The sequence below is a fragment of the Ursus arctos genome, unplaced genomic scaffold (genome assembly GCF_023065955.2).
Source record: "Ursus arctos isolate Adak ecotype North America unplaced genomic scaffold, UrsArc2.0 scaffold_7, whole genome shotgun sequence".
NCBI classification, from domain to species: Eukaryota; Metazoa; Chordata; class Mammalia; order Carnivora; family Ursidae; genus Ursus; species Ursus arctos.
In genome coordinates this window covers 30,644,390-30,766,285 of record NW_026623089.1, presented here as the reverse complement: position 1 = coordinate 30,766,285, position 121,896 = coordinate 30,644,390, and the positions used below count along the sequence as shown (strand labels likewise).

Below are 121,896 nucleotides of genomic sequence, written 5' to 3'. Positions count from 1 at the left end.
ACCCTTTAAAAAAAACTTTCCAAAAGAATCAAATCAATTTAGGTAGCATTTACTCTCAAATAGCGCGCGCGCACACACACACACACACACACACACACACACAAAAGCCTTATACTTTTTTATCCTTTTAAAACGTCAAATAATGAAATGTACTATACATATGAAAGAGTATATAAAAAAGTATATATAACATATATGTGTACCAGATATGTTCTTAAAAGAAATAGAATTAGCAAGGATTACATTTCCTCTTTTTCTTCTTTTTCTTTTTCGAAGATTTTATTGATTTATTTGAGAGAGAGCACAAACACGAGAGGGGGAGGGGCAGAGGAAGAGGGGGGAGGGGCTGAGGAAGAGGGGGGAGGGGCAGAGGGAGAAGGGGAAGCAGACTCGCTGCTGAGCAGGGAGCCTTACGTGGGGCTCAATCCCAGGACCCCAGGATCATGACCTGAACTGAAGGCAGATGATTAACCAATTGAGCCACTCAGGGGCACCCCTCTTTTTATTCTTCTAAGGACTTGAATTATCTGTGCCACCTGTTCTCTTGCCCTCAGGATACAGGGATTCTTTTTTTTTTTTAATTTAATTTTTTAAATTTATTTTTCAGAGAGAGAGAGAGACAGAGCACAAGCAGGGGGAATGGCAGGCAGAGGGAGAAACAGGCTCCCTGCTGAGCAGGGAGCCTGATGCAGAACTTTATCCCAGGACCCTGGGATCATGACCTGAGCTGAAGGCAGACACTTAACTGATTGAACCACCCAGGTGTCCTGGATACAGGGATTCTTACAAAGAATTTGATGTGACTGAAGAGAGGAAGAGGTACCCTAAAATATTTAGGGAAGGTCAATATAGTTTATATAGTTTAATGTTCTTCAGAGTTGAATATAGTATCTGCTGAAAGAACTAAGAGAAAGTGACTATATCTTTAATAACAACTTAATAAAAATAGCAGCATATCTAAAGTCTTAATCATCTAGGAAGTTTGAGTTGAGAGGAAACTGTCAGGGATACCTATCCTAAAAAGAACTTTCTCATCACCTGTTACAGTGTCTAAAATCCCATTTTTGGAATTGCTCTGTTGAATATGAAATCTTTTAGATATTAAGAATCTCCTATCGAACTAGTTACTTCTTGAGGGCTCACATCTTATTTATTACTAGCACAGTTTCTGGCACATAATAGGTGTTCAAGAACATGTCTTCTGAATGAATATTAAAAAACATCCATGCAGAGGACATTGGGAAGGATAGTTCTTGAAGCTCATGTTCAACTAACACTTGTTTGATATCTTGAAGAGAGTAATCAACCTATAGTATCTTGACCAAGAAGTGGGACCATTTTAAGCTAGATTACTAGGCTCTTGGTATCTTTATTTTTCCAATTTTGGTTGTACTTGATTATATTATTGGAAGTAGGAAGTCAGGACTTGAGTTGAGAGATCAGCAAAAAGGAGAGAGACATTTTTCAGAGAAACTTACTCTTCAAATTAAATCATTTAATTCTTTAATTACGATTGTAACAGTTATCTATATAATATCATATAATACTTACAGTATACCAAGCTATGAGTAAAAGTATGCTGTTTTTGTAGACATATATATTTATGTAAATATATAATAAATATTACAAATGTTATATATGTATATATAGGCTTGTTGTAACTTTATTATGATATGGTGTTACCTATGATTCAGAGGTGTGAATCCCTAGAGTGAAATGTAATTCCCACTTATGTTATTTTTAGGAGAAAATTTCACTGTCTTGAAGTGATCTGCTTCATGGTACAATAACCATGAATTATATATTGAAAAGGAGAAAGAGGTTTGTAATCAAGATGGAAACTTTGTGACTATCACCATCATCATCACTTCTACCATTTATTTACACTGTGGGTGCAATGGGGTTGATTACTCTCTACAATCTATCAACTGTTAGTTATGTATTGCATAATTCTGTGAAGCTCAGAGATTAAATGCCCTTAGCTAGTAAATAGTAGATTCAGGTGTTCAGAGGAATCAACTATTTAAAGCATTAAATTAGGTGCTGTATCCCCACTAACTATCCTTCTCAAGTACAAAATATCCTCTTAAGCTATGATTTCACTTTTTCTCCTTTGTATTTTTTTCTTTCTCTCTCTTCTAACATCTTCTTTCCTTCCTTTCCATTTCACTCCCTTTTTCTGTGCTAACCTAATGTTCAAAATCCAAAAAGAGGGCAAGAAAGCGGGTGGAGGTTGTGTGAAAAAGGTGGAGGAAGAAAAGAGGGAAGAGAGAAGTTTGTGGCTGAATAATACCTATTTGCTTAAAAAAAAAACACGCAACACCACCCACACACTCGAATTCTTCCATATCATATATGCAGGTTTGTAATGTTTTAGGTGAACATATATGTATAAGTAAAAATGAAGTTATAATGCAAATACTGTGGAGGAGAGCGGTGCAATTTCTTAATCTGAAAAACAAAAAACAAAAATTACATCAAAACACAAACCAAACAACTCTGTCCACATTCCTAACTATCATCTTCTTTTTTGCTATTAAAAAAACAAAACAAAACAAAACAAAACAAAACAAAACAAGCTCGTATCCTCTCTTTACCCTATGGTGTGTGTGTGTGTGTGTGTGTGTGTGTGTGACTTGTGTGCAAAGGAAGACCAGAGAGAGGGGGATGATGCTTAACGCAAAATAAAATCCATTTTGTAAACATGTATTTTATTTTATAATACCCTCCCTTTTGGTATTTACAGAAGATTTCTCCTTGTGTATTTTATACAGACATATGAGTACAAGATATAGGAATACATCCAATGTGGATTACCGCTCATTTGCCTTTTCCAGGAGGCATCGTGTAGACCAATAGACACAGTGATGAGAGCTCTCTAAGGACAGTGAGGATTTCTCAGTGCGCTTTTTTATTAAAGAATGCAGAAAATCTTGTGTCTGGGTACAGGTTGACATTTTCAAAAGCATACTCTTAAAACAATAAAAAATGTTTATAAGCATTACATTTCTTTTTCAATTATAAACACCACATATACTCCCTAAGAAAATAACACATAAAAAGTGAAGACAAAAACTCGATTATAGTTTCATTTTTAATAATGTAACCCTCCACCCCAGTCGTTTTTTAACACAGTTTTTGCCATATTTATACATATGAAAGTATATAATATGAAAAGTATGTAAAAACTGACATTAATAGATTGGCTTCCAGAAACGCTCTACTAGAGAGAAGGGGAGTCATACTGGCCTTTGGGAGAAACCCAATCATAGTACTAATTGACCTCTTTGTCCAACCCAGTTCTGTGATGTTGTGGAAGGATTCCTTTGATGGGGATGAAAGCCACGCTTGTTGTAACTACAGTTTCAGATCAGTTATTAAATATGTACACATTTGGGGCTCAGTAGGTCTTCCTGAGGGACTTGGGGCAGCTTCCTTCATTGATGTGGGTTGCAATGGCAGCTAAAACCTGGGAGTCAAAAGCAACGGGGGGGTGGGGGGAGACGCCATTTGCAAAGCCGGAAATGATTAAAATCTCAGGGTTGAGACCATTCCCAGTCAGTAAGGGCTTGCCAAGACCACAGTTCCTGCTTCTGGTGTCTACTCTGAAGAGCATACAGTAGAGGTCTGTCTACCATAACATTGGCAGTAGGATCTCTCCAGCTGCTGGAGAGCACACGGGGAGAGTGAGTCACTGGCGTGGCGGGCATCGAGGAAACGCGCTAATTTGAGAGGTCAGCGGCGAGTCCAGCTCAATGGCCTAGTCTCGCCAGGCTGAGGGGCGGACCCTGCCGGCCTCCGTCCTCTTCCGCTCGCCTCAGGTACAGCCCGGCGGATCCCTCCGCCGCAGCGTGCGCTCCCGGTAGCGCCGAGATCGGCTTTTCGGCAATACCCGGATGGAAGCGTAATGGCCGCCATCAGGGACTCGCAGGCAATGGGGACCACGACAGGTATTCCCTATGAGCGGGGCCGCCCAGACTTGTTAGGATGCCGGGACTTCTAGATGGCCAGCCAGGGGGCAAAATGCGAGTTTGTGGGGGTATCAGGGTCCCCTGAACCGGCTCAGGGATCCGCCTCTTGTGATAGGAAGCGCCTGCTAAATAGTCCCGGCTATTCAGCGCTTCCGCCTAACTTGCCGCAAAGTTTTTCTAGAGAAGTCGGTTCTTTTACTCGGCGCTCCTGCAGGCTGCTAGAGCTAATCTTCCGCTTCTTAGCTGGGTTTGCACTACGTTCGGGCTTTTTGAACTCTACATTCTCCCACAGCCTAGAAGCTGGAGCGGGAGCGCGGCGACAGTGTGCCTCCGCGCGCCCGAGGGGAGCCGAACCCCGGAGGAAGGGGCGGATCGGGCGCGGTGTTTGGGACGGAGCGGGGCGCGCGGCGCTCGAAGCACGCACTCGGCGCGTTCCGGGGCTGGTGGAGAGAGCATGGGTACTGCTGCGACCGCACCCCTCGAGCTGTAGATTCGCAGGCCCACGGCAGTCCGACTCGACGGCGTCCCCATTGTGGGTCCAGTCTCTGGTCATTGGAGGTCTTTTTTTTTGCAGATACGCTCAGCTCTCTGGCGCGCGCTCCCTCCTCCACAGAGTTGGCCAAAGGCGCCCTTCTTGCAGACCCCAACCACACCCAGTGGCAGATGGATTTCTTTGTAACTGGCTTTCTCACTTGTAGGGTCCATTTTGAGTCTGTTCTTAACATGGTGTCCTCATTGTCAAGTAGACAGTCTATTCCTAGATGGATATGGTAATGGAAAATATATAGGGTGAATGTATATGAGGTAAAATGTTGTAACTCGTTTAAGTAGACCAACAAAACAGATATGGTAGCTTTAAGGTTCAGAATACAAAAGTTTAGGTTCAGTTTTCTTTTTAGGTCTAAATTTGGGGCGTTTAGTATTTGTGAACTATTTTAGCCAAAACATTCGTTGAGTATGTTTGATATCAAAAGTCTAAAAAACACCAGAAAAATAAAATAAGTCAATATTTAAGGAATTCGTAAGAATGCTGAACTTTGTGTGTTTGTAGCAATGGTGAAACAAGACACCAAACTGTACATCAGGGTAGGAATTTCATTAACTTAAGTGACTGTGTGTTAGGCCTAGTTTACTGTTTTTTATGCAGCTAGGGATCTGATATAAGTGTACCTTAAAGTTAGTATTCTCTGGTTGAACAGATAGAAACCATTTAAATTGACGGAGTGAAATACCCTGACATCTTTCAAAGTTTTAACTGCAAATCCATAGAAATGGATTCATTATCTTTTAGCAAAACTGTTTATGTTTCTGATATTCATAAAGAAAAACATTGCATTGTGTTTAACATTTTTCAGGGCGTTAGCATTTCATGAGGATGATAAGCATAGTAGACCATGTTCATTTTTGTTAAAATTCTTATAAATAAGATGAGCCCCAGCTTTAGAAAATTGTTAACAAAAGGGAAGGGAGGGGTAAAATGCAGGTATCCGACCTGTTTTGCACATCCAAATTATTCCTGAATTGTTGCAGTGAAAGTAGGGATAAATATCAATTCAGAACGCTATATCTGGTTTTATGGAAGGGTAAAAGGGTAACAACCACAATGAAAACCTACTATGTGCATTGATTATGAGCTTTTAAATGGTTGAGTTTTTTTTAAAATCATTATCACACTTTAAATCCTATCCTATTCTTAATAGTATATGTGGTCCCAAGTTCTTGTATCTTGAAGCATTCCAGAGGATATATTTTAGCATAAATACACAATTTGTCTTTAGATTATACTTTAAACATGTCCTTTAATATACTTCCATTGTTTACTTTTCTGTTTGGAATTGCTCTTATGAAAGCATTGTTTGCTTTAGATCACTTAATACAACTCTTTTTTTTTTTTTTTTGGATGATAAAAGACTTGAGTCTTGCTCAGTTTCCTTCAGGGACTCTACTAAATGTTTTGTGATAAAGCACTATAAGTAGAAGAAAATAATTGGAATGAAGTTGAAATTTTTATTATCTGATTTCAGGTGTGTAGGCTCTGAGTGTTTCAGTTCTGTATGGGGGTATTGGCTTCATGCAGTGAGCAATTTTCATGGGATGTTAGCACAAATGAGTATAAAGAGGTAGTATTGTGGTAGTAGGGTATCTGGCTTGGAATCAGACCTAGATTGTTCTAGGTTTTTGATTTTGGCAAGATTCATTTTCCTGATCTTGAAATAAACAAAGTGAATTATATTGAGCCTAAGCTCCCTTCTAAGCTTTGAGTTTTGTGATTTTTATAAATTTATGATGTGTTATCATGGAGTAGCAATGTTGGGTTATTTGCCAAAAGTGCAGAGAGGTTTTCTTTTTCCTCTTAAATTTAAGCACATAAGTTGAATATGAAGCATAATTGAATCAAGAGTATAAAAACATTTTACTAACAGGTTTTGCAGTCAGTTTTAAAATCTTGGTCTTCATTTCCAGATATCGTCTCTTCTTTTGATCACTGTTCCTGATTGTGGCTTTGTCCAAGCATTAAATTGCGTGCCTTTTGTTCCTTGAAGAAGGAGGTATGGTAAAGATTGAAGTATTACAGCATGTAGTTTATTAAGCAGTAAGTTAATATGTTTTGATATTGGACAAAATAAAGTAAAATAGTTATGTATACATAAGATTTCATAAGTTATAGTTTTACTTTTGGCCTAGATAAAATAAAATACTTACAGGTTTTCTTTTAATGTAAGCAAAAAAGGTCATTTTGGTTTCATAGTTTATTATTTAATACTTTATTAGTGATCTAAAGATAATTTTAACTATATTCTTCTAAACATAAAGACAGCATTAGGGGCTTCTGGGTAATGAATGATGGAGTTATATATGGTTGGAAGATGTTTTGAAGTTGTATAAATGACCAGAAGAGTGTTTGTGTTTTGCTCTAATAAGTGCAAAGTAATGCACCTAAAGAAAAACTGAAATATACTTATATCATGATTAATGGCATCTACATTATGAATCAGAAAAGGTACTTGAGAATCACTGTGGAGTTATGACTGGTTTCCTGAAGACAATCTTCTGAATATCCTAGCGTGAACAAAAAGAAGGAAAAAAAAAATCTGCCATCAGATCCATGGTATTATAAGGAAAGCTTTGAAAATTCAGCGGAAAATACCGTACCCTTGTACAAAAACATGGTTTATCTACCCTTGAAACATGAGTGTCTCTTACTGTTTGTTTTGGATAGGTACTGGGATACCACAGTATCATTTAATTCCCCTCACCAAATACAATAAGTATACCCGTAAGTTAACCCTAAATTAAAGATAAGATTATGTACATAACTACTAAAATAGCTGAAGTAGACTATACCAACTGAAATTATTACTTCAGTAATGGTAACCATGTTTTACCATGAGTTTTACTAGTAGATGGCTTTGATTTCAGGGCCATTTTTCACAAAGGCAGGAATGTTTTATTTTATTAGAAGTTAATGTCTTAACAACTACAGTGAGTAGGGAGCAACAAAGCTTAGATACTGGGTAATTACTTAATGTTCATTTATATGTGTAATTGCTTCCTATATAACATTTGTTGTCCTCTTACTGAATTAGGTTCACATGGGTACTGTGTTGTTCTGAATAAAGTAAATGCTGAGTGCTAAGAATTTTCTTTACTGTGTTTGATCCAAAATTCTCAGAAAAAGTAATATAATGAAGAATGAAAACTTCAAATGTAATGAAGTAAACAAGAGGCTGCTATATGATGACTGACCAAAATGATTTGGATTATTCCATCTTGAAAAATTGTGAGCAAAGTCTGACTAAATTTTAAAATCACGATTGGTATGACTGCATGAAACAGATATCACAATATCAGAATGAAGTTGCATGACTTGAAGCTTAGGATAATTAAGTAGGTCTTACATGGGTCTCATTTCAAGAAATGGTAATAGCTGAAAAATATTGGTTTCATGGAAAGTCAAATAATTTCACAGTGTGGTAAAATCATCACTAATTCCTAATTAAAATTGGATTGTTAAAGGTTGTAGCTGGTAGAAAAAAAAATGTATTTGTTGACCTTGAACAATGCAGGGGTTAGGGAAACTGGCCCACCACACAATTGAAAATCTGCATGTATTCTTTTGACTCCCATAAAACTTAACTACTCTAAGCCTTCTGTTGACTGGAAGCCTTACTGATAGCATGAATAGTTGATTAACATGTTGTATGTTATGTGTATTAGATACTGTATTCTTTTTTTTTTTTATTTTAATGTTTTTTTATTATGTTAGTCACCATACAGTACATCCCTGGTTTCTGATGTAAAGTTCAGTGATTCATTAGTTGCGTATAACACCCAGTGCACCATGCAATACGTGCCCTCCTTAATACCCATCACCAGTCTATCCCATTCTCCCACCCCCCCTCCCCTCTGAAGCCCTCAGTTTGTTTCTCAAAGTCCATAGTCTCTCATGCTTCATTCCCCCTTCTGATTACCCCCCTTTCTTTATCTCTTCCTTCCCCTACCGATGTTCCTAGTTCTTATGTTCCATAGATGAGAGAAATCATATGATAATTGTCTTTCTCTGCTTGACTTATTTCACTTAGCATTATCTCCTCCAGTGCCGTCCATGTTGCAGCAAATGTTGAGAACTCGTTCTTTTTGATAGCTGAGTAATATTCCATTGTATATATGGACCACAACTTCTTAATCCAGTCATCTGTTGAAGGGCATCTTGGTTCCTTCCACGATTTAGGTATTGTGGACAATGCTGCTATGAACGTTGGGGTGCATATGGCCCTTCTCTTCACTATGTCTGTATCTTTGGGGTAAATACCCAGTAGTGCAATAGCTGGCTCATAGGGTAGCTCAATTTTTAACTTTTTAAGGGACCTCCACACTGTTTTCCAGAGTGGCTGTACCAACTTGCATTCCCACCAACAATGTAGGAGGAATCCCCTTTCTCCACATCCTCTCCAGCAATTGTTGTTTCTTGATAACAAATGATAATAAAGTAGGCTAGAGAAGAGGAAATATTATTAAAATCATAAGGAAGAGAAGAATACATTTACAGTACTGTATCAGAAAAATCCATGTGTAATTGGACCTTCATGGTTCAAAGCTGTCTTATTCAAGGGCCAGCTGTATATTAATTTTGTCAACTCAATATCTCTTCGTTTGGGGAGCCATCTCTCCCCTGTTATGAGTGGTTAGACCAATCATATAGTCTTATAACCCAAGCCTAGTCATCCCTATTGCAACAGTGATTGCCTGTTAAACAAGCAGAATCTTGTTAATCAAGAATCCTTTTAAATTGATATATGAATGCTAGGAGAAACATGCTCCCTTTTCTTTAAAGTTACTAATCTGGTAGGGTGTTAGTGACATTCTTTCCCACATGTATAAGAACCCCATCTGTAGCAGGAGAAAGTGAAGCCATATTTAAATTGGAGATGGGTGGAGATAGCATGCCAGTTTCAGTTCTAGGGACCAAGGTAAGAGATATCCATGGTTTTCTTTTGATCCTGTCAGTTACCCTGGTGTCCTTCCCAGTCCCATGTGTCAAAATTTTGTATACAAATGAGTTTGAATTGGATTGCAGCAGAAAATGTTCTGATGGATATTTGTACCTTAAGAATTTAGTATCTATAGCTTCAAGTTGATCACATCCATCTACAGTTTGCCCTTTTCTTCCACTTTATGAAAGATGCCCATTGTTCATCATTCATATATACATTCAGTCCTTCATTCAACCTACAAACATTTGTTGAGTGTCTACTATGTACAAGTATGTGCAACTGTCTGGATAGTCAAGGATTATACCTACTAGCTGAGTGGATGATGGACTTCCTTTAATGTAGCATATTTTTATATGTTTAGGTTACACTGATTGATAAGAATGTGTTGAGAATAATCAGTGCTGTGCTCAGTATTTTAGTAATAGGAAAGAATAAAACGAATTCTTTGCCTTCAAAGTGCTTGTAGTTTAGATAAGGAATCCAGATTAACATATATGAAACAATACAAACAGCAGATAAATGAATGTGCAGTTGTGTGGTATGGATTTTAAGTCTGAGTTCTGATAGGAAGGAAATTAGGGCTGGCAGGTTTCTTGAAGGAGGTACCACTGCAAATGGATTTTAACTTATTAGTCCAGTTTTGTTAGGCAAAAAGTATGGAGGAAAGGATGGAATTGAAAATAGGGCTGATCCAAGATGGGGAGGAGGTTGGTTTGACTGTAACAATTTGTATTTTGGGGAATGAGAGGAAGTGAGATATAAGGTTGAGTATTTTAAATCCATGTATGAGGCATTTGGAAAGCCAAACACATTTTATTTTATGCTAAGGTGGGGATTTCTTTGAATTAAATGTTTATATTTCTTTAGTGTGATGCCACGTCTGATGCTAAGATACAAAATAAGTGTAATCAAGTGATGGAAATTTAGTTGTGGAAAAGATCTTGTTATATTCCTCTGCCTTGAAATTTTTTTAAAAACAAGTCATTAATCTGCAATGCTGTTCTGTTTTATACATGTTATATACATATATATAAAATTAGTTTCTTCTTATTTCCCCCTTTGTTGAGAGATCTCATAGTAATGGTGTCAAAACCATACCCTTCCTCTAGAGATACAGCCAGTTCAAAACTAATGTTGCAGTAGATATAAAAACATTCTGAGAAAGATAAGGAATGAAATTAATGTTTGATTACGCACATAATATTTGTTTTGAGCTTCAGATACTAGGAATGATGTATAGGTTAATTCTTTCATTAAATGCTGTTGTTTACTTAACCTTCTTCAGTAACCAGTTAGCTGATCTTCAACTCAAGAGAATTAACATTTTGAGCATTCCTATATACCAGGGTTGGCAAACTTTTGCTGTAAATGGTCAGATAGTATATATTTTAGGCTTTGTGGGCAATATGGTTTCTTTGCACCTATCAGCTGCTGTTGTAACATGATAGCAGCCATAAACAGTATGTAAATGAACGAATGTGGCTATGTTTTAATGAAACTTAATTTACAAAAAAGGCAGCAGGCTACATTTGGCCCGCAGGCTACATTTGGCCCACAGGCTGTTGGCTGTGGACCACTTATCGTAGATTTAATGAGGCGTTTTATTCCACAGCTTCTCCTACTCACACCTTCCCATTATCCTCCTCTCTAGTAACTATAGATCAGTTATCTTTATTATTTTCTAAGTTCACCTCTTCGACTTGTTCACTAGATCCCAACCCTTCTCACCCAGTGAAGGACATTGCTACTGCATCTCTTTGTTTTTTCTCCCTCATCATCAATTTTTCTATTTTTGTTGGATGATTTTTGTAAGCATGCAGTCATGCTGTAATTTCTCCCAGTTTTAAAAAAACAAAACAAGAAAATAACTCTACTTCAGTTCTTCTCTTGTTCTTTTATACTAAAACTCCTTAGAAGAGTTGTCTGTACAACATCTCCATTTCTCTTCTTCCCATTTCCTCTTAAATCTGTGCTAGTCAGCCCTTCTATGGGGCTGATCAGTGTTACCAGTGGTCTTGACATTAAGTCCAGTGGTCAGTTCTCAGTCCTAATCTTGCTTGAGAGAGTTGATCAATCCCTGATCCTGGAAACTCTTTGCTTTCAGGACACCACTCTCCTAACTTACCTCACTGGTCATTCCTTTCATTCTTACTAGCTTAGCTGTTTTTTTCCTCCTCTTTTTACTCTAAATGTTGTAGTATCTCAAGGCTTGGGCCTTGGACTTTTCTCTTTGTGTACTTACTCCTTGGTGATTTCATTCAGTTCTGTATGCATAAATATATACACACACCAGTGACTCCCAAAATTTTATTTTACCCCTAGATCTCTGTATTCTGTATTCAGCTACATATCCATATTTTCCCCTTGGATATCAATTTGAGATATCTCAAATTCTGTATGGCTAAAACTGAACTCTTGATATACTTTCTGTACTTACTGTTTCCACAGAGTCTTTCTTTTCTTTTTTTTTTTTTTTTTTAAGATTTTATTTATTTATTTAACAGAGAGACAGCCAGCGAGAGAGGGAACACAAGCAGGGGGAGTGGGAGAGAAAGAAGCAGGCTCCCAGCGGAGGAGCCTGATGTGGGGCTCGATCCCCTAACGCCGGGATCACGCCCTGAGCCGAAGGCAGACGCTTAACTGGTGTGCCACCCAGGCGCCCCCCACACAGTCTTTCTATATTAATAAATAGCAATTCATTTCTTCCAGTTGCTTAGGATAGGACTTTTAGAGTTAACACTTGACATACTCTTTTCTCTTTACAGACCAAACAGTCTATCAGCATCTTCTTTGGCTCTGTCATCACAACATATCCATGGTCTAACGATGCCTCATTGTCTCCACCAATGTCTCCACCATTGTCTCATGTCGCCATCATCTCTCTCCTGGCAGTTGTAGTGTAATTATCTCCAAATTGGTCTTCTGGCTCTCACTTTTACCTCCTTCCCAGATACTCTGTTCTTAACATTGCAGCCAGAGTGATCCTCTAAAAAATCACTCAACTTATTTCTCTACCCCAAATGCTCCAGTAGCTTCCCATCTCATTTATAGTAAAACCAAAGTCCTTTTGGTGTCCCTCAAGGCCTTGTTTGGTTCCATTACATCTTTAACTTCATCTCCTGCTGCTTTCCCTCTGGTGTTTTCTGTTTCAGTCATACTGACGTTCTTCTTTCTAGTCTCTGAACATGTTAGGCGCGCTCTGTACTTGGTGTTAGCACTTACTATTTCTTTTCTTGGAACGCTTTCTGCCTCCACTTCTTAGAATCTTGACTCAAATAAGACTTTTTCAAATGAGGGCTACCTGACTTCACATTTAAAATTGCAACTCTCTAGTTCTGCCTGTTTTTCTCTGTTTTATTTATCTCCGCAGCACTTGTGGTGTTTGAATATATTAAATAATTTACTTACTTTGTCATGTAAATAACTAGCAGAGTGTTATGTCCACGGGGTGGGGGGGTTTGTTTTTTTGGTCACCGCTGTATTCTCAGTGTTTAGAACGAAGACTGGCACAGATTCATGCTAGCTACATGCCCAGCACTATGCCAGATGCTGGTGATAGAGCAAAAAACATGACAGATGTGTTCCTTATGCTTATGCAGCTTTTATTCCATTGGTAGAGACAGAAAATAAATTGGCAAATACATAAAATATTGCCAAAGTGTTACAAAAAAGAAATACAGGGGTTTAGCTAGAGAATAATTTTTTCTGTTAGAGAAGTAATGATTTATAGATTGGGGAAGGCCTTTCTGAGGTGATATTTGAGCTGAGACCTAAAAGATAAGAAAGATCTAGCCATTTGAAGAATAGGAAAAGGAACAATTCAAGCAGGGAACAGCAGGTGCAAATGCCTGAGATAAGGAAGAAGGAGTATTTGAGGAACTGAGAGACTATCTATGGTAGCTTGCTGGAGTATATTAACAGATGAGGAGAGTGGTGTGAGGTGAAGTTTAAGAAAGAGGTACAGTACCAGATGTCACTGCTCCTTGTAAGCTTTGGCAGAGATTGAATTTTATTTGAAGTGCTTTGGGAAGCCACTGCAGATTTTAAAGCAGGGAGCATTGTGATCTATTTTATATTAAGATCACGTTTGCTCCTGTGTGGAGAATGGATTCAGAGGAATGTGGTGGGCAAGAGAGAAGCGTGAATGCCAGTTAGAAGGTTATTTTAATCCAAGTTATAGATGACAGTGGACTGAGATGACAGTGGAGATGGAGAGAAGAATTCAGGATGTACTTTGGAGATAGAATTGACAGGTCTTGCTTATGGATTAGCGTGGGAGCAGGGGAAAGAGGATGCACAATGAGTCCTTGATTTCTGGGATGAGTAACTGGATGGATTGTGGTGCAGTATTGCTAAGGTGGGGAAGTCTGGGGAGTAGAATTTGCTTCTGTCATAGACAAGTGCTTTTTATAGAGCCAGAGAAAAATGGAATAGTTTATATTAGTTTGGGAAACCGAGGGTAAATGGGTTGCATGTTGATGCATGTTGTCCCAATCAAGTAGCCATAAATCTTTTTTTTTAAATATTTTATTTATTTATTTGACACAGACAGAGACAGCCAGAGAGAGAGAGGGAACACAAGCAGGAGGGAATGGGAGAGGAAGAAGCAGGCTCCCAGTGGAGGAGCCTGATGTGGGGCTCGATCCCAGGACCCTGGTATCCCGCCCTGAGCTGAAGGCAGATGCTTAACGACTGAGCCACCCAGGTGCCCCAAGTAGCCATAAATCTTTTAATTTCCTCCCACACCATGTGTTCCAAAATCTTAAGTAAAATCTGCCTAATCTACATCACTGCCACAGCAAAATGACAAAAGAACAAAAGAACAAGAGATGAAATAATCTTTCTCCTTCCCATACTAAATTCAGTGGTTTCTATTTCACTTTGGGTAGATTACTTCTGATTTTTCTCCCAATTTCCACTTTCTGAAAATGTGATTTCTGAGCATGAGCATACGTGTGTGTGTGTTTTAAATAAAATTCCATTGCAGAAAAAAGTTTACATGATTTGTAGCATTTGCTATAAAGTAATTTAATCTAAAATCACAGGAAGTCAGATATTTGGGTTGCAAATAAAAGACGAAATGAGTCAGGAGTGTGTTAGGACCCTGTGTACCAATCATCTTGTTTTTTGTGAGGGATGAATGAAAAATATAAAATAGAACTTGTTTTTAAGAAGATTATGAATTACCTTGGGAGGTAAAACTTAAACATGAAATGATGTAACTATAAAGCAGTGTAATGAAGTGGCGAGCAATGGCTGTACTTTAAATGGATATTCCGAGAAGGGAGAGATTAGTGTGTATTGCAGGTTTCATGTCCCTATAGGAGATAGAATTAGAAAGGAAGTTCGACCAGTACTGAGAAGATAGAAGGGGTGACAAGCCTGGTGAAAGGAACAGGATGAACAAATAAATAAAGGTGTGTAGGTAGGGGGGCGGAAAGCATCTTAGATATTGGGCACTGTACATTACGTATGTAGTCGTCATGTCAGTAATAAGAAAGAAGATGAACCTGAACCAGGAACTGCTTCTGTATTTTAACTTTTGATTTTGGACTCCTTCATAATTGTATACCAGCCAGTATCACCAACCTACCTGAGTGGTACATGGCTCACATGTATACTAGCATTTTGAATCTTTCTATATCTTAATTACCTTAGCATATTTAACTCTTCATTTCTCTTTTCTGTGTTTAAGTTGCTTATTAGGCCACAATTTGGAGGGAGCTGCCTTTTATTTTATATATTCTACAAAACTTACTCTTTCACTTATTTAAAATACGATAGTTATTAGCCCTACAGGTAAACTTTTTAAAAACCTAAAGCAGCTACAAAAAAAGTAAGCCCAGAATTTGTGTTTTAAGTCATGAAAAGATTATTATTTTGAAGGCATTATAAGGTTCTGTTTTTAAAATAAGTTTTAGGTTTTTATGTAATTTTCTTCTAGATCCCTTTTAGGCAGAACCTTGGGGTTTTTTTCAGTAAGCTCTTCTTGCTGCATGCTTCTTTTGTTTTATTTCTAGTTATATATTCATATACTGTTTTGAATTCAGTTATCTCTGTAGAAAAAAATTCGATGACTCAAGGAATGAAATTGTTATACAAAATAATGACTAATTATATTAGCCTTTCTGTGTGATGTGACGAGTTAGGTTACAGAGGTACATGCTGAGTTAGAAATGAGGGGAAGCTAAAATCAGAGTTTTTTAGTTCTTTAATGCGTAAGCAACTGGAATGTTTATAAAGAGCATGTAGATTCTTTTTATATCCTTTCAGTAAAGCTAAAGACTGTAGAATGTCTTTGCTCTTTAATCTGTTGCAGAAAGCAAACAAAATTCTAGGAATGGTGTTTTTTGATTTACTTTCCTCTATTCAGGTGTTTCTTATCCTTGGCATTTTACTTTGGGAATCATCTTTTTAAAATTTCTCTGTGTGATTCCTAACCTATGCTAACATTGCCAGTTCTCTGGTTCCTCACTTTTTATTTGGCTTGTCAGTTAGTCCTCTACTTTTCTGACTTCTATTTTTACTGTTTCTAATGTATCTTGCTTTCTAGTACTATTCTAATAATATTTCTAAAATACTGCTTTTATAACTTCTCTCTGCTCATGAACTCACCATGGCTCCTGGTTACCTTTCATTTCAAGTTCAAATCTGTCCTCTGTAGTCTGTTCTCACTTAACCTCTCCATTATACATTTTCTGTGTGATCTAGATCCCACAGTGCCATGGGAGAAAAATGCTTTTCTTCCAGTGTTACTCTGTTTTTCTGGTCTAGATAGCCTTTGCTCCATTTTTGCAAGTTTAAGTCTACTCCTCTTTAAAGGATCATCACAAAACCTACCTTTTTGTGAATTAAATGCAGTCAACATTGATCTGTCAGCTTAATGTCTTAAGAGTCTGGTTACAAGTAATAGAACTAGCTTAAAGTACTATAAGTCAGGATAAGCTGAAAAGGAGGAATTATTTTAAGGATGTAAGATTTCCTAGAATTAAAGGGCAGGAATAGACTCAAGCCTCAGTAAAGACTTGTGGTAGTAACAGTGTCCTCTTGGTTTCACTCGAGAGTACTTAGAAGGGTTGATGATTCTCTACCTGCTGTTTGGGTACGTTTATTTTTTGCTCTGCTGTGCTGTCATTCCCTAAGAAAATTAACTTTTTGTCAGTAGTTTGGGTGATTTATCTTACTGTAGACTTGTCTGTGCTTATACAAACGTAGCCCTGTAGTATCTTGCTCCTGACATGAAAATGAGGATCTTTCCTCCTAATATAAAAATGTATTACATGCTTTCATCTGTAACTTCCTTTTTTTAAAATGAAAAAAAAAATTCACAAATCTAATACATAAACCTTTTTGTTTATAATGTTTTCACGTGGGTGGTTGTTCCATAATTTACTTAATTCTCCAACTCATGGACATTTAAATGATACTATTACATATGTTGTGCTTTTATTTCTGTAGGATAGGTTGTTAAAATTGAGGTTTATGGAAGTATACTTAGACAATGTGAAGGAAATTGGTTATTTTCAAGGAAAATGTAAATTGCAGAAAATAAGTCAAGCAGTAGAAACCCTTTAGAGCCCAGAAACCATAGAAGAGCTTGCACAAAGGTTTGTAAGGCCTAAAATCCAAAGAGGTATCAGGCCCATATGGTATTTTTGGTACAGTTGTGTAATTTTAAGGAGTAGGCAATTCTCATGATTAAGTGAACTATTTCGGAGGAGATGAAGTGGTGGAAATTATTCCAATTCATTTTATGTATTCTCCATAATGCCAGGATTAAAACTATTAAAGATAGCATCCAAAAGGAAAATTCTGAATGAAATTTTGTCAGATGAAAACCAGTACTTCTTTAAAGAATAATATGCTTAACTGATATAAAAATAGTTCACCATTATCCTTGCTGTTTGTTTCTTTGTGTAGTATAAAGGTTTCCCCCACTATCTGAAAATAGAGCATCCTTATGAAACCTTTTGTAAGTTGAAATGGTATAAAGCAAAGAAGCAGTTACCGCTAATTCATGTGGAAATTTTTGAGTGTTCTCAGACCCCAAAAATAACCTTAGTCTTAGGCTTTTCTGATATCTTAGGGGGCACATCTTGCTGGTGGAGGCACAAAATAATTGAGATAAAGCACAGATGCCCACAGACACAGTTTGAAGCTATGGCCTCTTGATGCTGACATAGTGAATTGTAGTTCCTGGGAAGGAGCTTGGTGATGCCATTCTCACTGCTTGGGCTGCGTGCTCCCTCTATAACAGATCGCTGCAAAACAAAGGCTGAACACTGATTTTGTTCTTCACTTTTTTTTATGAAAACAGAAGCCCTCTTTGGATTTCTTTTGGTTAGCAAAAAACTTACTGACGTAGGTTTGTAAGTGAAGTGGTATAATGCGAACTTTTGAAAAGCAAACTTTCAGAAAGCAGGGGATACCTGTATACAAAAATAATAGTCAAATTGAGATCAGTGTTACAGTTTTCCTATTTATCTTTTTTTTTAAGTTTTAATTTCTTTTTACCTTATTTAAATTTTTTTTTTCTTGTAACAATGTACTAAGATCAGGAAGCATATTAGTTGAATACCATTTGTTTTCTATATAAAATACAGCTTTGTATTTGTATAACAACAGTGCATTCATAACTTACTCTGGGGCTGCCAACTTCCTTTACTTACTTTTTAAGGTAACCTCATGGCTCACAAATTAACTGTTAAATAAGCAAAAAAATTACCTCTCAGTAGCATGAATTTATATGAGTAACATAGCTTAATTTTTTATTCTCAGAGTATAGTGTTTGCCAATAACTTTATGGCTGTTGTACAGTCTTTTCTGCATGGGTGTGATTGGGTACCTGTGTACTGATGCTAGGAGTGCGATGTTGAATGATACCTATTTTGTTTTGATTTCTGCCTTTAGTGTCAATATTTCTCAACTTTGTGCTGGCATCAGTTTTACTATTTTAAGTTCAGAAAAAACTCGGTTTACCACAGAATTCACTTACTTTGCTTGAGAATTTCAAAATTTTCACGACTTCATGCCATTTTTTGATAAAGTTTTGTAACAGTGTGGTCTAGAGGCAAAGAGGTCATTTTCATTACATCCAAATGTAAGCTGTTTGCTTGTGCTGTGATAAGGAAGTTTGCTAGTGTGGAGGCCGTAGTGATCCAAGGACATTTTAAGAAACACTAACCTAAGGATAACCAGTAATCACTATAAACATTTTTATATGCATACTCTTTTTACTGTGAAGGTTGTGTGGGCCCATGTGTTTTGCTTATCCCATCTATTCTCTATACACCTATCAGTATTTGAACAAATTAACTCCTCATGTGTCTACTGTTTGTTTTCTGTTTTTTTCATTGACTGTATCTTGGATATCTTCCTATTAATAAATGTAGGTTTACAGTATTGTTTTTAAAATTGAATAATATTCCATTGAATGAAAATACCATAATTTATTTATTGGTGGACATTTTGTTATTTTTGATTTTGTGATTTTTGTAGGCAGTGCTTCAGTGAACCTGATTATTACCGTTAGGATACATTTCTAGAAGTAAATCAGAAATTATATACTTTCTTCCTGGTCATGTATAGATTTATATTTTGTGTATCATAAAATATATACTATATTATATATATAATCATATATGTAATTGTAACATAAAATGAATTATGTTATAGTAAATGTAAATAAATATATATAGCAAACTGTTCTTTATAAAGATTGTATCATTAGGGTATCATAGTGCCTCTATTACTAGAAAATGAAATTTTAAAAATGAAGGCATACAAAATAAAAGTCCACATTTTTATTGTTCGATTCAGCAGATAGAAACTTAACTCTGTAAAGTTGCTATAGTAGTTTTTAAATGCTTAACTCTTAGTTTCTGTACATACTTGTTATGGACTGGTGACTAATGTTTCATGGACCGTCAGCAGACCATATTTTTAGTAGCACTCTTTTAGCCTAGGAGCCAGTGTAGAAGGGGGAATAAGGGGCCTGGGGTGGGCTTTGTGTCTCCTCCATATACGGTCATTTAATTCTCGTGCTTTTGGTATGGTACCCACTCTCAACTGTGTCTGGTAGCCCCTGTTGAAGAGAGTCTGTTTTCTTCTGCAGAGAATAAACCTGCAGGCATCCGCTGTGGTGGGGAAATGGCAGTGACCTAGCGGATAGAGTGGGGAAGGGAATCTTAGCATCTAACCAGAGCTCAAGCAGCTTTCTCCAAATTTCTTTTTGTTTTAGCTTTCTCCTCCTTTCTGCATAGTTACTTGGTACTGCCAGTTCCTAAGCCTTTCGAAGATTCAGAGTGTAAAATAGGTTAGTTCTTAGCCTTCCCCACTCTGGGATTAAGTTTTCTTGGGTCTGCAGGGTCATTTACTAATTTATCTGCTTTCCAGCATCAGAAATTTGTTACTGTTGTCATAGCTCCTGTTTCCTGTTGTTACTTTTTTTTAAGGACCTCTTGCTTTTTTTTAAGGACCTAGTGTGTTATAAGTGTTCTCCTTCTGCAATCTTTTCTGCTTTTCCTAACTGTATTAACAAAATATTTACTTTTATTTCTGTTTCATAGATTTTATTGTTGACAGATGTTTCTTCTGTAACAACACATTATTTCCTTTTTTAAGTCTTTTTTTTCTGATTGAAATTTAATTTTGTTAAAGTATTTACTTGAAACTTTATTCCAGAAAGAGTACATATGTAGTATAGTCTCTAAATCTTTGTACATCTAAAATTGTGTTTTTCCTTTACATATGATTTTTCCTGTGTATAGAATTAATTCTTCAGTTAATCTGTTTTCCTCAGAACTCTGTAAATATCATTCCATTGTCTTCTAGCATTTAGAATTGTGAGTAAAATGTCTGATTAATATTGATTTCTGATTAAAGTTGACATTGCTGATGAAAAATCGAATACCTTTTTAGGTAATTCTCCCTCTCTACCTTTTTTTTGTAGCATTTCATTTTTATTTTTTAAACTCAAAAATTTGACTGGATAAGTTGTAAACATTGAGTCTTATATTCTCTTCTCACTTATAATCTTTTCTGGCATTTGAGGAGCCTTTGATTTTGAAAATTCACGTCTTCAAGAGAAAAACCCAAACTCGAATGTTATTTTTTTCTTGTTTTCAAAATCATTATTTCTCTCCCATCTACTTTGTTCTCTCTTTCATGGTGGTATGTTCTCTCTTTCATGGTGGTATGTTCTTAGTTTTCTTTTTTTTAGTATATTATCTCAGGTCTTACTGAAATTGCCAATAACTACTTGATTTTTCCCCCCTAAGCTTTCTCCTTTTTCCGGTAGTAGTAACTTTTGTATGGTTACTGTTTTTCATTGCTGGATGGGGAAATGGGGAGAGGTTTCTCTAAGTGTTCAGGTTATTTTCTCTTTGTTGACCTGCTGCAGCTAGTGATGTTTCTGCCTACTTAATTTTTGATGGCATTGGTAGTTGAGATGAATTCTTAAAGAATGAACCAAGATTTTTTCAGTTTTTTAGTTAAAAGGAAGGGGGGAAGTTAATGTAATTTTTTCATGACAGCTTAGAGATAATTTACTTACGTGGATGAAGGACAGAACTGTTAAACAGAAGATAGGCATGGATATAGGAAGATTTATCTTTGTTCAGAAATAATTTCCTCTTTATCTCTTTTCCAACAGCTGGTGCTAACAAGTCCCAACTCGACCCCTGGACCCAGCTCAAAACTCTGGATTCATTCTCTTCCTTCCCATACCTCAGCCTAAGCTTTCTGTCTCCCCAAAGGGTACCACATGGTCTTCTTCTCAAGTCCTCACTTTCTAGAATCTCAAGGTATGTTCAGGGAGGAAGTGGGCAGATTTATGTCCTTTACTTTCTTACTTAGGGCATAAGAGATGCTTATTAAATGCTTATTAAATGAATGTCCCCTAGGCAAATTCCTCTTTAAAAGTGGTACTTGGCAGTGGGTTAGCATTTGTTTTCACTCTTCTCTCTCTGAACTGTTTCTTACCACACACCTTGCAATTCGTGTATGGAATGTTGTTTCTAGTCATTTTGTAGGACTTTATTTTTTGGTTTGTGTTTCATTGGGCAGTTGGAAGAAGAAAATCAGATGGCTTAAGTTGCCACGTTGATGCAGGCACTTCTCCAGGTTACTTGAAAGCGCTAGGCATACTTTATGCGAATAGTATTCTTTCAGGGCTTGAGGAGATGTTGGTTAAGTCTTATGAGGTAATAATATGTAGAGAGAGGGCAGTAGTTTAAATGGGAGATTTAAAATCAGTAATCCTTGTTGGTGGGGTAAAGATTGAACTATAGTGAAAAGAGCATTAGCTAGTTGGAAGGTTAAAATTAGAGTAAAATTTCTCTTTTCCTTCTTTCATGTTATCTGAGAAATTCACAACGCCCAACACATTTTTTTGCGCATAGGTGGCAACCCTAGTATAATTTGCTACAATCATTGATTGTTTGCACATACTACAGGTTGAACATGGTTGGAGACAAAATAGATTCTCCAGATTTAAAATTTGAGGGTGAATAACAAACCCCAAACTACCTAAGATATACAAACTTCCCCAATACTGTATTGTACATGCCATTCATTAAATGAAAAAAACACTGATGTTCAATATTAATTATTTAGCAGTTAGCAAGGTTGAGTAAAAGCTAAGTGGATTTCTTATAAGGTCCATTTTATTAACACTGTTTTGCCTGTGTTGAAAAGACATACACTTTAATGGGTGAACTTTGTAACATCTGTTTTAGCTGCCATGCATCCTACTTAATTATTTTCTATTCTTCACGTCCTGGAAGGGTGAGGTTGCTGAGTGGCCAACTCTGAATAAGCAGTGTATTAATGTCCTGCCTCTCTTCCTTCAGATTGTAAGCTGCACTAGGGTAGGGACCATGTTTTTTAATTTTTCCATAGCACCCAGCAAAATGACTGACATTCATAGTAGGCATTTATTAGTAAGTGTAGTTGATTGAGTTATTTCCTATTTTTACACTGGTTGTCAGACTCTGGGGTATGTGTTATCTTAAAAAATTTAAATTGTGTAGGTATTTTGAAATGGAATTGATACTTAGAAATATTATCGATCTATTTTTAGCATTACACATATATTTTTGAACTCATGTAATATTACTGCAAGAAGCAATTTCCCTTTTGTAATAAAACCCATGATATAGTTTCTTGATTATATGTATAATAGAAAGGCTTGAGTATGGATAATCCAGAATGACCACAATATGGTATTCAGACAAATGGAGAACCATTATAGGTGTGCTTAAAAGTTTCACCTCTTTGAACCTCACCCTCAGATTCTGGTATGGTGAAATTTCCACCAGTGATTATGATGGTTGTCACTGTTGAGAATGGGAAACTCTGTAGGGAATCTTCTCAGTTGGTATGGAATGTCCACCAGGTGTCATTGAGCTTTATTCTAGCCAGTTATTTAGTTTTTCTTACTTTTGAAGAAAAAGTATTTACATTTTGCTTTGAATAATATAATAAAACATTTTAAGTAAAAATTTTAATATTTTACTAAATTAGACATAGTTATGTAAAACCAGTGCATGCTTCGGCAGCACATATACTAAAATTGGAACAATACAGAGAAGATTAGCATGGCCCCTGTGCAAAGGATGACATGCAAATTTGTGAAGCATTCCATATTTTGTGCAGTTCCTGAGAGTCCTAACACCCTTTGCAGATGAACTCTGAGGAAATGATATGAGTCAGAGCACAATGTGTGGCACTGAATAATGAAATTGTGATTTCTAACTACTAAAAAAAAATTCAGTAAACTGGTACCCTGCTAATGAATTCATTATCAGTTTAGCATATATATATTTAAAGACTATTAAAGAGTGTGTTTTTTAGACCCAACCAAAATTACTGAGTGTGAGAGAGATAAAAAGAGTCTCTTAATATGTAATTTCGCTTTTAATTATATTCCCTTCCTGACACAGTAGAGTATCTAGTTACTTAGATTCATTAAATTTATTTTTTTTTTAAGTTTTTATTTATTTAAGCAATCTTTGCCCAGCGTGGGGCTATAACTCAAAACCCAAGATCAAGAGTCACATGTTCTACCTACTGAGCCAGCCAGGCACTCCTAGATTAATTGAAATTTAAAGCTGAGACCTTTGACTAGACATTACAGATGAAGCTCAATGTGATTTATACTTTATTTTCTTTAGCTTATCTAATTTTGTCTGTTATTCATACATATATATTTAAGATCACAAAAGTAAGAAAATATAATTCTTCTAATACACATTTTGATATTTTACTGAACCTGCAGTACTCAGATTCCAAATCTCAGCAATATATTACTCACATCTTATTACTTTACTATTTTTTAATCCTTTGCATTTTAACTCATAATGGGTCATTTCATGGTGATCACATACAGTAATAATAGCTACAGTTGATAGAGCACTTTACAGGATACTGTTCATATGTTTTCTCATTTAATCTTTACAATAACCACTGTGAAAGGTAAGGAAAGTACTAATTTTTTTTTTCACTTTATAGATGAAGAAACGAAGACAGAGATTGAGACTTGTCTAGAGTAACACAAATGAGTAAGTGTTGAAATTAATGGAGGCAGATAGTAATGGGTGCATTCTCATAAGCCAGGAGCTTTCCTTGCTGCCTTCTGCCTGAGTTCTACGGACAAAAAGCCAAATAGCCAAAATGGTTGGGAACCAAGAAGGTAGTAGGTAGACTTTAATAGTATCCCAGCAAAATGTGCTATTCCTTTTCATTTCTTTTTCTTTTCTTTTTTCTCTTTTCTTTTTTTTATCAGTTAGTAATGATAACTTGAAAGACCAGATAATGTCTTCTGTTGTTGTTGTTGTTAGATAAATGAAACTTATTTTAAATATAAATTATCTCTGAAGCACTAAGGAAATAGAAAATCTGGAGAGAAGCCTGTTGAATGTCTCACAAGGTAATAGTCATAGGGTCAGCTAAGGAGGTGAGGAAGTTAATAGTTCATGTGTGTAATTGGAGACGTTTGTGTAATTGTAACTTAAATTGTTACGGTTTTCATTAAGATTTTTAAAATCCTGCTTAAATATTGTAATATCAACTTAATATAAAAATCTTAGAGCTTAAGGGTGCTTATCCAATTGTGGTTTTCTTTAGATGACAAAACTGAGGTTCAGAGAAGTTGAAGCTTGCCCAGTGTCAGAGAGCAGAGCCGGAAGTAAAACTTGTATTTCTTGACTTCCAGATTAGTGTTATTTCTACTTCAAGCTATTACTTCTTGGTAAGCTGTTCTTAAAATACTTAACAGGTCCTTTATATCTTTTATGTATGTGTTTGATCAGCATTCCTATTTTGTATCGAACTTTAAAATATGAAATTTACTGATGCTTATGAAAATTCAATTCTTTGTTTGATTTTAGGTGAGTTAATGTGGGAAAAATTCTGGTATTTTGAAGATGTGTCGGCACAGTATTGTTTCCTGTATAAATTACAAGTAACTTCAGTTTTTAGAGAAAAAAGAAGTTGGGATTTTTTGGTAAAATCATGCCATCTGAACAGAAACCGTTATTTTTTGATGAAAAACAAACTACTTTAAGAAAAGATTATGATGTGAAAAATGAGATAGTGGATACTTTCAGATCAGTACCTAGGCCAAAAATTTCAGAAAGTAGTTTTCATTATGAACTAAAAAATGTGAAAATTGATTTGCCGAAGATAAATATTCCAAATGAAGTCTTTTTGAAACATGAAGTTGACAAATACAGAAAATTATTTCAGCGTCAACCACAGACTGCAAGAAAATCTGTCAGTGTAAAGACTGTAAGCTGTGTAGAGGAGTGTATGTTGCTCCATAAGTCTGAGAGAGTTGAAGAAGAGGGTTTAAAAATGTCTGCAAAAATACTCAATTTCAACTGTTTAAAATGCCGAGATAGCACTCGATATAGTCCGAATGATTTGCAGAAACACTTTCAAATGTGGCACCGTGGTGAATTACCTTCATATCCTTGTGAAATGTGCAGTTTTTCAGCAAATGACTTCCAGATATTTAAACAACACAGATGGACACATAGAAGCACTTTAGTAAAATGTGACATTTGTAACAATGAGAGTGTATATACTTTATTAGACTTGACAAAGCATTTTGCATCCACGCATTGTGTAAATGGTAGTTTTCAATGTGAAAAGTGCAAATTCTCCACCCAGGATGTTGGCACATTTGTTCAGCACATTCATAGACATAACGAAATACATTATAAATGTGGTAAGTGCCATCATGTATGTTTTACCAAAGGAGAGCTTCAGAAGCACCTTCATGTTCATTCTGGTACATTTCCCTTCACTTGTCAATATTGTAGCTATGGTGCCACTAGGAGAGAGCACCTGGTAAGACATGTTATAACTTTGCACAAGGAACACTTATATGCGAAAGAAAAACTGGAAAAAGACAAATATGAAAAGAGGATGGCAAAAACTTCAGCAGGACTTAAGCTGATTCTGAAAAGATACAGAATAGATGCATCAAGGAAGACATTCTGGAAACGCAAGAAGATCAACAATGGAAGTGACAGAAGTATAGAAAAAAGCACTCCAGTGCTTAAAAAAGTGAACAAAACACCGGCTAAATCTGAAGACCAGAGCCATCTTGTTCAAGAGCATTTAAATGAAGAAAAGGATGAAAGACCACACTGTGAGAATAATGATAAACCTGCAGAGTCAGAGTCAGAAAAGCCAAGTCTTCTGTCCACTGGGCATTGTAATAGAGCTGAAGAGGGGTCAAATTCTACTCTAGGTTTCTTGAAGACTGCTGTACAAGGACCTACGGTGTTAATGGTGAAAAATAATAGAATAACAATTCCTGCTAACTACAGCGCTGATTTTATGGGCTTTAAGATGGTGGATGGAAAACAACATATTGTAATAAAATTGTTACCTACCAATAAACAGAGTTTATATTCACCAGGCTTACAGTCAGATGCTGCAAAGGACAGTACTGCCAGTTTGCAGCCCCAGACTTTGGACACTGCTGGATTTTTAGCAGGAGTAACAGCTGAATTAAGTGACACCGTTTACATGAAAGCAGCTACTCCATTTTCATGTTCATCTCCTCCTATACTTCCAGGGAAAGTAACGTCAGAAAAAGAAATGGCTTTGCTATCTCAAACGAGTAATATGCTTCAAACAATGGATGATGAAAAAAACGTGTCTTTGTCAGCATCAGAATTGGTTTCAGCATCAGTGAATTTGACCACAAAAGTTGAAACAAAAGATAATATTGACCTATGGGGAAGTTATATTACTCATAGTCACCCTGAGATATCAGGTGCTGCCATTAAAAGTCCAGATAAAGTCAACTCTACTACCAAACAAAATGCATACAACAGTGGAGATATGCATAACTATTGCATTAATTATGTCAACTCTGAGTTACCTGCTGAATCTTCCAACCAAGGATCATTGCCCTTTCATAATTACTCAAAAGTAAATAATTCTTATAAACGTCGTAGGTTTTCAGGAACAGGAACGTGTGAAAACCCTCAAAAAGAACCTTCATCAAGCAAGACAGTTGTTCAGCATCCAATAAGTGAATCCGTTTTATCACTGGTGAGGAAGGAGAGCTCAAATCCAGATAGCATGTTAGCATCTATTAGCCTTTTAAATACTAAAGATGGAACTTTAAAAATGCAAGCTGAAATTGAAGAACAGTGTGTTTTAGAAAAAGGACAAAACATTGATGGACAGAACTTATACACTAATGAAAATCAAAATTTAGAGAGCATGACTGAAAAATCAAAGTGGGATGGCATTTCTAATGTTGAGTCACCTATGATGCCTAGAATCACATCTGTTTTCTCTCTCCAGAGTCAACAAGCATCAGAATTTTTGCCACCTGAAGTAAACCAGTTACTTCAGGATGGATTAAAAACAAAATCTGAGGTAAAACAAGACTCTAGTAATAGTAACACTCCAGATAAAGGCTTGCCACTTCATTGTGACCAGTCATTTCAGAAGCTTGAGGGAGAAGGCAAAATAGTTGAATCTCCAAAAGACTTCAGAGTACATGGCATCTTTCCAATTCCATGCGGTAGTACAGGGGTTAATGTGCCTGCAAATGATCTGAGTTTAAAATGTGGAAAAGAAAAACAAAATCTGTCAATACCACAGGATGTGAGAGATTCAGAAAAGACACCTAGAATTTCAGGTATTGGCACATTACTTAAGACTCAGTCAGATGCAATAATAACACAGCAGCTCGTAAAAGATAAACTACGAGCCACTACACAAAATTTAGGTTCTTTATATAGGCAGAGCCCACTTCTGAATTCAGAACCAAAAAAGGCTATATTTGTTCAGACTCCAAAAGGCTTTTTTGTACCATTGCACATTGCTAACAAGCCTGGATTGCATGTTGTTTCAGGAAGACCACTTCCATTGGTTAATACACAAGGTGTACCTGCTTCTCTTCTTTTAAACAAGAAACCTGGGATGATTTTAACATTTAATAATGGGAAACTCGAAGGTGTTTCCACTGTCAAAACTGAGAGTGCTCAAGCTTGTGGAACAACAGCTAAGGAGCCTTGCAGAACACCTTTTTTAAAGGTAGAACCAAACAGTAATTGTTTGACACCTGCACTTTGTTCCAGCATTGGCAGTTGTTTGAGCATGAAAAGTAGCTCAGAAAACACTTTACCATTAAAAGGCCCTTATATTATCAAAACATCAGCAAATTCTTCAGTGAAAGCTGTTCCTATTCCTAATACAGTGTCTGAACATCAGGGCACTAAGTTGAATATCTTGGACTCAGCAAAACAGCAGAATGAGATTTTTCCAAAACCACCTCTTTATACCCTCTTGCCTGATGGCAAACAAGCTGTTTTTTTAAAGTGTGTGATGCCAAATAAGACTGAGCTGCTTAAGCCTAAAATAGTCCAAAATAGTACGTATTATCAAAACATACAGCCAAAGAAACCTGAAGGAACACCACAAAAAATATTGCTGAAAATTTTTAACCCTGTTTTAAATGTGACTGCTGCTAACAATCTGTCTGTAAGCACCTCTGCATCCTCATTGCAGAAAGACAGGGTACCATCTAACCAGACTACAGGAGGAGAGCAGAGAGAGCCAGAATCTTCTAGAGATGCCTTACCCTTCTTACTAGATGATATGATGCCAGCAAATGAAATTGTGATAACTTCTACTGCAACATGCCCAGAACCTTCTGAGGAACCTGTGTGTTTCACTGACCGTTCAGACACCAGGGTATTAAGGTGTAAAACAAATTGTACAATTGAGAAAAACTTCAATAGAAAAAAGACTTCAAAAAAAAAATTTTCAAGAATAAAAACTCATGTAAGAAGTAAAGATTCTGACACTGCCTTTGTATCTAGAAACAGAAACTGTAAACGAAAGTGTAGGGATAGTTACGAAGAACCTCCAAGAAAAAAAGCAACATTACATAGAAAGTGTAAAGAAAAGTCTAAACCTGAAGATGCCCGTGAATCCTTTGGATTTAGCACACCAAGGCTTTCCAAAGATTCAGTCAGAACTTTGCGGCTTTTCCCCTTTAGTTCCAAACAGCTTGTGAAATGTCCTAGGAGAAACCAGCCAGTTGTAGTTTTGAATCATCCTGATGCAGATGCACCAGAAGTAGTAAGTGTAATGAAAACTATCGCTAAATTTAATGGACGTGTACTTAAGGTTTCATTGTCAAAAAGAACTATCAGTGCTTTACTGAAGCCAGTTTGTGATAACGCCTCAAAAACAGTTTATGAAGAGTTTTCCAAAAGGCATAAAACATTGAAACCTGTTAGTTCTGTGAAAGAAAGATTTGTGCTAAAATTAACCCTCAAAAAGACAAGCAAAAACAATTATCAGATTGTGAAAACTACCTCTGAAAATGTTCTGAAAGCTAAATTTAACTGTTGGTTTTGTGGTAGAGTATTTGACAATCAGGATGCTTGGGCTGGTCATGGGCAGAGACATTTAATGGAAGCCACTCGTGATTGGAATATGTTAGAATAATTTACTGTAGTTACCAAGGAAAAGAAAAGTAAAATTATCTTAGAAGAAAACATGGTGTGAATTACCTTAAGGCAGACATTTTCTACTTCAATATAGTACCTAAAATTGAGCATCTGAAAAGTGGCTGTATTTCCATGGGAGACTAAAAAAGCTTATGTGTGATATTTGAAAATGCTATCACTGCACACAGAAGTTTTGCAAGAAACTAATTGCAGCACAGATGTACCTTGATTTAATTTTTAAAAATGTGTCCTTGGGAAGTTAGGGCTAAAGAACATTTCAATAAAACAGTTTTCCCAATTTAGTTATATAGTGACTCTTGGTAGAGGGTAACGGCTGACAGCTCCATTCCCTCTCTTCTTCCACCAGCCTTACGAATCTGATAAGTGTAGCTCCTTTGAAGACGGGGAGCTCTTTCACCACGGAGCTGGAGGAGTTTCTCCTCATTTGTGAAGATACACTAAGAGCTTGAGTAAAGAACTTAACTTTACATCTGCTAAATGTAGTTCTTTTGAAGGGTATTAGGCTCCTCTGAGAGTACATTTAACTAACTACAGTTACACCTCATGATGCTTGAAAAGAGTTTTTCATAAGCAAATCTTTTTTCTCTTACGCTGTGTCCCATATCAGGAATTGGAATACCTTCCCAAGGTGATTTTCTTTTTCTAAATGGCTTTGTCAAGCATTGCAGTAGACGGGCGGCCTCAAAAGAAGAATTAAACTCTCTTGGTCCAGTTTAAAGTCTGATTAAAGAACTTGAACTCATTTTTCTGAATTTGGTGATAATCTTCAGTGATTCTCTTGCACAGAACTATGCTTATTTGATTTAAATTGTTTGTCCCCCATAAACCAAATGGCCAATTTTTATCTTGGTTTCCATCCATTTAAAAAGTGGAACATAGAAGCACTTCCAAGGGAATGGCTTTTCTTGAAAATTAAGAATCACTCTACAGGAACAATATTTTGAAGCAAGATTAGCAAAGCAAATCAGATTTTTACTGTTTAATTACTGTTAGGTGTCTGAACATGTACACACTGGGACAAACCATTTTTGTAAGCACCTTTTTAGTCTCACTGACAACCCAAAGCAGATTGTTTTACCGAGTGTTGGCAGTTGAAAATGAAGAAGCATTAATAGTGGACTCAGTGGCAGGGCATGAAACTTCAGGACAGATTCCTAGGGGATATACCCAGCAGGTAGAGTTTTAAAATGGATATTTTCATGACAACAGAATCATCGACTGAAACTCCACCGTGTAAGTTTGGATCAAATTTTGTTGGATTATTGGATAATGGAGTTGTTGTATTACAAATTACTGTATAATTTTTGTTATATTGTTACTACAAGTGTTAAACATTTTCATTGATTGAAAACTTCAGGGCTTCTTTTCTGTATATAAGAAAGAATTTAAACCTGTACATATTTTTGTATCTTTCAGTTATGTAAATTTTGCACAGAAGATTTTTGACATAAAAGGTTTATTTTCTTTCAGTTTAGTTCTGTGCATGCACTAATAAAACTGGTTGTTTAATTTAAAAGGACTATGTAAGACTTTACCCATGTTATTTTCTTGGTTTTTATTTTAGATGTAGAATTTTTTTTTTTTTTTTGGGTAAATTCATTTTTCAGGGATTGAACACTATTGTTAGCAAGTGCCTAAAAGATGTGAAACAGTTTACATATGTCAACTGTAACAGTAGGTCCCAAATGGGCCCATTCCCCCAAAAGTTTTATTTTAAAGAAAGCCATACATAGATGCTTCAAGCTATCTTGCTATGCACATTATACATGTACTTTTTTTGTGCAGTTTGTCTACTTTCCTAGTGAAGTATTTTTTGTATAAAACCTGTTACAATTGTGTTTCTTAAATTGAGCCTAAGAATGGAGTTGATTGGAAATATACAGTATATATTAATAATGTATATGGTGTTTAAAGAATGGTAAGCAATGTTAATTTCTGTAATGAACATTTTCTTCAATTAAATTTATCTTAAGTTTGTGTTTACACAATAATTTTTTTACTGTACTAAAATCAAATGGGAATTTTATTCTAATGGGAAATATTTATATTTCAAAGACATTTTTTCTTTAAATGCTAGGGAACTATGTAAAATAAAGTGTGGATTTTTACCCCCAAAATCATAGGTGAAATTTTGAAATTTTGTTTGAGAAGGGTAACACTTATCATGAAGTTATTGTAGTTATGCTGATAAGGAAAGTCAGAGAGAGGCTAATGCTCTTCAGTACCCTGAGAGCAGTAAAATTGAGGGGCTCTGCTATTACGGGTAGATTTATAATTCCTTGCCTTCCGTGAATGGAGAGAGAGAAGCAACAATCTTGCCAATGTTTGCAGCGTTATAAAAATAGATTTCAGAATAGCTATACCAGTAAAAATGCATTTAATGTTATGATACATACTTTTTGCCTTAAAGTTTTAAAAGCCATTTTAAAAAGATTCATGCCCCAGGTACTCTGGTTAGTACATTTTCTGATTAGTTAGGTTATTCTAAAGAAGGCAGACCTACTTGGAGCCTCTTTATTGCCAGAGTGAAATATCCAGAACCAAAACCCTCCATCCTTTTTTTTTTCTTCTGGCTGAAACTGAACTAAAGTGGTTCTTTAAAATATGAATATTCAGTAGTTTGAGGTTGTTACTACAACTGGAAGAGTTTTATTTTTGCAATCCAACTTCTTAGGAATGTGTTTCATTTTTTTCCTATTTGTCCATCTCCATTGGAAATGGGCCTCTCTATTTGGCTTTCAATTAAAAAAATAGTTTAATTTTTAAAAAGTTTACCTTTCTTACTAAGCACTCAGTAGATTGAAGTGTGATATATATGTATATTTTAATGAAAAATTGCGATTTTGTTAAGGGATGAGCAAAGTTTATCAGTAAAGGTTAAGTTAGTAAATAACTTAGGCTTTCTAGGCCATTTAGTCTCTGTCGTAACTTCTTAATTCTATCACAATGCAGAAGCAGCCCTAGACAGTACATAATGAGTATGCCTATGTTTTACTAAAACTTCATTTAAAGAAATGAGCCATTGGGCTGAATTTGGCCCACCATATTGTTTACTAACCCTTGGCTTAGTTCTCTCAAAGGTCTGCTCTTGGAATGGGATTTTTTAAATTAAAAACAAGTTTGATATAGTCTTTTTTGTGATGTGTACCAGCTGTATAAAACAAAGTATGAAAACTAAAATATGCATATAAGTTGCCAGTGTAGATGTATTTAGAAGTGAAAAGAATGTAAGTGTGATGAAAAGGATTAGTGGGTAAAATAGATGGGTCTTTTGTGTGCAAAGGGTAATGCATCTTATGGAGGGATTAAAAATGAAACAGGTACTGTGGGAATTTCTGTCCAGGTTAGATGAGAAATAGGTACTAGTTCTTTAAGTGATTTGAAATAGCTGTTAAGAAAAGTAACAAAAGTTCTTGGGTTGGGGGAGAATGGAGGTGAGGTGAAGACAATATTAATTCCATACAGCTAATTTTACTGATTTTTTTTTCTCCCACCGTTGACATCTGGTTATTTAACTTGGGATATGTCCCATTTTAATTGCATAGCAATTTGTGAGGATTCTTGTTTTCAGCCAAGTGCCTTGACTCCATTGAGGATATTATCTAGTAAAACTTGCTGGTGGAATTTTCAGGACATTATTTGTTGCTACTTGAGAATGTAGCAGTAGCAGAAAAATGTTCCTATAATGCAGAGTTAAAATAGGATCAGTTTGGTTGATTTTGGTGTTCATTGATTTAAGTATGCTCTTAATTGGATAATTGAGAAGTAGTCAATATCTTGGAAGAGGTGTTTGACAAAGTCTTCTTTGAATTATTATTTTTTAGTTCTGTCTTTTGAGCTTCTGTTAATAAGTGCCCCAAATTTAAAAATCTTCTTTCTTTAAAAAGTACATACCATTATTGTGATAATGTAAATGTTTGAGTAGTGTAGAAAGAATGTTAATGTTAGGTAAATCAATTTCAAAAATAGTGATTTTAGTCAATGTTAAGAATGTACTTACCAAAAAAATACTCATTCCTAGTAATGTCATTTTTAATATGTTAGAAGAATACTTCCTTAATACTTTAGAGTCCTTTAACCAAAAGTGAAGGTAATGTTCAGGGTTGTGACTGAAATTGCTTCTTTCAGTTAAGGTGCCTGCTGCTGTCATCAATTACTTCGTAAGTTATTACTAATGTAAAAAGATAGGAAAACAAAATGGAAAACTTGGATAGAGATCAAAATACTATTTGCAAATAACTTGATTTCAATATTTTGAAAATCCAGAGTACAGTGAAAATTAGCTTTCCTGAACACTTAATAGTAATCAGTTGGCAAATAATAAAAAGAAAACCCATTTATAGTAAGAGCCACAAAATAATAACTTTAAAAGTTATGTGAAGCTGCCAAAGGAAACACCACAAAACCTAACTGGGAGATACACAGTTTGGGTGTAAGATTAAATATATCTCTATTTGGTAGATCCCATTTCCCACACAGGTGTTCCACAGAAGGCTTACATCAAGTGGAAGATGGCTGCTGATTAGTGGCACCCATTGTATGCCTCCCAAATCCTGCAGTATAAGAGAATCAGGGCAGGACAGCTACTCTGACAGTGCAAGTCCCCTTTCCCACAAGACCGTGTTGCAAGAGACCTGCTCTGGTGGGCTTGGCGTCCAAATGGTAGCTTACATCTGTCCCAGCTTTCTGGGGACAGAAGAGCTATTCTGTGTACATTCTGCAGCTGGCGAACATTAGCAGATTCCATCCTCCCTGATTTTGGGCTATAGAAGATCCATACTGGGAGGTGATAGAAGATTCTCCTCTAACCCCTAACACAGCTGCTCTGCAGGGAGGATCTGGGAGACATTCAACAAAGCTGGTTTCCCATACTCCACTGCACCCCCCCCACCACGCTCCATAGCACAAAGGCAAAGGGGTTGTTCAGGGGAAGGTTTGAGTGAGCTTCAAAGACTTGACAGCACACTTGCCATCACCAGGGACCTAACTTTACCTAGAACAGACTGGAGCAGTTTGTACCCCTGAATATTGTTGAAAACTATAGGACAATCAGCTACCAATAAATAGAGGCTAACAGCTGCTGGTGATACCAATAGATGTCAGCCAGAAAGCTTAAAGACAAGATCAGGGGGAGAGACCAAGAGAGAGGGTAAAACTACAGACATCCCTCGTGATCAGAAATAATGTGTGTAGGTTCAAGGCTATAGCCGCATAGGGGCAGTGAGAGGGGAAATGTCTGAGTTACAAGTCCCTGACAGAATGTAGGGCAAAACTTGGAAACTCCCTAAATAGTGAAAAACGCCAAGCCCCACACAGTGGTGAAGGGTGTAAATATCCATAATTCAGGGGGCTTAAAGACAACCTCTTGTTAATTAGTAGCTAGTCATTAAATGATGCTGACTCAGAAGCAACCCCTAGGAAGTCAGTCTTAAAAATGAGGGAGAAACAAGTTGAGCAGTAACATCAGAGGCACAGACTTCATGAATTAGTCCAGACGAGTCACTAAATAAAAATTAGCCCAGAGTGGTCAGGAGAACCACCATGGAGAAATCCTACAATATGTTACCTAAAATGTCCTGTTTTCAACACAAAATTATGAGATGTTCAAAGAAACAGAAAAGTGTGACGTGGGCAAAAGCAAGCAATAGAAACTTCCTCTGAGGGATACCAGATATAGGACAAGTGTTATGCAGCAATTGTAAATATGTTCAAAGACCTAAAGGAAACCAAGTTTAAAGAATTAGAAGAAAGTATGCTGACAGTGACACATCAAATGAAAATAAAAAGATAGGAAATAAAAGAACTGAATGAAAATTCCAGAGTTGAAAATTTCAATAACCAAAGTGGAACTTTTGCTAGGGAGGCTCAACAGTACATTTGAACTGGCAGAAGAATCAGGAAACCTGAAGATAGATGGAGAGAGATTACCAAATCTGAAGCACAGATGGAAAAAAAAAAGTGAAAAAAAAGTCTTCCTCACACTACATGCACAACAGTCACCTCAAAATGGATCATGAATCAAAATGTAAGCAAAACTATAAAACTCATGGAAGTATTGTGACCTTTGTTTATGCAGTTTTCTTAGATATGACACCAAAATTACAAATGAAAAAATAAGAAATAGACAATTTAAAACAATTTTTATTAGAAGAGATTGAGGTGATCTGTTTCATCTAGTTTAATAATTTCAATAATAAAAACTTTGCTCTACACAACTTCATTCCTCCCCTCATGCTGTTATTATCACAAATTATATCATAAGGTAGGTGCCCATCAATTATTGCTTTATGCATTTGACTTTTTAAGTTGAGGGGGAAAAAGTTATAAATAAAAAATACATTTACTGTCTTTTATAAAATTATCATTATCAGTTCTGTCTTTGTGGGGGTTTGAGTTACCATCTAGTGTCCTTTCAGCCTAAAGGGCTTCCTTTGGTGTTTCTTTGTAGGACAGGTCTGCTAGAAATGTTTATCTGGGAATGTCTTAATTTTTTTCTTCCTTTTTGAAGGGTAGTTTTGCTGACTATAAAATTGGTTGGCAGTTTTTTCCATTCAGCATCTTGACTATATCCTCACTGCTTCTGGCCTCCATGGTTTTGGCAGAGAAGTCAGCTGTTAATTTTATTGAGGACCCCTTGTATGTGATGAGTCACTTCTCTCTTGCTGCTTTCAAGATTCTTCTTCTTTTTTTTTTTTTTAGTTTGATTATAATATGTCTGGGTGTACATATCTTTGAGAACTTGGAGTTCCTGGAGTTTCATGGATTTGTAGGTTAATATTTTTCATCAGAATTAAGAAGTTTTCTTCAAATATTTTTAATGCTTTCTTTTTCTTCTCTCCCCGAGACTCACATTATGTATATGCTGTTATGCTTGTTGGCTCTATTCTCTTAAGCTCTGTTCATTTTTCTTTTTTTTTTTTCTGTTCCTCAAACTGGACAGTGTCAATTGATCTATCTTTAAGTTTATAGATTCTCTCTTCTGCTTGCTCAAATCTGTTGCTGAGCCCTTTAAGTGAAATTTTCATTTCTGTTATTATATTTTCAACTCTATAATTGAAAGATCTAAAATTAAATGTTCTTTTCACTACTTAATATCTATTTATATTCTTTATTTGGTTGAGACATACTTTCCTTTCATTCTTTAACCATGGTTTCATTAAAGTCTTTGCTTAGAAAATCCAATGCCTGGTCTTTCTCAGGATTTCCATTGATTGCTTTTCCCCCTGTGTATGAGCCGTACTATTCTCTTTCTTTGCATGCCTTGTAATTTTTTGTTGAAAACAGAACATTTAAGAAAATGTTATAATGTGGTAACTCTGAAAATCAGCTTCTCCATCCCCTCTTGCATCCCAGGGTTTGTTGTTGCTGCTTGTTGTAGTTTGTCTAGTAACTTTTCTGAACTTATTTTGTAGAGTCTGTATTCTTTGTCATGTGTGGCCATGAAAGTATCTTGGACAGACATTTCCTTAAACACCCAGAATGAAAAAATTTCCCAGTATTTGCCAGGGACTGTGTGTGTTTTTGTGGTGCGCCTCCAATATTCAGCCAGGCAGTTTACAACTGTGCTTCAGCCTCCACTTTCTACTTTGGCAAAGCCTCCAGGTCAGTCAGAGATGACAGCGTGGGGCCTTCTCAGGGCTTTCCTTAGTGCGCACACTGCCCTGACTGTGCATGTGGTGTTTTAGATTCCCAGGAGTATGTTGTAACTTTCCAAAGCCCTTATGGACATCATTCATTCCCCAGCCTGTCCTCCCTAGGTTTGGTCAGTCTGTCGCTTGCCTCAAATGTTATGCTACCTCAGGCAGCAGTAACCAAAACATTTGCTTGTTAATGTTTCAACATTGCCCCTTGGTAGCAGCTTTAGCTCCAGGCAAACTTCAGTCAGACAAAAGCCAGTCTTCCAGGAAGCCACCAGACTAGTCAAAACAAATGATTACAATTCTTTGTGATTGAGGTCTGTTCTATTGTCAGGAATGGGACTTTTATCTTCAGGGCTACTGCTAACATCAAATTTAAAGGTGAAAGACTGAAAAACCTTCCCCTTAAGATCAGGAACAAGAAAGGATGTCCACTCTCACTGCTTCCATTAAACATACTAGTCATTCTAGTGGGGGCAATTAGGCAAATAAAAGAAAAAACATCCAGATAGGAAAGGAAGAATTAAAAATATCTAATTTTAAATGACATGATCATGTATATGGAAAATCCTAAGGAATCCTCTAAAAATTTTTTATAATCAATACATGAGATCAGTAAGGGTGCAGAATACAATATCAGTAGAAAAACAGTTCTACTTGATTTTAGATTTTAGCAATGAACAATCCTAAATTGAGAGAAAAAAAGATCCCATTTAGAGTGTCATCTAAAGGACTAAAAATAAATTTGACAAAAGAAATGCAAGACTTTTACACTGAAACTACAAATCATTGTTGAAAAAAATTAAGACCTAAATAAATGTAGAGACATCCCATGTTCATGGATCAGAAGACTTAATATTGTTAAGATTCAAAGACTTCCCAAATTGACCACAATTTCAACACAATACCTCCCAGAATTCCAGCTGCCTTTGAAAAAATTGACAAACTGATTGTAAAAATTCATATGGAAATGCAGGGGATTCAGAATAACCAATAGCTAAAACAATTTTGAATAGAAAAGTTGTACAAAGCTACTGTAATCAAGACATTTGAGTATTGACATAATAGACATGTAGATCAATGGAATAGCATTGAGAGTCCAGAAATAAACCCATACATTTATGGTCAATTGACTCTTGACGAGAATGCCAAGCCATTTCAATATGGAAAGAATAGTCTTTTAACAAATATTGCTGGAACAACTGGATATCCATGTGCAAAAGAATGCATTTGTATGCTACCTCACATTGTACATACAAGTTAATTCAAAATGGATCAAAGATCTATATGTTAGAGATAAAACTATAAAAGAAATGTAGGTGTAAATCTCTATGATCTTGGGTTAGAAAACAGTTTCTTAAATAAGACACGAAGAGCACAGAAATCAAGAAAAAGTAGGGTTTTTTTTTTTTGGAAATTAGAATTAATTAAAATGAAAAAAATTGGGTTTCAAAGAACACAAGAAAGTGAAAAGACAACCCACAGAAGGGAAGAAGTATTTTCAAGTCGTATATCTAATATGGGAATTGTACCCAAAATATATTAAAATGATTATAATTCAATAATAAAAAGACCATTACATTAGAAAATGGTCAAAGGATTTGAATAGATACTTCCTCAAAGAAGATATACAAATAACTAATAATCACATGAGAATATGCTTAACATCATTAGTTATTAGGGAAATGCAAATCAAAACCACAATGAGATAGTAATTCACACCCTTTAAAATGGATATAATCAAAAAGACAGACAATAACAAGTGCTGATGAGTATGGGGCAAAACCGAAACTCATAAATTGTTGGTCAGAATGTAAAGTGGTGCTTTGGCAAATAGTTGGGCATTCCTGAAACTGTTAAACATGGTTACCATATGACACAGCAATTCCATTTCTAGATATATACCCAAAAGAAAGAAAACATATTCACCTAAAAATTTGTACATAAGTGTTTAGAGTAGTATTATCCATAATAGCCAAAAAGTGGAAACAACTCAAATGTCCATCAACGAATGAAAAAAATGTGGTATATCTGTATTATATTAGAGATAAAGAGAAATGGAGTATTGGTAGTGGATGAACCTTGAAAATGCACTACATGAAAGCTGTCACATAAGACCACATATTGTATGATTCCATTCATATGAAATGTCATAAGTATGCAAGTTTATAAAGACACAATAGATTAGAAGTTAACCATGATGGGGATTGATGGAGAATAGTGTCTGCTTATGGGTATGAAATTTCTTCTTGAGGTGAGATTGTTCTAAACAGATTGTGGTAATGGTTGCACAACTCTCGATATAGTAAAACCCACTGAATCATGTAGTTTTAAAAGGAAAAATGAACCTTTCCATACAAAATTTTCAAAACCCATTTATATTTGATTTCACTGTCAAAAATGTATATAGATTGTACTAGTTTCCTAGGGCTGCCCTAACAAAGTATTATACATTGAATGACTTAAAAAAACCCCAACCCAGAAATTCATTGTCTCTCAGTTCTAGAGGGTAGAAATACAATTATCTTTACAAGTGGGTCTCTGTGTTACTCTGAAATATTGCCTTCTAGCCTTTCAAAATCTTTTCAGATTTCACTATCTTATTCAGTGATCAAGTTATTTCTCACTTAATTATTAGATTTATCTTAATTAGCTGCTTTATCATTTAAGTTCCTGTTTAAAGTACACAGAATGAAAAGCTTTGATATGACAAAGTATGTTACATTTCTGGGATGATCTAAGACATTGGATATGACTGTTCATAATGGTATCTCTTTCATTCTGTTCATCAATGTCCATCAATGTCTGCTTTTCTGCTCTTGTTCTGTGGGGTGTTTCCCTAGTTTTGCTCTCATCCCCCTTTGAACCTCATATCAAGCTTAGGGCCCATTTAATAGACATGCAGATCAAAGAGGGTATAATTTTTAATAACCAAAGCTAATAACATAATTGTAGACAAGAACTTCTAGAAAGTTCATATCTATATACATCTCCCATGGCTGGGTATATACATCTCCCATGGCTTAGCTGCAGTTTCCCACTCACAAAATAGACTTCCCCTTAATCTGTACTTATAAGTATTGTACATTGTCTATATTTTATCTTCTACACATTACAATTTCAACCAAGACATGATTGTCAAGCATTGGCAGTAGACATTACGTTAGTGTACCAGTGACCATTGTGGTGGCCCAAATTTCCAGCAGCTTTGTTTTAAATCCAAGAGTATTATTTTCGTATTTTGAAAATAGAGTGTTATTTTCTTACATGACTAAAAAGACTTTACACCTATTTCTTTTAAATAAAGACGTTTATTTGGAGAATATTAGTAGTATGATAACTCAACCTCACCAAATATTCACAGTTCATCAGGTCAGGGAATAGAACCAGTCCGTGTGAGCTTCTTATAAAGAAATGGATGACCACTTCAGGAGCTGCTTCCATCTTCTATCTTATTATTGGGTGATTCAGAATCCAAAATATGAAGTTTGGGGACTTTTTCTCAAAAGTAGAAATAAGGAAAATGTCTGAAGCAATGATAATTACCTTTTTCAAAAAAATCTATGAAACTTTAACTGCATATTTCAGTCTCGTCGAGTCTTTTGTATTATTCTGACTGTCGATAAGAACCAGAGGGCTATGTTGATGATTCTTGATAATTTCAGCAACACTTCCAAAGTACTAGAGCAAGAAAACATAGATGAATTAAACATTGGAATTCATGTTAACTTTGAGCTCTTCTCCGCCAATCTTCTCCCACTTTCTCAAGGTAGTCAGTGTTACTAGGTCTCAGCAGACATTCTACCCAAAAAAGTCTAATTTAACAAAGGCTGTTATCCTCGAGGTGGCAGACTCTGGCCTTGCCTATATTCAGTTACATTAAAAACACTGGCAGCCTCAATTAGTGTAACCACATAGAGAAATTACTTCATTGAGTTATGATGTAATATTTTAATGACTTTTTATTTAGTAACAACTGTAAAACTGTCACACACTGGGTTTCTGTACATTCCTTACGAAGCATAGATTATCTGTTATGTTGCACAAGTCTTAGATATAAGAACCGATGTAATAAATTTACCCTAGAATTTAGTGTCAGAAATGAGTTATTTCCAAGATTAATTCATGCTTGGTTTTTGTTTTCCTTTCTGAATAAATAAAGCTTTATAAATTCTCATATTTCCATTTTTGCCCTAGCTCCCAGAACTAATTAATAATTAGTTTAGAGTTAATTAATAATGGAATCCATGCTAGGCTCTTCTGTACATATTTATCCTGTGTGCTAATTCCTATTGTCTATGGATTTTAATTTAAGGTTATCACAAATATTCTGAAAAATTATCAAAATTTTAAATGAAAGAAAAAATAAATATAACACAGAACAGGAAATGAAATGCATTGATTTCATTCACTGCTACAAGCTCATAGTCATAAATAAATGCATTTAGAGTCATTTTCAAAAAAGCAGTAATTGTTTTGCAACACTGCCATAGATTTAGCAATTATCACCAACTGATTTATTGTCTTTTAATTTTTCATATAAAGACAAATATCTAGAATAAAAGTTTTTTAAGCCTTTTAATTAATTATTTGGATAACTTCCAAATATCTATATACTGAATATTCAGAATACTGGTCAACTTTTTCAAATGAAATACCAATTGTCTTTTAGATAATTGGCTATCTGAATATTAGGTTAGGGAGGAGAGACTAGAGACAGGGACCTTCAAGTATATTTACTCAATTTTTTAACTTGCTCTTCAATCATTCAGCCCTTTTGCAATTGCCAATGAAATTCTTTTATGATATTCATAAAGACATTCATCCTGTTTGCTTGGGATAGCATGTTGTTAACCTGAATGCAGTTGGAAGTTAAATTGATGGACTAAAGAACCAGGAAATGAAATACCATGGCCTCTCTGAAGTGGATTCCAAGTGAAAAAGTGTTTTCTGAACCTAGGAAACACAGTAGAGAGTTGCTATATTTACACAAACAAACATCTCATCCTGTCATTCCAGTCCCTGAATATTTTTGAGTATTTCTTTGTTGGAGTGTTTGTGGATTGAAATGTTTGAAATAGGGAGTTCAGTTGAGTTGAAATGTGTGAAGTAGGGAGCAGAGCTGAGGCATACTGAATGTAGAATTGAGCATAACTGAGTTGCAGTTTCCCTTCCCTTTTTTTTTTTTTTTGAATGTCTACAGTAATTCATTGTATTTGAGATATTCATGCATGGGCAGAAAAACAACTTGTTTGATAACTCAAAATCTCATGGTCCATAAAATAAAGCAAACAGATATCAAAGCTATAAAATTACTTAATACCGTATCTACATAATGCCAAAACAACTGTAAAAATAGTTAAACAGTTAATCAGTTGGTTTCTTTTTCTACCCATATACACCCAAACACAAATACAGGCAAACAGACTTTTCACAATATCCACATTGTTGATATCATGTAACCAGAGTTTTCATTTTTCATTCGGATGTTCAGTTTATGGGAGAAATAATCTTATATAATATATATATTATAGATAAGTAAGAGTTTTAATGGACTCTGTCAGCATTTCCAGATACCATTATAATAGTATGCTATTCGTTTTGGTATCTATAGGCTGGATATGTGGGGAGTGGGGTGAAGTTCTGTTCTATTCATCCTTAGGTAGGGACAAAGACTCTTTAGGCCAAGAGGAATCCCTGTTTACCAGAGTTTCCTTAGCAGGACAAAAGAGTCCAGAGCCCCTATGGAAGCTCAAAATTTATGAGAATTTCAGGACCTCATAACAGGACAGCTCCTTCTCCCACCCTTAAGCTTCTTCCAAAAGTACTGGATGCCTGCCTGGGGAAGCTTAGAATGAAACCATCCATCCAAATTCACTCTGTCCTATGAGGATCACCACTATCTATTACACTGATTACTCCTTTTTTTTTTTTTTTTTTTAAGATTTATTTATTTGACAGAGATAGAGACAGCCAGCGAGAGAGGGAACACAAGCAGGGGGAGTGGGAGAGGAAGAAACAGGGTCCTAGCGGAGGAGCTTGATGTGGGGCTCGATCCTGTAACGCCGGGATCACGCCCTGAGCCGAAGGCAGACACTTTAACCGCTGTGCCACCCAGGCGCCCCTACACTGATTACTCCTGAAGAAGTTTTATCTTAAAAGATTTTTCAGATAAAGGTTTCAGTGAGAATGAAGATTTTTGTGGGTAGGGAAAGGCAGACAGTTCTGTTAAAGTTTAATTGGTATTAAATGATAATGCAATCTATATTTTAAAACCCAAGTTTGGTCTTGATCCATGTTTTGTGTTTTCAGATTCAAGAGTTTTGCATTTTATAATTATCTTAGAGTTTATTAAAAGCAAACTATAAAACTCCTAGAACAAAACAGGGGAAAATCTTCATGATACTGTATTTGGCAATGATTTCTTGGGTATGACACCAAAAGCACAGGCAACAAAAACAAAAATAGACAAATAGGACTACATTAAATTTAAAAACTTCTATTCATCAAAGGTCACAATGAACAGAATGAAAAGGCAGTCCGTGGAACAGGGGAAAATATTTGCAAGTCATCTAACTGATAATGGGTTAATATCTAGAATATATAAAGAACTCCTACAACACAAAACAAAAAGATCAAATAACCCAATTTAAAAATGGGCAAAGAACTCGAATAGACATTTCTCCAGAGATGATATACAAATGGCCAACAAACATAAGAAAAGATGCTCAAAATCACTAATCATTAGAGAAATGCAAATCAAAACTGCAATGAGATATCACCTCTTACCCATTAGGATAGCTACTATTTAAAAATCCCAGAAAATAGCAAGTGTTGGTAAGCATGTGGAAAAGTTGGAACCCTTGCGCACTGTTGGTAGGATTGTAAAATGAGGCAATCATTATGGAAAACAATATGGCAGTTCCTCAAAATTTCAAGGTAGAACTACCATATGACCCAGCAATCCCACTTCTGGATATATACCCAGAAGAACTGAAAGCAAGGGTCTCAAAGAAAATTTGCTCACCCACATTCATAGCAGCATTATTTACAATAGTCATCAGCAATAGCCAAATGTCTATTGACAGATGAACGGATAGACAGAATGTGGTGTACAGTACAATGGAATGCTATGAAGCCTCAAAAAAGAAAGAAATCCTGTCACATACTACACAATATGGATGAATCTTAAGGATATAATGCTGCATGGATAAGCCAGTCACAAAAGGACAAGCATGGTATGATCCCACTTTTATGAGCTATCTAAAGTAGTCAAATTCAGAGGAATAGAAAGTAGAATGGTGATTGCCAGGGACTGGGAGAGTAGAAGAGGGGAGCTGTTTTCAATGAGCATAGAATTCAGATATGCAAGATGAAAAGTTCTGGAGATCTGTTTTACAGTGTTGTAAATATATTTAATACTACTAAACTGTACACTTAAAAATGGTTAATATGGTTAATTTTAGGATATGAAGTTTTTTTTAACCACAATTTAAAAAAAAGCAAAATAATACACTCATTGACAGAAGACCTTACCAGTTTGTTTTACAAATGCAACTCTCCCGCCTGTAATCACTCAATCAACAAATACATTCATTCATTTAATAAGTACTAATCAAGTATCCACTGAAGGCAGCTGTTCTTCTATGGTTCTGGAAACACAGAGATGAGCAAGACCTAGTCTAGTCCCTGGTCTCATCTAGTAGGACAAACACTTCAGCAATTATGATACTTTCTAACAATTCAGATGCTTTCTAACAAGTGCTGGGTTTGGAATGAGTATAGTTCTTTCTGAAAGAGTATTGAAAAGAAGTATTTCTTAACTTTTTTTTAAGTGCTATTTTCTCTGTGTAGGTTGTTCTTTCCACTTTTCTCCTTCTCATCTTTAACTTTCATTCTACTTACTCAAACTCAATCTATCATTCAAGGCAAGAACAAGTGTCACTCCCTTTGTTTATGGATTATTCCAGCCCATATTTCAGGGCTTTCTTATAAAAACAAGCTGGCTAAACAGAGATACGGTAAGCACTGAGTTTGCTCCAGGTTAAAGAGGAGTTGGGCTTCATATTTGGTTAGTATTCAAGACGTACTGTAATGCTTTTCTCTTGCTACAGGCCCAAAAGCTCATTCTGGTCTAAGGGTTATAGTCTAATATTTCAACACAAATTGCTGCACTCCTCTGCTCCTTCCCTGGTCATCTATTTTGGTACTTGAGTTGAGATCCTAGTTCTTGACTTAGGAGCTCTGGACACTGACATCGATTCTACTTGACACTTCAACTTTGATTTCTATGTTTTGCTGAACCAAACTACTGAATCAGAGTGCACTAAGTCAGGATGAAGTGACTAAGATGCAGCCTTTAGGTCATACAAGTCTTCCCTCCTTTCTGTTTTCTCATAGAATATGCTGCCGGAACACAGTATTTTGTCTTGTACTCTTTTCTTTTCATGACATGTATGCAAGGTTTGCACCAAGTACTCTTGTATCCTTTCTCCTCATCTCTAGCACCTAATATGCTATGATACCATTGTGCTCAATACATAGTATACAGTTGGATTAAAAGAGAAGTTACTGACCTCTTCACCATTTTTCTTTCTGCCCAAAGCATACTGCTTTGTTGCTTCAATAAATCGCACAGGGATATTATATACTCGCTTATTAAAGAATACAACTAGTGTATATGGCTGTTTGGAATCATGGCCAGAGCTTTTCCGAATAAGAAATGATCCATCCTGTTTATTAAAAGAAAAACACAATTATGGTATTACTTAGGTTTTCACAGGTTATAAATCAGTTTATACCTATATTATATGCAAAAGGTAATTATTGAGTTATATGATTTTTATTATTGATAACAGTTTTATTATTTTCCAAGAAAATACTTCAGTAAAATATATACTCACAGAAAATCCTGAGTGAAGTCTATGCTAGCTTTTTGATGCATGAAATAAGATGCTATGTTTATATATTTAGAAATGTGTGAAGGGACACAGTAAGATTAAATATAGAGAGCACTCTTGAACTAGGAACCATGTCTACAGGTTACCTATGAATAAAAAAAATATGAGACAAATTCCATTCAAAAGTACTATGAGAAGAAAGCTGAAATTGGGAATCAAAACATTTCAGCTGATGAAATTCTCTTCCCTAAAACTTATATTGAAGCAGATAAAAAATAACACAAAATACCAATTAAACTAAATATTTTATAAAATATTCTAGGGGTGCTTGGCTGGCTCAGTCAGAAGAGCATGTGACTCTTGATCTTGGGGTCATGAGTTCGAGCCTCCTGTTGGGTGTAGAGATTACTTAAAATGAATAAATGATTTTAAAAACTTGAAAAATGACTGAATGTTCTAGAATCATAAATCAAAAAATTATTAACAAAATATGGGTGAAAAGCAGAAAGAAGAAATGCAACAAGAGTTGATCAAACTCAGGAAGGAAACTGAAGAGAAAGGCAAACCTACCTCAGAAATGAAGAAATTATAAGATGCCCAAGGGACGATACCTTTAAATGAAGATATGATAAATGACTGAAGGAAGGCATGGAAGTAACCCAGATGGGGGCGGGGGGAGAAAGGAGATTAAAAAAAAAGAAATACAATACAGTCAGAGTGGTTGGAATGAAAGAAAGACAAAAAAGGTCCAAAATGCATGTAATTTGAGTCCTTAAAGAAAAATAAAATAATAGAACAGAACTACTTTTTAAGACTGGAATTTAAGAAACTGTATTGGAGATAAGAGTAACTAAATCTACATATTGAAAGGGGTTCCATCTATCTGAAAAAATTGGCCTGAAAGTCAACTCAGAAACACATTCTGGAAAACTATTAGACTTTATAAACAAAAGTTCTGCAGAGTCTTCTGACTAAAATATGAAATTATATATAAGGGCAAGAAAATAACATTAGTATCAGACTTTTCAAAAGCATCCTATAAAATAAGGTAGTCCGGTGAAGCAACACTTTTAAAAACTCAAGACAAGGATTTTATAACCAGCCAAGATATCCTCCAGGTTATCAGATTATAAACAGCTTTGAATGTGGAAGAACTCAGGGAATAATGTAAATATAGTCCTTCCTGAGAATCTATTACAAGGTGAACTTTGTCAAACAAAAAGAGATAACTGGGGAAGCCAGCAAAGGATTGGTGGGAAAGCATTTAACATATTTAATTGTAGAGTTAGGATGAAAGCAAAGGTAGCAGAAAGCAGTAAGTAAATGTTATATATTCCAACAAAGTAGGGTGCAAGTGAAGGAAAATAGGAGGAGGAAAGAGAAAGAAAAGGAGAAGTGGCATTTTAACTTTGGATTTTCCAAACTGCTCCTAGTGTTCCTATATGATTGGGCTTGGACTCTCCAAAAATTTACTTCCAGGTATTTTTTGCCGTCTTGACTTCAATCTTCTAACCCATGCATTGATCCAAAATAGCTTGTTACTTCTCACTCCTGAATGGATCTCATGTAGCACCAAACCTTACAGAGATCTCCCCCTGGAGCCTTCTTCTCTCCCACTGATTGGAGAACAGTGGAGCCTACGGATCCTTGCAAAGAAAGGACAGTAGAAATGAGATGGAAGAACAAAGAGGGAGATGCTTGAGGGAGAGGAGAGAATGGCAATTGCTCTTGAATAAGTAAATTTTTAAAAATCCCTGCATCCATAATTGTTGCAATTCTTTAGTCAGCAAATTGTTGGAATGACAGCTGTGCCTATAATAGGCTGAGAGCAGAATATGAGACTTAAAAATGGTCAGACCTTGTTTGATCTGTATAAAGCCTCTTCAGCAGACTTCCGGTCGCAGGCACCAGCATACCACGGCTTGCAGTGAATGTCCGCTTCCTGTGAAATGGAGGGTATTGCTAAGCACGAGATGGTCCTTCAATAACAGGGCACCTTCTGTGCACTGGAAACAAAGTCCCATTTTGCATTACCAAGACAGACCTAACTATATCTGGAGGAGCAATTTGAAAGTAAGTTTTCTGCTTCCTTTGATCAATCACAGGATTATATAACTGACTTTTTTTCCATTTGGCCTTAGCTGCTAACCTTAGTACTTGAGCATTATCATCAATCAATCAATCAATCAATCTTGCTAGATTCCGGAGTCATTTATTCCTTTCTCCTAAATAAGTTGTAAGCTCCCTGTCTATCATGATCTTTCTATAGTTGCTTTGTGGAGTGCTTTCTAATTTCCAAAGTGTTTTTACCAAATGTTATTTTATTGGGTTCTTTTAACTATTCTGAAGGCAAGAAGGATACATGCTCTCATCCCTTTTTACATTTGAGAAAGCTTAGAGAGACTTGTCCAAGGGCATACAGAGTTCTTTCTCTGTCTTTTTAAAAACTGTGCTGCTTTATGTGTTTTAATATCATATGCCTCCATAGATCTATTCTGAGAAAATTGCACAGCTTAAATAGAATCTATGTGAGAGGAAGAACAATAAAACAACACACTTCTTTGCTAGTTTTGAAGAAACACAAATTGTTACTTAGGGCATCTGGAATACAAATTGGAATACATGGAGCAGGGTCTTAATTCGTGAAAACAAAATGCATTCTGTACCCATCAGCAAATGGCAACTTGCAAGCTGACTTAAAATATAGTCTGTCCTCAAGCTTCACCCCAAACCCCTTACAAGAAGAAATTAGAAGACATTCCCTTTCCTGCACTTTAATGGTAACAATAACAGTTTATTCATACCTGTTCTGACAAATGGGGGTTAGATGAAAATAGGCCATCCACAGCTGAGCTTCCCCCTTCTGGAAATCCTGGAAGGGATTTGAAAAATCAATGGGTCTTCATTGCATCTTGAGCAGTCAGGGTGCCTATACTTCAACACTGTGCTAGGTGTGGCAGGGGACACAGGCACTGAAAAATCACACACATGACAAAAAATCCCTAATAGCAGTGGTTTTCCAAGCGTGATCTGGGGGCCCTGGGAATCCCCAGGATTCTTTCAGGGAGGTTGTGAGGTCTTTTCCAAATCCTTATCTCTGTGAAGCCCCATTTTCTTCATATACTTCAGCTAGAAAAACATTGCAACAGCTTGAATATAGAAGCAGATATGAGAATCCAGCTGTCTCTGTTACTCTATTAAAGAGATTTAAAAAATATAAAACAAGGCCACTCTTCCCACAAAAGTGTTTTTGTTTGAAAAATATAGTGATTTTTCATAAACATATGTTATTTATGTTAACACGTAATAAATTTAATATTTTTAAATGAAAAATAAAACTTTCAATTAAAATGGATTAATAAATGTTCTAATTGTCTGTATTTATTTATTTATTTATTTATTTATTTATTTATTTAAAGATTTTATTTATTTATTAGAGAGAGAGACAGCCAGCGAGAGAGGGAACACAGCAGGGGGAGTGGGAGAGGAAGAAGCAGGCTCATAGTGGAGGAGCCTGATGTGGAGCTCGATCCCATAGCTGGGATCACGCCCTGAGCCGAAGGCAGACGCTTAACGACTGAGCCACCCAGGCACCCCTAATTGTCTGTTTTTAATTAATACATTAAATATCAATAGAAAGAAACGTGTGCACCAAAGTTCTTTGGGTCTGTAATGATTTTAAGAGTGTTAACATGGTCCTGAGCCCAAAACATTTGAGAACTGCTGCCTTATGGCATGAACTTCCTCAAGGAATTTAGAGTCTGTATGTGGAGACACATGAAACAGAGAAAATACTTCACTGCATTCATTCACTCATTGGTTCATCATTGTGTGCCTGCCACGGATCAAAACATTGGGGATGGATATACAGCAGTCAAACAAAACAGCAAAATGCCCTGCCCTCCCGGAGCTTAAATTTTAATGGAGTGAGAAAAATAGATAATAAAGACATAAGTAAATATATACACAATATTTCAGAGTCATAAGTACATGGAGAAAAATAAGCAGGGAGGGAGCTGGGGACTAGCCTTGGACAAGCAGTGTGTTTAAATAGGCTGGTCAGGAAGGCCTCACTGAGGTGACACTCGGGTAAGATCTGCAGGAAGAGAAGGAGGAGGCATGTGACTATCTCAGGAAAGAATGTTCCAGGTAGGAGTAATAGCAGCATGCAAGGGCCTAGCATATTTGAGGGATAGACAGGGGGCCACTGTGCCTGGAGTGTGGAGGGAAAGGGAGAGAACAAGGGATGGAATCAGCCAGCAGGTAAGGAAGAGACCAGATATGTAGGGCCTGGTGGACCCCTTTGCATGACTTGAGCTTTAACTTAAATAGCTATCATTTATTGCAGACCTTCTGCATTCAAAGCACTATATCAGGTACTTAACCCTCTTATTCTGAAAACGGTTGTACTGTTTTTATTAAAAAATTGAATGTAAAAGATGACTAGTATGACCAGTGAACTATTCAATCAATATTAAAAAGGAAGAAAGTAAAAATTATCCCAAAGTTATTTACTTTTGAAAATAACTCTGTGAAATAAATATTCTTGGCTCCATTTAACAGAAAAGGAAACAAGCCAGAGAGGAACTAACATCCTCCAGCCAGACATGTTGCTGAGACACGAGGAGCCAGCCTTACCCACAACCTGATCGTGCTTTCCATGACTTCACTGTACTTACTTGGCAGAGGTATGGGTTTGTGATGGATTTGTCTGAAAGGAAGAATTTCAGATTAATTAAAAGGCAAAGCACAAGATGAATAAGTTTGACATTTTGCTTGCACGGAAGATGCTCTGAGCAGACGCATCATAAAGGAGTCAACACAAATGGCCAATAAAACCTATCTAAAGAGAGGAAAGGCATCAAAGCCTTCAAGGTAAGTAAAACTGTCCCCTTTGGTTTTTAAAAAGGAAGAGACTTGACTAAGGTGTTAGATTTTAGTTAAGACCAATAATTAACCCAAATATTAGGTCTTTGTGATTCTAAGCAGTTCTTCTAAAGCTTTTTTCCTATTCAACACTTTTTAAAATTTAACAAGCACTGGGTGTTATAAACAACTGATGAGCCACTGAACTCTACCTCTGATACTAATAATACACTATATGTTAGTTAATTGAATGTAAATTAGCTTAAATTAAAATTTAAAAAATTTAATTGCAATGCAATTAAATGTCAGATCTTTACAATACAAGCCAGTGTCACTGTGCAGTGTGACAATACAGGTGTTAGGGAAACTTATTTTTATTTTATTTCTTTATTTATTTGAAGATTTTATTTATTTATTTGATAGAAAGAGAGCAGGAAGTCACAAGCAGGGAGAGCGGCAGAGGGAGAAAGAGAAGCAGGTTCCCCACTGCACAGGGAGCCTGACGGGGCTCGATCCCAGGACCCTGGGTCATGACCTGAGCCGAAGGCAGTTGCTTAACCAACTGAGCCACTCAGACGCCCCCGGGGAAACTTATTTTTAAAGGAAAGTGTTCTTACTTCTGGGCAGGAGGAAACGCTGATGACTGCATGTTTTCTTGTCTGTGACTGGATGTTCGGTGGCGTTCAGCAGGTATAGGTTTTTCTGCATTAAGAAAATTCTCATATTAGGCTAGAATGAAACGTCTGTCTCCTTGTCCAAACCCAGCAACATCAACTGAGAAGACCCAGGTTTGGTCCAATGTCTTCCCATGAACATGTCTTTCACCAGGATGCTGTTTATGCACCTGTCAGTCTGGTGATGTGTCTGCATGATGAGGACCAGGACTCCTACCCAGCAGCGTTAGGCACACCTTACCACTCTGCAGCAATATCCATGGGGACCGAGCCTATGGGGTCGACCTTCAAGTGTGTGAGTACAGGTGGCAGCCAGAGACAAACCAGTTTGAACCACACCGGCGTCCCCCACACAGGTGTTACAGCACCCTGGCGTATCGTCATCAGTCATAAGTGGTGGTATAAGTAATTTTTACTGATAAAAGGTAAAATATCAGAGTTTGCAAATAATCTACTCTTTTTGAAAAACTAAGGTCATCCCTATAATTTAATCTCACTTGCATTTCATTGTGTTTTTCTGAGTGGGAGAGGAAGGGGTAGAGTTAAAACTAGTACACAGGAAAATGGGTGTAACCTGAAATGTAAGAAATTTATATTGAACAGTAAGAAATTTACTGCTGAACCACTGATAAATGTGATTATAAATTACTTTAATGCTTTATTCTTCCTCAAATTTGGTCCAGGGTGTGTTAAAATCTGGGTATGTCTATGGGTTTGTGTCCCACATGGAAGAAAGGTCTTGGTCTTCCATTACAGGAACCTAAAAGGAATAAAGCTAGTGTGAACTCAAAGATTCAAATATGGTAAGATAGACTTTGGGGGTTCTTGTAATGCAGCAAAATTCGGAAGCCTTGAATCCCTGAAGAATGTTTCAAGTCTATGGCAAGTTACTTTGAGCAATCATGTGAGATATTTTTTTCATGGTTTTACAGCTTGGTAATTTCAGAAGGAGCAACAATACACACACCTGGTTCCCACAGCCTGCTGAGTTTTGACCAACCTGCTTTGCCTCTGCGGTCCTGGGGGCTCCCTCCCTCCCTCCCTCCCTCCTTCCCTAGATGAGAAGAGGCTGTTTACCCACACTGGGTTTGGATGATGGTTGCCTCTGTTCTTGAAACAAGTCACAAAACAGATGGTATGCCAAGCTCTTGCCCTAGGAGCTGTTTGGCAACGAGGAGACCCATGCTGCATGGGGCACACCATGGGCTCCTTCTCTGCTGGTTTTCAAAGGCCCCTGAAGCCAATGGAATCTGGACAGGGTTGAGCTTACTTCCTGCAGAGGCTCACCCTAAGGCTCCACTATTCCTTGAGCCTATTCCCTGCTCAACAAGCATGGAAGACTCTAAGGAATGGAAGGACAGCAAGGCAAAAGCCTCAACGGACAGGCAGACGAAAGAAAGGAAGACAGCAGAAAGGAAGGGATACCTCAGAAATAGCCTGGAAGAAAAAAGAAGTGGGAAACACATGTAAAACAAAACAAAACAAACAAAACAAAACAAAACAAAACAAAACAAAACAAAACAAAAAACCAACCCAGTGCAGCAGTTAAAGCAGACAGGCAAGTTGTAGGACACATTCAGAGAATGTCCACCATTCATCATCGGAGAAACCAGGACATTTTATGGAGATGTGCCCACGTGAACTCAGGAAGCAGGGAGAACACTCACTCGGCTTGAACCCTGGGTAGCTCCCGTTGTGAATTAGATGGGTTCAGGACTCTAACTTCTATATCGTGTTTTAAGTGTTGAGAATATGGGTAATTCTTACTTCTTTCTGGGTTTTTTTTCCTCCCAGTATTTTTCAAATACAAGTATTTTTTTAATGGGAAAATTCTAATTAAAAGTATATGTAAGATTTTTAGGTTATGATAAGACAAAGGAAAACATTTGGAGATGTACTAAAACAGATATTTGAATTCAGAAAACATTATTTTGAACACTTAGCAAAAGAACTTGTTCGAATAAACAGATTTTTAAAAATTTCATTACCCTAACTAAGCTATTAGTTCTAGGATGCATGAATAGCTCCGACTAAGGCTTCCTCTCTGTGGCCATGGCACCATTTCTGGGAAGTTATATGTCTACGAGCAGGCAGGTTTGGAGCATGCAGACCATAGCCTTGCTCCGAAGAAACTGGCACAAAAGCTCGGGTCCTTACTACTCTTTGCAAAGTGAAGGCCATTTTGTTTAGAAAACTGAGTTTCAAATATACAACTGCCTTATAAATAGTGAAAGCAATTTAGAAATACACTTATGTACAAATGCTTAATTCAAATAATTTTAAGAGGACATACTCATCCTTTAGAATAATATAGATTTACCTTCACAAACACTTGAGGCACTTTGTGGGCAGGCAACTGGAATCTATTAAAAAAAAGGCAAGGATATTCAATACAGAGGAATGTAGAAATAAATGTCAAAGCAATATTATTAAAATAAGTATTTGGGGAGGACATTTCTTTGGTGCATAGCTATTCTTTCAATCACAAGGACAACGATAAAAAACACCAAGTTCCCAGCCCAACGTTTGCATTATGTGACAATGGACTAGAAGTGGGTCATGGAAGGATCAGTGTCATCCTGGTGTAGGGACTTCCCTGCTCTGTCAACAGGGTTGATGGATACTGTGACCCCCGTAGCTGCTGGCCGTAGGTCTGTGGCATCTGGCTTTGGTCTTAGGGCCCCACCTCAGTGTTTGCTAAGTGACTATAAATGTCAGGCTACGGAGTAGGTACCGGGTCACGGTGGGCTTCCTCAAATAGTGGGCTGGCCCAGGTTCCCCGCATTCCGGCCAGAATCGGAGCTTCGTCAGGCCTCTGTGCTAGCTCCCAGGCCAGCAGATGGAAAAGCAGGCACAGGGGCTCCCCGTGGGGAAGGCAGATGTCGGGGCAGGCAGGGAGCCTGGCTTCCACCCCGGATCTGCCACTCCCGCTCCGTGGAGCCGCGCTGGGTCACGTGAGGAGGAGCCCCTCCCAGGCGGCATCTTTGCGGGCGAACCGAGAGCGCAGAATTTCTCTTGGACAGTCTGGGCAGCAACTTTCTGCCCAGAACTGCTGCGTTCACCTTAGCTTGGAAGCGTTATCAGCTTTAAATAAGGGAATAAGCCTTGCCGGACAGATGAGACCCATTTAAATGCAAAATGAACTTACTGTCTTCAGTGGTGCGGCTGGTTTCTTCCTGGGGGATAAAAAGATGGGGCTTTGTTAAAACATCACAAGTAAAGCGGAGCGGACTACTTATCATTTTACTCTCGAATTTCAACTAGCATCATTAACGTGATAGGAGTGTGATGGGAGACTGTCCTTGAAGGGCAGAGAGGGCTGGATAGAGGGTTTAGCCGGGATCCTCCTGGCTGCACACAGGGTCCACTGACAGATGGCAAAGAGCTAACTGGGGATAAACTGGAGCGCCAGTGGCCAGGGAATCAGGAGCGCTGAACTCTCCTTCCAGTCCTGCTGCTCAGGACTCTGTGACCTCAGGCCTCTTGCTCTTGCCTGGGAGGCCTGTTGGAGCTTTGAATTTCCTTGTCTGTAAAATGAGGACTAGAGTCAGTATTTTCAAAGTGTGAGTGCAGAGCCCTCCCAGTCTCGAACGGCACCCTCAGGCTACTGCCTGGGGCCAAGGGTGGAGGTAGGAGGACAGCCTGGTAGAGGAGGTTGCCCCCAGCACCTCCCCTGCCAACTGCTGCCCTGCTCAAGTGACTTCTTCTCTACTAGACATCTGCCTAGGATTTCATCCCGAACAGAGAAATCCAAGACCAATGCAAGTGTGAGAACCACGGTGATCTGTGGTCCTGAGGGGGTTTTCTGAGCTAACGTTCTGATTTGTCTTGGTTCCGATAGAGACTGTAATCTAATATTTTAAGGGTATATGCTTCTCTTCTGTATTTATTTTAAAGCCTCTCTCTCACCTTCTCTCTCTCTTGCTTTGTTTTTGGCTGAGATGGAAGACTGGGGGAAGAACACTAACAACTCCTAAGTGCCTGGCACTGGGTTAAGCTTTTCATTTGTTATTTAAACCTCCCAGTGACCTCTTAAAATGGATATTATTGTTACATTTTAGAGATTAGGAAACTGAGGCTCAGAGAGATTAAGTAACTTGCCCAAAGTGATAAAGCAGAGCCAAGGGAGAAATTTGGGTTAATAAACCCTTGACCTTAAGAATGTCTTTGCTTTGGGGCGTCTGGGTGGCTCAGTCGGATAAGTGTCTGACTCTTGGTTTTGGCCCAGGTCATCATCTCAGAATTGTGATCTTGGCCGTGATCTCAGGGTCGTGAGATCAAGCCTTGCCTCGGGCTCCAAGCTCAGCTTGGAGTCTGCTTTAGTTTCTCTCTCTCTCTCTGCTCCTCCCCCTGAGGCACTCTCTCTCTTTCTCTCTCTAATCAATAAATCTTTTTTAAAAAAGTCTTTACTTTACACAGAAGCAGAATTAAGATTACAATCATGCAGGCCGGCTTTGCATATATGTAAGCATGCTTTTAAAATATCCTATTGAATCAATATAAAATTATGGGGTCACTGTTTGTGATATTTATTACATCTCCTAACAGTTTACAAAGCTCTTTTAAATTCAATAAGAAAGAATGACTCTCTTATTTCACCTTTGAAAGGAACCTCGGCAGTGTGGCTTGGATCAAACCATCCAGTGTATACGGTTGGGTGTTTGTTTATAGATCACTAACTACTTGAAAGAGACGTGGAGGAGTAGAAAGTGAAGATGCAACCTGCTCGTGGGTCTCAAAATTATTCAGGTGCTGGAGCTTCTGTCTGCTGGAACACAAGTCACTGAACTCAAGATTTAACTAAAAATTTAGGGGAGGAAAGACTGCTAGTCTTAATTTCAGCAGGGGACCCCCTCGTCCAACTCGGAGCATGCCACGGGGGTGGAGGAGAGCAGAGCAGGGCCTTCATTTGCACACTCTTCAGGAACACACCTATTGTGACACAAGGCACACCCGTATCTGCTGTTCTGGATGGAGGTGGCAGAAAAGCACCCGCTTCCCCCCAGGTTCTCAGGCAGGGCCTCTTCGTGGACTCCCGCGGGCCCTGCCACGACAGTGGTGGAGACCATCCGCTCACACCGCACAGCAGGTACTCACCCGGCCCTGGGCAGTGGGGACGGTGCAGCAGGAGAAGGCGACTTGGTGTCCCAGGCCCCACTGTTACGACCTGCACAAACATACACACAGGTTAGTCCCCAACTCCTGACCCTGCGGCCGATGGTCACAGTGAGGCTGGCCTTCCCGAGAAGCTCAGAAATACAGGCGCATTTTTGGTTTCTTTCAGTTAAGCACGTATCGGTGGTTACATTGATGCTATTGGGGAAAATCTGTAGGCAAAGGTGATGATATATTTAAATAATGTCAGTTTATAAGCTCGGAACGAGGATGTGAATTAGGGACTCCATCTTGACATTTCTAAATGACTTTCTCTTTTCCCCCATGGGACAAGTGCAGAGCCCCCTGATTCTGCGGGTTCGGTGAAGGGCCCACAGGGTTCCTACGGGAGGGAGCCAAGAGCACACACTTGCCTCTACGAACGCCGCACAGATGTGCGCACCAGCGGTGCCTAGAGACGGAGAGACACAGACTCCTGCTACGTGCCTACAGGCACGCTCTTGCATAATCACCCTGACTTACACTTACCTACCCTCACATCTAGCGGCTGTTCATTCACCTCGGAATTCTCAGGGCCTCTGCCCGTTGCACAGACAGGCAGACTGAGACAAATGACAAGCTACTGCCCAAATCTCATCTTCCAAAGTCACAGAAGGGACCCAGAGGGCCTTGCCCACTGTACCTCATTTCCCCCCTGGCTACCTAAGACAGAAAGCAGACAATCTTGAGGGAAGAACTGAGGACAGGAAGACCTTCCCCGCTGGGACAGAGCAGGCCGCGAGGGGGAGAGCCAGACACCAAGCCTGCTGCCCTCAGCGTCTCCTGCCTGCCTCCTCTCAGGCTGACGCTCGCCTGCCGGCACATTATGGCTCAGGGAGACAAAGGCTCTTTATTGAATTATATTGAACTGAATATATATTTTATTAAGAACCTACTACATTTCTAAGCCCACAATTCCTATTGGACCTATAGGGGATACTGTAAATATAGGTTGGACCTGCCCTCAGTATGTCTTATTTTAGTTTGCAAGATAAAGCACAAATGGGCGAGCACGGAGGGAATCCTCATTTACTAAGAATTACTGAGATCCTGGTAGGTGAAGAGCACTGTTTTAGGGGTTGTGCAAGAGATGGGGAAGCAAGATACACCTCTGCCCCTCAGAATTTATAACTCGAGGACAAGCACACACCATGCCACCTCATCTGACAGACCCCCTATCCCAAACCCAAGAAAAGGGCCTCAAGAACTATTAAGAATAGAAGTCATAAAGCTCATTCTCACGTACTTTTACTAGAGAGAGGCCTTTAGGCCTTCACTCAGAGCCCACCCACTCATCTCCTACATTCGGTTCTTACACGGGGCTAATTTCCATGAATGCTCACGAATGAGAAGAACAGCCAAGAGTGTGTGGTGTTGCCTCCCCAGCACCCCGTGAGGGAACGGCCCCTCCAAGTGACTCCCATGTAGGTGTTACCTGACCTTGATGTGACTCTGGAAAACATTTTGGAAACATTTTGAAAAAGAGATTACATTTGGAATTTTTAATATTTCACATGACAATGAACTGAAATGTCATCTGGAGTCGGAGTCCAACTGTGTTTCATCGGCTAGTGGACCAAACTGATGCTGTTCTTCAAGGCCTTAGTACCTGATTGACCCTATTAAAATACCCTTGGCGACTCATAGATTTTGATGGAAGATTTCAGGGAAGGGGGGGAAAACCACCCTTGTCTGAAAAATAAGGAAGTAGAAAGAAGGCCTAAGTCAGAATTTCCTCCCAGGGGTTTTTCCTCTTTTTTGATGCCACGGGCTCATTTGGACTGGGTACATTGTTGCTGTCATATTTACTGCCTGGCTTCTCTACTAAGCTTCCCTTCCCTTCATATCTTCAGTCAGCCCACATGTTCCTTCCCCCTTCCTTGCTCGTAAATCACTTCTGCGATCAGAGGGAGGGGCGTGCCGCCCTCCTCTGTGGTGGTCATCCAAGAGCTGGTGGAAAACCCGTGGTCTCTCATCAGGAAGATGGCGTTCTAGTTATTTCTTTGCCACCAAACTGGCTGGGTGGCCTCTTAAAAGCCACTGTTCTTCGTCACCTCTGTGAAATGGGGACACAACCACCTACCTTCCCTAGCTCAGACTTAATGTTTCAAGACTATAGGAGAACTTGGAAAATGTAAGAATTAGCCAAATATACACTAATATTGCTGGAAAGGGACTGAAGTATTTGAGGTTAAAAACATGCTAAGTGAACAGAGCCAGATGGAGGAGGCTTGATCCAGTATGCTTCCATCCACAAGAGACTTCCGGAAAAGGCGAATCTATAGCAACAGGAAGGAGAGCAGCGTCGCCTGGGGCTGGGGGCGGGAAGGACAGTCACCAGAAACCGGCAAAAAGGGTCTTTGGGAATTGGGGTGGGCACGGACATTTTCTAAAATGATTGTAGTGGTGGTGAAAAAACTCTGTAAATGTAATGATTTATAAAAAAACCTGCGTTATAAATGTAAAACGAGTGAGCTTTAGGATATGTAAATTATAACTCCTAGAGGATCTCCGTAAATGTGATTATCGCTATTTTTGTTTTAGCATCTTGCTATCAACCACCACAGTGTGTCCAGGTGCTGCGCTCTATGCCGGGTACTTTACAAATGCCACCTCTAAGCCTCACATAACACCGCGTGGAGCAAACGGAGGCTCAGAGACGTTAAGCGGCAGGGCTGTGGTTGAACAGCAAGGCTGAGTTTAAAGCCAGGTGGACAGTTTCCTCTCCAGCCAATGCCTCCTAATGTTACTCTGGGGTGTGGTTTGGCAGGTCAGATTCACTTGCTGTTCCTCCTTTATGTGGGGAAGGATTAGGGAAACAGAGGGCTTTGTGGATTCCCATCGGAAGATGGAGAATGACTCTCTTATCTGATGGGCCGGTGGCCCTCTCTGCTGCTCTGGGCCTGAAGTCAGACCCAGGGGCACAGCTGGGCTAAGACAACCTCGTCCCCTCTTCGTGACCAGGATCCTTGCTTTCTGGCAGAGCCAAATTCTTGGCTGGAATACTCCAAAGGAGAAATTGGGAATGCGATAAAGGTAGATGTATCCAAAAGCATAATAAAAGAGAAAAATCAGCTTTGTTTTAATTGTATTGAGGAAAAATGATGTTAATGTTTGCACAGCTGGTGTTTACCAAAGTTTCTCAACTAGGAAAACGACCTACTCTTCGTTTTTCCTTCTACCACATGTATTTTATGCATCATCTTCTCTTCAGTTTTACATACAATGTTGGTGAGTTTCCTTACCCTTAACAATGTCAATGTTGGCATAGTAAGCCCTTGGGACTTCACTCTCCTCTAGCTGTTCTAGAAGCTATTATTATTAGTGGGGCTTGTGCCGCAGCTGGAGCAGCTCGGGCACTGTGTGAGCTCTTACCAAATAAAGAGATATAATCTAACAGCTTCGGAACAATTTGGCTTACAGGTAAAATTCAACTTGCATATTAGCAGCGAACTGTAAATGCCCAAACTCCTCCCCTATTTTAGGAGAGAGAACACTTTCTAAATGCTACCTGCTTGGAGGAAGTTCAGAAATGCATGCCCCGTCTACCCTCTTCTGACAGAACCTACAAATGAATCAGCCAGGGCCCGCACAGCTTTCTTCCAAATCACATTTAGAGATAAATCACCAAAACACTTCAGTCTTTCAGTTTGTTTAGAACAGTGGTTCTTAACTGGGAGTATTTTGTACCCCGCACCCCGGGGGACATTTGACAATGTCCGGAGACATCGCTGCTTATTGCTATTGGGGAGGAGTTGGTACTGGCACCTAGTGGGCAGGGACAGCCAAGGGTGCTGCTAAACATTTTACAGTGCACAGGACAGCCGGGACAACAAAGAATGATCTAGCCCCAGAGGCCAGCTGTGCAGAGGTCGAGACACCCTGAGTTAGGGTAAAACTCTATGCGGAAAGGAAGACACAACTGTCCCCTGGGATGTGTCCAGGGCCCTCTGCCAGACTGGTCATGAATCAAGGCATGCAAAACAAAGGATTCCAAATAATGGCACAAAGGGCTATCACTTTAGGACTGGGATTCTATATGTTTACTCAACCTGATCCCCTCCCCTCCAAGGCACAGGCGGCATTTCTTCTCCATGTTTTCAGAGGAGGAGACAAAGAAACAGAGAGATTGCTCAGCTTGTTCAGAGCCCGGAACCCAGCCGTGTCAGAGCCAAGCCCTCTGGCTTTGGAGTCTGTGCGATCCTGAAACCGCTTCTCCGTGTGGAGCAGGAGCAGAGTGAGAGACCGCCCTGCACCTAATCCTCCGTGCAATCCTTCGGCAAGCGCCTAATGAGCCACCACGGAGCGGAAGGAAACATCCATTAGCCAGAGGCCAGGTCACGGTGCACTGCTCTGACAGAAACACTGATCGGAGGCCTTAGCACTTTCATGAGGCCTATCCAGGCACTGCCTGAAGTCTTTAAAGGCTAGTAGATGGTTATGCAAAGACATGGGCAAGTTGTCTGATTACTCCTTTTCTAAAAATCACCTCTGGAAACTGCACACTCAGAAACTCATTCTAACTGTTCAGGTTTGTCCCTTCCAAATTATCTCACCTCCTCCCTCCTCCGATACTTCCTCCCATCTGTATGCAACAATCACATGACCAGGAGATTATTTTCTTTTTCAGGTTGGGTTTCTTCTGACGCCTCTAGTATTAAAATATAGCTATGCTAGATTAATAGAAAAATCAATGAATAGTAAATCCAATGGGCTCATGCCCTCATGACAGTGCCGTGTGATTCCTTAAACACAGCCAGTACTGGGGGACTCATTCACTCTCAACCAACTGACTAAACCACCATTTCAGCACCCACTCTGATCCAGGTCCTGTCTAGGCCCTGGAAACACAGCTATGAGCAAGACATGGAGCCGAGGGTCTTATAGGAACGACAGGGAGAGATCTCAGGGGGATTAGAGATAAAGGGGCGGTGCAGGGTACTACAGGGGTGCACACCAAAGGGGTCTACCCCATGTGAGGTCAGGAAAGGCCTCCTGAGCACGTGAGATTTAAGGCGGCACATTCAAGGAGCTTGTAATGTACTTGCGGAGATTAGACTGAGACCCAGCATAATCAGAGACTAGGCATGGGCTGAGCGTAGATGGGAGGACATCAGAGCACAGAAGAGCTCTCCGCGGGCTGCAGAAACCGTAGGAGGCTCCCTAGAGGGGGGACCTCAAGCTGGGCCGTGAGGATGGGTAGGGTTTGGTGTCATGAAAGTGAGAACATAAACCAAGACCAAAAAACACAACCCATGATGAACAGGCTGTTTGGAGTAGCAGGTGTGTTTTAGGAAGAAGAGGTCCTTGTAAAGTAGAGGAAAATTTTAGAATGGAAACACCAGAGATCATTAAGCTATCATTCTAAAGGAGGGCTTAGGCCTTCATGTATGTTTAGGGAAAGGTTTTCTGTTCTGGTCATAGAAACCCTTCTCCCAAGTTATCAGGAGTCAGGTGTCACCACTCCAGCTGGGACCAAAGCAACCTTGACATGACCTTTTAGGTTGTTGTGTTGACATTTGTTCCCAGAAGTTAAGATGAGCTGATAAGGTGGCTCTGACCTCTTCTCCCCACACATAAAGAGCCTGTGGGTTTCGAGGGAGAGAATAAACAACAACTTCTGAGGAAGGTGAACAATTGCTCGAGAAATGAGTCTGTGACCTAGAAAGAAAATAATTTCCTTTCATTTTCTCTCAAGGACCATGTCCCTAGAAGCAGAGCTCAGTCTCCCAATATCTGTGTTCAGCCCTTAGTGCTGGGAGGGAAGGGAGTGTGTGCATGTGTGTGTGTGTGTGTGTGTGTGTGTGTGTGTGATAGATACGGGCCTAGTGGGGAAAGAAGAAAGGAAGGCTGGAGAGGAGGCTCCTGTCCTCTCTGTGCTGGAACAGGGTGGGGGTGGGCACCACTCAGCATCGCAGGCCTTGGCCTCGGGGCTGCCAATCTGTATGGCAGACAACCAGGAACCACTGGGTGTTCATGGTTTGGATACGAGTGACATGGTAAAAACTAACTTTGAAATGGAATAAAACTGGCATTCGGAGGGGTTCAGAAGCTCATCTTAGTGACAGAGGAGAAAGCCTAGAGGCAAGGATACGGCTAGCAGACTCTCTAAGACAGGAGATAGGAGGTGTGAAGTGACAACGTAATAGACGAGGGTGCTCACAACTAAAATGGAAGAGCAGATTCAGGAAAAGGACATAGCAGAGGCTTTGGAAAGAACACAGGCCCTCAGACATGTGGCCTGCCAGCTGACAGGCACAGAGGAATGGGGCTGCCCACGGGGAGGGAGGCCATGAATGCATTGAGCATGAGTCCGTGGGAACGTCAAGTTGTTCAGAAGAGGAATCAGGTCAAAGTTGGACACCAGAGTTATTGGCTTAGACAAGAGAAGTAAAACCAGAAGAATGGATGAACCCCAAAGACGTGAAAGATAATATTCTTGCCCGAGCACCTGCTGTGCCAGGTACTGCATGAAAGCTTTCCCATGCACAATCCAGAATTCTCCTGTCACAGGGCCGGTACTCGTATCTCCACTGACAGAGGAGAAAATCTGAAGAGTGGAGAGGCAAAGGACAGGCCCAAAATGGTATGGCTGGCAACCGGTCACACTGGGATTCCACCCAGGTCTGACTGGTTCAAATCTCAAGCTCTTAACCACCGCACTATTCCGAAAGAAGAGTGGAGGGCTGAGGACCAAATGGTACAGACACCCTCCATCAGCGCAGGGGAGAAGGAGGAGAAGCCAGCAAAGCGCCCAGTGAGATAGGAGGAAAACCAGGACTTGGCTAACAGAGGCCCAGGGGTGTGGGGGCAGGGTCCCTTCAACATAGGGGCAACCATTTATTAAGAAATTTGCCACAATTATTAAGAAATTTGGAGAGACAAGTGATTATTTCTTAATTTTTTTTAAAAATTTTATTTATTTATTCGACAGAGATAGAGACAGCCAGAGAGAGAGGGAACACAAGCAGGGGGAGTGGGAGAGGAAGAAGCAGGCTCATAGTGGAGGAGCCTGATGTGGGGCTCGATCCCATAATGCCAGGATCCGCCCTGAGCCAAAGGCAGACGCTTAACCTCTGTGCCACCCAGGCGCCCCTATTTCTTAATATTTAGTCTGAATTGTTTATCTTATTTGGAATAGGCTGAAGAACCAAGCCCCCAAACGTAACCACTTCACACACAAAAACCCAAACACCAAATCCTGCATGTACTTTACCTGAAGCTGTCCCCGGAGGAGAGGCTGGCTTTGAGGAGTTACTTGGCTTGGTGGATCTATTCACCATGGGAGCTTAAACACACAAATATGTACACGCACATAACAATCACAGATACAGTTTACCGTGGGAGAGTCACACTTAACGGAAAAAATGCATCATGGAAATGATGGGTCAGACCAGGGAATTTGTAAAGTATGGGAAACACACTTGTTAAATACGTAAGCCATGAAAGAAGCCTTCTCAGAAGAAAGGTCTTTAGAATAAAAATATGAACGATTAAAGGGATAATCAGATTATTTTATGATAGGGATTTTGTGAAAGTGAACACTGGCTTGGAATTTCATTGGCCAGACTGGTGGTCTAGAAGATGCAAGAGTTTTGTCTTCTTCATCAGGAGAAGTGTATCGGGCCAGTAGTGGAGGGACCAAATTCCCACCTCTCCCGCCACATGCAATACACACCATTTGTCTTGGATTTTATGGGTTTTGAGTGGGTAGCAATTTAATGTCTATTTATGGTTTCATGGTGTGGATGGCCGAAGAATTCAGGCGGGCCTTGAAGCTGCTTGGGGACATCTGGGGAGGCCGGGAGAGGGTTGGGCAGAACGGCAGAGTAAAAACAGAGTATGACTACTTCAGATTCCAGTGTGTGACATGAGTGACGCTGCTCTGACGAGGAGTCATTTCTACAGGATCGTGCTCTCCACAGCAGCTCGATCCAGAGTGAACATGCTGGGCTCCATTCCTGCTCTGAGGGTACGTGGCACCGGCTTTTAAAGGTCATTTGTCACTCTGTTATTGCACAGAGCGCTTACCAACAACACGTCTCCCTTCGCCTGAGGTAGCACTACATTTAGAGTCAGGACACAGAGCGTATTTCGCTCTCTCCTGTCTTCTCTCCTCTGCGGACATCATTCCCGTGCAATATTTTTGAGGCCAACACAGTGGCATGTGGCTTTGTGAGAATTAAGTTTTATGAGAATCCATCCTAAGCGAGGACACTTAAATAAGAACGTAGATGCTCTCCTACCTTGAGATGGGAGTATTAAAGCACGGGAGCGGGTGGAGGAAGGAGGGCGTGACTGAGATGGGGCTCTCACGGGCGCTCTGCTGCCCCTGCCAGGGAGGCCGAGGCTGCCACCACAGAGAGAGGCCGGGCCTGGACTTTGTGCGCCCCCTGCCGCTTGCTATCAAATAGTCCCGTGTGCCGCACCCCCCCCCCCCCCCCCACAATTTTCAGGTGCTTAAAACCACAAACTCTTGCCTTTTTCAGCTGGGAGTGAACTGTCTTCTGTAGGGTGAATGTAGTTCTCATCTTCATCGTCCACGGGGACCACGTAATCAACCTAGAAGAAGTACAGACGTGAATGAGGAGGAGGCTGTCCACTCTGGGCTTACTGTCTGGGAAGGAGTAGTTGTTCGGTTTTGTTTTAAAGATTTTATTTATTTATTAGAGAGAGAGAGAGCGAGAGAGAGCACAAGCAGGGGGAGCAGCAGGCGGAGGGAGAAGCAGACTCCCCGCTGAGCCAGGAGCCCAACGCAGGACTTGATCCCAGGACCCCGAGATCATGAGCTGAAGGTGGACGCTTAACCGACTGAGCCACCCAGGCGTCCCTTGGTGATAGAAATGAGCTTAGGAACCTGTACATTCAGGTACATGTTTTTTCTAGATGTATATTTCTCTTGGGAATATACCTCGTGGTGGAATTGCTGGGTCACCCGGTAGCTTCTGTTTAGGTTTGAGGAACAGCCAAACCGTTGTTCTGAGGTGCCTGCCCCCTCTTCCATTCCCAGAAGTAGCGTGTGAGGGCTCCAATTCCCCCACATCCTCACCGACACTGTTACTGTCTGTCTTTTTGAATGTCACTCTCCTGAGGCGGGAAGTGGTGTTTAACTGTGATTTTGATTTGCATTTCCCTGGTGGTTGACGTTGAGCACCTTTATGTTTGCTCCTTGGCCCTTTTTATATATTCTTTACATAAAAGTCTACTTGACTCCTTTGCCCATTTTTAATTGGGTTGTCTTTCTATTTTTAGGTTGGAAGAGTTCTTTAATGCTCTAGATAGAAGCCTCTTATCAGATATATAGTTTGCACAATTTTTCTCCCATTCTGTAGGTTGTCTTCTTACTTCCTTGGTGGTGTCACTTGCAGCACGAGAGTTTGACATTGTGAAGCCTGTTTTAACTATTTTTTCTGCTGTCGCTTGTGCTTTTGGTGCCTAAGACACCTCTGTCTAACGCAAGGTCATAGAGATTTATACCTTTGTTGTCTTCTAAGAATGTTATAGTTTTAGCTCTTACATTTAGGTGTCGGATCCATTTTTGGTTAGTTTTTGTCTATGGCGGGAGAGGAGTCCACCCACCTGTTTTTGCACGTGGATATATGTTTATCCTGGCACAATTTGTTTAAAAACGATTCTCTCCCCACTGAATGGTCTTGGCAACTTTGTCAATAATCAGTTGACCATAAATTAGGGGAGAAAGTGATTTTACATTGCTAGGAAGCAAAGGAGATAATCAGATCCCAAATGTGGTTTTTGCAACCCATCTTGGTGGGTAGCCCAGATGGATTCTAGAGAAACAAAAACCAAGCATTTATTGAGCACTTATTGGCAAGTGCTCATCTGAGTACTTTCCATGTGTTATTTCATTCAATCCTTACAACAACCCAATAAGGCAGGTGCCATTGTCAGCTTCACATCGAGATGAAGATACTTGAAGAACCCAAGGCACAGAGAAGTGGAGTGGCTTGCTCATGTCCTCCTAGTTAAAAAGTAGTAGAGCTGGGATTCAAGAATCAGTTCAAAGATCCATACTCTTCGCCACTACATTCTAGGACCTTCCTGCCTTGCCTCTTTCTGTCTTATCTCTACCCTTTCTTCACTTAATTGCTATTTCTCATCGCTTTCTTTCTTTCTTTCCTTTTTTTTTTTTTTAAGATTCTATTTATTTATTTGACAGAGAGAGAGACAGCCAGCGAGAGAGGAAACACAAGCAGGGGGAGTGGGAGAGGAAGAAGCAGGCTCCCAGCAGAGGAGGCTGATGTGGGGCTCCCTGGGATCACGCCCTGAGCCGAAGGCAGACGCTTAACGACTGAGCCACCCAGGTGCCCCTCTCATCTCTTTCTTTACCTCCAAACCTGGCCTCTGTGACCTTGGATAAGTTTTTCAACCCCTTTGCACCTCATCTGTACTATTTCCTTATCTGTAAAGTGGGTACTATGGATAGTACTATGAAATAGCATCCATTTCATAGGGTTTCTTGGGAGGGCTTAATGGGGTAAATACAAAGTCCTCAGAACACCGTTTGATTCCTAGCACTCGTCACGTGCCCGCCACTCATGTCCCTATAGCACAGATGCTCCTTCCGCCTAGGTTTTGCTCCCTCCCCAACTCTCTGGTTAGTCTATACCCCCATGCTTTTCCTGGAACCTATACAGCAGAGCTAAATAGTTTTAGTTATTTATGCTTGTGCTTGACTTCTTCTTTTCCTATCTAATGGTTCAGCCAGATCTTAATGTTGGCCTATTTTTTCTTTTTTAACCTCTTTCTTATCTTGACTGTCCATCTGCCCATTCCAGAATGCAGCCTCCTCCATACTTCTCCTTTCCCCACTGGTTCAGACTTGCCTGAGCCACCTCCACAAGGCTGCTATTAGCAAAACTCTGCCTCTCCCCACAGGGGTCCACTCGCAGCTATTCACGGAAGTGGAGAGCCTTATATAACGCACCATATTCATTTGTATTCCGTGTCTGAATTTATATCTTCATATAGATTTGCCAAATGCTGAAGGATTTCACAGTGAGCCGCTAACAGCCGGTCTCCACGTCCTGTCTCCAGCTCAGCTTCTTCCTGCCAACCTCTTCTCACCCCAAAAGGTCAGCATCGCCTCTCAGACAGACAGAGGACTGGCCAGCCATCCTTTCTTGTCAGCTGACTTTGACTGAAACTAGCCCTTGAGTAAAGTCATAAACGAAAACACTTACAGAAGCAGGCAGGGCACAGCTATGGGGACAAGTGTGGAGGAAGGCTGGGTGCACGCCTTCTACGAGTGCTGGGGACTATGATCAGCGCAAACAAGGGCCATGGATTCACAGCTGAGCTGCAGGGTTGCCATGAGGGTCAGCTCCTTTGAGGCCATGACTGGCTCTGTGTTGCCAAGATTTCTGTTTTCAGGAGAAACTAGAAAATGGGATTTTGTAAAAATCTAGAATCTGGTAGAAAGGAACATATGACACGCCAATCCTTCCACGTGTGAGGCACTGTATTTAGTCCAGTGTATCTGTTCTTTTACTAAACCCTTAAAATAACCTGAAGAGATTAAAAACTGAGGCTCGGAGGGGTTATCTGGTTTGCCCAAAGTCACACAGCTAGTAAGGGTCAAAGCAGGAATTTGGGCCTAAATGCTGCCTCTATCTTATTTAAAAGTTTCTCTTTTTCATCTCTTGCTGGGCTACAAATTATATTAAGGTGGAAAGGTGGGTCATTTTACAACACGTTTATACACTATAGGTTTTGTCATCTATAGGCATTCAGAAACAAGCTATTTCTGGAGACACCTGGGTGGCTTAGTTGGTCAAGCATCTGCCTTTGGCTCAGGGCATGATCTCGAGGTACTGGGATAGAGCCCCATGTCCAGCTCCCTGCTCAGTGGAGAGTCTGCTTCTCCCGCTCCCTCTGCTCCACCCGCGCCCACCCCACCCCCGTGCTCTCTCTTTCTCACATAAATAAAAAAAAAAAAATCTTTAAAAAAAAGTTATTTCTTCAAAAGCTGTGGTAAGATTATATCCAGGAATGGTTAAGTGTTGCCTTTATTGTTATTTTGCTTCTGAGATCGTTATACTTGCAGGGTTGTTGTAATGGCTGAGCTCGAGGGCTTGCCTTTGTCCTTATTTAAAATGCAAGTACCTCTGCGAGGTATTAGGTATTAGGCCTTATCAGTCATTCCTACAACAGTCTGAAGGAGTTTATCGGTTCCTTTTCAAATGGGAGCTCATCCGTAGGGAATGAGACTCATAAAACCTGGGAGCTCACAGAGCGGAGATGACGAAATAAACCCAGAGTGGAGTGCGGGACAGTGTGACAACGTGGGTCGCTGGATAGCACGGGCTGAGAGAAAAGGGAGTGAGAAGCAGGAGGTGCCAAAGGGAAATGAGGTGCCAGCTCCTCCACGGGCTGTGCAGGGCCTCCCTACCACTAGGGGTCTCCCTACGTGTCCCAGCGCACACCTCTGGATCTCACAGGAGAAAAGAAGGTGGAGGAAAGAAGCAAGGCAGATGGGGCAGAGTAGTAAAGGAGAATAAGGATAGGGAAATCTCTTAGGGAGGAAGGAGAAGATTCGCAGGAAACCAAAGAGAGAGAGGGAGGCTAATAAGAGGGGCACAGGTCCAGTATGGGTATTACCCACACTCTCTGGAAGTGAAAATGCTTACAATAAGGCCATATATGCCCTTTTTGGAGAGAAAAACCTCCTTTCGGTTTACCAGTGGGGAGTTAGAGGGGTGGGTGGTTAGTGCTGGCCAGGAGAGAGGGGCACGGAGGAGGTGGCCAGACCATCCCGGTTCTTCCCTCTCCCCCCTCCCCCTTCCTCCTCCCCCTGCATCCTGCTTTCCACCTGGACTGGGAAGCCTTTGGGACAGATTTACATTACCTCATCCTCAAGTTCTTTGGGTTTGGGTGGGACTTGAGGTTTCTGAAGAGAAGTCAGGGTCGGCAGAGTGGAGGTCAGCCTGGCTTTTGCTTTTGCCGAAGGCCAGTCGGGCTTACTGGGAAGCGTCCTGCTGAAGGGTGGAGACTGCCTCTGGCTTGACCGATTGTCTTGAAAGGAACAACAACAAAGTGTAAGATGAAAGGAGCTCTGGATCATTCCCTGAGCCAAGCATAAAACCACCCTCCGTGTCTGTGTAGTCAATGTCTGCGTAGTCACAAATGATTAATCGGGGCATTCCTTATAAGTGTAAAATGATATTTGGCAAAAAATCAACTGCCTGTTGACTTACATTATGAAAACCAACAGAATGTCATCAAAAACATTCTCCCAGGGGAGTGATGGAGACCCGAGGACTCAGGAGAGCCGACAGCCCAGCACTCTGCTAAACAGAGTGGATGGATGCCCTTGACAGCAGAGAGGCCTGCTCCATGAATACTTAACGGCAGTGAGTCTCAATCCTCCTTACCCATAAGAACCACCTGGGGAACTTTAAGAAAATGCCGAGGCGCAGGGCCCACCCAGACATACTAGTTTGAACTTGTAGGGAAGGTCCTGACATTATAGGTTTCAAAAGTTTCTAGGTTATTCTAAGGTGTCTTCAGAGTTGCAACTACTCACCTGAGTGAACCTACATGTTCTTCCCCTCAGTGATTTCCCTCAAATCATGGAGAGCCCGTGAGTTACCCCTCTCTGGAGTGCAGGCTCCAAAGCTAAATGGCTCTGAGTTGGGTCCCTTGCTCTGCCTCTCACTGGCTGTGCTCGTTTGGGCTGGTTATTCATGATTCAACCTCTCCAGGACTCACATTCCTCATTTTTAAAGTGAAGATCATAATATCCACCTTAGAGGGTTTTTGTAGGGAGTAGGAAGAAAACAGTGGGAGCAGTGGAGCAGTGTGTCTGGCGGAGTGGGTGCCAAGTAAACAGGACTAACGTACGGATGGGACATGGTGCAGGGCCAGGCAACAGGGGGGCGCCCAGGGGGAGCTGAGCATGGATTCAGACTGACACAGTGTAGGAGAACCTTAGCATAGGAGTAACCTGGGCGTCCTCATCCTGGGAACAGCCCGGGCACTCACTCTGGCTTCTGCACCCCCCACAGCCCCCGCCCCACACCCTTAGCTTCTTGCAACTGCTGCGCCTGCCACACCCCACCTGCTCTCCCCCGGATGCCTGCTCCTGCCTTGTGGAAGGTGTGTGGTTCACCTCACTTTGGATGCCTCCTGGGAAGCCTCTTGTCGGGTGGTGGAGCTGCGTTCAGGCTCCAGGGCATCTGCTTTGCTGTGCCTATAACTCTGTCAGGCTTTCTAGTTTTATTTGCAGCTTGTGGAGTTTACCGGGATTTCTGAATGTAAGATCTAAGCCCATCAGAAGTAGCAAAACACAGAAGACAGGGTTTGAAGAGCATGGCCTTGAATGAGCTGCTGCGACACCCTGAATGGTAGTTTCCCAGCCTATAAAATGGGCCCACTGCAGCCCCTTCCTTCCCGGGGCTGTGACGCTTGAACGAGGTCACCAATCTGCTGGGCGGTGTGTGAAGCAGAGCAGTGGAGAGCATGGGCTTCAGGGGCTGAGCAGTCCAGCGTGCAGCCTAGACCCACCACTTACAAGAGCTGGGTCCCGTTCATTCCCTCCTCTGCACCTCACCTTCTTCCTTTGTAAAGTGAGGATGAATACTTCCATAAGCTTCTTGAGAGGGTGAAGTAGGCCACGACTGTAAAGCACTGCGCTATGAACTATAAAAGCTCTGGGAGTCTGTCTGTCTTGTTGCTGAATGCTCCAGGCTCAGCATAGCTCTGGCACATAGTAGGTGCTCAATAGGTTAATTGTGTCATGAAGCAAGAGGCAATGCCTGGTGCCCTGTGAGGAGGCAGTCAGTGGCAATGATAATGGACACGGAGCCCTTTACACGTAGGGTCATCACCGACATGCCCCCCCCATCTCTGCTGAACTTAGTTACCTGCAACACAGGCTTCTTGGGGGACGTCAAAAACCACACTCAGGTCTGGAGGCTACAACTGAGCTGTGCCCATTTAACCCACAGCCAATTCCAGACTTGGAGCTCCTCACCCTCACCCCCACCCCCCAGTGGAAAATCCACAGTCTAGACTCAGAGTGTGACCTGCCTGCGAAGGGGTGGGCATGAAGGAAGGAGGGGCATCAGCAGATACTGGGATCCTTGAAGATCATCCTTGTTCTGTACGGACATCTCAAGAGAAATTCCAGAACATTTCGTGCATGAAGACCAAAAAGCAGCAGGGACTAATCTCAGGGTTGACTTCTCATGGGACTATCTGGAGTTGGGGTGGGGTAGGGGTGGGAGCAACCATCGGTGTGTGCTCCTTCTATCGTTTACCTGTTTTCAACATTGCCATTTTCCATTTGAGGCATGTGGTTTCTGAATGACCAGATGACCAGTGTGGAGGTGGTGAGAGTGGGAGGTGCCCGCCGTCCTGCCTGCCTGCCTTGTCCCCCTTCCCCTGCCTGGCAGGCTGAGCACCCAGGGTCTGGGGGGCTGCCTTACCTATATACTCGCCCCTGGCGAAGGGCAGGGCTGGGTGCATGGTTCTTTTCTCCTGCTCGGCAGGCGGCGGCTCGTAACTGTCGTCCCCAGTCTCCTCGGCGGGCAGCACGTACATCTCTGAGTCCGAGTGCTCGTCTGGGTGTTCATAGTCGCTGTCCTGCAAGTGCAGACGCCATGCTCAGTGCCCCATCTGTGCTCGGTCATCAGAACAGCTCTGGCTTTAGGGGATGGGAGCTGCTCCCCCAGCGTAGGGACCAGAGAGCGAGGCTTGGAAGGGTTGGCTAAGCAAGGTTGGGCAGCCATCAGAGGCAAAGCTGGGGTTGAGGCCGGGCCTTCCTGCCTCCAGAATTTATCACCTGAACCACTATCCTGGGGGAGCATGTGGGCCACTTAACAGGAAGGGTGGCTGAAACTCTGTGTGTCTGCAAAGAAGAACAGTTGGAGATAAAATACATTTTTAAGAAGACAGAAAAAGGACCCAATAAAATAGAATAACCAACAGGTTTCATTTATCATGAATGCTGAGGGTTGAGGGAAAAGATTAATAATGAGAGGGTAAGGGGATGTACAGAGTACACAGATACCTTTGAGGAGATGAGGTTTGTGTGTTTTTAAACGGAGCTGGTAAGCTGCAGGGGCGAGGCTTTTAGTCTGACCCAGAGTCCATTCTCTTCCTTTTTATTTTTCATTTTTAATATAAATTGTATTTAAGTCTGTATTGAAATTATCGAATATTGAATATTCAGTGTATATTGAAAATACATCGGCATAGTAACAGTTCAAAAGGATGTAAATAAAGTCTCCTTCCTGGCCTCTCAGTTCCTCCCAGGGGCACCGTTCCGAGCTTCTCGTGCACTTTGTTCAGAGATCACTTAGCTATACTCCACATGTACATACATTCATGTGCAGGAAATGTTTGATCAGGACTGAAGAGGTCCTCTGCCCACACTGCCTGACACACTGCCTGATCCACACAGGACTTGCCAGTGAATGCACGGTGCACCTGCCTGCCTGCTGCTCTCCTTCCCCTGCAATCCCACACCACCTCAGGGGTAGTGCGGCACGAGCCCAGTGTTGGCTTCACTGTTGTCTCCTCAGGGCCTGTGGCAGGGCCAGCACTGGAGGGGAGCGCAATATGTTTGCAATGAATGATGCGTGAGGGAGTGGGGGCTGCTCCCCTGCTCAGTCTGTGGGGGATGGGGGAGAGGGGAGGAGTGCGGTGAATAGCAGGAGAGGGGCAGAGAAAGGCCACTGAAAGGAGAGCTTTCCCTGAGGTGGCAGAAGAGCACTGGGAGAGAACAGAAGGAGGTCCTGTCCTTGTCCTAAGCCCCAAGAGTCAGGAAGGGACAGGGAGGGGCAAGGTGAGAAAAGCCTTGTAGGGGGATTTTCCCAATTTCGATAACAGCAGATAGGGAGGCTCAATAATCCTTCTTGACCGTGGCTATGAAGTTCGGCTGAATAGAATAATGGCAATGATAATTATTATAACTGACATTTCTGTGCACTGCCTACCTCATGTGCCCCTTACCACAATCTCCTGGGAGCTTTTTTAAGCCTTCAGAGAAACTGAGGCAGGAGGAGTTGTGTAATTCGAGTCTGTGATCTGTGTTCTGGAGAAGCCATAGCTGTTCTCAAACAGACGGTCCAGAAGGTGGAGCGGGAACGAAAGGACGGCCCAGGGCGAGAGCCTGAGGCTGTTGGGACCCTCCTCATCCTGGCCAACAGAAGGACCTGATCTCTGTATTTCGGCATCCCAGGGAGACATCAGTGAATGTACTGAGAAAGGGTTGCTTTACTAAGCAACTGGAAACCAAAGAAGCAGTAGGCCCCCAGACGCATGTGCCAGCGGGGAGCCGGTTTGGGTGCCCACGTTGAGTCAGTTTTCGTGGAGCCGGCATGGGCCTTTCTAGACTTGACTACCTGGGGGCTGGGGAGCAGTGTGCATCCTGGGGAGGACCCGGGGGTCTTCACAGCCCCTTGGGCAGAGCAGCTTGACTGAGAGCACCAGGCTGGCCGAAGGGGCAGAGAAGGTAGAGGAAGAGCAACTCCCCGTCAGCTGCTCCCGGTAGCCCAACGCTGACCCTGGGCTGCCTACCAGACTGTAACCCCATGAGACCTGGGCTGAGACGGGGTGTCCAGGCCCCGGCATGGAATGAATGAATGAGCTGAGCTGCTGCCCTGGACTCGGAAGAGACTGAGGAGGAGGAAATAGGTGCTCAGAAGTGCTGAGCTGGCCCTTCATTTGGAAGATCTTTTCTGTGGGATGCGTACTATGAGCCCCTCCTATTTCCAGCGTAGTGAAATGATTGAGTGCCTTTTAATCAAGGGAATTAGAAGGGAGTCTATTCAAACTTCTGAAGGAACGGTTTTAAAAAAACCTCCCCTCAAATTATTCTGTTCTGACAAACAAAATTCTTTCATTCATTCATTTAATCCTTGAGCAAGCGCAGTATGTTGGACAGTGGGATGGAAACTTTGAAGAAGGGGGTTTGTGATCAGGCAAAAACCTTCTTAAATTGTTCATTCATTCATTCACTCATTCAGTTAATCAGTTAATATTTATTGAGCACCTACTGTATGCCAGCTACCATGCTGAGCACAGTCCCTGCCCTCATAGAACTTACATTTTAGCAGGGGAAACCAACAGTAAATAAATAGTGAAGAACAGATAATAAGTCAATAATCAAGCATAAAACAGCTAGCACTCGTGATAGGTGCACTGAGGAAATGTTCAGGGCCCTGAGACGGAGAGCAATGTGAGGAGGAAAGGCCTTCCTGAGGAGACAGTGAAGCCAAGCTTGAAGGACAAGAAGGAGCAGAGCAAGTGAGGAAGGATGGGGATGCTCTTTGGTTTCTCCTCTCTTCCCTTCTTCCTTCACCCGCCCAATGTCCAGGAGTCTGAAATCACCGAGCAGGCAAGACCACGACCTGTGACAGGACTGAGGGCAGACCTGCGCACCTGGGCCGTGGTAGACAAGGCCCTGCTTAGGGGTTGCGAGGAAGGCTGGACAGGTCCATCTGGCCTGGAGGCCACAGGCCTGGAATTCATTCTGTGTACAATGGCTCTCCAATAAGGTCAAAATAATTGTGAGTGAAGGTTTACTCAATCTTTATTACAGCTGGGACCTTAACTTTGGATGTTTGGCCTTGGGACACAAGCCATCCCCTCCTCTTCAGGCTGATTTTATTTGCGTTTTCTAAGTCCCCACCGTTTGCTCTTTTTATCCAGCCAGAGAGCTCAGTTTTCATGGCCTCTCTGGACGCAGAACCCCTCTCAACTTTGCTTCAGCGCTGGCTGGGCGCGGGCAGCCAGCAGGGGGCACCGCTGTAGCGCATCTGAGTGATCCGTGGCTGCCAGGCCCTGGGAGGAACTCCACACCCAAGTGACCTGCAGAGAGGACTTCTCATCCCCTCTTTCTACAAATCTTCTCTCTGCAGTTGAGAAGGGAGGTACTCCAGTCTCATAATACTCCAAATAAACTCCATGTGGCGTACCCAGTGTGGAGCTGGGCTCAGGCCCAGTGGGTAGGAGTCCTGTGCTCTCATTCCACTGGGCCACTTTGTAACTGAGTGGCCATGGGCAAGTGCTTTTCATTCTCTTAGCCTTGGTTTCCTTATCTGTAAAATGGGGTGTGTGGCTGTGTGGAGGCCCTCTTGGATCCTGTCCAGATAAAACAAACAGAGTGGAGCAGGCTAACATTCTGGATGAATTTGATATAAATGAAGGGTAATTGTTGTATAAAAAGTTTTTAGGATGTCTTGTCCCTACAAGACTTCACCCAGGAAAGAAGAGACCACAGGGGCCCTGTGGGCTGCGGAGCCACCTGAAAGAGGTTGACGGTTGACTCTGACACATCGCCCTCTGTCATCATGGCCAGGCCCCTCGCTCACTCTGTGGTCCCCAGGATCTGCTACAATCCTCTTGGTCACAGCAAGCACCTTGGAGTTTAAAAGCGTGATTTTGAGATCTGAGGGCCTGCGTTTGAATTTTGAAACTGCAAGTCACTTAAACTCTCCATGCCTTAGTTTCTTTACCAGTGAAATGAGCGGGGCTGATATTCAAAATGTTTGACAACTAGCATGGCTCAGGTCCTGACGCCCTAAAGAGTGGCCCAGAGGCCCCCCGCTGTGCTAGGCATTCACTCTTTGGGGCTGGTTTGTTTAGGGCTCCTAGATAAACCTAGGCAATGATGGGGCATTGGGGAATTCAGGGCAGAGGACTTTGTCAACTGATATGGAAATATTTAAAAACATTTCATATTTGTTTTGGCTGTGCTGGCGAGTACTCCGAACAGCAGCACTGAAGATGGGGATGAGAATGCTTACACACGGTGCTGTGGGAGGATTACGTGAGGTAATGTGGATGAAGCACTTAGCCTGGGACGTAGTGGTGCCAGGTCAGGTCAGCCACTATGGGGTTCTTGCTGCCTTGTCTGCAGGTGACCCTTCCAGCCCAGCTAGCTCCCCACTGTGATGTGCAGCTGACCACCAGCATGTCCTTCAGAAACAAGCCTCTGCAAAGGCCTCCCACTGACCCCGATGGAAAACACCCTCCGGGTCCCAGAAGCAAATACTTACGAAGTCATCGGACCACTGCTCCTCTTCGTCAGCAGGGTTCTCTGCAATGGCACGTGGGAAGCAGAGGGCACAAGCATAAATCTCAGCCGGCCAGCCCCACCCTGTCCACCACTATCCCACGCCCACCTTCCTCGCCCTTGGGCTCCCCGGTCTTGTTTACTTGGCCTTGAACAGTTATCACACTTATCTCATGTTCATCCACTTTCAACTCCTCTTTTTTCAAAATATCAATTCTCAAAGCATATCAATTCTCAAAGGGAAGTCCCACAGGCAGAGACATGGTACATCTGAGCCATGTCTGTCTTTGGTAAGGAGCATTTTGGGGACTTTAGAATAATCCAGGAGGCATCTGCAATTCATACCATGTTGCTTCTCAAGATTGCTATGAATCAATACGTGGATGGTGTAGTAGAAGAGGAATGGACACGGAGTCATATAGACCAAAAGTCCCATGCAGGCTCTGCTCCTAACTCGTCGGAGAATGGGCAAGACAGCTACCATCTCTGGGCCTCAGTCTGTAAGATGATGGATCACTTCTGGATTCTCTGTGGCTCTAACTCTGACTTTCTTATTGAAAAGCATTTACCTGGTGCTTTACTACCTGCCAGACAATATCATCAGAATTTTTCACTCAGGTAGCTCTCTCAAAAACCTTATGAGGAAGCTGAGGCCTAGTGAAAATAAGTCATTCGCCCAAGGTCAGATAGCAAATAATAGAGCCAGGAGTTGAACCCTGCAGGCTGACTTCCAAGGGCATGTTCTGGATTCGAGTGCCAGGCTACCTCATTGCCTTTGAATGCCAGGGTATAGGTACTGTCCTGGGCTCTGCAGGCAGGATAAAAATGTCTATAACAGGTCTCGAGGAGCTTAGGATCTTGAAGAATGAAAAAGATCTGAATTACAGACAGCCAAAGAGAATATCTGACTCCCTTTTCTCCAAAACACATTTAGAGTATGAGAAGCTTAGCATACATCCCATCACATAAACTGACATTAGAGATTAAATACAATCCACTCAGCCATGTAGGAGATCAACCAGGCACAGGTCCACGTGGCAGAGTGGCTCCAGCAACTGTACCAGAGAGGCTCCTGGCTCTCCTCCCATCCCCCTGAGCAGCCACAGTGAGGGGGCCCAGTGGATGGTCCCTGAATCCTCCAGGGCCTCAACAGAACATTTTCTTGCCATTTCTAGCCTCTGTTATGGCAAACCACTGACTCCAGCTCTAGGGGGAGTCCAAAGAGGCACAGGGAAAAGAATTGAAGAGAAAAAATGGTGGCCCGAAGGAGGGGTTTAGACCAGAGTGGCCAGATTTTAAGTTATGGCAGCAACAGCGCCCTCTCTTGGGAAAAACATGATAGGCACTAAGAAGGAGCTTTATTTTATGAGCCAAATAATGGGCCCAACTCTGACATTCACAGAAGATAATTCTTACTAAATTATGATTTGGGCTAACTTATACCGAATTAGAGTGTACTGCAATCACTGGGGTTTTCCAAGAAACTCAAGAAGACTAGGTAAGTCCTCTTCTCAATATACCAATACCTGGTACAGAGGACGATACATTTCTAATACCTTAACTTTGGGGATAATTGAAGATCAGCACTTAAGGTGGCAAGATGTTTTTGTTTCAACCTTTAAAATAGAAACCTTCATAAAATACCTTTATAAAACACACTTCCCTGCCTTGGTCAGCTGTGTTTGTGGAGCCTTTTCTCAGGAAGCCAGGGCCCACTTTCTGGTCACTGCTGAAAGTACTTGCAGAAGCTGTGTAACTACTTTTCTTGTCCCCATTATCTTTCCTCTCCAACACATACTTCGTACTGTTTCTAGTGATTTTCTTAAAATAAGGTTTGGACATGCTGTTCCTTTCCTCAAGAATCATCAGTGGCTCCCTCTGGAGTAAAGTCAAGGCTCTATGTCAACATGTTTGGATGCCGCCCCCTCCTGTCCTTCCCTGGACCTCTCTTGCAGTCTTCCATGTTCACTGACAGTGATACTGGGCAGCGTGTTCCTCCCAGCCTGCACTTCTGATCGTTCTCTGCCCTGCCCGGGCTATTGCCCTGGCCCATTTTCCTTCTTTGTGTGGCAATCCCTGTTACACTTCTACCATACGGTCTTCCCCAGCCCCTCGGGTTCCAATCCATGACTCCTTCCTCTGGGCCCTTGTAGGTGCTGCTGGCACCCTGACGGCACGTGTGGTCCATTCTGCCCTGTGCTATGACCATTTGTTTGTGCCTCTCTGTATGAAAAACAAGGCCTATTTATCTTTGTATCTGGATGACATCTGACATTTGTAATCCATGCAGTAATAAAAGTATGAGCCAACAAATGAGTTGAAGGAACGAAAATTAGGATACCAATAATAGATTCCATTTATTAAACACTTGCTATGTGCTCAGGGCTAAAATGAGTGTATTTTTTCAATTATCCTCCAAACAGTGCTTTGTGGTAGGTGCCGTTATGATCTCAATTTTATAGTCAAGGAAACTGGAGCTAAGAGACGTTGCAAAACTTGTCTGAGGCCACATGGCTGGTGAGTGTGGGGGCGGGTTGGAGGCCAGGCTACCTGTGTTTGCCCTTGTAGCTGAAGTCTCATGTAAACTGCCTGGCCCTCTACTGAGCCTTCAGATAAAACCTAGGAGAAACAAGAACGGCCCAATCCAGGCCTCATGGAGCATTGAGGCAGAAAAGAGAAAAAAGCATCACCCTGTGGTAGAAGTTGCCTGATGGCGCCCCTCCTTCCCCCAGCTACACCCATCTCCTGGTCCTACAAGCAACTCACGACATCCTACTCTTAAAGTCACAGCCTGCAGGCCATTTCCCAAACTAAAAAGCATGATTGTCCAAAGTACTAGATCCAGGGGCGCCTGGGTGGCTCAGTTGGTTAACTGTCTGCCTTCGGCTCAAGTCGTGATTTCAGGGTCTTGGAATCGAGTCCCGTATGGGGCTCCCTGCTCCTTGGGCGGTCTGCTTCTCCCTCCCCCTCTCCCTCTGCTCCCTGCTTGTGCTCTTTCTCTCTCTGTCAAATGAATACATAAAATCTTTTAAAAAATAAATGAAAGATAAGAATACTTTGAAAACAAAACAAAACAAAAACAGAGTACTAGATCCAAAGTACTGGGTGTTCGTCCAGCATCCCAGGGAGCCTCCTAAGTGAGTGGGTTGTGGTTTTAGAACCAGGTCCCTGGCTTCAAATCCTGGCTCTGCTCTTTACTTCCTGCTTGGCAGTGGACCAGGACTTTGTGTAAAGCTCAATTTCTCACCTGTGAAACAAGGGTAAGAATAGTGCCTGCCTCATGTGTTTATGAGAGTCAAGTAATACAATACATGTGAAGTGCTTCCCAAAGCCTGGCACACGGTAAATGCTGTATTAATGTTACTTATCATTGTCTTGGGTATTGACAATGTCTTAATAAACCCTCAAAACGATACCAATTCTATTTCATGCTAATGGCAACCACACAATATGGCTACCATAAAGAAATAGACCCAAGAGAGCCTCTAGTGTAGAGGGTGATGCTTTCAGGAGGGCAAGTTCAAGTTTAATATGAGCTGGGTGGTTTAACTTGGGATATAAGGTTGCACGTCCCTGGCAGAAAGCTGAGATGCTGGTTGGGCCTCCTTATTAGGGAGAGCCTTTCCAACTGTGGCATGTACCTGGGTTGGGGCTTATGTTCCATTTACAGTGCCACAATCCCATGCCCATAATAGAGGGGCTCCTCCCCTTGCCTAGCCCAAGCTTTGTGATTCACGTGCCTCCCCAAGCCTGTGGGCACAGCAGCTGGCACTGTGAGGCACGTGGGAATGCCACGATGGCCCCACCTCAGTGTCCCCTCCAGGGTTTGGAGCTTGGGCTCTGGGGTCAGCTGCTTTGATCAAAATCCTGATTCTGCCACTTGCTAGCAGTTTGAACAGGCAAATTGCTTAACCTCTGGGCATCCGTTTTCTTACCATGGAAATAGATGATAAGTAGAGCCTGTGTCATGGGGCTTTGCAAGAATGAAATGAAATAGCCCAGGGAAAGTGAGTAGAAGGGCGCCTGACATCCATCCATTGAGTAAGAGCTCAATGGATGCTGCTGGTTACTATTAATCTACTTTAATAACAACCTGAAGGATAGATCAGCACTGTCCTCTCCAAGCAGGAAGCTGAGGCTCAGGGAAGTTATAAAACGTTTCTAGGTTCACAGTGTTTAGGGACCAAAGCCGGGACCCCAAAGTCCAAGATCTTCTCACCCAGCCATGGAGGTAACAGACCTAGCATCTAGAAGAACAGCCATGTATCACACTGAGGACAATCCAGAACAGTGTAAGCTTTCCTGACAAATGTCTCAACACCTGGAACCACCGCCAGGTGCTGGGAAAGTTCTGCTAAGGGTGTGCTCAGCAAAGGCCGAGGGCTTGCATGAGGCTGTGTGGTGAAAGTGGGATTGAATGGGGCCTTGAAGGATGGCCAGGACTCGAGTGAGAGAACAAAGATGAAGGAGGGCATCCTCCTTCCAACCCCTAAGGCTAAGGCCTGTGTCTCAGCCCTAGAGGCAGGGTTTAGCTGATGGCTGGAAGGGGCATCCATAAGGCATGTGCCTGGAACGAACACGCTGTATTGGAGAGTCAGGGGAGAAAACAAAGCCAGATTGGTTGCCAGTCAAGGGGGTGCTCCAGCCACAGAGGCCACTGTACGTCCCAGTGATAAGCTGGAGGCAGGGAGGCTGATAAGGACGGTGTTTGAGCAGTTCAGGCATGAAGAGACAAAGGCTGAACCAGACCAGGGGGCTCGGGATTGGGAAAGGATGGCTGGAAGGAGAGTAAAAGAGTCTGTGGCAAGAGCTTGAGTGAAGGGATGAAAGCAAGGGTGTGAATGGAGCCTTTCTGTCCTGGGTCATGAGCAGCACCAGAGACCCTGGGCGTTGCGGGGTGCCTTCCACACTGCATGTCTGGCACCTGCTCAGTTGTGGCCCTGAGTCAGCTCTGGAGGCCATGCTCTAGGCCACTAGGCCTGCAGCTTCTCCTCTTACAGAGCTGGTGGTGGGATGTGGAGAAGCAGTGCGACGGCTGCAGTGGGATGCAGGAAGGAAAGAAGGAAAGAGGCTGGGTGAGATGTGGTGGTGGAGGCGGATGCAAGGAAGGAACAGAAAGCAGAACTACAGAGGCTGCGGGGGAGGCAGCCTGTGGACAGTCCCCCTGGGAACACCCCAAGAGGAGAAAGGGATGTGACCGTGTGGGGAGCTGAACTGAGCTAACTAGGAGAGGTGATTTGCATCTAAAAACTTCACATCTTAAAAAGTCCCTTTGTCTGCGTGTCCCTTCATCCCTTCTCAGAGCCTTATTAACGGGGGGGTGGGAGGACTGAGTCCTGGCTTGGCCATTGCCTGGCTGTATGACCTTAGGCAGCCCCTTGGCCTGTCTGGTCTCCAGTTAGCCCTAACACGAGAAGCTAAGGGTGAGTGGTCTTTCAGGACTTTCCAGGTTTTCAAATACCTTCGAGTCCAAGTTTCATTCCTCTATTCTTAGTTCCATGAGGCAGGACTGATGGTGAATGCAGCTCTCCCCGTGTCAGCCTTGCTGGTATCATGAGTCAGAGTGGAGACAGGGAGACAAAAAATCAAGTGAATGCTGGCTTCAGTAAGGACACTAGGGCAAGGGCGAAGCAGTGTTATAGTTTGCTTCTTTAGTGGATGGAGGGTTGCTATGGATTCCCTGTGCTTATTACAACAGCCTCTGGGTATTAGGGCCCAAGGGTCCAAGGAGAGAGGCCTCGTTCAGTTCTGACCACTCAGGGGTGTGTGGATGGCCAGTGGAACGTCCCTCCACCAACAGTGTGACCTTAGGCAAACACTGACCTGTTGGCATTCTCATTTATTATTGGACTTCCCACTAGTCATGAAGCACCTGAGGTCGGGGGCTATATTTTGTTCCCTACTCCATATCTAGTAGAGTGAGTGTCACACAGGACGTACTGTGTCATATTTGTCAAATGAGTCAAAGAATGTGTGAAACAGCAGAAGCACCTGGAGATACTGATTCCAGAGAAGAAACTATTCAAATGACATAATTTCTTAATTTTATCCTTGGAGTTACACAGAACAACTCTATCTTTGTTTTCTTGAATGTCTAAAGACTTGTGCTATGTGGCTATGAGGACAGACTTAGGAAGCCACTAGGAAATGGACTGTATCTCTGTCCTGCCAGGCCTGTCTGTCCTTGACAGGACCAAAGAGGATTGGGAAGTCATCACAGGAAATGTCCAAACAGAAAGTGGGCCTCATTTGTGATGCATGTTGGTGGGGGAGGGGAGGTAAGCACTGGGTTGGACATTAGGCTGTGGGATCTTTGGGTCTCCTTTTAGACCTGGGACTCCATGATTCCATAATTTTCCATCAAAATTCAGGGTACTTAGCAGATGTCATTTGCTTTGTTTTCTTTTCTTTTTTAGAACTTGGGAGAGAAGGATGAATTTGTTCTCATTTATTAACTAAGCATCTTGCTTGAGGTTTTTTTTTCCCCTTGGCTTTTGATCAGGTAGATTTTAAAGGTCAGGACAGGGTCTTTATTTTTTAATTTATTTTTATCTTTTCACTGCAAAGGAATCTCCTGGTCAACTGTTGAGACTTGCTGATTGATTGGCAAGGTGAGGTCAATAAGTACTCTGTAACCTAGAAGTTCTGGAAAGTGGTCCAACAGGTCAGTCACCAGACTTGATATGTTGGTCCGCATTTCTTAGTGTGATAAGATTTAATTAGTGCCTAAGAGGAACTCAACTGTCTGATTTATTGCTATCTTGATCAGAGACAGAAAAAAATATATAGTAAGCATCCTTTAAGGTTGCGATTTGGTTCTAGTTGTTGTGCTGTAGAGGAAGAGACTTCATTGATGTCTGTAGCCTTGTGGTTTTCATTAAGGGCTATATAGGTCTATCCATGTCCAGGAAATCTTTATATTTAAGCCAGTAGAAAGAGATTTTAGACCTATCTTCCCAAGGCATTTCTTCTAGAAAAGGGAAGTATGTTGGATAATTTATTTTGCTTACCACTGCCATAAACAATACCAATCTCAAGACTAACTACTCTCCGCTGACAAAATTGATCCTAGTTGGAATGGGTAGCAGGGCTAATGTCAGAGAGGACTGGGTAACCATGTACCATCAACAATTTATCCCCCCCCCCAATGCTCCAACCCCCACTGACCCTCAAGTATCCATTTTAACAATTCTCTATCCAGGAAGCCTTCCCTTCCCCTCTTCCTCCACACCCTCCACTTCAGATTAGATTAGACACTGCTGTATGGACTTTCATAGAACTTTGTGCTTCCCCATAACCCTGAACTCCAATTGCTTTTACATCATTGTATCTTCTTTTCTTCACTATAAATACCGTGAGTGTGGAGACTATATCTGTCCTGTTCAGCACTGTATCTCTACTTAAAACCATGTATGTGCCTGGCACATGGAAGATACTTAAGAAATGTTTGATAAATAGATGAGTGGATGGATGGATGGATGGATGGATGGATGGATGGATGGAATACTACACCTCTACTATAGTCAAATGCCCAACAGATTTGGGCATTCTTAAAATTAGGATGGGCACTCTTGTTTTCAAAAGAGTAGAACATAGTTCCCTTTTCAAGAAGTAAATATGAACATGAAATTAGTCAAGAGTCCAAGTATTTTAGGAATACTCTTACCTGAGGCATAATCCCTTTGAGGAACACTCGGAGGTGCTTTGACTTTCAGCCTATAGATAACAACCATTAGACAAATGGTCAGTGAGTAGGACAACTATTGTCAAGGCCCATAATAGAAGCACATGTAGAGATAACAGACAGATAACTAACAGCATAATGGCTTCTTTTGGACCCATCACTTTGAAAGCCTAAATGTATTGTGAATGGAGCAAAGCCATTAATCAGAGGTCTCCCACCTCCCTCATCTCCCCAGCATGTAACGGGGCTGTGACTTGGCAAAGGTGAAGTCCAGTGGTGGAAGGGTTCTCAGAGGTCAGAATACTAGCAAGCACAGAGTTCAGAGGTTCAAGGAAGAGAAATGTTGATTGGTTGACAGGACGGTAAGAGAAGATGAATTCTATTTTAATAAATAACTTAATAAATGCCTTAAATATCAAGAAAAATAGGAGCTTTAACAGAGCACTTGGGTTGTAGGTTGGGCTGAGATCACTTTGGCACTATTAACAAAAGTGCCAAATAAGTGAGCAGTGAGCATCTGCAGGTTGGGCACTGTGATATTTAGCCTATTGAGAAGTTGAACTGTTTCAAGCACTCCCAAAACTACTTTAGTATCTTCATGCATATATAAAATGTTTGAATATTCACAATCCTTCCCCCTTCACTAAAAGAAGAAAATTAAAATTACATTTTAAAAATGTATCCCAATTTTTAGGCTTACTATAAATTGTGACAACACCTCCCATTCTATTATTTGAAATGGGTAAGTTTTCTAGTAAATTACTATTCTTAATAATAGTTGCCCATTTTATTTAAGAATGATTTGCTTAATGAAATTTAAAGTATATATAAATAAAACCTACATCCAGTAGCCTTTATTTACTAAAACATCACATCCTTTTTTAGAAGCGCAGCATAAGGTAACCATTACATGCAAAACATATTTCATTTCTTGTGGAAAAAAGCAGTACAGAAATTCATGTCTGATTACAAAAAATTAGCCCGATAAACCAGAATTGTGATGTTGCAAAAATAACAATACTTATATTTGCATAGAAATTTTGCTTTTTGTTTCCCCAAAGATTCTCAGATCTATTATTTTATCCAATTCTCACGGCAAGCCAGCATGTGCTGGGGAGATAATATCTTTAGACTTCTGATGAGGTCCAGAAAGAAAGATTAGCCATGGTGTTATAGGGGGAAAAAAGCACAAAACCAAACAAGGAATGGTTCCAGGTCTGTTCTTGGACCAGTAAAATTTCGAAAAACACAAACCAACCATTACCAGTTATTGTCATCATTTCATAAGAGAAAAGAAGGGGTATTTCAACACCCAAAATGTCTGGAGGTTATCATCTCGGGATAAAGGACAGACTCAGGAAGGGGCTGGTGGTTACTGAACACCGACCAGGAATAAGAGCTGTGGTTTGGGCCTCACTTAGCAGCCGGCAGCTGCATGCCAACCCCCAATGCTTCAAGGTCCTTATTTTCTCATTTGGCCATGGACCAGTGACAACTCTGTCACGGTCTTGTGTTAGGAAACCAGTGTGTTCAACCGTGCTTCCTCCTTTCAAGGTAGCACCTGTTGCCTGGCAACGAGTAAGAGCGTAACAGCAGGTCACTCAGAACCAAAGGGCCACTGACTTCACCCAGGGTAACGACTATGGCAGCCATATTTTCCAAGCTGAGAAGAAACATCGTTTGTCAAGTAAAAGTGTATTTTGGGAACAATGGGCATAATAAAATAGAAACTGTCTGAAAAACTTTGAGCTCCATGGCTACTGTAAGTATGCCTGACCACGGAACAGAGAGACGTTTTACACAGAAGCTTCGTATTACTGAGAAAACTGGTGTGTTGTAAAACTGACAACTGTGGGATAATTAATCTAGAATCACTACTGATTAAAACAACGACTAGCAGGGTTCTCTCATGTCAATGAGGTTCTGCATGTGTCAGAAATATTGAATGAGAGCAATCACACACCTCTCTCCACCACGGGACAGAACATGAGGACAAATCCTCCTCCTCTAGGAGATGCTCCACAAGCAGAAGACCATTTTAACTATTTTATGATAATCACTTATACATACTGAGACTCGTTTGCATTTTATAGTCTAAAAACACCATAAAACACGATTTCGTACTTTCGAGATTAACAAAGACCAAAAAGAACGAAGACATTTTGTTCTGAAGGCATAGGGAAATGAACTTTTATACACTATATTAATGGTACAAAATTTTTGGAAAGCAATCTGGTAATATCAATAAAAATTTCAAGGGCATAAATTCTTCCATCTAGAAATTTCATTTTAGGAATTTAGCTTTCTGGCATACTCAAAATCTCTAAAAATTATTTATCAAAATATTATTTATGACAGTTAAGTTGAAAGAAATGGCCACAATATTTTTAGTAACCTTATCGGATTGCCCTCCAAGAATATGTCAGTTTAAACTCCCACATCTCTTTCCCTTTAAAAGGTGTTCACCAATACATAGCTGGTTAAATGAATGATAATATATTTATAGCAGACTATTAATCAGCTGTTCAAAATGGCATATGCCTTATTTTTACATGCCATCAAACAAAGATGTCCATGACATAGCATTAAGTAAAACCACTAAGCAAAGTCACGTTGGTAGAATGGTTTATGAAGTATGATGCCATTCATGATGAAAATGTATGTGTGTATAGGTATGTACTATATCATGCACATACAGATATATATACCAGACTCACTCACGACAATGTCTATTTCCCCAGAGTTGGTTAAGGTGGAGATATGGAGAAGTGGAAGATTTTGACTTTATGCAATTCTGAACTCTTTGATTTTTTTTTCCCTAGGGAATCTCTACTACTTTCATTATCTGAATAAAAGAACTTAAACAAAAATTTAATGGAATACGATTTCTTCTCTCCTCTTAACTTAGATTTTGAGTGGCAAATACAAGTATGTATAATTTTTATCTTCTTTTTTTTTTTTTTTAAATCTTAAGAGTTTTTGATGTGCAGGAAGCTTAGAAATTCTAGCTTTCTCTCTCCAAGTGCAAATTGAAAACACTATTTTAAAGCGGTAATGGAAAGAGCAAAAATTGAAATATGGAAAACAGGCATGGCATCCTAAAGATGCTAGGACTATGTTCTTATAACTTCTTTTTTGGATTTCTCTAAGTGTGTCCTAGTGGACTTTAACTAAGCAGTTATAGAAGCTGATTGTCCTGTTTCTGTAAACATCTTTGTTGATATTTGCTGGCACCTTGAGTGGTACAGCTCACTTTTACTGCAGTGAGAGGGAAAAGCAAAGTACCCTGAGTTGGTCACTCCATTCATTTGCCATGTTTCCTGAATATGGATCTTATCACCATGGACTCTAGCCGTGAGTAAGAAAGGGTTACATGCTAAAGAGGGTGCAACTCCTTACTTGCGTAACAGAGCACTTTGTTCTCTTCCACCTAGCACAGTCTGGAATAATGTGTTATTAATATAAATGAATGCTTACACAGTGCTATGGAGTTTAACTTACTTTTTGATTTTGTTCATTATTCCACCTTCATTGTTCTTGATATCATGGACCATCTTTTGAAGCTGCCTGCAAGAAACAAAATTAAACATAAAATATTAATAACTAGGTTGATTTTTTAAAAAGTTTTCTGTCCTTCCTGAATATAAAAAGAGAGAAAAAAGGCCTACAATAAACCCCCCAAACAGCATGAATCGTATTATATTTAATTAAGTTGGCCCTCTGCTACTTGAGTGAAGGGAAAGTGTGACTGATTCTGTAAGGAACGTGGTCATTGGGCCGTGTCCCTGTCCCTGTCCATTGGATGTCTGGGCCAGGCTCAGGCTCTGAAGAGAAATTGTGATTTCTAGATCTGCCGAGTCTGAGGACACAGGTGAGGCAAAAGCCCTCTGATAAACCTCACTGTTCACCAATGATTGTTCTTAGAGCATTCACATTGCAAGATGGAGCTACCTTGAAGGACACATGAGCTGAAATCAGGTCCAAGATTTTTTTGGGGTGAACTTTACTAGGTAGAATCTAGAAAAACTGTCACCAAAAAGTTGTACATACACAGAAGCCATAAAGAAAATGATTAATGAATCTGACTGCATACACACTTGGAAACTCTGTAGAACAAAAAGTAATATGCACAAGATCAAAAGATAAATGATGTGCTGGTAGAAATATTGGCGACACAATAATAATGATGATTCTGTGTTTTGATTGACAAAGAAATCTTATGGCTCAGCAAAATAATTATTAATAATTCAGTAGGAAATGGGCAAAAGATGTGAACACATAGCTAACAGAAAAGAACGAGTGGCCAACAGACTAATGAAAAGATATTTAACACTACTTATATTTAAAGAAATCTAAATCGAAACAACAATGAGCTATGTTCTACCTATCAGACCGGCAGAGCTTAACATGATAACACCCGGGGTAGATGGGGTACAACAATACAGATATTCTTGGGAACGCACGTTGTTACAATCAGTATCTGTTAAATTTTAAAACCTTCATGCCTTTTGACCCAGAAATTCTACTGCTAGGAATTTGCCATCATAAACATGGTCATAAAACCATGCCATTATGTACACATAAGCATTTTGCGTAATAACCCTAATCCTTCCTGCTTCCCTCCTAAAAAACCTGGAAACAACCTAAATGCCCATCAATCATTAAAAGGGAACTAGTTACTTAAACTTTGATAAAGCCATACAATGGAATACCACAGACCCTTAAAAAAAAAGAAAAAAAAAGAAACACACACCTGTATTGCTGACACATAAAAATTCCCAACACATATTAAGTTAAACAGAAATGATGAAGGAGAGGGAAAAAAAAAAGGAAGAAAGGAAGGGAAGTTCAGAATGATGTGAATCACATATTTTTTCTATGGAATGAGAAAGGACACGTACATTCCTGAGTCAGTATGTGCCTAGCTTTTTAGAAGGATATGCAAGCAGTTATTCAAAGATTGTTTTCAGAGGCAATAGAGTGTTCTCATACAACTTAGGAAAAGGTACCCCTTTCCTCTGGGTGAACACCTGAGCCGTGGCAAGGCGCACAGCCTGGCAATCCGTCGAGGAATAGATTTCAGCCTCTACTTGTCCTCAAAGCTGGGTGTCCTTGTATCAACTGTGTAGTGAAGGCTGGTGGCTTGAGCGGGGATGGGGGCTTCCGTTTTATAAAAAGGAGACTTTCTCTTCACAATGAAGATTTTTCTATATTATTTGAATGTTCATAGCTTGTGCATATATCATTTCTATTACCTGTTTTATATACATATATAGAAAAAAATGTTAACAGGGTTGGAGTACAGGGCCATGGTTTTTCTTTTCATAATAACTTTCTGACTTAAAATATATATATAAGTATATATTACTTAGTATATATACAAGTACATATATTTATATTTTAATATATTAAATAGTTTTAATATATATAATTTATATATCAAATAATTTTAATATATATTATATTTAATATATAAAATAATATAATATATAATATATATTTAATATATAAGTAATATATACTTATATTTATATATTTACATGTAAATATATATTCGTGTTATGTATGAAATATTTATATTTATATTTTATATTGTATATAAATAATGATGTATATAAATATATAAAATACATATTTCTTATTTATATTTATATATACATAAATTATACATTTATAATTTCACACGGTTCTGTCCTCAAAGAATAAGATAGTTGAATTCACTTTTCAGGCAAACTTTCCTTTGTTCTGAGGAAGCCATATGACTGGTCCCTATAGTTAGCAAAATGTAAATCTTGTACACAGTCATCGTTCTTGGAGAAAATTGTGATTTCCCATAAACCTGATCGCAGACTTCTCTGACTCTGGGAGCTACGCCTTGCGTTCATATGAATAGTGGTGCACAAGTAAGCTTGGCAGAGGTCTATGAAACCCCGCTGACTCGGGGGAATCTGGAGGAATATTCTCTGGCTCTGCTTGGATTTAGGACGCGTATGTTGCAAAGCTCTTCAGTGTGGGCGGAGCAGTTTCGAGCCTGAGAGGAAGCTTGCTGGAGGAGCTCTGCGGGGCCTGCCTGCCGGCGTCGCCGCTAAGGGTTAATTTAAGGCTAACTAGCCCACCAAGGCTGACGTTCTGCCGTAGTTGTTCACTGACAGCCGTTGGGCACTGAGGGGCGGAGTGAGATTTACTGGGTACGGATAGACCCTCCTCCCCTCAACCATTTTGGGAAAAGGAAGATTCTCAAATAAGGAATGGGAACTTGCACTGGGGAGTTTAGGGGGCTCTCTCCACTTCCTGGTCTAACGACTGTTAGGAGCTAATCCTGAGGAGCACAGACGAACCTGAGGGATATTCATTGGAGGACAGATGGGGAGGGATACAGGAGTGGCTGGGTTCGGGCTCCAGCTCTGAGAAGAACCCTACCCGGCACCACTGCTACCCATTTGCAACTAGAGAATTCCTCTCCATTGCCCCCCAATGTTCAGTGGTATCCTGCTGTTCGTTGTAGCCCGGCCTCAGCTGGGCTGTGGGGAAAGGTGTGTTCCATGGACTTGGAGGAGCGAAGCGCAGAGGGAAGGTAGGCTGGAGGGTGGAGTAGAAGGATAAGAGAAACTTCTTTCAGGACAACCTTAAGGCTGCATCTTGGGGAATTGTCTACAAAACTGGGCGACCCAATGAGAGGCCTGTGTTGGGATGTGGGGAGAGGTCGGTGCCAAGGGGTAATTTGGATAACAAAGGAAATGAGACCACATTTTATATCCCTAGTTAGGGAGGCTGATTCCATTCATATGAGAACTGAGCAAAGCCTCAGGCTCAGCAGCAGAGAGGAAAGAACAGATGAGGGAGAAGGGAGACCACTGCCCATATAAGACATACAGAGGGTCCCTAGAGCTGGACCTTTGAGTTGCCTCAGAACGCCACAGGGTTCTAGAGTTTGTTCAGACATATCCTGGGCCAAGCTCCTATCTCCTTTTCCTGCAGAACTCCAGGGGATCTCTGTGACAGAGGAAGGGGGGAAAAGGAAAGATAAGAGGTCTGGGCATGGAGAGAAGGAGAGATGAGAGAGTAGCTGGGATGGTTTGACTGGGAGGCAATTTAATACTTTCCAGTGCAGAGCGGAAGGCAACTCTGGCTGTAAGCGGACTGAAATTGAACAGAATGCCTTCAGCTGAATTAATTCTTAGCTAGGTTCAAGGACAAAATGAGCCAGAGTAAAGGATGCTGGCTGAAGTTTGTCAAGAGTGGGACACAGACAGAGTAAGGGGGAGCCAGGGGCTGATTTGTATAAGCAACTTTGCTGCAGGTATAGATAAACAGATGTAAACTCTCGCAAATGACTTTGATGTAATTTTGTCATTTGCTCAACTTGGTATCTGATGCTTCTTGGCCTTTCCTAATTTCTTTTCATTATAGATTGTTAAAATAACTATAATCATAATATATAATTATAGCACATCGTTGAATTGTTTCATAAACTATACATTTTGTGTACAAAATTTTTCTTCTCCTTCTGCCTCTCGTTCACCCAAATCCTGATGCCCACAGACTGACTGCTCAGGTAGAGCCACCAAGCTTCTGTTACCTGGAAAAACACAGTTCCCCCAAACCAAGAAGATGTGATGATGCTCTCAGCTCATTTTATCAACTATTCACACACTGTGTGATACACAGCTTTCCTCCTCTCTGGCATTGTCTGTCCCACCTTGGAGCACTTTTTTCCTCTACTACAACATAAAGCATATGCAAAAGGAATGTACAGCTGGACTGTTCCCAGACTTAAATACCAGCTGTCTCACTGTGATAAGTCATGTGTAGGCGAAAATAAGCATAAAACAGCTTCTCTTTGGGGGTGTTTGGGTGGCTCAGTTAGTTAAGCATCTGCCTTTGGCTCAGGACATGATCCCAGGGTTCTGGGATCGAGCCCCGCATCGGGCTCCCTGCTCTGCGAGCCTGCTTCTCCCTCTGCCTCTGCCTGCTGTTCCCCCTGCTGTGCTCTCTCGCTCTCTGTCAAATAAATAAAATGTTAAAAAAAAAAAAGCACCAAAAAAACCCAGCTTCTCTTTGATTAGTCCTTTCAGAGATATTCCTCCATAGATGGCAGAAGGATTACAGGATCACAATTTAATTTTTAAAATTGTGAAGACACAGCCATGTTCACGTCGCAAAACAAAGTGAAGAAACTTACCTAATATATGTTTTAAAAAGATGTTAATATGGCAATCCTTATGAAAATAACACCAGCATTTTTCACAGAGCTAGAACAAACAATTCTAAAATTTGTATGGAACCAGAAAAGACCCCGAATAGCCAAAGGAATATCAAAAAAGCAAAGCAAAGCAGGAGGCATCACAATTCCGGACTTCAAGCTGTATGACAAAGCTGTAATCATCAAGACAGTACGGTACTGGCACAAAAATAGACGCATAGATCGATGGAACAGAAATGGATCCATAACTATATGGACAACTAATCTTCGGGACAACAAAACAGGAAAGAACATCCAATGGAAAAAAGAGTGTTCTCAACAAATGGTTTTGGGAAAATTGGACAATCACATGCAGAAGAATGAAACTGGTCCACTTTCTTACACCATACACAGAAATAAAGTCAAAATGGAAGAAAGACCTAAATGTGAGACAGGAATCCATCAAAATCTTAGAGGCAAACACAGGCAGCAACCTCTTTGACCTTGGCCACAGCAACTTATTATTAGACATGTCTCCAGAGGCAGGAGAAACAAAAGTAAAAATGAACTAATGGGACTTCATTAAGATAAAAAGTTTCTGCACAGCAAAGGAAACAATCAACAAAACTAAAAGGCAACCCGTGGAATGGGAGAAGATATTTGCAAATGACGTATCAGATAAAGGGCTAATATCCAAAATCTATAAAGAATTTATCAAACTCAACACCCCAAAAATAAACAATCCAGTCAAGAAATGGGCAGAAGACATGGACAGACATTTTTCCAAAGAAGACATACAAATGGCCAACAGACACATGAAAAAATGCTCCACATCAGTCATCATCAGGGAAATACAAATCAAAACCACAATGAGATACCACCTCACACTAGTCAGAATGGCTAAAATTAACAAGTCAGGAGACATCAGATGTTGGTAAGGATGTGGAGAAAGGGGAACCCTCGTGCACTGTTGGTAGGAATGCAAACTGGTGCAGCCACTCTGGAAAACAGTATGGAGGTTCCTCAAAAAGTTAAAAATAGAACTACCGTATGACCCAGCAATTGCACTACTAGGGATTTATCCAGAGGATACAAACATAGTGATTCCAAGTGATCACAGTGATCATGCACCCCAATGTTTATAGCAGCAATGCCCACAATAGTCGAAATATGAGAAGATGTCCATTGACAGATGAATGGATAAAGAAGATGTGGTATATATACACAATGGAATATTACACAGCTATCTAAAAGAATGAAATCCTGCCATTTGCAATGATGTGGATGGAACTAGAGGTTGTTAAGTTAAGCGAAATAAGCTGGTCAGAGAAAGACAACATATGATTTCGCTCATATGTGAAATTTAAGAAACAAAGCAGATGAACACAAGGGAAGGGAAGGAAGAATAAAATGAGAAAAACAGAGAGAGGCAAATCATAAGAGACTCTTAACTAGAAGGAACAAGCTGAGGGTTGCTGGAGGGGATAGGGTGGGGGGATGGGTAACTGGGTGATGGGCATTAAGGAGAGCACTTGATGGAATGAGCACTGGGTATTGTGTTATATGCAACTGATGAATCACCAAATTCTACCCCTGAAACTAAAACTAACTTGAATTTAAATAAAATCTTGAAAAAATAAAAAAAAAAGACATTAATACATACTTTTAAGTAGCATGGCATGTCAGCATTTTAAAATGGTAAGCAGATTATACAAATAATTATAATTATTACTCATATAAGCCAAATCAAATTATACATTCACTCCTTTGTCACTGAATTAAAATTTTTTTCCAAGCTTTTGAATTAATGACAACAAATTTAGTTTTTAACAACATCCTGAAGTAGTGTGATCCAGGCTGAGCCTGGATCTTAAAAGATTTAGATCCCATATATTCTGAGTTGGACAAATCATTGAAAGTTACTAGCAGTTTTCTGCCTTCAGAGAAGTGGCTTCTCTCCTTCAACTACACCTGAATCACCAAGAGGGCTATTGAAATGCAGAAGGTGGGCCTCGCGCCTAGAGCCTCTGATTGGGTGGGTCCAGAGTGGGTCAGAGAATTTGCATTTCTAACAATTTGCTTCCCAACTTCACTGGCCCAGAGACCACCCTTTTGTGCACAACACCCTTTTGTGCTGTGGGCCTTTCAGTTGTGCCTTAGTTAAGCAAATAGATGCTTGGGGAAAACTCGAGGAGTCCTCCTGAATCCCAGGGGAAGCTTCAGACGATGAAGCTGAAGTTTCAGACAACGAAGCTGAGCGGTCAGTTCAACAACCTCACTGGTGAGCCTCACTGGGGCGTGGGTTTTTCTGGGCTGCCCCTCCTTTGTGGGACTCTCAGCTTTTCTCTGTGTGGATTTAGACTACCCTCTGCCTGTACATTTTCATTTATTTTAGAGTCATGTGCTTTCTTCTTGAACCACAGTCTGCCAAAGCAGCAGAGTGGCCATGAGGGGGGTGCAGGTGAACATGCCCCTCCCATTTGCAACAATGGAAAATGGGGCTGGACCTGCTTGGCGTAGAGCCACATGGTCAGGACCATTTGGTGACGTTGGGACTAAGATATGACCATATCCCTGCCTGGGGAAACGGGCTGTCACTCAGCCTGCAAAGACTCTTCTCCAGAACAGGAAGGGAGGAAGCTGAGCATGTGGTGGACAGGTCTTGGGCTTTGCTACCTGTGCGTTTCCCATCTTGCTGGGGCCTCCTGGTTGTTGGTCCCTTCACAGGTCGACCTCTAGAAGGATTTCTAAAATGCAGAGGTGAGCTGGCCCTTGGAATGGTCTATGGCTGGGAGCAAAGCTGGGAAGACCTGAAGAAGGATCCAGGAGGCTGAGCGAAGCCTTGTCTAGTAACGAATATAAATCATTCTCTGTGTTGTGCTTCCCTTCTGTTATTCCCCAAATTTCAGCACAGACTTACTATGTGTTAACAAGTCTGTTGGGTTGTGCGGCAATGAGGAAAGGGTCTGTGGCCGAAAATGGAAAGAGCCTCAGAAATCCACATGGAGCCTGGAGGATGCCATCTTCACCACAGTGTGGGGGGTGGGGGTGGGGGTGGGAGGAGTCGGGGGAAAATGGCTCCACGAAGAGGGGCTCCTGGATCTGGAGACAGGCACGAGCCAGGAAGGAGCAGTGTGGGATGTGTAAGCAACCGTGGGACTCCCAGAAGGCCAACGTCAGGAAATCTGGTAAATGTGGGATAAGGGGTACTGTATTTTGAATGGCAAAAAGGAATGTGACCTTTTTTCTTTGGAGTCCCAAGTAAGGAGTGGCTGGTCACATAGGTTGTACAGTTTTTAATTTTGTAACTTTATTTCTGATAAAAAGAAATGTAATATATGCTAAGTGAATTAATCCTGAAAGCCTGAAAGGGCTATGTGTACTGTATGATTCCAACTGGAATCTGGAAAAGGCAAAACTATGGAAACAGTAGAAAGATCAGTGGTTGTCATGAGTTTGGGAGGAGGAAGGGAAGAATGAATAGGTGGAACAGGGGATTTTTAGGGCAGTGAAACTATTTTTGTACAATACTATCACAGTGGCCACACAAAACAGATGTTCATTGTATCAAAATTTGGAAATAATACTTAAAATGCCACTCTTAATTCCAACCTCCACTATTAACATTTAATTAACCAGCCTCCCAGTGTTTTGCTACACATGTAGAGTAGGTATAGATCTGACATAACTAAGATCATACTTGATATTTCGTAATCTGCATTTTCCACTTAGATCTCAAACATTTTCATAAGTGAGCATGGTCCTGAGGCTTTGTCTGCTTAGCCAGCCAGTCTTTCCCTGTACCTTTCCTCCCCCTGCAAACGGAGGGGCTTTTAATGAGCTGGAACTCCGATCTGGGTGGGTGTGACAGGGAGCCGTGAAATGTCAGGGCCCCTATACTTGAGGGAGGGGAGAGAGAAGACCAGACCAGACCTGAGCAGACCAGGATCAAGAGGTGTGGAGAAGATCCGCTGGAGGCCTTGTTTCTGGGGACCTTGGATCAGGGGGTTGAGCCCGAGGGGCAGGAGAGAGTCCATCTCAGGTTCTGAACCTCCTGTTCCTTCAAACCCAGATCACTCTCTGAAACAGTGTTTTTTAGCGTGTGGTCTGAAGACTACCAAACTCTAGCACCTGTAAAATGAAGATATCTACCTCGCGGGGTTGCTATGAAGAGAATAAATAATGGATGTAAAGCACCTGCCCACACCGGCCTTTTTGGTTCATCATAGTGGCTCTTCTTGCAGAAGATCCTGGGAACTGACTTAGACCAGGAACAAAACTCCTGTCAGCGACGTGCACTAGAGATGGGAAGGGGGTACCTTCCCACCGGGGTTGATCTCCTCCAGGCCAGAAGGTGCTCCAGAATTGGGTTTGGTTGTGCGGTGTCTCTGTTATTCTTGTTGTTCTGTTTGTTTGTTTTGGGGGGAGGGTGATGGGCGGTGGCAGGGAGGGCTGGTCACTCCCCAGCCTGGCGTGGCTGATTGGCGCCAGCATGTGGGAATCACCCGCTAACCACAGTTCTGCATAAAACGAGGTACTTATGTGCCCTGATATGAGTGCCATTTTGATCTCTAACCTACAGAAATACTTTCGCAAAAAGATGAATTATTTTGGGTTCTTAGGGTGCCTTTAGTACTGACAAATGCTTCCATATAGTTAGCTGTATTCAAGTGTAAGAAGAGAGCATTTTAATCAACACTAAGTTTAGTACAAGTAAAAATACTGTGCTTGCCAAAAACTTAAATTACATTAAAAACAAAAATTCAGATTGCTGGGCCCTCGACCATCTCAATGGAATAAAAAATCCCAGTTGGGGCCCAGCAATCTGCATTTTAACAAGCTTCTTGGGACTGGTGATTCTTATGCACACAGACGGCTGAGAATCTTTATTAAAGGAAGCACGGTGGGTTTATCTGCTTCTAGGCCAGGCTTAATCACAAGGAGCACAAAAGAAGGCCCCCCCAACCGCCAGAGTATTTTTCCACCTGCCTCTATAGCTGAGATATCTTTAACGGCAAAACTTTACTCCCTAATGGGATGCTGAAGGCTTGCGCAGACACTGTCTCTCCCCAGGAAATTAACATACTGGCAAATAAGAGCTTTAATCAAGGGTGTGATGTCTGCTCTCAACAGGGAAAAGGGCAGAAAGAATGAGCTGTGGGTGCCAACGACCAGGCTTTTACCTTCACGTAGGGTCAGATCAATACAAATCTGACACAGAGATACTTTCTGTCTGCCTGCCTTTTGTTCCCTGGCAACCTGGCACAGAGTGGGGTCCCCAGCTCCTGGAGCTGAACACAAACAGCTCAGCCTTGTTCAATGAGTATTTTTTGAATTGAAGGTAAGAGATTACATTGATGGGCAGTCTCTATACATCTTCTTGGAGGAGGAGAAGGAGGTCTTGATTTGGGCTAAATATTAGAGTCACTTAGGGTGCTTTGAATAATCCTCATATCCAAGGCTCCCCCCACACCACTGGCTCTCAGGGGTTTCTGATGCGTGGCCAAGGTTGAGCACCACTGGCAGCATTGCCATTTGTAGATTCCCCTGGAAAGACCCACCGGCTAAGAGAGCATGAGGAGAGGAATCCATAGATGCTGACGGCCCTTCAGAAAGGTATCTGCAGGCCGAGGGCAGCCCCGGGATGTGGAGGGACAGAGCAGATGCAGGAAGGGTAGACTGGCGGATGCAGGGCTCCAATCAGCACCAAGGAAGCACTGGGAAGGCAGCTGCACATGGATGGTTTGGCCAGATCACCAAAAACGAGTCTATTTTACAAAATACCTTTCCAGTAATTTGTATTAAACACAGGAGATGATTTAAAAGATGGTATTATCTGCAAGAAGTGTATTTTTTGAAATTTAGTAGAAATAAAATAGAAGGATCAGAGAACATTTTGCTTTCCTTTTAGCTCCTTGATGCATTCACAGAGGACAGTGAAAGGCAGGTTTTAGAGGGGTTTTGCACTTTGATCTTTCCAGGAAAGGTGGAATGCAAAGCAGTGTTAATCAGAGAAAATCCTTGTTTAATCTGGATTTAGGAATGGATTAAAGAGGGTCTCAGACGAAAGAGAGCCTTTGCAAACAAAAGAGCAGATAAATCCTTCCTTCTTCTTCCTCCCCAAATCTGAACCAAGGTCGGGGCTGGAGTTTTATCTTTTCGGGATCCGTGGGGCTGGTCCTCTGTGGGTGAGGGCTTGTCAGGGCCCTTCTCCACTCCTGTTCCTAAACCCCAGCTTGCACCAGGCCACACCCTCCTCAAGAGCCTGCAGCAGCTCCACGCTGTCTCCCGAATAATCCTGCCTTTTCACTCTGAGCTCCTGGAACCCCCCTGACAGCCGGCTCTTTCCTGTGAATTACCTACATCTACTTGGTTTGGTACCTTAGAACATCTGTATTCTCACATCTGGCCAGTACCTCCAACATATATGTTCCTAAGATCATTCTGGAGTAGCAATCTCTCTAACATTTTCCTTGGTATATATATAGAAGTGAAGAAGTCATCTGTTCTCTTAACTACTTTACACGATGAACGAATTTTTAAAAACATAACGATCATCACCAGGTCTGCTGATCCTTTATCTGACTTTCTCCTTTCTTAGGTGTTTAAATGATCTCCTATTATTGACTCTGGAATTCTTTTTAGGATGCTACTCATCATTTCTATAGTATATTTTATTTTTGCTGTTAAAATTTCAACACAAGCATATTATAGAAAGTTGAAGACCTCTGATAAGGAAGAGAATAAGAAGACAACAGAATTTAGAATCTGGTACCCTTGGATTTTCAGGCTTGAAACCCCTGGGCTTTTTTTGGACCCTTTCTTTCTGTCTGACTCTTCATCTCCTGTCATCACTTGTGGCAGTTCACCTCTAGATGACCTTACCTGTCTCTGTCTCCTCGTTCCCCCTCCTGCCGTCACAGCCATTGTGATCTGGCGGGCAATGGACAAGGCGTGTGGCCGCCCCTCTGGTCTCCCTCCTTCCATCTCTCCCCTCCTCCAAATGCATTTTCTTGCACTACCCCTCTTCATCGTGCCACCCCACGAATGAAGAGTCTTCAAGGTCTCCCCGTTTCCCGCATGATAAAGTACAAACTCATTTGCTTGGCATTCAAAGGCCTTCAGAATTTGGACCCAACCAGACATTTTTAGACATAATTAACCCACTGCTATGAACCCACAATTGTTCTCATTCCATCCCCTCAGCCCAAGGCCCAGCTTAAGTGGCTCCTTCTCTCTTCCAGATAATTTCTCGGGCACAGGAAGGAGGCCACTTTAGGACTGGAGTCCAGAGAGGTAGATTCTACTCTAATCTCCGCTGCTTCCTGGCTCTGACTATCTGAGCAGTTCTTGCTGTCACTAAGTGCCTCATTTTCTCTTGTAAACTGAGAAGACTGGATTACAGGGACGCTCAGGTCTTCCGCGGCTCTGCATTCTACTTCTGTCTACCCTGGATTTATAACACTTCCAGCAGCCCTACGGATTGGTCATTTCATCTCCAGTGCTAACCGCCACTTCTGAACTGTGATCTGGTTCATGGGGACATCTTTTCTATGCTGTAGCTTAAACTTTCTTTCCTAAACTCAAAATAGTTTTGTTTCTTCAGTTTATGGAAGGAATACAGGCAGATCTCTAGAAATTCATATGATACAGACACGTAAAAATAGAAAGTATTCTTTGCTGGGCACGGGGCGGATCAGAGGGCTGTGAGACCCTTAGAAGGGAGTGGCTGACTTGAGGTTTGAAAATGAAGTGTCCTGGGAGCTGGATCCTGCTGGGAAAACAGAAATCCACCAAGCAGAAGAGTGAGGAACAGCAGCCGTGTGCAGGAATCGCAACGGCAAAGTCTGAGACGTGAAATTGGCTGTGATGTTTGGGGTCTGGTGAAAAGCTGAGAGTAGCAGGATATGGGGTGCTGGGGAAGGGTGTAGTCGAAAATGAGCTGGAGGATGGGGACAGGGAGTCAAGGGCCTTGTTAGTCGGGCCAAGGAGATGGGTTATAGGCAGCAGGAAACCCGTGAAAACCCTTCCTCAAAGTTGGGTCCTGATTAGTGGGGAAGAATGGAGGAAGGCCTCGGCCTGGGGACACTGGTAGCCGGAAGACCAGTAGGAAAGCCCAGCCCAAGGTAGGGGGATACTGGAGGGATAACATCAAGATGCCCTTTAGGGCCTCAGCTGGGCAGAAGAAAGAACTGATGACTACAAGGTGGACTGTCCTGGGGCCTGAGGCAAAATAAATTGGTAATACTGGTCCTGTCTTCATTTAAATTGTCAACATATTGTTCATCATGAACTTTTTTTTTTTTTGGTCCTTAATTTTGATTTTTAAAATATTATCTTAAAATACTATTTACCTTCATTTACTGATGGGGGAGGGTCACTCTTACAGTTTAATGGCTTGTTTTTTGTTTTTATACAAGACCTGTATTTGTTTTCTTCAGTCCACAAGTACTCGGCAAATACACACAGAGAAAGGCACGTGCAGGACAGAGCTAACGAACCTGAACACAAATCCTTCCCTCTGGGAATGCAGGGAAGAGGTCCCTTCTGCCCCCCTAATCGAGTGACAAAAACCTTCTGACTTACGTGAAACCAGAGGACTGGGGGATTCTCTGATTCACACGAAGTATCTTTCTTTTGGATAATTTCTGTCTCAAAGCTCAAATCTCTGGTTACAAACCATCATTTTGAAACAGAATGCCACTTTTTCTTGACTCTTCTATTTGCGTGCGGCAGAGCCTGTCCAATCTGGGCTCCCCTTCTGCCTCTCCACAGCCTCTCCCAGTCCCTGCTCAGCTTCCTCATGCCCCTCCTTCCTGTGGCATCACTGGTGCTATATTTAGATTTGCAAATTCAGCAGCTGAGGGGGCTTCTTCCTTCTAGAAAGTGAGCTCTTGCTGGAGATGGCACGGAAGTTCTGAAAGCCCCTTCCATGGTGGAGGAAGCCTCCTGAGGCTGAGTTAGCACCCCTGCCCCATTTCACAGATGCAGATCCCCAGGCCCAGAGAGATCATGAAGCTTGTCTCAGACCACACAGCTTGGAAACCCAACTCCTAGGTTTGCCTGTCATTAAGGTAGTCACAGATATTTGGCAGCGGGAGAGATTTAGGGATATCCTGGGTCAATCCCCCCTTGTTATAAGGGAGGAAACTAAGTTCTAGAGAAATGTTGCCATTGCCCCAAGATTGATTAGCTAAAGATTCCCCGGTTCTTTCCATCACACCCTGTTCTTTCCCTTTCCACACACAGCTCGAGGCTCCTGCCAGAAGCTCAGGTTTTCCATGGCAGGGATTGTTCTACCTTCTTGTGCCACAGGCCACAAGCCACGGTTACAGTCCAAGGCCAGGAAGCTGTGCTGGTGGTCACTCGGATAATCGACAGCAACAACAGAAGCCAGCGTTTAGTGAGCATGTATTATGTGCCAGGTGCTTTGCACGCATTACCTCAGTTAACTCTCACAACCCTGTGAGGTAGGTCCTTCTATTATCCTCATTGTTCATTGTGATAAAAAAAATAACCACATGACACAAAATGGATCATCTTAATTACTTCTGAGTGTCTAGATCTGTAGTGTACTCACATGTACATTGTATACTCACATTGCTGTGATGATCTCAGTTTTTGCTCAGAGAAGTTAAGTAATTTGCCCCAGGTCCTACACTTAGTAAATGACAGCTGGGGTTCAAAACCAGGGCTTTTGAGTCCAGAGCCCTTGCACCCACCCGCCCCTGGATAACCTGCGCTGGCTTGTTGCAGCCTGACCCCTCCCCCGGGCAGGTGGTGGGCTTCAGCAGTGCCTCTTTGGGCACTTCTGTCTCTCCGTCCCTGGAGAAGACATCCAATCCCCCTATCAACCAAGCAGTTTTACTGGGGACACTTGTGCCCCACTACTGCCCTGCTGCTGGCCCCAAGAGCTGACTTGTTGCCAAAGGGGAGCGCGGGCTCCTAGGGGCCTTTTTCTGTCTTTAGGGAGGGGCAGAGAACAAAGAGGAAGAGACAGATGGTAGGAGAATGGGGAGAGAGTAGTGCAGGCAGGTGAGGGGAGGGCGGGAACGTGGTTGGGGTGCCCTCTGGGGTCTGGGACATGTTGAGCAGCAGAGTGGCTGGACTCATGGAGAGAGCCCGGAGCACCATGTCCCCATGGGTCCCTTCTCAGCACCCTAGTCAGAGAGACCACCTGGGAGCCCTGCAGTGGAGGATTGCGTGCCCCTACCTGCAAGCATCTCACTGTCAGGGTTCTTAACCACCCATTAACCAGAGAAAGTAACTTGCAAGTTTCTCCAAACACTCTACCATTTCTTTCCTTTTTTTTCCTACCGAGATCTGCAAGTACTTTGTGGTCGTCTTTGGCACGTCTGAAGTGCTGATCTGGGTTATAAGCAGACACAAACTGGGCTGACTTGGCACAAACAGGAGTAGGGATGATCCTACTAATACCCTGAATCCTTAAAAAAAAAAAAAAATCTGGCACGCTTTACCCTATCAGAGGCAGCTAGGCGTGGGATGCGGCATCCCGAGACTGATGAGATGGCAAAGAAAATATGCTAAACTTAAGAAGATCTTAGAAGATTTGCCACTTGGTGTGACAGTAGAATCTGTCACAGCTCTTCCCCCTACCTGATTTGCGGGGCCTGCAGGGAGGCAGCCCTTTCCTTCCTCTGGGCACCGTGGCAACCTTGCTGGTCTCTGTGCTCAGCCAGTCATGCAGCAGAGACGGGCTTGGGTAAAGGGAAATCTCTTCCCCAAAACGATCGATACACAAGCAAATTGCAAAACCCAAAAAAGTTCCAGGAGGCTCCTGTATCCACAGATGACAGACTGTTGGTTTGGTAGAGTCCCCAGACGTCATGTTATTTAATCCTGACACTGTGCTCAGCTTCGGTATACTCTTGGTTCTAACACGGTGCACACGGCAGAAGTTTTGCTATGTTCACGGTCTCTCCTCCACCAGCATGAAAATTACCATGTGGGACTGATGACTCCCAAACAACAAATTTGTAAGGCGACCTGATATGTAATTCTAATCTTGTTTTGGAAAATGCCGAAAACGTAAGTCTACGTGATTCTAGAGAAGGAATGTGTTTTTAAGAATTTGAGCTTGTTCCTTTAAAGATTAACCTTGATGGGAAAAAAGAAAATGAGTCTTGCCTATGTCTACATGGTACAATATAATATTGTCACCCACTTCTCTGGGCATCCATTTCAATAGCTAAGAGCAAAGATATTTTCAAGGAGTAAAGTGTGATTTTGAGAACAGTATTTCCAATTCCTTGAAAAAATTAGACTCAGGCTCATTTCACTGATATCTGAGTAAAAAGAGATATTGGGGAATATCAGGGGTAGGGATGGAAGTGGAAAAAAAAGCATTGCAATTCTTAAAAACCATCCAGAAGTGCTTATTAATAATATATTAAAAAACACTTTGAAATAATATCTAATTGGTCAAATAAAAATATGATCATGGGTCCCTGAAAGATAATATTTTATAGTAAGTATGGAAAATAATTTCATTATCAATTTTTTTATTGTGGTAAAATACACTTAATGTAAAATTCACCATTTCAACCATTTCAAAGCGTGCAAGTCAGCAGCCTTCAGGACACTCAGAACGCTTGCAGCGACCTTCATCCAGCTGCAGAAGGTGTGCGTCACCGCAAAGGGAGCCTCGTCCTCACAAAATGGTCATTAGCAGTTTCAAAGCAGATTTCCCCCATTTTATTTGGAGGTATTTGCCCAAATTGCTCGTTTTAATCACGTAAAAAGGTTGTTTTTGGCTTTCGTCAGGTATATTAGGTCCAGTCATCTGTGACTGGTTTGCAAATGTGAACATTTTTGAATGTGGAGATGATAAGAAATGAAAAGACCTTCTATTGTGAAAAAATAAAATAAAAAAAAGGACTTTGACCCTGAAAAGGCTGTAAAGACAGTTTAAAAGGCAAAATGGTCACATAGACTTCGAGGCCCCAGTTTTCCAAGGATTTGGTATTACATTTGGCATTTTCTTTTTGGAAGTGTATTTCTCATGTTTGTATGTTATTCTGTCATAGTGATTTGCACTAGAATAAAGTGCCTGCTTCCTTCCTTGCAGGGATCTGCTGTGGACATCACGAGGCTTTAGTGCTTAAGAGATTATTCTTCTACTTGCAGCTTTTTACACTTTGAACCCAGTGAAGTTAAAAAGTCAACAACAACAACAAATTCAACGGGGAGGACACTTCTTTTCACCTTTGAGCTCAGGTCACCACCCTCCAGGGAGTACCCCTAGCCACAGCCGCTCACCCCCAACTCCCTTTGCTTAGCTATGGTCTCCCTCCTCCGACCGTTCCCTCCTTCTTATCACCAGTTCCTTCCTGAACAGTGTTCCATTCTCTCAGCCAACAACTGTTGTTTGAGCCACCTCTGTGTGGGAGAGAAGAGCCCAGCCATCAGCCCTCCAGCCCGCAGGGGTGCTGGGGACAGATAGTGCTTTAATGCCTTAACCTATTATGCTTAGTGAGGTTTAATTTTGAGCCAAGACTCTGAGACACACTGCCTTATCCCACGTGGATGCCTTTCTAATGACGCAATTTGGGGGACAGCCCCAGCCGGGTGGGATGTGGGGGAAGGAAGCATCCATTGAGCTCTTCCTCTCTGTCTAACACATTCACTGTTGCAACACCCCTATTATGTTATATATTATTATAATGATAGAGGACATTACTTTCCAGATGGAAAAGCTGAGGTGAAAAGTGATTAAGTGACCTTCTCAAAGACCATGAGCTAGGAAGTGCAGAGAAGCGTTCAAACCCAGGCCTGCCTGATTTCAAAGATCATCATCTTTCCAGTACAACAAAAACACCTTTCCAAGCACTTCTTCAATTATACCACATGGGTCCTCTGTGCTCTATGTGTAAGACCAACTCTTCTCTTTATAATTACAACTCGCTCTCAGATGACATAAACTATTGTGGGAGCGTTCTTTAAAAATTATGTATCTGTAGATACCAGATGTGCTGGGTCAGCATGGAATTCAAGTCTGGACCAGGAAACACGTACAAGCCTGAAATCCTGACAGGCATGGTTCTGCGGGACTTCACTGGGGTTTCTCACCAGTGAATTAGTTGCCTTTTAGTTTAAAAAAAAAATGCTTAGGGAAAATATAGAATACAGACTAAGCTAGACTAAGCTTTATTGCCCAGTACATGACAGAGGGTTAATAAAGGGGGGTGGACACCGGGCTAATAAAGGGGTGGGGTGGGTGGGCGCTCTCCCTTCTCCTCACAGGCAAACAGGGAGATATGGTCCTGGAGTGGGCTCTGCTGTTGTGAGCTTGGATCGTGACTTCACGTCTCTGGGCCTCAGCTTTCTTGCCTCCAAAATAAAGGAGCAAAAGAGATGGCCTCTCAGGTCCTTGCCAGGAGACCTCTGTGATCTGGGTGGGAGCTTCTGCACTGATGATGTGTGTCCTTACAGAGAGCAGGGGGAGCAGGCTCAGGGGACCTATGGCCAGCACTGGCTTCAGCATTTCTGGGGGCCAGTGTAAAATGAAAATGCAGGATCCCTTGGTCAAAATTATTAAGACTTATAGGACTGCAAGAGCAGAGCGTTAAACCAAGCCTGGGGCTCTGGGAGAATGGGGCCTGGGTGGCTGCATGGCCACCCACCTCCGGAGCTCAGGGCTTTCTGTTGCACGTTCCCTCCATGTTAGGAAGGGATAAAATTGAGAGCTAGTTTGTGGGAGACAAGGACGCCCCTGGGGTAGTGCGGTCCTTTCCCAGCAAAGTGGCCACACCAGAGAAGTGTGGCTCATCGAGGAGAAGCAACGTGCTCCTTAAGCTGCTTCCTTGTCTGGTTTTGAAGTGATCACTGAAACAGCCACGCTGAACTGGGGAACATGGCCTATTTGGGGGTCTAGACCAGAATGCTGTTAAAGGGTTGTAAAAACATCAAGTCAAAAATAAGCCTGCTGGTGGAGCTGCCCACAGATGCCCTTTCAAGAGGGAGGTGAGGTAGGACTGGCAGGAGGATGGGGGTCCAACCCAGGAGGAGCTTCGTGGGAGCTGCCAGCCCTCAGTGGGAGAACAGGGTACAGGCTGGGAAGGAAGACTAGCCTTCTCATGGACATGTGTAGAACTGGGTATGAGAACACACGAGCCACCAGGGAGGCTCGTGCACAGCAGAAGCTACGGACCTGAGGTACAGCTCCCCAAGAGAGGGTTTGCACTGCAAGTCGTGCGCGCTCCAGCATCAGAGCCTGGATCAGAAACCACTGCCCTACGACATGCTGGGAGCCTTGAGGCCCCCGGACCGGGGAGCCTGCAAGCCAGAGTCCCACTTCAGGGTTCACCGCTCCCCTGATCTGGAGACAAGATTCACACGGCGGCTGGAATTCTACCCAATCAGCAGGTGGGGCCCCTTTCTGGAGCAACAGGTGTGCCATCCTCTGAACCTCTGACCGTGTGCTGGTCCCTGTGGGCCCAGGAAGCCCAGCGAGTGTGTGCAATGAGAAAGCTAAAGCTGCCCCTGAGGCTTAGACACCAACAACCCTGAGCTAATAGAGAGACACAGGATCATGTGGAAGAAGCAGAATGACCCCAGGTCAGTGAGATTTAAGGGGGGCTGACAGATGTGAATCACAAAGCAAGAGACACAATGTGTCTGATGGGGAGACTGTGGCAGCCCCTCTGACCACTATCCTACAGAGGCAGAGTCTGGTTAAGCTGACTCAGGTGGTTTCCTTGGTCCCATCCTTGGGACCCTTTCTCAGGTCCCATCTACAGGGGGCAAGAGCATCATCGCCCCTTTGGCTCGGGAGCAGGATGTAGAGTCCCCCAGGAGCCTTGAGCATCTGACATTACCACATACAGCAGCCCCATGCCAGCCTGGGTCCCTCGCATACATATCCTCTCACCGTTCCCAATAGTGTGAGAGAATCAGGCAACCTACTCACCTCTAGATTAAATTGACACCAACCTAAAGAGTCATGGGAGGCTGGATATAGGCTTGCTTCATAATAGGGCTGGCATAAAGTCTTTTAAAGAAAAGCTGCCTCCTCAACAACCATCTATCAGTTTCACAAAACCTATACCAGTGGCCCCAGGGAGAGACCAGGCAAGAAAGGGGGATTACTGCAGCAGCCGGAGAAACTATCCCAGGTGACGGCAGAGCTATTCCGATCCGTGCTGCACAGCAGGATCTTCACATGGGACCGAGAAGACGTTAAAGGGTGGACAGATACACATCATCTCCCCTCCACCCCTTGATCTGTCTTTTATCCCATAATGCTCTGCACATGGACCTCAGGGCAACACATTCTGCTCTAGGACAAGCACAGTGTACCCATCTCTGTGCAGAGTTTGGCCATAGGATCAGATCCATAAACCCCTGGACTGCCTAAGAGCTATGTTATCACTTAATTTGCTTTCTATCCCAAGTCTAAGGGTTTCCACTCATGGTTTACCAGTCCGCTTACAGAGGTAGAAACAGAGACTATTCCAAGATGACTTTATGTCTGGGGATCTTTCCTCCTCTTACTTCTCTACCCAGGAGGGAACAGTGTACACCCCATGGTTCACAGAGTTCGTGGGATCTAGTTTCGTTTGACGCTAAATTAAAACAACAACAACAACAGCAACAACTCATTGAAATACAGGCCCAAGCACCTCCAGCCCTTCTCTTGGCAACCCCTCACCCAAAACGTCCCGGATATAGGAAAATCAGCCCAGTGAGCAGAGGCCCATCAATTGCAAAGATATATATTCTGAACGTTGACTACATACCGTCTCTGTAAGAACATACAAATGAAGAAGTGCTTCCAGTCCCAGACAGAATTCATTACTGGTCTGAATCCATTCCTCAGTAGCAGCACTAGTGAAATTTGGGGGCAGGTAATTCTTCGCTGGGAGAACTGCTCTGTAAAGGCAGGATGTTTAGCAGCACCCCTGGCGTCTACCTCCTCGGTGCCAGTAGCACTCCCCTCCCCAGTGGTGACATCGGCTGTCCCTTGGAGGGCAAAAGTGCCCCCGGTGGAGAAGCACTGATCTAAATGACGCAGTCATGCCTTTGGGAGGACAGCAGAAGGATGCTTCTAGAGGGTTACTAAAAAAGCCACAGAGAGCTCTCGGTTTCCCTGCAGCAAGCTGTCATTCAATTTTTCTTCTTTTTTTTAAAAAGATCAATAAATATTGATTGATTTGACAGAGAAAGAGCACACAAGTAGGGGGAGCAGCAGGGAGAGGGAGAAGCAGGCTCCCCTCTGAGCAGGGAGCCCAATGTGGGGCTCGATCCCAGGACCCTGGGATCATGACCTGAGCCGAAGGTAGACGCTTAACCAACTGAACCACCCAGGCGCCCCCGTTCAATTTTTCTTATTCGTATTCTCTGACAAGCCTAGATTTCTGTTGTCACTGCATGGGCTTGGCAATAGTAAGATCCTCTTTGAAAATGAACCAAACAGTAGATTCTCCACCAAACAGACAAGGTTAGTCATCTGTGGGGGACAATCAAGAGACTATCTGTAGACGTGTGGCCAAAACGTCTGGTACCAGCCCAGGCTCCTCCAGTCCACTGATGTAGGAGGCTTGGCTACAGTGTAATCGTGGTTGGGTTCTTGAACACCTGGTTGAGAGTATCACAGCCCGCTGGGAGGCCAGCTGCATGAAAAGAAGGGAGTTGTTCAGCCATAGCATGGAGGCAACCACTGGATCCAGGAGAGAGGATGCCTTGGATGTGTGGACTCTGGTTTAGGGTTTTCCTGGCACAACCATGCCCAGAGTGGGTGAGGTAAAGTGCCTTGAGCTTTCTTAGCTGGTGATCCTGAAAGGTACAAACACTAAACAAATTCTAGTGATGTGGCTCTGGTCAGCTTGCCCACAAGGAGAAAGAGGTCTCGTCTGAGGATTCTACCCACTGGTGTGACACAGAATGAATGTCCCAGCTGAGCAGATTCTCAGCTGACATAATGCAGGTGGGCAGGTGAAGAGAAATACTTCCCAGAAAGTCTATCGTATCTCTACCATTAGAGGCTGTGCCTTCTTTTTGCCCTCCCACATCACCACTGGCCTCACCCTAAGCTTATAAAGAATGAGAAGATAAATGCTCCCAGACACATACACATTCAAGAGTTGCTCTATCCACCATGAGCCCCTGGGCAGCTTCCTGCTCTGCTTGCCACTTCAGTTAAAGGGGGTTGGATCCATTACCATGAGTGGGAAGAGAGACACCAAATGGTCACTCATGATGTGGGGATTGAAGTACTGGTTATTGTGTTTCCTTTTTATTTACTTGTTATACTAATCATGAGGCAAATAACATTCAGCCCATGTTGTCTTACTTGGTGTTCACAATGAGCCTGTGAGGAGGGCATCTCTAGTTGTATTTGACTGTTGAGGAAACTGAAGCTTATAGAAGCTGAGTGACTTTCTCAGGACCCATAGCTAATAATTGGCAATTGAAATTTGACCTTTTGGGGCTCCGACTGCATTGTCCTTCTAAATACATAACAGCAACCTTCTAGGTGACCTCCTTGGCTGCTGTCTGGTTGTGTTCTCTGACCCCACTGTTAAGGAATGGGCATCAGCTAAGGACTGATGATTCAATCAGGAAATATTTCCTGAGGGCCTTGGGATAAAATCTTTGAAAGCTGCCCATCGCTAAACAGTGGGGTCAGAGAATGGTCTCCATGCCTAAAGGATCACAGAACATCAGAGCTGAGAGGGACTTTGGAAATTGTCTGGTCCAAACTGGGGGACACAGGGGGGATGAGGACCTATCCAGGATGATGTGATAGAAAAGCCATATGTAGAATATATGGAAGCATCATAAAAGATAGACTACAGGGTGTGGTAGGTGAATGGAGGTGCAGACAGGGATGAAACAGTTAGGGCTGATGACGATACCGTTGATAGGAACAGGGACTATCAGAGATGGAGCTAGTGGCAGAAAGGTGATAAGAAGGTGAATTTGTTTCTTTTTCTTTTTTAAAGTAATTCCTACACCCAAACATGGGGCTCAAACTCACGACTCTGAGATCAAGAGTTACATGCTCTACCAAGTAAGCCAGCCAGACACCCCAGTGAATTTGTTTCTGAAGAACTGAATTTGAAAAATCAAGTAACTGGAAATTCCAGTTGAGGATTCCAAGACCTGAGAAGAGAAGTCATGTCCCAGAAATTAGGTCTCCAAGTGGAAGTCCTAGCGGTGAGACCCAGACACCCAAGACAGGACTCTGTTGTACTCAACAGTTGTATTAGCCACTTAGGCTAAGGCGGAGGAGGGGTGTTTGTCACGCCTGCAGTCCTTGCAAAGCTAAATGCCACTGCTGTCACAATCAACAAGTAACACAACCAAAAGAGCTAAAAAGAAGAACTGAAATGAACATAAACTTTATCAAGGATCAATGGTTAGGGTATCAATTGTGTACCTACAAAATTAATAAGAAAGAATAACAATGATATGAATGACTACCATTTTTAAGCTAATAATTGTTATGTCAGGATCACGATGTGCCCTTGATGGACACTCACTATCTATTTTTGTGGCTAAGAATTTAAGCAAATTCTCATATAAATTTCGATAAACCTAAGAATATAAACACAACTCTTCACTTACTCTGTCACCTGGCACCAAATAATTGCAGTTAGGCAACCTTCTGAACTGGTGTTAACTAGTCAGGACAGAGGACGCAAACGACAGGGATCCAGTACTTCATTTCCCTATTCCTCGCCGTCCCATCTAATTACAGAAAAGATTTAAGATGGTGCTTCAAGTCCATTGTGTTTACAATTTCATTTCTTTGAAAAGTTCCACGTCAACAGTGCACATTTTACCAAAACAGGCCAATTCTGTAAAGACAACTGAGTAGCCAAGTGGAAAAAAAGTTATTTCTGCCTAAGCAGATGAGTGTAGTGTATGATTATCCACAATATAATTTTGGTTTTCTACCCTATAATCTATGGTTGCATATTGCCTATCCACCACTCTGTGATTAAACTGGACTTTGTCCTGAGGCAGCTGGGGGGGGGGGGGAATCATAAAGTGATTCAGGTTCTATTGCTTTTCTTCATTTAAATTCCCATCTGGATTTCCTAAAAGGGGTTCTAAGGCTTCTTATAGCTCCAGGTTATGGAATGTTTGGAAAGGACTTTGTAAAATCCTCTTGCTCATTTGAGAGAAGCCCTAATATCCATGCCTTGTTAGTTTCTTTGGCATGTCTCTCCTACGACTCCTTTCCTTTCCCTTCTCACTGCTGTGCCCCAAGTCCAGGCCTATAACCCTAGATTCTCGGGTTCCTAAACTGCCCCCATTACAGAGTATCCCTGCCCCCAACTCCCTCCCCCTCTAGTTCATCTGTCACCCTTTAGTAAGCTTGCTGGCATGACATCTCTAACCCTGTAAACCATTCTCTAATGTCCCATGGATAGAGCCCTCACTGTCCTTTGTGAGCTGGCCCCAACCTACACATCCTACCTCATCAGGACCTTCTGGTCCCATATACCCTGCTCCATAGTCCCTATTGGACAGAACACCCTCCTCCTCATCCCACCAATGAACTGTACTCAAGGCCAGCCCCAAGTGTCAGTTTCTCTATTTCCTTCCTCCCAGCTCATTGCTCTTCCTCCAGTTCTCACACTACTTTCGTCTTACCCACCTCTCAAACCTAGCTCTTGAAACATCTTCTCCATGAAAACTTTTCCGGCTACTCCAATTCCTTTCTTATACTCATTCAGTCACTTACTAGTTTCATTGACTCACCGCCCCCCCGCATCCAGGAGGGAGTAGCGACTCGAGACCAAGGGAAAGACTGAGGTAACTTCTTGTAGCCTGTCGGTCAGGTCATACCACAGCATTCACCAAGACACCCTTGAAATGGCTGACTGCGCCGACAGAGTCTACCCGTCCCAGATCAGCAGTTCATTTCAAAACCACCATTTACCAAGCACCTACCAGGTGTAAGATCCATATTCTCACTGTGAAGGGCAGTCTCACTGCCAATTTCAGACTAATATCTCTCACATTTTGCCTCAAGAGCTCTAATTCTCTGGCTCCTTATTGTTTGCGAAAACATACTTGCTACACGTGTCACATCAGCCATGAAAAACTGAAGTTCATTTGAACTTCAGTAGTTGGAATGTAAAACACTCATTGAACATTTAAAAGTTTCAGTCTCCAGAAACTATGATGCTGTTACAATGAGACAAAAAGATCTTCAAAATCAAAATTTGGGACATTGTCTTTTCCGTAGCTCAGAGGAGTTTTTTGATTCTTGTTCCTTGGGCCACTTCTGGTTTTATCTTTCTAAGTAGCTTTTATAGATAATTGTTATACTGACATAAGAACACTGGAAAAACAGATCTTACGTCCCCAAGCACATGTGATATACACCCACAAAATAAATAAGAGATAGTACAACCACAACGAACACAAATGGTTACAATATTCCTTAACATTAAGCATTCGATAGTGACCCACAATGAAATGGTTGAGATAAACCCTTCCTTAGACTAGTTTGTTGTATTCAGACTCTGAAAGCCGACCTTTAGCAGAATCTTAGCCCTTGGCTTTTTTTTTTTTTTTAACTGTCTCTCCAGAATCTTCTACCTTAATCTTTCAATGGTAAAAGCCAGCTAGAATAAGCCCACTTGTTCCTACATATTTCTTTAAAAACTCAGTCTACTTCCTTATAGCAATTGCCACCCACTGCCTTACAACTAGCAAAGTATTCCAGGATTTCAGGATTTCTCAGATGCAGTAAGATCATTTAAAAAAAAGGAGAAGCAGCAGCAGAAGAAGGAGAAGTATTGGATGGGGAAAATCTTACCTCAACTTCTGACTGGCAGGGACAGTTATTTTATTAAGCTTGTCCATTCTTTTTGTTAATTATAAGAGCCACAAATAACCGTCAGTGGTCACGTCAGCAGTCCCTGGCCCTCCTAGGGAGAAGCATGGTAAGCCTTTGATCTCAAGGGTCCCAGTCACTTGAGTCTGATTTCCGAGAGTGCAGGCTGCTGGCAAACACCCTACACTAGGGAGAAGTAAAACTTGCTCGAGCACATAGTCAAGTTTCATGTTTCTACATAATCATGTGATCTGGGTAGCCAGCCAGCTTGGCTGATTACTCCACGTTGTGTAAACTTTAATAGTGAAACCTACTGGACATGCAAATTTCTTTGCAGCTGCTTTCTTTTATAACCAGATTTGTAACCAGACCAGGACTGGCTTCTGGCTGGTCACTACTTCCTGTTGTCTCAAACACATATAGTCCCTGTTTTCAGCAGGTGTCATTCTGTCCCCAGTAGCTTCCTGGGCTTGAGGAAAAGCAGAATAATCAATTCCATCAGAAGGTCTCTTGGGGACTTTCTGTTCATTTGCATAAATCCATGGATAAACTTTTCCACTTAAAGAACCATGATACGAAAATGGCATTTCTGTACTGTCATTTAGAGAGCAGAAGGCAGTTTAAGGTCAGGGAGGAGGAAAATGAGAGGGACAGTTCCTTTCACGTCTGGGCACACGTCCCTGTGGCCAGCAAGAAAGCGCTGCTTGCCTTTGTGAAGCAGGTGCACACTTACCACATTTATTTAGGTGACCAGCCCTCTCTTGGGTCTGAGGAATACATAGAAAGGACACAGTAGAGGCTCCAAGTCACCTCTCCTGTTAGAGACCCAGGTCTGGCTGAATACAGAGGGGGAGATGTGAGGAGGAGACAAAAGGAGAGACCTGAAGGAGGTGGGGGGGAGTGAGGAGGAGAGGGGGAAGGGGGGGCAGTAGTGGCTCTGGCAGACGTGGAAGTGGTAGATGATTTCTTCCCCTCTGCATCTCTTCTTTGTACAAACAGAAGTTCTGTATTTCTCTAGGTAAATTTGGATTATTCACATTCATGTGCTGCCTCTGAATTTCTAGTTCGACCAGATGTTCAGGAGCAGAGTCCTCAGAGCTATTAAAGGGTGGGGCCCTTCTGCTTGGCCAAGCCACCACGTTGGCCAGACCTGTGAGGGAGCAATCTTTCATGAGAAAAATGCAAGCTCTTGCCTCTTCCAATTGTTTATTTTCCCCAAACAAGAAGCTCAATTTTCTACACTGGGTATCTTGCAGCGCATCCCGAAGGAGTTCTAGAGCCTCGCCCACCCTCTTGCCATAGTTCTTAACTGAAAGAAACCAGTAGACGGGAAGGGTGAAGGTTATTACAATGTCATCAAGGATCAAGAAAATCAAGCTTCACTGACTGGGATGATGAGAGCCAGCCTGTTTCTTCTAAATTACTGTAAAGTGCACCCCCTCAGCCACTTGATCTTTCTCTCAACCAACAAATCTGCTTCGCACCTGGACTGGCAACTTCTTATTTCCCCAGAGAAAAAAAGCAGGGGCAGGAGTTACACTTCCGCATTTTCTTTTTACAGCCACTTGTCTTTCTTCTTTTTTACTGTATTTAGTCTGACATAATAAAAATGAGAGTCTGCTTTTCCAGACTGGACATTTTGCTCCACGTGGTGTGTAGCGTGCTGCCGCAGCTGTAACCAACTTCCCAAGAAAGTCAGTGCAAGCCTGGAGATCAAGGATACCAAGCTTTAGCTCAGGACTCGTAGAAAGAATGAGGCCACACAATGTGGCTTCCACAGCACATGGAGAACAATGTACCATCATAAACAGTCTCAATTTACACAGCGCAGTGGACATGAAAATTAATCTCTAGATGGACAGATGAGAAATGATAATCCCAACCTTAGAGAAAATTTGGAACTCTATACACTGTTGATAAAAATTCAAGTAGGCACAATCACTCTGGAAACACTTTGGTGTTACCAAAGTAATTTGGGTCATAGACATGACAAAGCAGTATGAAGATACCATGTACACCAAGGTCATGTGCAAGAATTGTTTTGGAAGCACCCTTTCTAATAGAAAGCTTAAAAACACTGGAAATAACCCAATTGCCCATCAACAGGAGAAAGAATACATTAATTTTGGCACATGGACGCAATGGAGTTCTATTCAACAGTGACAATGAGTGAAGTACAATTGTGTCAGTATGGATAAATAACAAAAATAATTTGTGCAATAAAGGCAAGTTAAAGAAGACCACACATCATGATTCCAGTTATATTAAGGCTAAAGACATGTGGAACTACTAATATATTATTTAAGACACACATCTATATGGTCAAACAGAGGGAAGGAATGATAGATGTAAGATTCAGGTGAATGGTCACAGGGATGGGGGTTGGAGTGAAGGGGCACACAGGGCTTCAGAGGCAATGGTGGTGTCCTACTTCTTATGTTGAGTGGCAGGTATATAGGTACCTACTGTAGGTATTAAATATTTAACAAAAATAAATAAAGAAGATATGGTCTAGAATTATGGGGCAAAGCCAGGACAGCCTAAGTCTCAGCTCTGTGAGATGCTGAGACTTGAGAACAAGAAGACACACTATACTGGAGCTTGGGGATGAGACCCAATGAACCCTGGTTTCTCTTGGGTCTTTCACTGCATCTATGAATGACAATAAACAACAATAGGCTACTGAATGCTTTCCATGTCTCCATACGATGACACCCATTTCACATGGGACGAAACTGATTTGTAGAGAGATTAGGTAACTGGCTCAAATTTTTGCCTCTCATTCATGAAAGAGCTGGGACTCAAACTTAAGCCTGTTTCTGTAGTCTAAGCTGAGAATCACAGGGCTTTGCCATCACAAGAGAGGTCATTGATTCAGCTGAGGGTCCTGCTCTGACATAGAGGCACCAACTTATCCATGACCTTGGGTGAATCACTTAGTCTCCCTGACCTCAACTTCTCATCTTTAGAGAACAGAAAGGGGGTTTAAGGAGAACTCAGGCTACTTCCGACATGACATCTGGACACTGGCCCATGTGCCCAGAAATTGGATTCCACCAATGGAAACACCCTCACAGTTTCCAGAAGAGAAGCCTGTGATGGTCTTTACTAGATTGCTTCCCAGTGAGGGACTAGGTGGTTGTGGCAGTTTACAGAGCCTTGGAAGTAGTCCAAGTCTTTACCGGAACTGAAAGTTCAGCCACTCTGCTCTGCCACCCACCTGCTGATGGCTTTTCTCCTGCTAGAGCTGGTTTAGACACACTGCCAAAGTACGCAAGCGGCAATGTTGGCACTATGCAGTATGGTTCTTTTTTTTTTTTTTTTAAGATTTATTTATTTATTTTAGAGAGAGAGAGAGTGTGTGCATGCAAGCAAGGGGAGGGACAGAGGGAGAAGGAGAGAGAATCTCAAGCTGACTCCCCACTAAGCATGGAGCCTGACACGGGGCTGGATCTCACCACCCTGAGATCATGAGCTGAGCCGAAACCAAGAGTTGGACGCTTAACCAACTGAGCCTCCCCAGGTGCCCCAGTTCTGTGGTTCTACCCATAATCTACTCCCACGATGGTCAGCCTCACAGCAACTATGAGAGGGGCTACCATTCCCATTCCCATTCCTGACGTGAAGTCTGAGCCTCAGAAAGGTGACATAACTTACCTAAGGCCACCTGGTCTTCCTGCTCCCCAAGCCAGGCCCCCTAATGCCCAAACCATTCAGTCTTTTTTCCTCTCTTGCACTGGCCCTCTTTTGTGGGGTGGAGTGGGGTGGGTGTGCTGTAAGAACAGTGGCCCTAGCAGCTTTGTGACATTGCAGGCCAAAGTCGCTGCTGGTCAGGCCAATGTGTGGTTAACTGGGCAGTGCTTGTGGAGGATCCAGATGGAGGCAGGTTTGGGAGGAAGCTGAGGGAGGAAGCCTGGCACAGAGAGCAAGTGGGGAAAAATAGCAGAAGAGGCCAGAAAAGGCAAAGAGAGAAAAGGAAGTGTGGTACATGCTGACAGTCTGTTTTCCTCCTTTGTGGGGAGTGGGGTCAAGAAGGGAGAAAGAAGGAAGAAGAGAGCAAATAGGTGACTTGAGCAAATGGGCACAGACTCTTTGCAGCTCAAGGCTCCACTTTCTGTGAGACAAATCTGCTCTCTATTTTACCCATTCAGTAATCTCGATGTTCTGTATGTCAAATTGGCCTGGAGGGCAACATCTGTTTCACTAGGAGACTAGCTTGGACCATAACAGCCTTTCTCATATCGTCCAAGTCCCTGGTTGGCAGGGACACTACAGTAGCCTGCTGTCAGGATGGACAACTCCTGGGCCATGTGCCATCACCCTTCCCTTGCCTCCAGCCGCCAGAGCCAATCTGCTGACCAGATTCTCCTTTGTAGTATGCGCACGGTCACCCCGCCCTCATGCCAGCCTGGGCCCTCGCCCGGATTACCGCTTGGCCTCCTAAGACTTCTTGGTAGCCAGATCCACCCTCGTTCTCGTTCCCAGCCCACATTCCCAGCTGATGACTCTTCTTAAGGATTTCAGAGGCTTTTCTTCTAGAACCAAGTACGAATGTCATTCATGCCCTTCTGTGACTGAGTCTTGCCTCAGGATCCATCTTATTCCTCACTACGTCCCAGCAGGGGAGCATCCCTTTGGGGCTTTTCAAACACTCTTCTCTCTTCATCAGTCACACAGCCCAGCCACCAGCCAGGAACAGGGTGGGAGGCAGATACGAAGAGTCTGAGGCAATTAGGGGGCCAGGTTGTTCCCATCAGTCGGGCCGTGTTGAAATCAGAGAACAGGCGAGGGTGGGGTTGCAGAGTGTTCTGTGCAAGGAACGGGAGTGTCAGAGATGTGGAGAGCCAAGGTAAGGCTCACATCCTCCAGGGGCTGAGCTCCCAGAGGCCAGAAGTCCCTGGTAGCAGATGCTCTGATTGATTATAATTTTCTGTTATCTTTTAGAGAGTGAAACTTGACTAGCTCCTAGTCTTCCAACCCAGGCAGTCCACCTGGATTTACAGGGCTCAAAACAAAAGCAGACTTGAGCAGATGGGGAGACGTTTCATGTTCTTGGGTAGAATGACTCAATATGATGAAGGTGTCCATTAGCTCCAATTAGTATATAAATTCAATATGATGCCAAAAGATAAAACTAAATTCAAACCTCAAACCACTTACCAAAAACAACTCCCAGTGTATCAGAGAGTTAAGTGTAAGAATGAAGAAAACATAGTTAAATTTGACAACCTTCTCTCTGACTTAGACTCCAGAGACAATAAACGAAAAGACGGATAAATTTAACCAGAGAAACATAAAGAAATTTTTCATGGCATAAAAAACATCATAAGCAGTATCAAAAGACAAAGGACAAATTGGGAGTAAAGTGCTGCATTATGCAACACAGATAACAAATATAGAGATGTCTAGAAACAATACTAACATTAATACTATGTACAGAAGATAATAGAGATATGTATCCCTAATAGATAAAGAGCTCCTGAAAATTGAGATGGAAAAAAGAAAAACCAAGACAAAAGGCTGCCAAAAACCATGACCATGAACAGCAAGAGGTCTTTGAAGGGAAGAAAAGAGGCTCACTCACACTCCCATGAAAAGAAAGACAATCACTACGATGAAGAAATAGCCCACGTAGTAGACTGACAAAAATCTAAAAGCGTGACGATAGGGTGCTCTGAGGACACAGGCACCCTTTGCTGACAGCACGTGACAGTCCTCACGCAGGGGCTCTGGCCATACTGAACAAACTTCATGAACTGACCTTCCTTCTCAGCCAGCTCACCGTTAGGGCCTTGCCCTGTGGAAACACACATGCACGTCCCCACACACACGCCACATCTGCACACAGTTATCACAGTTGTACTTGCAACAGCGATAGATCGGGAAACCTAAATGGCTACCAGTGGGTCTGGCTGAATAAGTTCTGGTCCACCTTTATAGCAGAGTTCAGTGTAGCCGTACAAAAAAGGTGTGAGCTCCAGGATTTGGTAGTAGAATACGCGAGGTCTGGACAGTGTCAGCTGCTTTTTTTTTTTTTCCTTAACAAGAAGATAGAGGAAGTTTATATACATACACCTACTGCAAAAATAAACATAAACATGGGAAGGATAAACCAGCCACTAATGAACATCATCACCAACAGGAGGCAAAACGGAGCTGGAAACAGCAGAAGATAAGGATGGATATAGATTCTCTGAATCTTTTTATGCAGTTTTGACTTTTAAACTAGGTTAGACATAGCCTAAAAGCAAACATTTTTAAAAGGAAACCTTACCTATGAAAATAAACAGAAACAAATGAATGTAAGTGGTGACATATCCCAGAGAAGAGGATTATCTTGAGTCTTGAACCCAGTCCTCTGTACATCCTCAATAAAATATATTCCAAGAATGAAAATAACTGCAAAGAAATCTCAAATTCCGCTCACTCCTTTTACTTAGAGTAATAACATATGCATGAGGATTTTTGAAATGATGTCAAGCTATGAAAAAGCATGGAGGGACCTGAAATGCCCCTGAAATCCTTAAGGGAAAGAAGCCAGTCTGTGAAGGCTACAGCCTGTATGCTTCCAACTAGATGACATTCTTGAAAAGGCAAAATGATGGAGAGAGTAAAAAGATCAGCGGTTGCCAGTCCTACACTCTCTTGCACATTGTTGCTCTGCTCCCAGTTGTATGTCTTCCCTGTCTTCACCCAGAGCCCTGGCCTCCCCATGCCTCAACATTTCCTTTCCTGCTGTCCCTGGGATGGTTCCTCCGGACAGTGGTATCCCACTGCAGTGCAGGACCCAGATTACCCAGACTGCAAAGTGCCTTGAGATTGGCTTATATTTCACAGCCTTACATTCAATCATAATTTGTCAGGTCTGGAACAGGCCTTAGAGAGGGAGTTACTAGATTCAGCAAATAAAAACACAGGATGCCCAGATCATTGTAGATAACCAACAGATACTTTTTAGTAAAAGCACGTCCCGAATATGGCATCAGGTCCTGTATTTTATCTAGCAACCTTAAGATGAAGAAATCAAGAAGAATCACCCAGACGGTGAACTGACTTAGAAAAGTCCATTTTAGAGAAAGACCCCAGAAAACCAGAAAAAAAGCAAGAGCAGAAAGAACGAAGATCTCCTTACTCCCAACTGATGTACAGTGTTCTGTTTTGCAAAGACAACAATATCTGTGGTTAAGACATGTTGAATCAGAGCAAGGAATCAGATTGCTTATGAGAAAACGTACGTGCTTTTCTATTTATTTATTCTATTTAACCTAATAATTTTGTTCCCAAAGTGAAGTGGCTTAAATGGATCTTCCCATCTCCAACCTTAGGTTACCTGAAAGGAAGAATTCAAATTCCCTTTTAAGAAATGGCATACCAAGGATTGACAGACTGGGAACACCCAAGCATGCATGTGCCAGTCTTAGAGTTGTAATGAGAAAACTCAACGCATCACTATCATCCTCCCACAGCATGACTTCCTGTCTCCTGTGATTTCAACATTTTGCTCTTTTATTTTTATTTATTTATTTATTTTTTAGATTTTATTTATTTGACAGAGAGAGAGAGAGCACAAGCAGGGGGAGAGGTAGGCAGAGTGAGAAGTAGGCTCTTTGCTGAGCAGGGAGCCTGATGTGAGACTCAGTCCCAGGGCCCTGGGATCATGACCTGAGCCGAAGGCAGAAGCTTCACCCACTAAGCCACTCAGGCGCCCCTCAACATTTTGCTCTTCTGTAAGTCAGAGGACCCCTCATGTAAAATGTAACAAATATTTATAGAAAGCCACGTTATATAAAGAAATCTTCATGTATGTTCTACAGCATTACTATCTAAAGAGATTTTTCAAATCAATAAGTAAATGGCTAATCCCCTAAGAGAAAAGTGAGCAGAGAGCACAAAAGGTTAACTCACAAAACAAGAGGTGGAAATAGCTGATAAGGAAGCTCACAATCTCACTAAAGCAAAGAAACAAATTAAAGCAAGTGTAAGTACCATCTTTTTTTTTTTTTTTTAAAGATTTTATTTATTTATTTGACAGAGAGAGAGACAGCCAGCGAGAGAGGGAACACAAGCAGGGGGAGTGGGAGAGGAAGAAGCAGGCTCATAGCGGAGGAGCCTGATGTGGGGCTCGATCCCAGAACGCCAGGATCACACCCTGAGCCGAAGGCAGACGCTTAACCGCTGTGCCACCCAGGCGCCCCGTAAGTACCATCTTTTTAACCTATCAAATTGGTTCAGCTCTTAAGAAGTGATCAGCTTCACGTTTGTCAAAGGCACTGTTGAATGGGTACCCTTGTGGCAAACAGGGCTACAAATTGAAAGAAACATCCCAGAAGGCAATTTGAATCTTAAAATGTTATGCTCAAAAGAATAAAACAAAAGTTTAGAAATTTGTCCTGGGTGTAGAGTTATTTACAATAGTGCAGAATTAGAAACGATGTAATCATCTAACAATACTGTAGTAACACTCA

The 121,896-nt window shown here is 41.6% G+C and overlaps 2 protein-coding genes and 1 non-coding gene across 18 annotated transcripts; 2 read left to right on the top strand and 1 right to left on the bottom strand.

The window, feature by feature from the left end:
* Positions 1–3,587: 3,587 nt before the first annotated feature.
* ZNF518A (zinc finger protein 518A) lies at positions 3,588–53,351 on the top strand. Of its 13 annotated transcripts, XM_048219047.2 has the most exons (8): positions 3,606–3,950; positions 4,264–4,529; positions 6,435–6,520; positions 7,645–7,752; positions 21,120–21,270; positions 23,978–24,027; positions 24,593–24,716; positions 24,856–31,591. In XM_048219047.2, exon 8 carries the CDS (start codon positions 24,980–24,982, stop codon positions 29,453–29,455), a length of 4,476 nt encoding a protein of 1,491 aa, XP_048075004.1. In that variant the 5' UTR covers positions 3,606–3,950; positions 4,264–4,529; positions 6,435–6,520; positions 7,645–7,752; positions 21,120–21,270; positions 23,978–24,027; positions 24,593–24,716; positions 24,856–24,979; the 3' UTR covers positions 29,456–31,591. The 13 variants fall into 13 exon arrangements, 12 of the variants coding, with proteins under 12 accessions (XP_048075004.1, XP_026349537.2, XP_044237941.2 ...); XR_008957986.1 differs by lacking the exons at positions 4,264–4,529; positions 7,645–7,752; positions 24,856–31,591 and adding exons at positions 50,579–50,890; positions 51,710–53,351 and having other exon boundaries at positions 3,588–3,950; XM_026493752.4 differs by lacking the exon at positions 4,264–4,529.
* Positions 23,010–23,117, top strand: LOC113252564 (U6 spliceosomal RNA). The gene has a single exon (XR_003314918.1). It is a non-coding gene; the product is annotated as a U6 spliceosomal RNA (small nuclear RNA).
* BLNK (B cell linker) lies at positions 40,022–113,669 on the bottom strand. 4 transcript variants are annotated; one of them, XM_048219051.2, is made up of 19 exons: positions 113,414–113,669; positions 87,936–88,001; positions 84,417–84,466; positions 82,212–82,295; positions 76,734–76,774; positions 72,512–72,577; positions 72,156–72,312; positions 69,575–69,741; positions 65,190–65,271; positions 63,926–63,997; positions 56,653–56,722; positions 54,704–54,731; positions 53,876–53,918; positions 51,499–51,583; positions 50,695–50,726; positions 48,820–48,887; positions 47,874–47,957; positions 45,692–45,847; positions 40,022–40,796 (listed from the first exon to the last, which is right to left on the bottom strand). In XM_048219051.2, exons 1-19 carry the CDS (start codon positions 113,458–113,460, stop codon positions 40,677–40,679), a joined length of 1,518 nt encoding a protein of 505 aa, XP_048075008.1. In that variant the 5' UTR covers positions 113,461–113,669; the 3' UTR covers positions 40,022–40,676. The 4 variants fall into 4 exon arrangements, with proteins under 4 accessions (XP_048075008.1, XP_048075009.1, XP_048075010.1 ...); XM_048219052.2 differs by lacking the exon at positions 72,512–72,577 and having other exon boundaries at positions 113,414–113,638; XM_048219053.2 differs by lacking the exon at positions 82,212–82,295 and having other exon boundaries at positions 113,414–113,638.
* Between the last annotated feature and the right edge of the window lie 8,227 nt (positions 113,670–121,896).

Coding starts and splice junctions, on each gene's coding strand:
- ZNF518A (XM_026493753.4), top strand. CDS start 24,980: ATGCCATCTGAACAGAAACCGTTATTTTTTGATGAAAAACAAACTACT.
- BLNK (XM_048219051.2), bottom strand. CDS start 113,460: ATGGACAAGCTTAATAAAATAACTGTCCCTGCCAGTCAGAAGTTGAG. Junction 65,272..69,574: donor CCAAAGAACTTGAGGATGAG/GTAATGTAAATC, acceptor TACTTCTTCTAG/GTTGATTACGTGGTCCCCGT. Junction 56,723..63,925: donor TCCTCCGGGGACAGCTTCAG/GTAAAGTACATG, acceptor ATGTTTGTGCAG/GTCGTAACAGTGGGGCCTGG.